Source organism: Moschus berezovskii, chromosome 19 (assembly GCF_049115385.1).
Source record: "Moschus berezovskii isolate FMDL1 chromosome 19, NW_MosBer_1.0, whole genome shotgun sequence".
NCBI classification, from domain to species: domain Eukaryota; kingdom Metazoa; phylum Chordata; class Mammalia; order Artiodactyla; family Moschidae; genus Moschus; species Moschus berezovskii.
This window is the reverse complement of record NC_142478.1, coordinates 67,307,638-67,451,452: the sequence shown is the minus strand read 5'-3', so window position 1 is coordinate 67,451,452 and position 143,815 is coordinate 67,307,638. Positions and strand designations below refer to the sequence as shown.

Genomic DNA, 143,815 nt, shown 5'->3' with positions numbered 1-143,815 from the left:
AAATTCCTTTGGTATCTCTCATGGAAAAAGTGACATAAAGCACCGAGCCACACCGAAAAAAATAACGAGAGCTCCGCTAGGGCTGTCAGTATCCCCTTGCCATGATCACCACCTAGTGGAGAGGCCTGCCGAGGGGTCGCTGGCTGTGTGTCCACCAGGGAAGATAATCCACTTCGCAGGGAGAAGAGTAGAGACAGGGCTGCTTTCAAGATTCGGGCTTCAAATCCACACACTTATAACCAGTTTACATACATTCTACATTAAACATTTGTAGATCGGTGTTATAGACCAATATGTAAAAACATGTTAAACATATATTTACTCCATTAAGTATATATCACGACATACACATTTGGGGAACTACTGGTTACTTCCTACAGGCAGAAAACAGTCGGTCACGCCTTCAGCAGCCAATATGCTCTCTCAACTTTCTCAAGGAAGTGATTTCTGCTCAGACCATGGGTATCATTTACGAGTGCCTCCAGAAACTCCACTCGGTGCTTTAAACACACACTGACTTAAGCTTCGTAAAGGTCCGCTGAGCTATATGGGTGCTTGCTCAGTCACCGAGAGTGACTCTGTGACTCTCTGCGACCCCATGGACTATAGCCTGCCAGGCTCCTCTGTTCTTAGGATTTCCCAGGCAAGAATACCAGAGTGGGTTGCCATTTCCTCCTCCAGGGGATCTTCCCGACTCAGGGATCAAGCCCTCATCTCCTGAATCACCACTGAGCCGCCTGGGGAGGCCCTCCTGCCCTAAGGTAAAGGATGAAGGAAAAGTGAGGCCAAAAGGATTGCTCCCAGATGTCTAGCTGGTCAGGCTCTGGAATGGGAACCTGCTTGCGGTTGGTGGGGGTGGGCCGGGGGGGTGGTTTCCAGTCTCCATCATGCCCAGCGGACCCCTCACTGTAGGAACGTGCCTTCCTCTGCAGTCCCCCTGACTTTGAAAACGTGCCAGTTGCCTTCTATGCAGAGTGACAGCTTTATGAAAATCTGAGCGAGAGATGGCGGGGAGGGAGTGATGGCCGTGTGTCGGCAGGGTCTGCACCCTCCAGGGGCTCTGGGAACAGGGCCGGGGGCAGCCGTGTGCACCAGCGGGGAGGGCGGGGGAACGCTGCCTCCTCCACCTTTTCTCACATCTCGGGTCGCCTAGGCCCTTTTGGGGTTCGGTATGTGTGTTCCCTTTGGTAACTGGGCTTTTTTTTTCAACCCACAGACCATTTGGAGGGGGTTTCTGGTAGTGACCGAGGAAGGCAGGAAGGTGGTGTGCATCTGAAAAGGTCAGCCAGCCGCCGACGCCAGAGAGCTTTTCAGACAACTCCCCACAGCTCAGCTGGGAGCCTCGGCTCCAACGTCTGGCTCGGTAAGCAAACCAGTAGGCTGCAGGCCAGAGAAAAGGGTCAAGAGGGGAGTTCCCGTAAAAGTCAGGATGCAGGCTTCAGGAACTCAAGTTTCTCCCCCCTCACGACTTGCTGCAAACGGTAAACAAATCCCGGTCTGATTTTACATCCCCTGCCCTGAGCCAGGCCCCACTGGGCGCTGTGCCTCTTACGAGATAAAGATGGTCGAAGATGAGAGACGGCTTGTCCATCTGTCCCAAGATAAGAAGCATCTCGTTGTCTATGAATTCCTTGAATTCTTTCAGGTTACAGTTCATCTGTTTCTCTAATTCATTACGAATCTGCAGAGTGGAAAATATTAGGAGGGTTTAAAAAAAAACAAAAAACCCCACAACAAACCAGTTCCTTCAAAGAAGTCAAGTCACAACATGAACTATGATGTTGCTGTTTTTCAGTCTCTTAGTCATGTCTGACTCTTTGCAACCCCTTGAACTGTAGCCCCCCAGGCTCCTCTGTCCACGGGATTTCCCACGCAAGAATACGGAGTGGGTTGCCATTTCCTCCTCTGGGGGATCTTCCTGGCCCAGGGATCGAACCCGTGTTTCCTGCATTTGGCAGGTGGATTCTTTACCTCTGAGCATCCTGAGAAGCCCAACTGTGGCTGTTTTCAAGAAAAGTATTTGGGGGCTTTTTTTAAGAGTCATCACACATGTATTTAGACGTAGGGAACACACACGTGGGTGGCAGGAATACAGGCTACTCGGCCTCAAAGTGACTCTGCCTGGGGGACGTTTATTATTTCAAAGAAGGAATCTGATTCCCTGGGATCTTTTCTGCTGAGCTGAAAGCACTTAATGTTTTTCCAATGCTCAAATGTATCACCGTGAAGACATAAGATCAGTTTCATCTCGCTTTGGAAGATACCATGATGTGCTTCATTATGCATTACTTCATAAAAAGACTATTTTGTACACCATCAACCTGCTACTGAATTCAGCTGTTACTATAATTCACAGCATTCCACGGACAAAAGCAACAGAAAGAAGAAAACAAGTGATCCAAAAAAACATTAAAGGGCGGTTTCATCTGGCTTTGGAAGGATTTTTTTTACACACGTTAATTCGTAAACAGATTGTATGTGACTTTTTTACAATGGCAGCTTCAACCTCTCAGCTCTACCCAACTGGAAGCAGGGATGCCCACGACCTCAGCCCGCCCAGCAGGGACGTGCTCTTACTTCTTTGGACGTCACGTTCTCCAGGTCTTGACTCATCATGATGCTCCGGAGTTTGGCTTTGATGAGACGCTCCGTCCTCTCCCCTTCGGTCGGCCTGGGGAGAAGTCATGTTAGGGACGTGCAGAACTGAAGAGGCCTGCGGTCGGCATTCACAGAAACCCCAGCTGCGCCTGGGCAGCACAGAGCACGGCTCAGACACGTTCTCAGTGAGAAGGGGAGGAGGCAGGGACATCCCCCGAGGACGCAAACGGTGGTGGCGAGGCACGCTCACTCCTCGTGCGGGTCTGCAGAGCCCCAGACTCTCAGGGCTGGAGGCTGGAACCCCCGGGGCCCTCAGGCAGCCCGTGGCCCAGCTGCATCCGGCTCCTGTTACCTCCTTACGCATTTAAATAGAACCAACATTTGCGAGCCTGATCCTGATCCTGGGGCCACACGGACTGACCAGGACCATCCTTCTCACACATGACGCGCCTTCATTATACTCGAAGGCACACATTCTCGCCAATGCTCTTGTAATTTCTTGGAGGCCTCCTACATGTGGCTTCTGGTCCTCCCCACATCTGCAGGGCTCCCCTCCACCTACAGCCCTCCTACATGTGATGTCCCTGAGGAGCAGGACACTCAGGACGAGTACCTTACCAGGAGAAAAGGGGCGAGTGCCTCCCTCCTTCTGGGACCAGAGCTGACTGAGTGTGACCTCAGGGCACGCGGGGCACCTCTGCGGCCTCTGAGTGGCAGCCCCGGGCCTGCTTTCACACAGTTGTATTTCGGGACCCAAGGAACCAGACGTTACAGTCACCTTATAAACTTATTCACTCTTATAAGCAGAGGAAGAAGCTCTGCAAACCCCATCTGCGGCCCTGGGGAAGAGGGGCTGCAGCACGGTCACGACGAGGCTGATGAACAGTTATGGAGCCGCCGCCCGGAAATGCACTCACACCTGAATTCGTCTATAATCTCCAAAGAGGGCGTGGAAGTCACAGATCCTCCACCAGCCAAAGACAACCCCGGGGCTGCAGGTCAGGAACTCCTGCTGCGGTGCTGGTTCTGGGACATGACGGGGCTGGGACGCTGCGTGGGCCGGGGGCCGGGGTACTCACTTGTCTGCGAACAGGGCGGGGGAGTCGGGCCGCGTGGACTCGAGGTCCTGCATGGCATTCCACTCATTGATGCAGCTCTGCTCGGAGCCGATGCAGCTCTCGTAGTAGGAGGCCCAGAGCAGTGCCACGCCCCCCGGGAAGTAATTGTGCCGCCGCGCCACCTCGCAGGCCTTGTGCAGGACCTGCAGGGCAGACCTGGGGCCAGGGGAGAGGGAGAGGGTCACAGAGAGGAGACACAAGGGGGCCGCACGGCCGCCAGGCACCTCTGCGGGCCTCCAGGACACGGGGCAGCAACCCTGAGGGCCGAGATAGCACCCGCCATCAGCTCCAAGGAGGGAACAACAAAGCTTCCTAACTCGCCCAGTCAGGCAGGCTCCCAGGTCACATTCCATCCGCAGGTGGGCTCCCAAGGACGGATTCACTGCTGAGGCTGCGGTTACCCTGAAGGCAGGGACCCCAGTTTAGCTGAGCAGTTGGAAGGAAAGTTTCCTCAACACGTGGCACAGAGGTCTGGTCCTGCCCTCAGTCGGTTAATTTTCAGCTCCCTCCCACCAATGTCAGAATAATTTAGATGCTCAGATTTCCTAGGGAAATGAGTTCTAGAAACTAATTTTAATATGAGAACTGCAGACGAGATTTGGGAAGGCAGAGTGAGGCAGAAGAAACGAAACTGCAGACGCATATGTTAGCAGCCAATTTACTTATCCTTTTCCTACTTCATTTTACAAAAATATCGGCTGAATGTTTCTCACCGAATGGGGTGAATCAGGTATCACTGAAGGGTGGACCAACGAGGCCTTGGATGAAAAAATTATCAGAGAATGAATGGCTACAGTGTAAGACAGTGTATCGGGGGCGTCCCTCAAAAGACTGGACACAGAATTACCACATCATCTAGAAATTCCATTCCTAGGTACATTCCCCAAAGAACTGAAAGCAGGGATTCAGCAGATACTTGGTCCGCCAGAGGTCACAGCAGCTCTATTCATAGCCGCCAAAAGGAGGAAGGAACCCAAATATCCATCAAGAGACGAACAGATAAACAAAAGCAGTATATCCAAATAATAAACTTACTGTTCAGCCTTAAAAAGGAATGAAGTATTGCAACATGGATGAACCCTGAAAGCATCATGCTAGGGGCAAGAAGCCAGACACAAAAGAACGGATGCTGTATGATCCCACTTACATGAAGGACCCCGAACAGGCAAAGTCATAGAGAGAGCAAAAATTAGAGGCTACCAGGGCCAGGAGAGGGGGCAATGGGGAATTAACATTTAATAAATGCAGAGCTGCTGTTTCAAGTGATGAAAAAGTTCTGGAAATGGACAGTGACGATGGGTGTACACCACTGTAAATGGACTTAATGTCACTGAACTGCAACCTTAAAAAACGCTTAAGGGACTTCCCTGGCAGTCCAGTGGTTACAACTCCGAGCTCCCAATGCAAAGGGTGTGGGTTTGACGCCCCAGTTGGGGAACTGAGATCCCACATACTGCACAGAGTGGCAAAAAAAAAAATGCTTAAAATGGTAAATTTTATGTTACATGTATTTTGCCACACACATAAAATAAACATACCTAAATGTGCTTCTGTCCTTTATCGAGCCCATCTTTGCATGAAATGTTCCCTTGGAATCTCTAATTTTCTTGAAGAGGTCTCTTGTTTTTCCTATTCTGTTGTTTTCCTCTATTTCTTTGCATTGATCACTGAGGAAGTCTTTCTTATCTCTCCTTGCTATTCAGATGCTTATATCTTTCCTTTTCTCCTTTGCTTTTCGCCTCTCTTCTTTTCACAGCTATTTGTAAGGCCTCCTCAGACAGCCATTTCGCTCTTCTGCATTTCTTTTCCATGGGGATGGTCTTGGTCCCTGTCTCCTGTACAATGTCACGAACCTCCGTCCAGAGTTCATCAGGCACTCTATCAATCAGATCTAGTCCCTTAAATCTATTTCTCACTTCCACTGCATAATCATAAGGGATTTGATTGAGGTCATATCTGAATGGTCGAGTGGTTTTCCCTACTTTCTTCAATTTAAGTCTGAATTTGGCAATAAGGAGTTCGTGATCTGAGCCACAGTCAGCTCCTGGTCTTGTTTTCGCTAACTGTATACAGCTTCTCCATCTTTGGTTGCAAAGAATATAATCAATCTGATTTCGGTGTTGACCATCTGGTGATGTCCATGTGTAGAGTCTTCTCTTGTGTTGTTGGAAGAGGGTGTTTGCTATGACCAGTGCATTCTCTTGACAAAACTCTATTAGCCTTTGCCCTGCTTCATTCCGTGCTCCAAGGCCAAATTTGCCAGTTACTCCAGGTGTTTCTTGACTTCCTACTTTTGCATTCCAGTCCCCTATAATGAAAAGGACATCTTTTTTGGGTGTTCGTTCTAAAAGGTCTTGTAGGTCTTCATAGAACCGATTAACTTCGGCTTCTTCAGCATTACTGGTTGGGGCATAGGCCTGGATTACTGTAATATTGAATGGTTTGCCTTGGAAACGAACAGAAATCATTCTGTCATTTTTAAGATTGCATCCAAGTACAGCATTTCGGACTCTTTTGTTGACCATGATGGCTACTCCATTTCTTCTAAGGGTTTCCTGCCCACAGTAGTAGATATAATGGTCATCCGAGTTAAATTCACCCATTCCAGTCCATTTTAATTCACTGATTCCTAGAATGTCGACGTTCACTCTTGCCATCTCCCGTTTGACCACTTCCAATTTGCCTTGATTCATGGACCTAACATTCCAAGTTCCTATGCAATATTGCTCTTTACAGCACCGGACCTTGCTTCTATCACTGGTCACATCCACAGCTGGGTATTGGTTTTGCTTTTGCTCCATCCCTTTATTCCTTCTAGAGTTACTTCTCCACTGAGCTCCAGTAGCATACTGGGCCCCTACCGACCTGGGGAATTCCTTATTCAGTATCCTATCATTTTGCCCTTTTTTACTGTTCATGGGGTTCTCAAGGAAAGTATACTGAAACTGCAATACTTTGGCCACCTCATGCGACGAGTTGACTCACTGGAAAAGACTCTGATGCTGGGAAAGGTTGGGGGTGGGAGGAGAAGGGGACGACGGAGAATGAGATGGCTGGATGGCATCACCGACTCTGTGGACATGAGTTTGAGTGAACTCCGGGAGTTGCTGATGGACAGGGAGGCCTGGTGTGCTGTGATTCATGGGGTCGCGGAGAGTCGGACACGACTGAGCGACTGAACTGAACTGAACTGAAATGTGCTTCTGAGGAGATGGGTTTTTTTAATTCGTGCTGTCAGCTAGGAAAATATTTGTAAGGTGTTAAAAGTCCCTGAAACCACACTTACCACATGGCCTGGACAGACACAGGCTTGAAGACGTGCATCCTCCCAGCGGTGCTGATGCTGAATCCACTGGGAATGAAAAACAAAAGACGGTGCGGTGAGAAGGCGGGGCCCCCAACCACATCACTGCCAGGTAGGGGGGACACCCTGAGGGCAAGTCTGTCTCACACTATCTGAGGAGGGACCACAGGCCACAGAGACAAGGGCAAAAGCAAAAAAAAAAAAAGAGAGAGAGACAGGTTCTCAGATCCGGAAGACTGGCTTTTAACCCAGCAATGCAAAGTCAGCCAAAAACTGAAAACCCAGCAAAGGGCAACCCCAGCACCGGACACCCCCGCTTCACTTGCCCACCCCGCTCCCCCACTTCTGGCCCCACACGCGCTACCTAGGTTTTTTTTCATTAGGGTCTTAGTTGCGGGCATGTGGGATCTAGTTCTCTGACCAGGGATCAAACCAGGGGCTCTCTGCACTGGGAGCTTGGAGTCACAGCCACTGGACCATCAGGGAAGTACCCATCTATGTTTTTTAGAGTTGCGTAAGAAACACACTAATGAAAGATAAAAGTTTAAAAGGGAAATATATATGGCAATTCCCTGGAGGTTCAATGGCTAAGACTCCTTGCTTTCATTGCAGGGGGCACAGGTTCGATCCCTGGTTGAGGAACTAAGATCTTGCAAGCTGCACGGCAGGGCCAAAATTTTTTAAAAAGTAAACAAATAAAAATTTTTAAAAATTAGAAAAGTAATCGTAAGCCCATGTCTTCAGTAATTCTAATTTTCATTTTTCCCTCCCAGTTTTAGCCACATAAACTTTTCTTGCTGGAGTCTCAGGTGGAGATCATTTCCTCTCCTGCTTCTTCCCACTCGTGGCCGTACCTGAGGTCCCCCCGACCCCGCTGCCGCTCTAGGATCTGGACGGCCCTCTGGCCCTGGTCTACCTGCCTGGGCCCACTGGGATGATTCCTCCCCTTCAGCGCCCCCAACGGGCACCTGAAACGCCGCTGCACCTGTTGGCTGTGTGTCTTCCCTCAGCCCTCAGAGACCTAGAACTCCAGCCACACCATATTCACCCGTGCGCTTGCAGGGACCAGTCCCCGGGAGGGCACATGGCGAGTGTTCATTTAACAACTCAAGGCAAATGAGTGAACGTCCGTTTAATACTGTTTTTGCACTTCATACAGCAGACGATCTCCCCAAAAGTAGAATGTTTCTGCTGGTACCTCATGACCCAAACTCCCTTCTCATCAGAGGGAGCACCTGTGCGTGCTCAGTTGTGCCTGACTCTTTCTGACCAAATGGACTATGCCTGCCAGGTTCCTCTGTCCATGGGATTTCCCAGGCAAGAATACTAGGGTGGGTTGCCATTTCCTCCTCCAGGGGATCTTCCTGACCCAGGGATTGAACCCATGTGCCCTGCACCGGCAGGTGGATTCTTTGCCAATGAGCCATCAGGAAAGCCCAAACTCCCTTGTATGATGTTCCAAATGGACCCTGACTTGTGTGCCTCACGGGAGGGCAATGTCACACATGAGATTCTGTTCATGATTACCCACCGATGTAAAAACTGACTCCTGTTTCAAAGCCTACGGTGAAAGATGCCTTTTTAAAGAGATCTCCTTACCCATCTCCATCGAGGTGGATTTTTGTGTCGCTCCACAGTCGGAGAACCATCCCGATGGTACAGCTTTTACTACACAGGAGGGAAGAGGAGACACCCAGAGTTAAGGTCCACCCTCCTGCACGAGGCCTTCCCTCGCTGCGTCTCCACCCAGCTGGTCCGGCTCACTCGGGGAACCACCACCTGCCCTGGGCCTGCAGGGACAGATCAGCACTAAATTCCAGAAGATGCGGGCCTGGGACGGCCAGAAACCCCAGCTTAGAGACAGCCACGGGGGACCATGACTCCATAAATGCTAGGTCCCAGATGCAGCTCTCGGGGGCCAGGAGCAACCAGTGGACCACACGCCCGCAGAGCAGCAGGGGCGAAGCCGACAATGGCAGGCACACGCCTGGCACGAGGCCACACACAGTCTGGGGGACACAGGCAAATCGTGGCAGCTACCCTCAGTCTCCTGTCCTGGGGTGGCAGGGGTGGGGAAGGTGCCAACACCAGGACTGGAGTTCACTTCTGAAACTCTGTTTCTGTACCTGCTGTGCAGTTGGTGTTTTAAAAACAAGCTTAATCTGCTTTTTTTTTGCCCATCCTAACAGCGAAACGATACCTGACCACTTCAGAGTCTGGCATTGCTGTGAAACATAGATGGAAATAAAAGGCTTTATCAGAGGGCCTCCTCGGATCACTACGAAAATTCTTCAGGCATGTGAAAAAGAATCGGCTTGTGAGAAACAGCCGTCACTTCCAGGGCCAGCTCAGACCACCTCCGGGGACCCTACACGGACATCTCTGCTATGGGCTGACAGCCTCCAAGGGACTACGGCTATGCACACAAAACCATGCACACAGGCAGTCCTTGGGTTCGTGAAACCCACTCATCCTCTGAGTATCAGCAGCTGTGGGGGATCTTTTCAAACCCTCCGCTTCCGTATCTGTCTTCCTTTTATTTCATTTACTTGTAACAAGAAATGGAGTCTTGGTCGCAAGGGAGGGACTAACGGCAGCCCCCTCGCAAGAACAGGACGAGACAGCATGGTCTCCACGCGCCAACCACTGCCTCTGCGGCTTTGGATTTCTGCTATCAATTCTGCTTGAAATGCTCTTCCAACACACCCTCTGACCTGCCCCAACCCCGGACTCACCTGATAAGCCCACTCATCCTCTAAGACTGGGCTTAGCCATCGCCTGTTCCTGAAGGAACCCTGCCAAGCCCGTGCCTCTCCTGGGTTCCCATGACCATCCCACACCTTTCCATTTCTGGGTACATCACCCTGACTTCTGGTGATGGCTCTCTCCCTGCTGAGCTTACAGGCTCCTTGAGGCCGAGAACCGTGGATACTGTTGCTGCCCTGTGTGCCCAGGCCCAGCCTATTGCCTCATACTCAAGAGAATGCAAATGCATGGCTTGCTTAAGGAAGAGCAGATTAATGAGGAATAAAGGGAGTCTACTCTAATCCAGTTTTAACAAATTCAGGTTCTGCAATGATCTCACTTGCATTAACTTCTCCGAAACGTAAGGAGAGTCGTTCACCTCCATTTCACACACATAATAAGATCTATGATATAACTATTAGAAACTTGGCCTCCAGTTATTGGGAAATTCCCAACCTCTCTTCAAGCCTCTGATCCAGGACCCATCAACAAGTACTTGGGAATCCACGGGATATTAATACTGAATCAGGCCTTTGATATAATGCCCATCGATCACATACTTCCATATGGGATGGTCGGCCTGGAATGCGCCTTCCTCGTCCGGCTCCTGCTTGCCCTGGGGTGTTCACCACAGCTGTCACCTCCTCCAGGAAGCCCTCCTGGCTAAGGCGCCCTCTTGTAGGGCACCCCTGGGACCCAGGGTTAAATCTCTAAGCAGAGTGTAGACCCTAAGCTCTCTGAGAGCAGAGACTGGACCGGCACAGCACACCAGAGCTAAAACGAGGGACTCCACGGTCCCCAAGGCCTGACCACCTTGTCATCTGCTGTCCCCACCATGGGTGTGGGACTCCGGAAACCTTTTCCCAGCAGCAACTCCTGGCCCTGCCGCAGAAGGGAGCCACCGTGCAGAGCAGACTCACCTCTCCTTACTGGAAAAGTCGACTCCCAGCAGGATACTCTCCTCCGTGTCCTGGCGCCCGCTGCTGTCCACCACCACCATGTAGCGGACCCGCTCTGCCCAGGCACTCTCCAAGCGCACAGCCTAGGTGGACGGACATGCTCTCGCTGGCTGGGCTTTCCAGGCGCCCACCCCTTCCTCCAGCAGCCCAAGACTGGAGACTTTTGTTTTTATCTTTCCCCTGAGAGTTTCGGAATTAAGATGAAAGTCTTACATCTGGTTTATATCCCCAGCATGAGGGACAGCGCCTGGCTTAGAGGAGACCCTAAAACTTTGTTAAATATGGGTGAACAAATAAAACCCAGAAAAAGAAGATTTTGGCTCAGCAAAGACTGACCCAGGGACCTTATCCTCCCTTTTCAGTACCTTCTGGGGGACAGAGGAGCAGATGGGGATTTGGCCTTTGTGAACAGCTTGGGAGAATTTGCTATAATGTAAGAGAGTCAACCCCCCCACCCCCTCATTCCCCAACCTCCATTCCAACTCCCTGCTCGCCAATAAGTGCCTACCAAATGTCACAATTAAAAATGAAAACTTGCCACTCTCGTCTCTTCTTACCAGCTTGATTCTATCTTCACAACGCAGAAGGTTGATCATAACTTGAAGATGTTGAGGCAGGTCCCCTGTTGGACGAATGGAGAAAGTTTAAAACAGGTCACCCACCTACTTTCTAGGCAGACACCCAAGAAAGGCTGGTTTTTAAGGGTCTGGAAGACCTGGACTTCCCTTAGTCCACTCCTGAATACTGCAATAAGTACGGGTGAGAGAGTTCACTGCCAGGTTTTTTAAAGTTGCTTTTGCTTTCTCAACTAATTGCAATATGTGTAGCTTTTATTATTATTATTATTACATACAAAATCCGAAAAATACAGACAAGCTTAGAGAAGAAACGTTATTAAATTCAAGCAAATATGACCTTGCAGGGGTGGGGGCAGCAGAAACTATAGACACAGCTGAAGAGAGGGATTTGCTGAGGGTTGGTCTGAAAGAAAAAGGACTTGGGGTTATTTTCCACTTAAAAAATCTGCCTTCAGTGCAGGAGATGTGGGTTTGATTCCTGGATCAGGAAGATCCCTGGGAGAAGAGAATGCATTCCAATATTCTTGCCTGGAGAATTCCATGGACAGAGAGAGTCTGATGGTACTATAGTCCACGGGGTCTCAAAGAGCTGGACATGACTAAGCGACTAACACACACATACCACTTTCCTTAAAAGAGGGTGAAAGAGATGACTTCTATAACCAGGAGCGAAAATGTTTTAAGTCACTGCACAGAGAGAAGGTATGTGCTGGGTACCCAGAGATATAATCTGAGTAAACAGCAATGGCATCTTTTTTTCCTGCTAAAAATCGTATACTCTTTTTCTGTTTGTTTCCCAGGTGATTGAAACGAGACAGGAATCCAGGGTCAGCCTCCAAACATCACTGAAAGGCCGCAGGGTCCCTGGGGGTTACCTCTGGGCCACAGGGAGGGGAAGAGAGTCTCTTGGAGGTGGTGAGCCTTCACAGTCACGCAGGATCCAACCCACAGGAGAAGGGCTGCGTGTCCCAGACACAGGGGACCCCATAACTGAGCTTCATAACTAGAAAGTAGTGAGGGTGTTTCCAATGCTGCTTTTTTTCCTAGCTTATGTATATTTCAAATATGTCCGCATGGGGTTCGTTCTGAAGAAATGGTTCAACTGTAAAGATGCTGATGGAGAAGAAAAGTGCAAGGAGTAATTCACAGAAAATCCATAATCATTTCAGGTTGTGCAACACTCCTAAGAAACAAGTATCTTAAGGAAAAAAATGATCCTACAGATCATGATTAGAACCCAGAGGGATTAATCCACTGGACGTGTTCCTTTTTTTTTTAACTTGATTTTCCCATATAATTATTTTAAGTTGGCATGTTGCATTTTCATTTTTATTTAGTTCAAGAAATTTTTCTTTTTTATGGCCATGTGGTGTGTGGGATCCTAGTTCCCTGACCAGAGATTAGACCCCTTGCATCCCACTGCGGAAGTGCAGAGTCTCAACCACTGGACCGCCAAGGAAGCCCCTGGGCGTGTTCCTTTGGCCAAAAGCATCTTTTTAATCTTAGAGAAGGAGACAAATGATGTGCAAACAGCACGTCCAGCCTCAGAGAGGAGTCAAGTTTGTTGGAAACCTGCTCCCTTGTCTCCTCTCTTCCAGGATCCCACAGAGTACAACACCCTGCGCTGGCATGTCCCATGAGGAGTGACTTGGAGGGGACGATCCTCGCTCCTTTTCTCTACACAGCGGCATGCTCACCTGTCGTGCCACCAACGTCACGATGGCACACAACCACCATGGCTGGTTCCCGGCTGGCCTGGGTGCCCCCACCCCCTACTCTGAGTCACAGAAGCACACAGATGAAGGCGGACACCAGTCCCTTGTCTGATGAGTGGCTCAGTGAAAACGAAGCTTTCCACACAGATAGAGGCCTTTCCGGAGAAGGCGATGGCACCCCACTCCAGTACTCTTGCCTGGAAAATCCCGTGGATGGAGGAGCCTGGTGGGCTGCAGTCCATAGGGTCGCTAAGAGTTGGATATGACTGTCTTCACTTTCACTTTTCACTTTCATGCACTGGAGAAGGAAATGGCAACCCACTCCAGTGTTCTTGCCTGGAGAATTCCAGGGACGGGGGAGCCTTGTGGGCTGCTGTCTCTGGGATCGCACACAGTCGGACACGACTGAAGCAACTTAGCAGCAGCAGCAGCAGCAGAGGCTTTTCAGTGGGACTGTCTGCTGAGACGTGGAATTGCTGACAGAGAGAAACCCCAACCCCGGCCCTTGCAGCCTCATATAGTCCCTGTATGTTAAAGTGTTCGGTTAGCACTTGCAAAAAAAAAAAAAGTGCAAAGAATGTGAGCCTGAAGTATAGGTCGGCCCTGGAAAGGAAGAGTCTCAGCCTGACTGGACTGGCTAACATGAACGGAACTACTCGACGTGGAGTAATGTCCTCAGCATGGCATGCCGTTTGCTTAGGGGCCTGTGGGTCGTCTGGGGGACTTGCCGTGAAGTCCAGTGTGCGCCTGACCCACAGTCATGTACTGAGCATCTGCGGCCAGTGGGCAAGTCCTGCGTTTTTGAGCTCACTGGCCCCCGCTGACCCCAGGGCAGAAAAGCCAACACATCAGGCTCCCTTCCCATCCTTGTGTTACCTTCCAGAGATGCACCAATCAGCTGGAATGAGGGATTTTAAAAGACGGTTTTGTAGTCACTTCCCCAAGATTGCACACAGTATGCAAATATTCGCTCAATTTGAGGAAGGAGACATTTAACACTTAGGGTACAAAACTGAGCACTGGCTTTGCTTATGCGTTATGGTTAAGCCACGAGGAGCAGTTTACACTCCTAACAGGGCAGAACTACTAGCAGATTAAGGAGCAAAGGTTCTGTTTGTAGTTTTATTGTACCAGCAGTCACTGTAGCAATAATTACAGCTAAGCAGGCAGAGCACCAAGGAGAAAGTAGGCCTGTTAACGTGCATCAATTTTAAATTTCTCATCTGAGTTACCGATATTTGATGCCCATTGTAAAGATTAGGAGACCAAGGCTCAGAAATTGACTCTGAAAGTTCTGTATGCTTGCAGAACTGGGATCAAAAGCCAGGTCTGTCTGGCTCCAGAGCAAATATTCTTTCCACAAAACATACTGCCTCCCTGTGCAAAAGGATTGTTTACTTAGCTCACGACAGACCTAAATCTTGATTATAAATATCAGCATGTGGCAATATTGACTGAGCCTTGGGGTTTGCTATAAAATCTAAGACAGGAAATTCTAGCCTAGGGACTCAGCTCCCAGATGAGGTTTGATTGACTTGACGTTAGACAAACAAGATGACCGAAGTGACAACAGAACTGACCCCAACTGCCAGCTCCTCTGATTCGCTGTTGTTCTGAGAGGCGAGGTCTTTCCAGCGCCTATTCAGGCGTGAGCTGCCCGTCCAAGAAGCGCCTGGAGAGGCTCCGCACTGGCTACAAAGATCCGCTTGTCCCTAATCCTTTACTCCCAAATGCCTCAGGTTCAGGGTCAAGCCACCTAAGAAAACCAGTTTCATGACTTTGTTGCTGTTCAGTCACTCAGCCCGGCTCTTCGCAGCCCTGTGGACTGCAGCATGTCGGGCTTCCCTGTCCTTCACTTAGTGGGCATTTCTTTTTTCTGAAGGGTTGTTCTGTGTTTTTTTTGATGTAGACCATTTTTAAAGTCTTTACTGAACTGTTTACAATATTGCTCCTGTTTCTCTGTTTTGGTTTTTTGGTCATGAGGCACATGGGATCTCAGTTCCCCAATCAGGGACTGAACCCGCGCCCTCTGCATTGGAAAGCGAAGTCTTAACCACCGGACCGCCAGGGAAGTCCTTGTAGACATTTCTTATTTCCTTGCTTTTGTGCCTCAGTGAATACTTGGTTTGATCCCATTTTATAATTTCTGTCTACTTCCAAAGAACCACCCACCATTAAAGAATAAAGACTTTCCAACCCAGTACGTGCCCAAGGTCTGTAAAGAAATTCCCCAAACGAGAGCTTTCCAAATGCTCAGAGCAATGACAGACTAGGCATCTAGCACCTCAAGGCAGTAATTTTCACGGGGACAACATCTGGCTATAAGGTGCTCTGGTGTATTTGTTAAAAAGGCATGTGAAGAAAGTCAAAGTGTTGGCTGTTTAGTCGTGTCCGACTCTTTGCGACCCCATAAACTCAGCCCGCCGGGGTCCTCTGTCCATGGAATTCTCCAGGCAAGAATACTAGAGTGGGCAGCCATTACCTTCTCCAGGGGATCTTCCCGAATCAGGGATCAAACCTGGGTCTTCTACATGGCAGGCAACTTCTTTATTGTCTGAGCCACCAGGAGAAGCCCAGGACACTGTAACTTAAAATCTGCAGTTAACTGATAGACTGAGTAGGGAATCTTTACATCCAAACAGAAAGCTGCTGACCTTCTTATACACACACGCATGGTCAAAGGGTGCTGGCTCCCAGTGCCGTCAGGAAACACACACGGCCTCAAGAAAAGAGCCTCTAACCTGCACCTGTCATTACCAACCTGTGCTGCACTATCTCCCTGGCCTTGAAAGCCAGCCAAGTGCTGAACACCAGTGTTGGAGGGCTGCTCAGTCACACGGAGATAACCCCCTGGGTAAGAGCATCAGTTTAGAGCCATCACCTGCATGCTTGTGGGGGTGCTGAAGACTCCGCTGGCCTTGAGGGCTGCTTCCCTGCTGTAGGAAGAGGGCTGCTCCTTTCACCATGAAAAAGCTCTCACTTAAGCTGGGGAGAGGAAAAAAAAAACAAAACAGAGCACAGTTAGGCTGGAATTCACAGAGGAAAATGGGCAAAGACAAGCTACAGAGAAAAAGCTGGAGAGTGGCTGTAAAACGCCAACGGGATGAAATAGCTCCTATGGCAATTTCTCACAGTACTCCCCTCAAACCTTTGCCACAAGCCTGCTGCTGCAGAGTTTATGCGACAAAGGGGGATACTTCAGCTACAACACCAAGGGTCTCCATGGGCTCCTCTGGCACTCGGAGCGCCTTCCTGCAGGACACTGTGAAGGGACCCCACCGTAATACGATGTCTTCTAGAAACAGAGACCGACGCTCTGATGAGCAGAGGATGGTTTTTATGATTTTTCAGACTTTTGCTGTTGATCTCGGCCCCCAGCATTCTGAACTTTTAACCACCTCACTGCTTCCTGGCGTCTTCGGTTCACAGAGCATCAGGAAGACGAAATCACACTTTCACTGTCTGTTTGCATCTGAAGAAGAACGGGTGGCTATGCCCGCTATTCCCATTTAAAAGCTCAAGTTAACCCCATGAACTTCTCAGCAGAGGGAATCTCTGGTCTTTGTTATTTTAACAGGCAATAACATCCACAGTCAACATATGATTTTAAGAATTACAATAAAAAATTTCACTTTCATGACTTGGCTACCAAGAAAATCTCTAGCTTATGCAGAAATCCAGCCTGTATGAACTGATAGACTATATTAGCTATTAATTACCACCAATTACTTAGAAAAAACCATCATCTCTGAAAACTATACATTCAGTTCAGTTCAGTTCAGTTCAGTGGCTCAGTCGTGTCCGACTCTTTGCGACCCCATGAACCACAACACGAAAGGCCTCCCTGTCCATCACCAACTCCCGGAGTTCACCCAAACTCATGTCCATCGAGTCAGTGATGCCATCCAGCCATCTCCTTCTCTGTCGTCCCCGTCTCCTCCTACCCTCAATCGCTCCCAGCATCAGAGTCTTTTCCAGTGAGTCAACTCGTCGCATGAGGTGGCCAAAGTATTGGAGTTTCAGCTTTAGCATCAGTCCTTCCAATGAACACCCAGGATTGATCTCCTCTAGAATGGACTGGTTGGATCTCCTTGCAGTCCAAGGGACTCTCAAGAGTCTTCTCCAGCACCACAGTTCAAAAGCATCAATTCTTCGACGATCAGCTTTCTTCACAGTCCAACTCTCACATCCATACATGACCACGGGAAAAACCATAGCCTTGACTAGACGGACCTTGGTTGGCAAAGTAATGTCTCTGCTTTTTAATATGCCATCTAGGCTGGTCAAAACTTTCCTTCCAAGGAGTAAGCGCCTTTTAATTTCATGGCTGCAATCAGCATCTGCAGTGATTTTGGAGCCCAAAAAAATAAAGTCTGACACGGTTTCCACTGTTTCCCCATCATAAGACACACCAAAATTATTAATAGTGCTAAGGTTATCTTCCCTCTACTTCTTAGCATCTTCCAAATTTACTGTATTGAGCAAATATTAACTTTTGTAAATGATATTTTAACTTTCAAAGTCATAATGCAAAAACATTTCATTTTTATTAATTTTGTGAAAGATCGCAGTTCAAATTATAGGGAGCTATATATATCATTCATTCTCTCTTGAGCAACCAATTAACATATTTGATTGAAAGAAAAATCTCTAAGGAACAGAAGCACTTAAAAACAAAAACAAATCAATTTTTGACAGAAACACAAGGACATCTTGTGTAACATAAAACAACAAAATCATCATTGCCCAGGACAGCTAAGTTCAGTTCAGTTCAGTCGCTCAGTCGTGTCCGACTCTCCGCGACCCCATGAACCACAGCACGCCAGGCCTCCCTGTCCATCACCAACTCCCGGAGTACACTCAAACTCATGTCCACAGAGTCGGTGATGCCATCCAGCCATCTCATTCTCCGTCGTCCCCTTCTCCTCCCGCCCCCAACCTTTCCCAGCATCAGAGTCTTTTCCAGTGAATCAACTCGTCGCATGAGGTGGCCAAAGTATTGCAGTTTCAGCTTTAGCATCAGTCCCTCCAATGAACATCCAGGATTGATCTCCTTTAGAATGGACTGGTTAGATCTCCTTGCAGTATAAGGGACTCTCAAGAGTCTTCTCCAACACCACAGTTCAAAAGCATCGATTCTTCGGCAATCAGCTTTCTTCACAGTCCAACTCTCACATCCATACATGACCACGGGAAAAACCATTGCCTTGACTAGACGGACCTTGGTTGGCAAAGTAATGTCTCTGCTCTTTAATATACTATCAAGGTTGGTCATAACTTTCCTTCCAAGGAGTAAGCGTCTTTAAATTTCATGGCTGCAATCAGCATCTGCAGTGATTTTGGAGCCCAAAAAAATAAAGTCTGACACTGTTTCCACTGTTTTTCCATCTATTTCCCATGAAGTGATGGGACCAGATGCCATGATCTTTGTTTTCTGAATGTTGAGCTTCAAGCCAACCTTTTCACTCTCCTCTTTCACTTTCATCAAGAGGCTTTTGAGTTCCTCTTCACTTTCTGCCATAAGGGTAGTGTCATCTGCATATCTGAGGTTATTGATATTTCTCCCAGCAATCTTGATTCCGGCCTGTGCTTCTTCCAGCCCAGCGTTCCTCATGATGTACTCTGCATATAAGTTAAATAAGCAAGGTGACAATATACAGCCTTGACATACTCCTTTTCCTACTTGGAACCAGTCTGTTGTTCCATGTCCAGTTCTAACTGTTGCTTCCTGACCTGCATACAGGTTTCTCAAGAGGCAGGTCAGGTGGTCTGGGATTCCCATCTCTTTCAGAATGTTCCACAGTTTATTGCGATCGACACAGTCAAAGGCTTTGGCATAGTCAATGAAGCAGAAATAGATGGACAGCTAAAGTTGGTAGTTAAACGTTCTCATATTGGAATATTCAGCTAAGTCTAAAATACAACTCCAGGAGATAAGAAACCTCACTGCAGTGGCCAGTGTCAAGTCAGCAGTTTCTGGAATTGAAAAAAAAAGTTATCTTCCATACTATGAAGACCGCCAACGAAATCTGTTCGTTTTTCTGCCTCGCACGCTAAAAAATCACAACAGCTCAAATAGCAAATGTTAAGGTTTTAGTTCTTCCCCTCTTATGCTACTGACAACTGGCTTTCTCTCTTTCCTATGGGCAACAGTTCACACTTGGACGGCGCTTCGTCATCCACCGTCACACATTGCCAGGTCACGCTTTTCACCCTGTGAGTCCTGTACCTGTGGAGCCAGTTTCAAGCGCTGAGGAGTCTAGGACCATAAATAATGGAAGAAACGAGATGCACCCTGGGAGTCTCACTTACCCACAGCAGGCAAAAAGCTCGTCAGCATCCATTGGCCGACAGACAACCCAGGCTGTCTAGTTCGAGCAAACGGCAGAGACATGCCCAACACTTTTCTACCCCTGAAACTTGTCACTCACCCTTTCCTTAAAATCTTACAACTGAGTGTTTTCCGAACTATGTTGTTTTAGGTAAGACACGGATCACTTACTACCTACTTTCATCACTGCCCGAGAGACTCCAACAAAATGCATGAAACTTCAAACAGCAATCAGTTCACTGAAGCAGCTGGCGGGGGGTGGAGGGGGGAACTTTGCAAGGCATCAACAACCTCTTATTGTTCATGAGTTTAAAAAAAAAAAGGGAAAAAAATCCATAGTGACCAGAAACCTGAGCCCTCTGGAAACAGCCAGCCAGTGACGGTGACCTTTGCCTTGGAAATCATGGGCAAAAATTGCCCTTGGTGTCCCTTCTATCTCCTTGGGGGGTGGGTGGGGGTGGAGGAGGAACAACGCAAAAGAATAGGCTGGTTTTATCCCGTGATCACTCTCGGGGCCAGTTGCTCCTCAGTGTTTCTGAGGCTGTTACAGAATCAAGAGCCCTGAGGCTACATGTCAACTCAGGGGGATGTGTGCCTGGGCTCCCCGGGAACACTCCGCCTCTGTCCTCTGTGCAGGGGGAGATCTGAAGCTGCAGGCGGGGAGGCTCAGAGAGCACATCCTCCCCAGCCTTGGAGACGACCCCGCGGCTCAGAGAGTAAGCAGATGGGGCATAAGGAGAAAACCTCGCTGGATGACTCCCGGGGCCGAGGCCAGAGAGCCTGGCAGTCATGGGACCTATGAAAATGAGACACAGATATTCTTTATGGCCCTGCTTCCCGTCTTCTGCTCTGAGCTCACCCTGGGCTCAGAGCCTCCCTCGCCCGCTGGGTGGCTGATGTGAGCAACTGTCTCCTGCAGCCAGGGCTCTGACACCATACGGTCCCCGGGTTCATCAGTCTCCAGACACCCCCACTTCTGCGATGACGTGCCTCCTTTTCAAGGTTCTCTGTACGAGGAAAACACACCCACAAACCACCCATCCTCATTCCACCAAAATCAGCCTTTTCCCCAAAAATGCTGGTCCCCAGAAAGACAGCTCTTTAGACTAAAGCTCCGGGAAGTCAGACGCAGGCAACAAAACAGAAATGTTTCCCTTGGTCACCATGAGAAAAATCCCAACAGGGGATTAAGAACAAGTTCAGCCCCCCTCCCTCCCTACCCTCATCCTTGCTGCTTTTTATCTCCATGATACAGAGGAGTCTCAGAGGCCAGTTTTAGGAGATGACGTGGGGTCATAATTTGTACGGGGCACTGCAGACAGACAGCGTCCTCTAGAAAACCCCACCCTCCAAGCAGCAACAGCCAGTGTCACCCAGAAACAGAGACGCAGGAGGGAAACAGAAATCGGCGGTGGCGATACATACTAGCTTTGCTGGAAACGTCTGAGTAGCAGAAGAAGGGGGTGGTGGCTGGCTGGAGAAGCAGATGTCAGCACCACAGAAGAGGTCCCGGACCGCCTGCCGTGGTCACATCATGTGATCTGAACTGCCCCCAGCCCCTGCCTTCCCTGCTCCCCAGAGAAGGATGGACGTCTGAACAGGAGGCTGGACGGAGCCCTCCAGGGAAGCAGCAGAGTGCCTGTCCTGATGGAAGGAAGGATAGCGTTCCCACCCAGACGGCAAACAGCTCTGCTGGAACCCTCGTCCTTCCCTGATATTTGGGTTTAAAAAAGGCCCTTGTCCCTGCCTATCCTGATGAAAGAGGGCTATTCAGAGGGAGCGAAACAGCTGAAGTTCCTCTAATCACTTTTACTCCTACGGCTTTTTGTGGGCCTCGGGAACAAGCGATAGGGTGTGCATTAGAAACTGCGAGGAAAAACAGCTGGCGGCCCAGAAACCCGCCCCAAGCCATGAGGACCCCATTCTTGTTCAAACCGACAGACTGAAGGATTTCTGTTTCTTTCAAATCACCATCCATTCGCCCAACAGGACCGTGGGCAGCTGCCACGGTTACTGGGTGTTTTTTGAAAGTACAGATACGTCCTGGAAGTCCTTCAGTTGTGCTAATCGCTCCTCGAGGAGGCAGATCTGGGGTGTGCGTGTGTGGTGGGGGGGATGGCATTCAGGTAGAGGGAAGGGGAGGGGCTCTGAGACCCTGTGTCTCTCAAGGGACACAGGGTGGGATTTGGAGGAAGAGCAGGTGGGTGTCCCAGAGTGTGTGGGATGAGATGCTGAAACCCACTGGGTGGAAGCCAGCTCTGCTTTTACTGCTTCTTTTGGCAGAAATATTTATGTTAAGGATGCAACTAACTATATACGATGCCAGGCAGGACGGGATGAACTCCCTGAGAAAGGAACCCCGTAGGGCTGGGAAGAGAGTGCGTCTGAGCGGTGAGTTCTGCAGTGTTCTGTGAAGGCAGGGCTCTGAGAGACTTCTGGGAAGCCCTCACCTGCAAGGTTCTCCCAGCTCCCAAATGGTAAAATTAACCTTCACAAGAGGATCAAGTGAAACACACACTACGCTCGTTCCTATTCTGTGGCTGAGGGAACTTCAGCCGCAGGAGCATAATCTTTATGAGACGGGCTGAGACCCACGTCCCTCTGGACCACGCCCACCTTCCTAACCCCTGGAACACCCTTGCCGCTGCCCGTCCCAGAGGGAGAGCCAGAGTGGAGACCTTGCAGCCCCTCTGGGGCCAGGCCCAGCAGCACTGAGGAGTCAGGAGAGGACCCGTCCCCAGTCCTTCTTCCCAGCACATGGACGCATCAGGCGCCGGAGAGAGACAGGAAACAGCCTCAGAAAGAGAAGACCCGGCGTTAGCCCCGGGGGCGCCACCATCACCATTACAGGACAGGACACATCACCCGGTCCTTCTGGACTGAATGGGGGTCCTTGGGGGGGGTTGGGGAGGGGCACAGTCAGGCTGCTCAAGAAGCTGCTTCTCACCAACAGCACCGCCACTGCCCAAGCACCCACCATGTGCCACCCTGTCTATTCCCCGAGCTCTGCAGGAAGACATTCTCTTCTTTCTCACAAATGAAGAAGGTCAGTCTGGCTCCTGAAAGTGTCCGGGGGAGAGCCTGGGCAACCTCATTTTTAACCCACTGCCTCGATGACCCTAAGTGCACGTTGAAGTTTAAAAACATACAATGCACTGGCCTGGGAATCCATATTTCTGGGTTCTAACGCCTGGGATATTATGTTTATGTTCTGATACTCACATACAGGGCTCTGTTCAGCCATTCAAACAGCCAAGTGTTTGCAGAGTGAGGAGAACCACAGTACGCCCAGCCCAGATGAGTGCTGACCAGGTAACGACAACAACCTTTAAGGGATGGGTCCACATGTGGGCAGCCTGGATGTGTGCCAGGCCACTTAGAAACCTAATTCCCTGAAGAAGGGAAACACTTGGTGTAGAGACTTACCACAATAGAATGTGATACCCACACTTCTAATTTCCACTTCTGGCTGTACGTGGGAAGAATCTACAAAACTTGTAAACCATTCACGTCCAGGTCTAATACCAGCCGGTTCTAATTCGGAAGGTCTGTGACAAGTCCTCAGCACCCGGTTTTTTTTGTAAAAAGTCCCAAAACTGCTACTGAAGCACAGTCAGGGCGAAGAACCCCTGAACTTAACAATTACAGAAGACACAGAGGAAACTGCTTCCTTCAATAAGAGTACCTTACACACAGCAGGTACACGACACACGTTTTTGCTGGTGAACGACAACACCCAAAAAAACCTGTGCTCCTCTCGGAACGATACGAACACAGTTAGGTGCAATGAAGGAAGGCCACGTCAGGTCAAAAACAAAACAAAATAATACCATCCTCGGAAGTAGCACAACAGGTTAGCAGATGCCCTTTTCATACCAAATGCTTTCAGAGTCACAGGTGTTCCTGCCCTTGAAAGGCAGTCCTGCATCATAGTCATCTGAGATGACAATCATAACAATGAATCAGACCTCTGATAAGCCCGGCTGTTGACAAAGCTCTGGATGATGTCAGCCTATTTGATCTTCAAGCAGCTCTCCTACGGAGAACCAGCAGGCATATGACACTCATTTTATAGAAGAGGATACAGGAAGTTACCTAACTGGTTATGAGTTAAGGATTTCTGACGCTACATCTTGGGGGAGGAAAAATAAAACCCAGAGAAGGTGGGCTTAAAAGTACAGACTCTAAAAAAGGGTGAAACTCTAAAAAAGGGTGAAATGAACACAACACTGTCAATCAACTATGCTTCAACTTAAAAAAAAAAAGTCTCATATTGACTGGACTGTTTGAAATGAACTAACTTTTGCACAGATAGAATTAACCCTCGATTGCACACAGCTCTGCCCAGTGACTATGGAGTAGACTGATTTGTCCAGTGGACTTAAAGATAATTCTTTATGGAATGCTTGTAAAGTTGTCACTATAGGAAAAATTGATGCTTTTGAACTGTGGTGCTGGAGAAGACTCTTGAGAGTCCCTTGGACTGCAAGGAGATCCAACCAGTCCATTCTAAAGGAGATCAATCCTGGGTGTTCACTGGAAGGACTGATGCTAAAGCTGAAACTCCAATACTTTGGCCACCTCATGCGATGAGTTGACTCACTGGAAAAGACTCTGATGCTGGGAGGGATTGGGGGTGGGAGGAGACGGGGACGACAGAGAATGAGATGGCTGGATGGCATCACCGACTCGATGGACATGAGTTTGAGTGAACTCCGGGAGTTGGTGATGGACAGGGAGGCCTGGCGTGCTGTGATTCATGGGGTCGCAAAGAGTCGGACATGACTGAGCAACTGAACTGAACTGAACTGAACTGAAAGGTGGTCCCCATGTACACTCCAAGACAGGGTCCGTTAATTCCATCGAGGTTAACAAATACTGGGCTTTCCTGGTGGCTCAGATGGTAAAGAACCTGCCTGCAGTGAGAGAGACCTGGGTTAGATCCCTGGGTCAGGAAGATCCCCTGGAAAAAGGAATGACAACCCACTCCAGTATTCTTGCCTGGAGAATCCCATGAACAGAGAAGCCTGGGGGGTACAGTCCATGGGATCCCTAAACAGCTGGACATGTCTCAGTGGTTCAACGACAACAAAGGAGATGGAAGACTCACCGTAGGGAGTAAGGCGGGCACCCCGCAGAAGGAGACAGAACACTCCCGTTCTCATGCGGGTGTTTCTCTCATTTTGAACTCAAGCTCAAAAGTCACAGAGACCCTGGGTGTACGAACACCTTATTTCCATTTTGTGCTTCACGGGGCCATTTGGTAAGGCCTTGTCCCAAAGGCCGTTATTTGGGCTCTAAGTGTAGACAACAACTCACCTGATTCACCTACCAGTCACAGCCCTCTCCTCAAAGGCTCCACTCCACACAGAATGCTGACCACAGGGAAACTCCAGCTCTGCAGGGCCTTATACTCAAGGAATGGGGTCACCAGCAAGAAATGCTGGCAGGGCTTGTTACAAATGTCTTTGCTGCTGGGGCATGTATTGTTTGGCTAGAAGGCGTGGGTTTCTCTCAGAGAGAAGGAATGTCCACAAGTATTTTGGACAGTAAGAGACATTCTCTGCAGCCAGCTACACAGCGTGCCTTCATCGCAACGGGTGGGAGCGAGCAGCTGAATATACCAGCAAGCTCGCAAAAGCAGGACTTCTCCCCCTGCCTAAGTAGGACAGTAGACACCCTGCCTTGGGTTGGCTCCGCAAACCTTGGGAGGGCTCCTCGATGACCCCCATGAGCCCTCAGGCCCCATCTGTGGAGGCTGGAGCTGATGCATCTGCCTGTGAATGTCTGGTACACCGGGATCGAAGCCCCCTTCACGAGCACGGAGGGAGAAAGGCCGCACTGTTCAGGAAATGCAATGGCAGCAGAGACAACCTAGCCAGCCAGAAATAACAAGGAAATGCTTTCTGAAACAACTCAAAAATTCCAAGAACGGACTGTCTCAACTGTCCCCGGTTCCCAGCCCTTTCTTTGGGAGGCAGCCCCATCCCATATTCATGGGTTGCCCAGTCCTAACCTGGTAAGGGCACCCTTTCCTTCCCAGGCCCCCAGCCCTGTGAGCCGTGCGATGTCTACTCCCCGTGTGCCGGCTCTGTGCAGGGTCCTTGACGTCCCTGCAGGGCAATGCTGTCCAAGAGGAAGGAGATGATCTCCACCTGTACCGTCTGATATGGCAGCTGGAGAGGCTGAGGGTCTGAATGCTTGAAAGGTGATGAGTGAGATGGATGAGCTGAATTTGTCTTTGACTTTAGTAGTGAAATTCACTCAGTCGTGTCCAATTATTTGCGACCCCATGGCCTGTAGCTCACCAGGCTCCTCTGACCATGGGATTTCCCAGGCAAATAGTGTTCCCTTCCCCAGGGGATCTTCCCAACCCAGGGATGGAACCCTGGTCTCCTGCATTGCAGATGGATTCTTTACTGTCTGAGCCACCAGGAAAGCCCAAGAATACTGGGCTTTAATCAGCCACATGTGGTGAGCAGCTATGATCCGGATGGCACAGCTATGCCAGGAGCCTGCAGCCTAGTGGGAATCAGGATGGAGAACAGAGGACCCCTGGCCTCTAACCTGCCCCATGCCGTTCCCAGCCACTGCTCTTGTTGCATTAGCTCCCAGCTCCAGGACTTTCAATGATGCGGCCGCAGCTACAGAACCCGGAGTCCTTGAACTTGCTTGCTGTGGCAGCCACAGCCATTCATGTTGCTAACCTAAGCTTTATATGCTCTGACCTCAAGGCTGCTAATGCAGTTAGCAAAAGTGATTTATAATAAAAAGCTTCCTTGTATCACCTCTTACACTATTCCTCCCACACTCCACACGTTCCCTGCTCCACCCCATCTGCCATTGCTCTAGTCAGTTCTTCCACTCTGTGTCTCTACACACAGCCTCCTCATGTTCTGCGCACCTACCAACGTCCACGCCTCCTCCAGGAAGCCCTCCCTTGCCGCGCTGGCTGCAAGCCATGCTTTTCAACATCTTACAGCACCTTCCCTCACTTAGCACTGAAAGGGTGAGTCACTCGTTCGAGGTCATATACTTAGAAAGGGACAGGACCCCAAGGACCCAGACTAAGCTCTGACCCTGTTCACCTACTAACTGGTGGTGACAGTATCTTCATGCCAGCCTACTGAACTTCATGGTGGGACTCTAGGGACAGGACACACATACTAAGTCTCCCTCTCTGCCTGACATATAGCAGAGGCTATACTCAGAAGTAAATAATCACAAACTGACTGAGCTATGTCCCTCCTCCAGCCTCAAAGCCATTTTGCAACTAACTCACCTTGGTCACCTCTGAGTGGCTATGACACTGGGCGCTCAACAGGTACAGGATGGACAGGACGCGCAAGAACCACAGATACGGAAAACACACCGGTGGCTGCCAGTGGGGAGGGGCAACACAGCGGCCGAGGGTCAAGAGGCACAGACTACCACGTGTGCAACAAGCAACAAGTGTGCGCGGTGCAACATGGGGACAGGGTCAGAGGCTGACAGTCACTATAAACAGAGCACAATCTCTAAAAGTGTGCAGCATTACACTGTACGCCTGTAACTTATATATAATGGCATCCATCAACCAAACTTCAATTAAAAAAAAATCAATTAAAGGGCTTCCCTGGTGGCTCAGGGGTTAAGAATCTGCCTGTCAACGCAGGGGACACAGGTTGGATCCCTGGCCCGGGAAGATCCCACCTGCCACGGGACAACTAAGCCCGTGCACCTCAGCTACTGAGACCACGTGTCCCAGAGCCTGTGCCCCTCAACAAGAGAAGCCACCACAATGAGAAGCCAGCGCACTGCAACTCAAGGAGCTCCCACTCGCCAGAACTGGAGAAGGCGGTGGAGTGCGGCGACGAAGACCCAGTGCAACCTAAAATAATAAAGTAATGCAAACCTTTTTAAAAAATAAATTAACAAGATGCCCAATTATTCAGTGAAAACATGGGACCTGGGAAAATATTTCTCAAGCTTCAATCAATTATCAGACACCTCTGATTAAGCATTATAACCTTTGGGGGAAAAAAAATAAAGATTCGCTGCTGCATAAATGCTATTACAGCCACATGGAGGTCAGGTCCTCCTGGCAACCTAGTGCTTCGAACAACACAACTAAGTTGTCCACATTACCAGAGTATGGAGAGTCAAAGCTATGACTTCTCCATCTCTCAGGGCCCAGAAGGTAATGTGCAGTCAGCAAGTGTAAAGTCAATAATGAACATCTCTGCTGTGTGTCCTGCTGGGCACGTCATGGATACCCTTAGCATCCATCTGTGAGTATCTCTGACACAGGGAAACTGAGGCTTGGAGAGGTTACATGGCTTATCCAAGTTCTAGTGGCCCAGAAGGGGAAAAGCCAGGACACGACAACAAGTCTCACCAGAAAGTGTCAAACCTCTGTGGTGTGGACACCTTGGGAAAACAGCATCAAGAGAGAAGTCCGCTTCTTTTTCCCAACAAGTCAGACTGGAAACCCTCTGGTGGGCAGAGCAGGGAGGGCCTCCAGGTTGGGGGGGAGCGGTGTGGTAAGGAGCGGAGAGGTGGCTGCAAAGATGAGAGGCTGGTGGCAGACAAGGGGGCTGATCAGACAAGTAAACACTTGCGGGACAATGGGAGCTAGGTTTCTCTCAGTATGAGAAAAGGGATTACAAACATGGAGCGAGAAAAACTAGAATGAACCCGGAGATGCTGGATCAGAGCTCACGGCATCAGTTTGAATCCATGGTTCTCAACATAAATAGAGAGAGTAATACAGATGCAAATGTGTAACGTGTGTGTGTGTGTGTGTGTGTGTGCGCGTGTGTGTGCGCACATACAGCCACACAGTCCCAAATTCTGCCCACTGAAAAGACACGCCGAGAACACCTCCTTCAACAGTAGTAATAAGCATATTTACCTCAGTTTCTCTGCTTTTGTTTTCCAGATTAATTTGGTACAATTCTTTTTCTTCAAAAGAAAAGCCCTTGTTAATATCATTTGGGTTTGGAGAGCAGGATGAGCTTCAAGGAGGCTTTACAGAGTACATGAAAAAAAGGGCAATATTTTCTGCTTTATTTTAAAATTAGTGAACATTTAGTTCTCAGCTGGGCCCATCCATCAACTAACACCCAAATAAATAGAACTTGGCAACCTGCATCTACCACTTCCTGTGTTCTGCATTCCACTGTCAGATTTCCAGGTCCAGCATCAGCTCCTAATCTCATCCATCAATTATCCTTTTCAATGATTACTCACAGGGGTTAAAATGATTCATAAATTCTTTATTTTAAAAAAATTTTGTTGATGTATAACTGACTTGCGCCACTGTTAGTTCCAGGCATGTGTGTGTATGCTCAGTCGTTCAGTTGTGTCTGACTCTTTGCGACCCCGTGGACTATAGCCCACCAGGTTCCTCTGTCCATGAGATTTCCCAGGATTTTCCCTGCGTCTCTTGCCATCTCTGGCGTTGGCAGGCAAGGATTCTTTACCATTGCTCCATCTGGGAAGCCCCAGTTCCAGGCATACAGCATAGTGATTTGCTATTTCTACACATCACAAAAACCACCTGCCTGCTTTGAAATCCCTTTTCTACTGAAAGGAACTAGGGCTCTGTGCAGGAATGATGGACTCCAGAGACCGGGCAAAAACTACACGGTGAGGCCTGCCATCTGGTGTCGGAAAACAAGGCAGAGCTCAAACGATGATGCACACGCCCAGGGGCCCAGAAGCCAGCTTGAACGAGGCCCCACAGGCCACATCAGGGGCCATCTGAACCGAGACGTCAAGCATACAGTTAACAGACTATGAACCACTGCACGAAACCAACAGGCACCCACACAGACATAAATAAATAGAAAAGTTGAGGGGGCACTGGGCACTGACCCGATTTCAAAGTATTCCCACAAGAAACACTTCTTCATGACGCAAGGAAAAAGAATAACCGTGCAGGGAAGAAGCCCAGCAAAGCCACCTGATGACCGTGGTGAACATCACCTGGCGTTGCACGGACCAAATCTAATCTTGAGGGAACATCAGACAAACCTAAACTGAGGGCCATTCTATTCTACAAACGAGCAGGCCTGTCCCTTCAAAAGGTCATAAAAGTCAAAGAAAACCTGAGGAGTGCCCCAGACTGAAGGAGATGCAGCAGCCAGGATCACGCCACACAGTGGGCGACACTGACCTGGACCCTTTACGACAAAGGACACCGCTGGGACAAATGGTGGACCCTGAATGGGGTCTGATGATTAGATGGAGTCATGGATCAGGTCAGGTTGGGTTAATGGCCTGCTCTGTAGGAGAATGTCCTTGCTAGTATTCAAATGGCATCTGGCTGGCAACTTACTCTCAAAACAGTTCAGAAAAATGTTCTCTGTACTCCATTTGCAACGTTTATGTATGTGTTCAATTGTTTCTAAATTTTTAAATTACCTCTAAAAAAATTCCACTTAACTGGATTTTGGCAAAACACTCCCTCTCATTTTCCCTCTTAGGCTTCCCTGGTGGCTGGCCCAGTGATAAAGAACCCGCCTGCCGATGCAGGAGATGCAGCAGGCACAGGTTCAACCCCTGGGTTGGGAAGATCACCTGGAGAAGGAAATGAGAACCCACTTCAGTCTTCTTCCTGGAGAATCCCATGGGCTACAGTCCATGAGTTCGCTAAAGAGTCAGTCGTGACTGAGGGACTAAACAACAATTTTTATTGGCCAGTGATAAAAACTTAAGACCCTCTCACTGGTCATTGTTGATGGCAGACGTCCTGGCTTCCCGCTTCCCTCTCAGGGATGCTCTGCCCCTCAGTGCCCAAGATCTGTCCCTGCCTCAGGACCACCTCCCCTCCGCACTTCCAGAAGAGCAGCAGCCCTGCTTCGTGCACAAGGTCATGGAGGATGATGGGAAACTCCTTTCTCATAGTTCCTCTCGGTCTCTGGGTGTCCAGATTTTGAAAGCCTTGAGCACACACGCAGGGCCCTGGCCCATGTGAGCCCTAATTTTACCATTTTCCTGCTCTGAGACCGCACGTTCAGAAAAGCAGGGGGCCGACCTGCCCTGGAGAGTCTCCCATTGTGATGGGCACACAGAGTCGGGACAGGCACGCGGAGTTGGGACGCTGCGGGCCTGCAGGATGCGGTTCAGTATCCTGTTTTTGGCAGCTGGGGCGGCTGGGCAGCTCTGGCATCATGCACTGCGCTGACTTCACCTCTCCAGACCATGAACACACAGGTTAATTGGTGGGGTTGGCCTCAGGGCCCAGCCTGAGACAAGCTGCCTCACTGCCCATCACACTGGGTCTCCTCATGAACACCCACCCTCAGGAACAGTTCTTCAGTGGGACCGACCAGGTGGTGTTTTCAGGACACCGTGAACCAAGCAACCGATTGTCATTTCTCTCTTTGCTTTGACTCTTCAGAAGCTCAAAGTCAGATGCAGAGCCAAACTCTGGTAATTACACCAACCCGCATTATGCCTTGAATCCCACACACAACTGTCCCCTCACTTTGCTTTATTTTCCCCCATGCTCTCCAGGTCCCGCTTTCCAATTTTAAATCAGACGATTTGCTTCAAATGTTACACGCTGTTTCAAATCCCTTCTGGGAGCCACAGTGGACATGGCACACACGAGATACCTCTGGAACATTAACAACGTCTTTTTATATTCAACATGGAATTCCCAGCACTCGGCACAGAACCCAAAACATACACAGGCACCAAATACACTCTGGCTGAGTTGATAAGGCAAACCACTCTTCAGTAAAAACCGCCTCCGTGCCAGTTTGCTTCATGAGATACTCCTCCCCCCACCCGGAGTGGCGGGGCCCACACAGGGGGCTGGGCTTGGGGCATGCGCTCCTGAGGGAGCTCGCTTGCCGTAGGGCTCAGCGGTCTCCACCACAGACCTGAACAGGCACACTCCCAACTTCCACCTGCTTCAGACACAGCATGGAACCATGGGCTTGGACATTTGGGGAGAAGGGACGAGAGATCTCCAGAGGTGGCAGCGGGCCTGGTTCCCTCCAAACCACATCAACAGTCCCCTCCCTGGTGGGTCCTGATGCTCGGCAAGCAAGCGTGTGGGGGTCACTTCTGCCAGCACATGGAGGCCCCCGGGGCATTTCCTAAGGTGGGGCCTCTGGGCATTCTTTGAAACAAAATCTTAAAAAAAAAAAGCTTCCTAAGTTGCCACTCAACGAAAAAAAAATTTTTTTAATTGTAAAAATAAACAAAGGCACACAAGATGTGATGCTTTGCGGATAAAAACCTGGTGCCAGGCTCCATGTAACTTGGAGGAAGACAGGTAGGGCAGTGGCTGCTATTTTCCTTTGGGTTCGACTAGGCTGACCTTTTTGGGTTTTGATCTAGAACTCCTCTGGGGCGGGGGGTGGGGGGTAAGAAGGTAAGGAAGGCAGCAGAAGGGACTGTCGCTTCCCAGCATCAGTGAAAATAACGGTGCCGCATTGTCAGACAAGGACCAGACCCAACACAATATACAAGATGCCCTCTCAGGCTCACAGAAGCTCCCTGATGCCCAGGAGGACTCTGTTTCAGGGAGGGCAGGGGGGCTGGCCTGAGGTCACAGTCACACAGGGGGTTGGGTGGGGGTGTATAGACCTGATCCAGAGGCCCTGCCCCACCCAAGCACAGCCAGGAGCATGACTGTGTAATTTACATGGCAGTCATGTATCCCTGGTTCTCTCCCAACACTGCAGGGCGGAGTGGGCTACTGGTGGGGCGCTCTCATCAACACACACCATCTTCACTGTGGGAGTGGGAACCCTCCCCAGGGCTTTCCATGATCCCATGTGGGAGCCTCGCAGACCAGACTCCTGGTCTTACCCCCACCCCCAGCCCCATCACTTGGCATGCCCTGGGAATGGCTCCTCCCAACCCAGATTAATCCTATTTTCTTCCTGCAGCCTCTCTCAAAGCAGAAAGACTCTGGTGGGCCTCCTCCTAGTCTCAGGAATATACCAAATCAGCCGCCCAAATCCAGAGTGTCTCACGGCAGCACAACATACACCAAGATGGCCTCTGAAGGCGGGAGTCCCTTCTGCCCAGGCAGTCACCACCAAGGGCATGGCCCTGCTCCCGGGGCAAAGCGTGTCTGGACCGACACGCGCTGAGGGGGAAGCAGGTCCAAGGAGAGGGTCCACTTCCTCTGAGAGGCCAAACCAGTTCTCACCACCTCAGGGTGACTCAGCTAGACGCACCCCCTTACCTCCCCCATACAGCTGACCTTGTTCTCAGCCTGAGAATAAAGGGGAAACTCTGGATGTGCTATTACAAAGCTACGAAGGACGGTCAGAAGCTGTAACAGGGTGACACAGAACTAAACCGGTGGGTGTGAAGATGCTTATTCCTGGGTTTGGGAGCTGTTATCTAATCTCATCTCACTTGACAGAGGAGGCAGTGGGGGCCCAGAGACATTTAGAGACTGGCCAAAAGACTACACAGCAGGTAACGCATTTTAGGACTAGAGCCTCGGGTTTTCTGCCTCCCCCTCACAGCTTTGCTGTTTACCATAGGGTGATCATGGGCACCACCGTGCAGAAAGGGCTCACCCGCGCCTTCTCCGGGGCACACGCTTCCCTGGTGTGCTAAGTGCACAGGAAAATGAGACCAGGGCCCTGAGGCACTCAAGGCTTTAGAAGCCTGAGCACTGCTGTTTCAAACGCTTAATGAAACCTACTAGACTCTGAGCAAAATTCATTTTAAGTTAACCTTAGTAATTTTAATTACATTCCAACAGAATCAAATTAACTCTTCACTTGTTACAAGTGTGTGCATCCCCAGTGTTTCAAGGTGGGGTGAGGGGTGGGAGGTGGCTGCCAGTAAAGCCGTGAGGGAGGGGACAGGAAGGGACGCGGGTTTCTGATCACAGCGACCAAAGTCTAAACCCTGTCTCCGGGCCCAGGGAACTGCGGTTTCCTACAATGAGGCCAGCATCTCATGGGGGTGACAGAAATGAGACGAGCTGCCCAAGTTCCCAGCACCTATAGGACCTTCGTGAATGGGAGCCCTGATGTGCACACCACCCCCCCTTCCCTGGTGCCCACCCAGGCGACCCACTGCTTGGGAAGGGATGCTGAGTACCAGCCTCACTCGAGCTCACAGTTAGGGAGATCACGGGACAGGGCACACCACTCACAGCGGGGGCCTACAGTCATGCAGGTCACGGGACAGGGCACACCGCTCACGGCGGGCCCCCTGGGGTTCAGGCTGGAAGGGAAGAAGACTGAGGTGAAGAGGCGTGCGGGTGCACAGCTGTGAGAACAGGATGGCCTCCGGCAGGTGGTCCAGCCCTGCCGGCTCCCCGGGGCTCCGGGCCCCTCCCCACTAGCCAGCATCGCCTCTATGTGGCACACCCTGCCACGCCTGCGACACTGAACAGAAACCTAGCTGTTTATGGGTCTTTCTTTCAGCTAGACTGGCACATCTCGAGAACTCCCGTGGGCTGAGATTTCTGGGCAGTTTCTACCCAGGAACCCGGGCAAGCCCCCTGTGCTGAGTATGTGCTGGGACCAGGGACCAGGATGGGAGAGCTGCTTCCTTAATTAGGTTATAACTGATGGCAGAGGCTATGATCTGTCTCCTGATGGCATTCCCTGATGGCAGCAGACTCTCCTGTCGGCCTTAAAGAAGCTGCCAGCCGTGTCCATGGCCGCAAGAGAATGCATTCTATCAAGAATCAGTGTGAGTGTGGAAGAGGGCCCAAGGCACAGATGCAACCCCAGCCCTGGTCAACACCTTGACTGCAGCCACGTGAGACCCCCAGCAGAAAAGCCGACTCAATCATGTCAAGGGTTCCTGGCTCATGCGAGCTGAGAGGTAGTAACTATGTACCGCTTTTGACTGCTGAGCTTGGGGTGGCTTGTTACACAGCAGTGGATGACTGACACAGCAGCCTGCTACACAGAGCCTGGATGTGGCAGAAGCTCGACACCTCTGCGCAGGACGTAACCAGACTGGACTCTCAACAGGGACAGTCAAAGTCCAGGCCAAGAAGCCATCAAGGAAGTCAGAGGAAGCTCCAAGGGTAGACAGGCATTGAAGAAGAGGTTCTGAAAGAAGACGGGAGGCAGGGCCTGCAGAGCGAGGACACACCCCATCCTGACTTGTCCACAAGAAGGGAGAGAAGGTTACACGGAGATTGGGGTCCTCTGGGGATTTCCGAAATGGAGAGGAGCGAGGGAAAGGCGGGTGCACGGGAGTTCAGCTTCCCACTGAAACCGGATAAAAGAGAGAAGATGAAATCCTGCTGCTCTGACCCAAGTGTTTGCTTGGGCAAGCAATAAAAGAAATTAACAGAACTCTAACGCTGATTTTCACGTGCTTGACTTGGAAACGCTCGATTTAAAAAAAAAAAAAAAAAAAGCAGCAAAACATTCACTCCTGATGCACTGACTGGAAACAACACAACCCTATCCCCTCCCTGGGGCCCTGCCTGGCACACAACCACTTGAGCCGCCTGCCAGACCGAGGCAGCTCCCAGGATGGCGAGGGAGCCGGGGCTGCTGTGGCGGAGCCACGTGCTCGCCGGTTCCCACAGTCCGAACAGCACAGCTCCCCAATGGGTCTGCCGGAGGCCGGCAGCAGGCTGCACAGAGAGTGGGGGGGGGATGGGGGGAGCGAGGGCCCTGCAGGCTCGGGCGCCCCGCCTCCCTCTGCGCGGGCAGGGGTGGGCGGGGGGGCGGCTCCCCAGATGGCCCCCAGGCCTTCAGAGAAACCGACTGGGTGACAGTCAAGATTCTGCAAGAGTTGCGCTCCTATTTCCAACGTACGGGGACGTCACCGGGTAAATGATGCAGGCTGGTCCCTGGTCCGAGTCACAGGGCATCCACGGGGACAGCCCTCCCAGCCCCCACACAGTGGGCCCGGAGCCTGTGGGGAGTCAGACCCTCTCTCTACTGCTGAGCTGTGAAACTAACACTGATAGGACACCATCCTTGGAAGACCAATCACAGCCATTGTCCTCCACACCCATCGTGGACCTGCTTCTGGGCAGGGAGCTCCGTACAAACTGCTGGTTAACCCTGTAAGGCCGGCGCTTTATCTGTTTTACTGATGGGACGAACAGAGACCTACAGAGACACAGTAATTCCTAGAGGCGTGTGGGCACCTCTACTAGTGCAGGAGCCAGACTCCGAACCCCCGGTTATCTTTCCTCAAAATGTCTTTCTTGTACATGAATGCAATTTACTGCAGAATCAAAACCAAGTTAATATATTTAAACTTCCTGAAGTGCTACATGCAGGCAGAGAACTAAGACCCTGTCACTAAGGGAAGCCCCAACAGTGAGGGATGAGACAAAAGCAAAGGCACTTGCCAAGGAAGGCAGGTGCGGTACCTGGCCCAGAAAGAAACCAGGAGTCACCTGCTGAAGAGAGGGAAGCCACAGAGGTTTGCGGGGAAGCATGATGAGTTGGCCATGAGGACTGTGGCCAACTGGAAAAGAAACTGGCTTAGAGAAGGAGCCTGGACAGGGAGCAGCGGTAGAACTGAAAAATGGCATGTCCATGCAAAGGCCAGCGATGAGGCTGAAGGCAGAAAAGGCTGTGTGGACCAGGAGGAGGAAGCTGGGGGCGCATCCAGACTGCCAGCCCTTTGACAGTTGGGCTGATAAAGTGAGATCCAAGGAGGGGTTGATGGGCAGCCCCTCAGTGAACCGGGGGAGGTACAGGGACCTGACCATGATGCTCCCAGCAGGGGAAGGGGGTGGGGAAGAGGGCAGGGTGAGAAAGATCTGACCCACAAATTCAGCAATTCACTGGCTACACACTGGGTCCAAGACCACTTCTTGGAGGACCCGCAAGATGAAGCTGTCCATTAAGGGTAGACAAAGGGGTGAGGGGACAGGGTGACCCTGCAGGCCCCAGTTTCTCCCCTACCCGAGCACCCTTTAGACACCAAATCAGGGCATATTAACTTCAGGATGAACATGAATCAAAGAGAGATCTCCTCTCCCCACCTCTCCTCCCCCCAGAGAGCAAAGAATGACCAGCCATTCCACACATTTTTTCTCGAAGAGAAGCTCAGAGAGCAGAGGTCTGGAAACGCAAATCCCCACGCAGATGCCGATGAGCTGCAGTCACGCCACTTACACGGGAACCTCAGCACTTCTCTCGTTGGGCTCGGAGGGCTAGACAGCAGGACTTTGCCCTCTGCATGAAACGGCGCCTGAACATCAAGGTGAGTGAAGAAAGGAAGAAAGCGGAGGCTTCTGAGGACGGGATCAGAGCCCAGGTCACCCCCAGCCTGGGTCTCCCAGGACTCACAAGGGCCTTGGGGGCTCACTGACAGCAGTGAGAAGGGCTCACGGGGGTCACCAGGGCGGTCTGACACCCCAGGGAGCACCATCACAAGTCAGCAGGGGTCCTGGGCTCCAGCCCTGACGCTGCCTCTAACCACCTGGGCGACCTCAGCAAGTCCGCGAGCCTGTACCTGCAACACTGGCGTCCAGCTGAGTCACGAAACTGTTCCTGGCAAGGTGGAGTCCTACGACAAACTCAAGTGTTACAGACAATGGAGGCCCCACTTGGAATGCAACCTGCGACCTGGGAGGTTGAAGGTGGGATTACCTGCTCCTCCTGGGGTTGCCGTGAGGATGAGATGTCGCCCCACAGAAAGCTGCCTTTACGTCCCTCTGAATGGCCCTCTTCAGCTCCAAGTGATGCAAAGAACGGGGCCTTTTATTGGCCAGCAGCACATACATGTTTTCCTATCACTGAGAGCCCCAAGTTCTTTATTAATGGAAACAATTCAAAGTGCTATGCTGTCAGCGCAGGAAGGGCAAGTGACAAATGAAATAGTTCTTTGCCCCAAAGCCCATCTATGTTCCATCTCCTGGGGAAGAGCCCTGGAAGAAAGGGACCAGCTTGAGGGGAGAAGAGAGTCCAAGTCCAGGGACAGGTTACAGATGAGCTGCGGGTGCGGGGCGCTCCGCAGGCCCTCCGCCCCGATCTCCCTCCCACAGCAGTTTCCGGAGCAGACCTCCACTCCCCTCCCAGCTTCCACCGGCTGATTCACAATACGGCCCGTGACTGCCCCCACTTGGGAATCCGGCTGATTCCAGCCTTCGAGACTCTGAGCAACCAGAACCCCCAGTTGGAAGAAGGAGATGTGTCACAGTGCCTGGTCCTCCCTCCAGCATAATGTGAAAACGAGGACCCAGCCACTGTACTAAGACAATTATTTTCCTGCACACGTGAATTTTAGAAAACAGGGTGCCTCCTTCCCTCAAACACCCAGGAAGCTTCACAGACAGGTGAGGCGGATCCACCACTCCTGTGTGTGCGTTCAACCAGGAGGACAGCCTGCTCTCAGCACTTATTTCCTCTTCCAGTTAATTCTCCTCCCCTTCCCAAGATAAAACAGACAACAATAATAATAAAAGAACAGTATCCTTGAAATTCTGTGCAGTTTCTTTTTTTTTTCTTAATCTAGCTGCTTACTTTTTTAAACTCTTAAGAGCCAGTGTTTAAGACAAGATCATTGGAACAGGAGAATGCATTATATAATAAAGTACTAAAGCTTCTGCAAGCCAACAAAACACCCAATTTTTGGCAAAGAAAAATAACCATACTTCTGGTGTCTACTTGGAAATATAGCAACTGAGGACTACAAGCTTGAGAAACTTCTCAACAGGCACATGCACATGTACACACACACACCCTGAATTAATAAACTGAGGGGCTGAATGTCTGTTTCGAAACAGCAATGTACTTACCTCAAAAGGAATACCCTCCCAAAAGCAGGATGGAAAAGTGAGAACATATTAGAATGATTACTTTCTTTAAAGCAGAGGTAAAACCTAGAAGGAAGTTTGTAAAGATACTCATCATGGCAAAGCCAGGGTGGTGGAATACTGGCGATTATTTTTCTTCTTCTCTGAATGTTACGTAATTATCAAAGCTGTTGACAGTTAAATGTCTGGATCATCTGTAAAGCCCTCCTCCTACTGAAAAAATGGTGTAGTCTTTCTCCAGGGTTCTCCCTCTTGGAAAGGCACAAGAGTATTTCTTACCTGCTTGGAAGATAGACTCCAGGGTGAAAACGCGAAGCCTGCTTACCTGTGGTTTAACTTGCGATCTTCATCGCTGCCAGCCTCCAACTGCAGAGAAAGGAAGAGAATGTCACAGCCCAGACACCGCTATCAATGAGCCTCGGACACAAGGCTCACATTTTCTGCTCTGGTGCCTGCAAAAGGTACAGATGTCCAGGAAACCTGGCTCCTTCCAAACACTGCACCCTTCCCAGACCAGTCCTGCTCTGCTGCTCCCCTGAAGAATTCCTGTGGAGGGATGTTCAGGTTTCCTGATGTTTTCTCGCCTGCCTTCCAAGGCATCGCGGATGGGTGCCTGCTAACGCAGTGTTCTAGCCAGCCCAGGTACTCCACACACTTGTTCTGCCCTGAGCTCTCCCTTTTCCAGTGCTGCTTCAGAGCTCATCCAGTTTTTCTTTCTTTTAAATTTTATTTATTTATTTGGACACGCAGGCCTGTGGGATTTTTAGCTCCCCAACCAAGAATTGCACCTGTGTCCTCTGCACTGGAAGCACAGAGTCTTTAACCACTGGATTACCAGAGAAGTCCCTATTTTTCTTTTTTAGGGGAAGGGGGTGATGTTTTAAGAGGCTCTGTTTCCTTCTTCAATCTAAGCAATAGCTGAGGGATCAACACCATATTTTTTTTTATAACTCTTATGATTTACTCCCTTACTAGCATTCAAATATAGCATCAGTTCAGTTCAGTTCAGTCGCTCAGTCGTATACAGCAGTGTTAATTTTATTTATCATGTGGTATACTGTGTCTGTATTACTTATTTATGTTATAATTGGAAGTTTATGTGTTTTGATTGCCTTTATCCATTTCCCCCTCACCTCAATCCCCACCCTCTGGTAATCACAAATGATCAACACCATTTTAAGCCACAAAACACAAGTCTACAAACAACCACCACCATCACCACTCCAGGTAAGTCTTTCTTAACAGAAGGTAGCCAGGTTCAGGCTGTCAGTGGGTCTCAAAGCATCTGGTAGGTTCTCAAAAAGGCTTTCATGTTTAATATAAAACTTTCTAGGCTCTTAGTGTATTTCCAGATATGAAAGAAAGGGATATTTAATATCTTCTAAAGGTTACAAGACCAGGAGGGTTAAAGGCTCCAAAAGTAACCATGATTTAAGCCCCAACTGTAACTTTTCTTTCTTCTTTCAAGAAGAAAACTCAAATGGAGAAGGCAATGGCAAGCCACTCCAGTACTCTTGCCTAGAAAATCCCATGGATGGAGGAGCCTGGTAGGCTGCAGTCCGTGGGGTCGCTAAGGGTCGGACACGACTGAGCGACTTCACTTTCACACATTGGAGAAGGAAATGGCAACCCACTCCAGTGTTCTTGCCTGGAGAATCCCAGGGACGGGGGAGCCTGGTGGGCTTCCGTCTATGGGGTCACACAGAGTCGGACACGACTGAAGTGACTTAGCAGCAGCAGTAACTTTTCTTTCTTCTTTCAAGAAGAAAACTCAAATGAGAAGAAAACGCACACCCCAACAACCTTCCGCCGTTGGGAGTTGGCATGTGTAGTATGTTACACAGGAGGGGCCACTGAACGGGGAAGAGAGAAACCTGGAAAGTAGCAATGGCCGGGAGATGCAAGGTTGACTGAGGACAGAAACCAGGCAGAAGCTGGCAGTGGTGGGAAAAGGGCACAGAGGTCATGTGTGGAGGGCTCTGGGCAGCCAGGGACACACGCCATCGGTGGCAATTTCACCAACGAATGAGCCTGGCACAGGGTCCTGGGATCCCCCCGCTGTAACAAGATCATGTACGTATTGCACTGGGCAGAGGCAGAAGGCATCAGTTCATTCTCATGCCCCCCACCCCACGCTGAAGGAGATGTGGAAACACTGGCGATGGTTCTGAGGACCACAGGGCCACCGGCTTCAGCCCTGAAGTGAAACGTACACGAAACAACTCACACGACCACAGGAACAAACTCAGAAGAGACTGTTGGGTCTAACCCAGTGGTTCTCAACTGGGGACCACTGCTCTTGGCAGGGGGTGCCAGGCAAGGCCGGAGTCTTTTTGGGAGGATGCTAGTGGCATCTAGTGGGTAACAGTCAGAGTGCTGCTATCTGCTGCAACACACAAGACGGGCCCCTGCAGCACAGGGTTTTCTGGCCCAGATGTCGGCAATGCTGAGGTTGAAAAACCCTGAGCCAATACTCCCCTTCCCAAAGGGACTGGAGGTCCACCCGTGAAAAATAGTCACCTTGAATGGTGGTCAAAAATCACAGTTCCTGAAAGCTACTGCTTTATCTCTTCTTGGGCTCTCTGCCTGTTCTCACAAAAGAATGAGACAAGGCTCACAGTAAAATGATATAAATGAGATAAAGATGGAGGGGAAAGGAACAAAACCAAAAAGAGGGAAGCACTGCTCTGCGAGCTGGGCTGCGACTTCCCTTAGTTCCCACGCCAGGCAGGACCACAGGCTGGGGAAGGAAAGAAGGGCCCTGAGCGTGTCTGACTCAACGAAGGGTGCGCATTTTGAGGAGTAAGCAAGTGATGGGGTGGGATGCAGCTGTCAAAATCACTTAATTCTCCTCCCTCTCTGAGGGTCTCAGGACGAAAGGCAACGCGAGACCAATCATTCCAGAGAAGGAAGCCACCTATGCCAAGGAACACACGTGAGAGGGAAGCCGGAACTTTCGGACGAGCTGAGGCCCAGCGAGGGGAAGTGTGCCATCTCTATGGCACACATGCTGCCTCTCCCTTCCTTCCTGCATCTTCACGCTTCACCCTACCTGGAAGATGCCTCACCTTCCGGGGAACATCCCAGCCTCTGATGGCTCCTGGAGCCACTAATGCTGCTGATTTACTCAAGGTAAGGAAGAGCTGTCCGAGTTTTCTTCTCAGACTTGGTGAAAATAATGCTTTCTATGTAATAATTTTAAATATGCTCAGTGGAAACAATCCCAAAGTCCAACAAAAGGTACAACCATACAGTAGAATACTGAGAAGAAAAAGTGTCAGTCGCTCAGTCGTGTCTGACTCTTGGCAACCCCGTGGACTGTAGCCTGCTAGAGTCCTCTGTCCACGGGATTTCCCAGGCAAGAATACTGGAGTGGGTAGCCATTTCCTTTTCCAGGGGATCTTCCCGACCCAAGGATTGCAGGCTGAGCCACCAGGGAAGCCCAGAAAGTGGAAGTGAAAATATACTCAGTGGGAACAACCCCAAGGTCCAACACAATGCACATCCATACAGTAGACGATTACTCAGCCATAAAAAGGAATGAGGGACTGACTCACGCTGCAACATGGATGAGCCCTGAAAACATGAGGCTGACTGAAACAGACCTGACACAAAAGGCCACACGGTGTATGAATCCACTTACATGAAATGCCCAGAATAGGCCAAATTCGTAGAAAGAACATTAGTGGTTGCCTACAGTTTGGTGAGGGCAGGGCAGGGCAGGGATGGGTGGGAGGGAGGCTGTGTGTGATAGCTAAGGGCTGTGAGGTTTCTTTTGGGGGTGATGAAAATGTTCTGGAATCTGTGGTGATGGCTGATGAACCTTGGGCATGTACTAAAAACCACTGAATTGTACACTTTAAAATGGCAGATTTATGGTATGTGAATTCCATCTCAGTTAAAAAAATAAAATAACAAAAAATTTTACACGTGGTAACTTCCCTGGTGGTCCAGTGGTTAAGAATCTGCCTTCCAGTGCAGGGGAGGCGGGTTCAATCCCTGGTTAGGGAACTAAAATTCCACATGCCCCGGGGCAGCAAAGACCCAACACAGTCAAAAAAAAAGAATTATTTTTTTAACGTGTTTAGAGCAGAAGTAGACTGGCTGCAAAATAACACAAGGAAGGTGGGGTTTAGAATCAGAGGCCTAGGTTTGACAGGCTTCCCTGATATCTCAGTTGGTAAAGAATCTGCCTGCAGTGCAGGAGACCCTGGTTCGGTTCCTGGGTTGGGATGATCCACTGGAGAAGGGATAGCCCACGCCAGTATTCTTGGGCTTCCCTGCTGGCTCAGCTGGTAAAGAATCCGCCCGCAATGTGAGAGACCTGGGTTCGATCCCTGGGTTGGGAAGATCCTCTGGAGAAGGGGTAGGCTACCCACCACTCCAGTATTCTGGCCTGGAGAATTTCATGGACTGTATACCCCATGGGACTGCAAAGAGTCCCACACGACTGAGCGACTTTCACTTTCACTTCACTTTCAGGCTTGACAGGCTGTCCGAATAACCTCTTCCTGGAGCTTATTTCTTCACCCGTTGTTTTTGAGAAGGGACCATGAAATTAAGAGCAGAGGAGTACTTTATAAACTGCAAGACAACAGTAGTAGAAACGATGTAGGGGAACAGATGTCTGTGGGGAAGTGAGAAGCAGCCGCACTCACTTCCCAGCTGCAGGTCACTGGCTGCCGCGCAGAGCAGGGACTGTAAGAACTTTCTGTCTGCAGGCAAGATAACTCATGAACGGCCTCTCCTTGAGAGGGCCTGGGCTGTGAGGTTCAACCCTGCAGCCAGGTTGAGAAATGTTCCTGCCAGTCCCAATGAAACAGGCTGAAGAGCTGCCAACCAGGAGCCGGTGCGACAGGCAGGGCTGTTAAACCCCAAACAGGTCCTCTTCTCTCTCACACACACACACACACACACACAAACGTTATCAGTGTTATCAGTCAACTTCCCCCAGGGAGAAGGGGCCTGAATTGCCCAGATGCTGGCGGGGTCACTTCCTGGGCCTGCCTGCAGGGCCCTCCCCCAGCAGCCTCCTCTCCCTTCTCTATAAACAGTTCCCTCTCCTCCTCCAGCTGCGGTGTCTGTGGGTCAATACTCAGCCTGGCCACGGATGTTGAGTTTAGACCCGAGGCCCTAACTAGTTCTCCTGCTTGGAGGCCCGAGGCCCAGCCGAGCTCGGTCCAGCCCAGCTATGCGCTCAGAGGACGAATTCCCCAGTGACTCCAGGGCAAGGAGCCAGGCCGGGTCACACGTAAACCCAGAGAAACCCGCACCGCTCAGAGAGGCACTTTCGGCCCCCCAAAGCACTGGGGCGATTACAGGAACCCCAGAATCGGCCTCGGCCATACAGCACATAAACACCCAGCCTCGGGCGATATCGGGGACAGGAAGAAGCCAGATTCAGCTGCACGCAGAGACCTAAGACACCGTCACCCAGCACCCTGAGCTCACTGTCACAGTGACACGGACCGCCACTCACACCCACAGCCGGGGGCGTGCACTAGGGGAAACAATTTCACACCTTCACAGGGGCAGCCCTGCGGCTTGTTGCCCCTAGCACTACACAGGCACGGCCCCCAGAGGACAGGCCGGAATCACACACAGGAAGAGGCACACAGGGTCCGGAATCCCAGAACCCGCATCTCACGCAGTTTACCCAATCAGGAGTTCCAGGCTCAGGACAAGTACCCTGCACAGTCACCCCCGACGGGGCGAGGGGGCAGTGTCACACATTCACAGTCACCCCCCAGGCGGGGGTCACACTTACAGTCACCCCCCACGGGGGTCACACACACCGTCTCATGGACAGTCACCCCCAAACAGGGGTCTCACACACAGAGTCAACCCCAGACGGGGGTACACCGGCGCTGCACAGTCACCCCAGTCCGGCTACCCACGCGGGGGTCGTCCAGCGGGGTCCCCGCAGGCCCGAGGACCCCGCGAAGCTGTCCCGGCGCAGCCCCCGGCGCCCCGCGCCCAGCACTCGCGGCCCAGGCCTCGCGCGGCGGCTGCTCGGCCGGGGCGGGGCCGCGGGCCCGGGGCTCACCTCGCTGTTGCTGGCGGAGGAGGAGGCGGCGCTGGGCGTGGGCGAGCGCTGAAGGGTCACCAGGGCCATGGCTGCGGTGCGGCACTGCGCGCGGGCGCCGCCGAGGCCTCTCGCTGAAGCCGCCGCCGCCGCCGCCGCCCGGGCCGGGCCCGGGGCGCTCCAAGAGCCGCGCGCGGGCGGCCGGGCCGAGCCGGGCCGGGCCCGCCCCTCCCCGTCGGCGTCCGCCGCCGCCCCCGCCCCCCGCGCCGGCGCGCGCCGGGCCTGAGCGCGGGCAGGGGGCGTGGCCCACGCGGGGCGCGCGTGCGCGTGCGCGGCGCGGGAGCCCCGAGGGGCGGCGGGAGGCCCAGGCCAGCCAGTCACATTCCGCGCGCGCACTCGACGCGCGCGCCCGGCGCTCCAGCCTGCGAAGCGGGGGCGCGCCCGACGGCGAGCAAATCCTCCCCAAGAGGCCCATCCCCTGCGCAGGCCGGGAAACTGAGGTTCCGTGACCGCGCAGCTTGGAGTGCGCGGAGCAAGCAGGCATAGAGGCAGAAGATAAAAACCTGCTTGTCCCTGCGCCTAGAACCTCGAGGAGGAGCCTGCATTAATTCGTTTGTTCGTTCATTCATTCATTTATGAAATATTTATTGAGCACTTATTAAGTTCCCCGCATGGAGTATTCGACCGTGAGCAACATAGAATTAACCTGCCCTAGGGGATTTAATGGAAGTAAATTGAATTGCTAGAAACTTACTTTGTCCATCTTTTTATATGAATTCTACCATGTGTCCAGAAACCCAGCTAACTCCTTGGGAAGTTGGGGAGGGCGTCTCCGAAAAGGGGGCATTTGCTCTCAGACCCAACGGATGAGCAGGGTTAACGGGTGAGGGTGGGAGTTGACTGCTGGGCGTGATCTCCGTGGGAGAGCCTGCACAGAGGCCGGAAACGGAAAGATTTCCATCAGCCGCTGGAGCCTAGGGATGGGGAAGAGGGAGTCAGGGTGCTCTCTAGAAAGCTCTGGCTAAGGCTTGGAGAATGGACTGTGGAACAGAGGCGTGAAGGGAGGCCAGGGATGGGCTGCTGTTGTCCTGAGGGGAGGTGACCAGTATGGGGACGGGAGAGAGAGGCATGGAGGAAGATACTAAAAGGGTGGCTTGACTTAGCGCCAGTTTCACCCGAATCGCCCGCTTCTCTTCTTGCACCCGCCCACGCACGCATCCGCACGTTTACTGGTCCAGTCCTTGTGCCGGGCATCTCACTGCCAGGCCAGCAACACGGGCAGCCTGGGCGATACTCCCGCTCTTTCCCCTAGATCCAGGGGCTGGGACCTCCTCCGTATTCCCTCAGTATCATTCTTCTCAAGGGGGTTTGTGGCGGGTGGGGGGTGGTTTGGACTTTTTTTTTTTTTAATGTGACGTCTTAGTTCCCCCACCAGGGATGAACCCATGCCCCTTGCAGTGGAAGAAGGGAGTCTTAACAACTGGACTGCCAAGGAAGTCCCCCTCCCTTCTCCCCAATTTATTTATTGTCTTTTTTAATTTGTGTGAATATTTTTGAATGTCTTGGCAGATGGGAAGAGCTGTTGGTGGTTCTGGTGTTTAGAGGGCAGGAGCTGGAAGTGCTGAAAATACTGAAAGTCCTGCAGTTGACTGGACAGTGCCCTCCACCCTTCCCAACTCCCAAGAAGAATTGCTCAATTTCCATGACTCCTGTATGGGTGAAAGCACCGTTCATAATTATCTGACTCCATTTGACATATCATCACAAAGTATTTTTCACTGAATTCTCAGAAATGCAACTATGTTTAAACAGAGGGCAGAATATACTTTTTTATTGTTTGAGAGCTTTGTCAGGAGCTATACACCATTTGGGAAACAAAGTTTGTAGAGGGAAACGTAACTCCTAATATTGGAGAAGTTGACCCAATACACTGGCATCTTGGTAGACAGACTGCTCTATTTATTTAGCATCTATTTTTAAATGTCAAGCATGAGACAAAATTATGGGCAGTATTCAGTTTACTAATGACTTTGTTACTTCTCAATTCTAAACACATTCATTTGAAAACAGATAAACGTGGGATTTCCCTGGCAGTCCAGTGTTTAAGACCCCGAGCTTCCACTTCAGAGGGCACAAGTTTGATCCCTCGTGATTGAACTAGGATCCCACATGCCATGTGGCCTAGATAAATAAATAAATAAATAATTTAAAAACCCAGACTCTTCAACACAACATTGTAAATTGACTATACTTCAAATAAAGAAAAAAAAAAAAGACATACTACTGAGACTTCCCTGTGTCCTCCAGGGATGTTATTTCATCATAATGAATTTTCTTTATATGTTAGGGCATTGTCTGTCAGTCAGTCCAGTCGCTCAGTCATGTCCAACTCTTTGCAACCCCATGGACTGCAGCACGCCAGTCTTCTTTGGCCGTCACCAACGCCCGGAACCTGCTCAAACACATGTCCATTGAGTTGGTGATGCCATCCAACCATCTTATGCTGTGTATATATATCTTACCCTCGGTATACATATACACAGTGGAATAGTACTCAGCCATGAAAAAGAATGAAATAATGCAATTTGCAACAACATAGGTGCAATAGAGATTATCATAGTAAGTGAAGTAAGTCAGAAAGACGATTACCATATGATATTACTTATGTATGGACTCTAAAATATGACACAGATGATTCTATCTATGAAACAGAAAGAGAATCATGGACATAGTGAATAGACTGGTGGTTGTCAAGGAGGAAGGGGTTGGGAGAGGGATGGAGTGGGAGATGGGAGTTAACAGATATAAGCTTTTATATATAGAATGGGTAAACAACAAAGTCCTACTGTGTAGCACAGATAACCATATTCTGTATCCTCTGATAAACCATAATGGAAAAGAATATTTTAAAACAGAATGTATATATGTGTGTGTGTGTGTGTGTGTGTGTGTGTGTGCACGCGCACGCGCACCCACGTGCATGTGTGTGTGCTCAGTCATGTCTGACTCTTTGAGACCCCATGGACTGTAGCCCACTAGTCTCCTCTGTCTATGGAATTTTCCAAGAATACGGGTGTGGGTTGCCTTTTTCTACTCCGGGGGATCTTCCTGACCCAGGAATCGAATCCTGAGTCTCTTGCATCTCCTGTCTTGGCAAATGGGTTCTTCACCACTGTGCCACCTGTGAGGCCCATACATGTATCTGTGTGTGTGCGTATGTGTGTGTGCCTGTGTGTGTGTGTGTATGTATAACTGAATCACTTTGTTGTACAGAAGAAATTAACACAACATTGTGAATCAACTATATACTTCAACTGAAAAAAAAAAAAATAAACCCTAATTTTCTACCCTGGCCTTGCTTACCTCTCCACCCACAGCCACGGGCCCAGAGAGCATCCCCACCCCGTCTCACTTCCTCTTACAGCTCAGGGGCCCTCTTCCCTCTCACATTAACTCTTGCCAGACGCCACCTCCAAAACTGCCTCCCTGCTCCCTAGACTGGACTCAGCATTTTCCCAGGATGTCACACCTCTCCCCCACCTACCCCTAGGCACACAGCAAGTTCTACTCAACATTGTCACAGCTGTCTGTCTTGCCACATGGTTCTAAGAAGAACTCCAGGAGCTTGGCTGGGACCAGGGTGAGAACCCAAAATGTAAAGGGGCAACCAAAACAACAATTCAACCAAGAGAAAGACTACATATTTTTTTCCTTTTCTCCCACCTTTTTTGGCCATACTGCACAGCTTGTGGGATCCTAGTTTCCCGACCAGGGTTTGAACCCCAGCCCTTGGCAGTGAAAGCAGAAGTCCTAACCACTGGACTACCGGGGAATATCAGAGAAAGATTATAGTTTCAGGAATCAAACGGTATGCCAAAAATCTTCAATGAACAAAATGTCAACATTTTGAATGGGATGCGTACTGTATTACTGGGCTTTCCCGTTGCCTCAGTCTCCAATACGGCACTTTCACTGATCCTGTCTTCATCTGACCCTGTCTGTATTTAAAATTTTGATCATTCTAAACACTTCTGTGAAAACCCAGCTCTGAAAAGACCTGTGGCCTGTAAGGAGATGGGGCAGGGAGAAAAGAAGTGAGAGCTCCCTGGTCCAGGCTTCAGGGAATCCCAGGAGTGGAGGAGGGGAACCTGGTGGAAGACCCAGCTCCAAAGTTTTCTTGCATCCAGTAGAGTCTTTCCCACGAAGCATCATAATTATTTTTTCACCATACTTTATTTAGCCATCATGGTCCTTGTAGTCTCAGTTTTGCAACTGTTATAAACAGCCAGTTATGAGTTATTTGCTGTCTGCTAGGTGGTAGCAAAGTGATTTGCAAATGTGTTGGAGACAGGGGTTTTTTATGTGAATGCCCCCATGCTATCCCCCAGGGCCAGCTCCTCCAGGAAGCCTTCCCTGACCTGAGACCAGATTAGGTACCCCTTATCAAGGCTCCTGCAGCCTCTCTGCTTTGTCCTGGCTTGAAGCCCTTTGTTTATGTCTCGTCACATGGTTGTGGGTCTCCTTTCACGGCTGAGGAAGCTGATGCACAGGGTGGTTTAGTCGCATGCCCACGGTCGCAGAGCTAGGGCATGGTGAAGCTGGTTACTTGGACACTTGTTTTTCTACTTTAGAACTCAGACCAGAGACAGGTTCTTCCAGGATAGCCTTGGAGGGGAGAAGGGAAGAGAACACTACTGATAATTCCATTTTCAGAGCAACTGATTTGCAATTCACAAATATTAAATAACAAAGCTCTGGTAGACTGAATCATGGCTCCCCAAAGATGTCCATGTGCATCTGTAATGTGTTACCTGATATGGTAAGAAGGACTTTGCAACTGTGATTAAGTTAAGGGTGTTGGGGTAGGGAGGTTATCCTGAGTTATCTGAGTGGGCCTGATACAAACCCAAAGGTCTTTATAAGGAGGAAGAAGGATCAGAGTGAGAAGTAGGAGATGTGACAACACAAGAGGTTGGGGTGATGTAAGGAAGGCCATGAACCGAGGGATGCAGGTGGCCGCTAGAAGCAGAAAAAGACCAAGGAGTGAATTCCCTCCTCATCATCTCCAGAAAGAACACAGACTTGCCGTCATCTTGATTTTAGACTTCTGACCTCTAGTTTTTGTTGTTCAGTCACTAAGTCATGTCCAACTCTGCAACCCCATGGACTGCAGCACACCAGGCTTCCCTGTCCTTCACCATCTCCTGGAGCTTGCTCAAACTTATGTCCATTGAGTCGGTGATGCTATCTAACCTTTTCTTTCTCTGTTGCCTGCTTCTTTTGCCTTTAATCTTTCCCATCAACAGGGTCTTTTCCAATGAGTCAGCTCTTCACATCGGGTATCTGAAGTATTGGAGCTTCAGATTCAGCATCAGCCCTTCCAGTGAATATTCAGGGTTGGTTTCCTTTAGGATTGACTGGTTTGATCTCCTTACAGTCCTCTAGAAATACAAGAAAATAAATTCCTGTTGTTTTAAGCCACTGAGTTTCTAGCAATTGGTTCTAGGGGCTATAGAAAATGAATATAAAACAATACATATATACTGTATTAAAAAAAAAAAAACAGACCCCAAATGGAGTCACTTGGGCTGTTGACTTTTTAAAAAAATGCACAATGTCAGAGTTGTGAGTTACGTTTTATTTGGGGCAAAGTGAGGACTATTTAGTCCAAGAGACAGCATCTTGGATAGTTCTGAGAACTACTCCCAAGAGGTAGGGGGGGAAGGTCAGTACATGTGTGATTTTGGTGAAGGGGAAGTATGTGCAATCAAGCACACATTTTTTTGCAGAAGGTTTCTGCTGGTCATAAGGAGCAATCATCATCACGAAAGATTTCAGTGCTTTTCTAGGTATGAGGAGATGCAAGAACTGGGTCCATAAAATCAGCTCCTGAAAAGAAGACCTGTTCCGTCAGGTTTTCCCAGAGCATGGAGGGTCTTATTTCTGCTCTCCACCCTGAACTCCTTTCAAGGGGTGTTGAAAGTCAGCAGCTGTTACAGCACATGATATAATCCTTATGGAGGTAGCAAGTCCTAATAGCAAGTGCCAATTTGTAGTTGACCAGGCTAAACCCCACATCAGCAAACCAAGACTTAATATCTAACCTAATTGCAGTTACAATGTCCTCCAGGAACGTAGTCTTAACTGGTCACTCTGGAATTTTCTGGTCAGTACCAATGAGGTAATCTGCCACACAGCCCCCTTCTGTCCCTCATAGGTAGGTTTCCTAGGCCTGAAACAATTCATTCTTTTCCCCTTTCTGCTATAAAAGGCTTCCTTTTTGTCCAGCTCCTCAGAGCGTCTTTCTGCTTGTTGGATGGTATTCTACCCATTTGTGAATCATTCGTGAATCATTCAATTAAGTCAATTAGATCTTAAAATTTTACTCAGTTAAAATCGTGTTATTTAACAACTATAAAAAAATTATTAGAATGTCATAATACAATATGTTGCAGCCAATTCTTGGGCACTATATCATTTTCACATTCACTCAATTCATTGGACAACAATTTACAGAGTGCCTATGCAACCCACTCCAGTATTCTTGCCTGGAAAATTCCACGGACAGAGGAACCTGGCAGTCTACAGTCCATGAGGTTGCAAAGAGCTGGACATGACTGAGCATGTGTGCATGCTCCCCTGAGCACCAGTCTGGGAATTTGGGGTCCATCAGGGAACAAGCAGAATCACTGTCTTTGGTGGCGTCCGATCGGGTGGGAGATAAAGCCAAACAGCATGTGAGTGAATAGATTTGCCATAACACATGTTAACGTATACTTATAATATATGACTATTTAAATATGTCATTTTTAAATGAATCAATTTCAGTAAAGTTCTTGGAACATGACATGTACAAATGAATGTCAAATAAATAAAATACAATATCAAGTAGTAAAAAAGAGTTTGAGAGAAGGACTTCCCTGGTGGTCCAGTAGTTAAGATGTCATCTTACGATGCAGGGCATGTGGGTTCAATCCCTGGGCAGGGAGTTAAGATCCCACATGTCTCACTGCCAAAAAGCAAAACATAAAACAGAAGCAATACTGTAACAAGCTCTATAAAGACTTAAAAAATTGTCCACATCAAAAAAACCTTATAAGAAAGAAAGGGCTGGAGAGAGAAACAGAGCAGTCTTGGGGACATGGTGATGGAGGCGGCTGTTTAAGTGGTCAGGGAAACCTCTGGACAGCGTGACATTTGAGCAGAGGAATCACTCAGCGATTTCCCCCAGGTTGTCTGTCATACAAGAGCTGTTAAAACTTTTGGGGGCAGCAACATGGATGGATTTAAGAGATTATCAAGCTTTGTATGACAGACAAATTTTTACATCCTGGGACTTTCCTGGTGGTCCAGTGGCTAAGACTCTGCACCCCCAATGCAGGGGGCCCCGGGGGTCAATTTGTGGTCTGGGAGCTAGATCCCATATGCCACAACTGAGACCTGATGCAGCCAAATAAAAAAAAAAAACAAATAAATAAACACCAAGACCAAACTCCCGGAGAAGGCAATGGCAAGCCACTCCAGTACTATTGCCTAGAAAATCCCATGGATGGAGGAGCCTGGTGGGCTGCAGTCCGTGGGGTCGCTAAGGGTCAGACACAACTGAGCGACTTCACTTTCACTTTTCACTTTCACACATTGGAGAAGAAAATGGCAGCCCACTCCAGTGTTCTTGCCTGGAGAATCCCAGGGATGGGGGGGCCTGGTGGGCTTCTGTCTATGGGGTTACACAGAGTCGGACACGACTGAAGTGACTTAGCAGCAGCAGCAGAAGGCCATATTGTTATCAGCTAGCCAATGGGACAGAAGAATCTTCAACAGCTCCAGCCAAATAGACAGAAATTTCTTCTAAAGGTCCTTTGGGGGCCTCCTGGAGTCTCCTATCAGTATAATCAGTGAACTTTGGACTTCAGAGTAGTTTCTCAATGTCCTTATGATCAGCAGACCAAGTAAGCCCTATACCCCTGCATAAAGAAGGGCGCATCCCTCCTGCTCTCTGGCCTCAGTTTATCCAACCACAAAATGGGCAGATTCAACCAGTTCAGTGTCGCTCAACACTTTTTTCTTTTTTAAAAAAACAAAACTCTTACTCCCTTCTGATAAAGAAAAAAATCACACATCCTTTCTAGGGGATATAGTAAATACTGAATTTGTTTTTTGCCCACATCCCAGGACTCTGAAGACATGGCCAGCCTCCCACACTGGGGTGGGGGAGCCCTGGATGCCTGGGGCCTTTCTCAACTCTCAGTAAAACTCTCCAGGGTGGTGGCTGCGTGTTCCACCTCTGGATACAGACTGCCTGGGTGAGAGTCACTGGACATAACACAGGGTGTCCTGTATTTTTTTTTTCCCATGGCAGATTTTCTGGTACAGACAGGAAAGAAAGAAAGTGAAGTCGCTCATTTGTGTCCAACTCTTTGCGACCCCATGAACTGTAGCCTAGCAGGCTCCTCAGTCCATGGAATTTCCCAGGCAAGAGTACTGGAGAGGGTTGCCGTTTCTTTCTCCAGGGGATCTTCCCAACCTAGGGATCGAACCTGGGTCTCGCATTGCAGGCAGACACTTTACCATCTGAGCCACCAGGGAAGTCCTACTAGGAAAACTGTTAAAAAACTGTAACACTTATTTTATTTGTTGGGTCTGGGAACACTAGGCTGGGTTCAAATTTGAGCCTCTGCTTGTCGGCTGTGTTACTATGGGCAAGTTCTCTCTTTTCTCTTTCTGCCTCCCTCCTTCCTTCCTTTCTCACACTCTCTCCTTTTTCCTTCCTTCCCTTCTTTCTTTTTATTCCCTCTCTCCTCACCACGTTCTTTTCCATGTCAAGTCCTTTCCTCTTAATCTTAAATGTGTAGCTTGATGGTTTTTCCCCTATGCATTATTGTCGTTCGGTCGCTCAGTTGTATCCAACTCTTTGCGACCACATGGACTGCGGCACGCCATGCCTCCCTGTCCATCATCAACTCCTGGAACTTGCTCAAACTCATGTTGATCTAGTAGGTGATGTCATCCAACCATCTCATCCTCTGTTGCCCCCTTCTCCTCCAGCCTTCAATCTTTCCCAGCATCTGTGTCTTTTCCAAAGAGTCAGCTCTTCGCATCAGGTGGCCAAAGTATTGGAGTTTCAGCTTCAGCATCAGTCCTTCCAATGAATATGACACACTCCCACAAATACCACCCAGAAAAGGGACATGCTTCCAGCATCTCAAGAAAAATTCCTTGTGCCCCACAAGTAAGCATATTTCCCATATCCTCAATCACCTCTACTAGTTTCACCTCTTATACGTTGTGTGGGCTCTTCCCTCCCTTCTTCCACTCAACAAATTGTCTATGAGGTTCATCCAGTTGTGTGTGGCATATTTAATTTCTTCATTACTGTGCAATATTCCATAGTGTGCATTGTCTGAAAATGTCACAAGTTGCTTACCCATTCTCTAGCTGATAGACATTTTGGTTGTTTCTGCTTTGGGGCTATGAATGTTCTTGTACAAGCCTTTTGGGCTGTGTTTGTCTTCATTTCTCTTGGATATGTACATAAAAGTGGGGTTGCTGGGTTTTAAGATATTCATATGTTTCGCTATAGTGGATACTGGGAGCAAGGTTTTGAATTTCAGTTATAAAGAGAAAGTTGATCATGACCCTATCTACTATTAGGGTTGCTGCAAAAGTAAGTGAGGTGATCTAGGCCAAATATTTGGAACTGGCACGTTGAAATTCACAAAACCCAAATCATTGTTGGAATGGGGAGGGCACAAAGGTATTTGGCTGATTTTTGCTAACTTTTAAGTGTTCCCACAATGAATTAGAGGCACAAGCAATTCCCTAAGGTTGTGAGATATAATAGTGATACATGGGACTTCCCAGTGGTTAAGAATCCACCTGCCAGTGCAAGGGACATGGGTTCAATCCCTGGTCCAGGAGGATTCCATATTCCTTATGGCAACCAAGGCCTAGAGCCCGTGATCTGCAAGAAGATCAGCCACCGCGGTGAGGAGCCTGCACACCACAATTAGAGAGTCGCTCCCATTCACTGCAACTAGAGAAAACCTGGGCGAAGCAACAAAGACCCGGTGCCATAAATAAATAAATGTGACCCGTGACACTTGTTTAAAAAAGTCAGATAAAATGGAATCATATAAGCAAACGACGGAGTTCACCGCATCTTCTTTATTGTTCAAGAAAAATAGAATGCACTAGTCTTTTGCAGGCATTTTCTTATGCCATCTGCACATTGTTATTTGAGGGTGCTGAAGGTAGGGGGTTAGAGGTTGGACTTTCAAAGCTAACCCAAAGGATGACTCACCCAGGGCTGGCTGGTCCCTGTCCCTGGGCCTCAGTCTCTCCATCCATACAGTGAGGTGCCTGATGCTCTCCGGGCTCTAAGAATCACTGCTCCAGGTCCAGTTCTGGCAGAGGAGGGACCTGGTGTCCAGCCACACCTGTCTCTGGGATAGAGGAGCAAAGACCTACCCATCTATTTGACCCAGAGTCATTGCCCTGTGTCTCATCCACCCGGCATCCCAGAATGCATTAGGCTGGCTGGCCAGCCCCAGGAGCTCTTGTCCTGTACCTCTGACCTCCCCTCAGGGGCCGCCGGCCTGACCACTCCCCCACCCCCGCAGGCAAGATGTATAGTGGTTCAAGAAGCCGCCGTCCCCTCCCCCAGGGTGGCAACAGGAAGAGGGAAGAAAAAGGATCGTCTCCAGCTGGCCCGGGTGACAGATCTCCTTGTGCCCATCAGCCCTCCAACAACCCCCCTTCTTCTTCCCTCCCTCCCCGAGGCCTGTCCACGGGGACTTGGGGTCAGCCAGAAAAGTCAGGCAACTTCTCAGGGACCGGGCGAGGGGAGGTGAGGTCTCCCAACCTGGCCGGGATCCAGCCCCTGAGAGCGGCAGCGGGTGCCCAGCCCCACCCCTCGCGGTGCCCTATCCGTCCCTCCAGACTTTGACCCTGAGCTCCAGTCCAGGCCGAGGAGAGGACGCCCCAGAATCAGGAGCCTCCCGTCAGGAGATAGGACCCTGGGCCCACAGCAGCTGCCTCTCTGCTGCAGAGATTTGGCACACCAGGTGACTGGGGGCGGCGGTGGGGGCACAGCAGATCTGAGCGTTCCTCCCAGTGTCGGCAGAGAAGGTCCACGTTAGAGCCCGACGCGGGTGTCAACCTTGCAGGGACCACAGGTAAGTGCCGTCACCTCTCCGAGCCTCAGTGTCCTCATCTAGAACATAGGGGTCGTAACTCACCTCTTCCAGGGTTAACCTGGATATTAAAAGAGGTGATAACTGCAGAGGGCTTAGCACAGAACGCGGCAGGTAGCAAGTACTCAACAGAAGGTTAATTATTATTATTTGGGAGGCTGGGAGCGGTGGCCTGGTTACCCGGCATTGATGGTATATGTTTCATTTCAAAAACAAACTCTGAAACTTTATGAGAGGTAGCCATAGGGAGCTGATTATATTTATTCAGATAACTCACCTGTGACTTGATTTGAAAAAACAAAACAAGTCTTTCCTGTTTTTGCACATGCAGCCATCAAAGGCATGTGCTGCTTCAAGGTCTGTTCGAGGGACAAGGGAGGTTTTAAGCAAACTATTAGAAGACTGGAAAGTAAGCAGACACTGTCATGTGCCAATGTCTTGATGGCTGCCTAAGAGCTCTGTGGTGCAGCCCAGGAAGCTCACACAGAACTGGGTCCAGATCTAAGCTCTGTGCCACACCGGCTGTGTGACTTTAGGGGAGTGACTTCCTCTCTCTGAACCTCAGTCCCTGGTCTGTAGACCCTCTCAGAGCAGTTGCGAGAATAAAGTGAGAGGATGTCTGTACTACTTCTATGTGTGTCTGGCAAGTGGCATATAGCCAGAATTCCCTTCATGCTCCACGTATAGGTAGACATTATAATTATACACACACACACAAATGTAACAACCCCAGCTGTTTGCATCGTCTTGAATGGACACTCCAAACATATTTGGTTAAACTAATAGCATAAAGCAGAAAACCCCAACACTAACAGAAATATCAGTAACAGTAAGAAAATGGTGGAACGATAACAGAGCTGTGTGCAAACCGAGTCCAGGAACTCATTACCCACATGCGTAAATGATTTCACCCACGGCTGGCTCTGTTAGATCCCACAGTCTGACTGCCGATTCTGATAAGGACCTTATCCATTTATATTCCACTTTAATACACGCAGAAACACACAGTTGCTGCAATTAGTATCAAATCTGATTCATTTATTCGACTGAGATAATTGACTTAGGACAAATATTTTTCCTTAAGTTCTCTGCCTACCACCAACACACTAAAAATTCCTACATTCATTGAATTTCATGTTTTTTTTTTTTAATGCAGAAAAAAAAAAACCCAGAAGCTTTGGCTGTTATTCTTCACCTGCTTGATTTCATGTTTTTTTTTTCAAATTGTGGGATTAGCACATAGCCTTGTGAGTCAGCCCAGCCTGAGCTCTGCTTCTTACCAGCAGGTGCCTGAACTTCAGTCTCCTCATCTGTAAAATGGGCATGATGACAACGCCAAGGGTTGCTAGAAGGTTAAAAGAGATAATGCATGTCAAGTTCCTAGCATGATGAGTGATGACACATACTAAGAGTTGAAAAGCTCGCAGCTGCTACTGTTTCTCCCCATGGCCAGGTTTTTCCTTTCACAGAGACATTTTAACCCCAAAACTCTACAAATCTTTTGATCACAAATGTGTGAGTTTGGCTGAGTGGCCCCTCTTCTGTGAGCCTCAGTTTCTTCTTTTGCACGATGCTATCATGCTTATCTTTAAAATTTTAGACACTGGAGAAACTGAGCTCCATGCTGTTACCTATCCCTCTTTGCAATGGCCAGTAGGCTTTAGAACTTGCTCTGGGTCCTGCCCCATGTTCTTCTCCTGGGCACATGCCTTCACCTCCGACCGGAGGCTTTGCCATCCCTGAGCAGCCTTGTTACTGGAGACGTGCCATGTGACGGCTTCGGTCTGAAGTCTCTTTCTCCCTGCCCAGAGACCTCTCACTCAGTCAAGTGAAGTGACTTACCCAGGGTCACACAGATGGTGTGTGCCAGGCTGCCCAACCCCCAGCCTGGGCTGCCACTGACACCCCTCCACACCACAACACCTCCTTCATTACAGGGAAGTTTGGAAAATACAGGAAAAGTCTCTATTCCAGCCTTCTTATTGTCAAGGTATGAACGTGGTCAAATCTCCAGAGCCTATGTAGAGACAGAAAGCCCAGAGAGGGGAAGTAACTTGGCCAAGGTCACACAGCGAGCCAACAGTGAAGCCAGATCTGACTCCCCTTGCTGTCTTCTCCTCCAGACCCAATGTTCTTTCCCTTGTTATTCTCAAGGTGCTGGGGGGCGGAAAGAGGTCACCTCAGACTGAGGCCAGGCCCCATACCGGGAACTTCACCAGGCTAATTATTCAATCTTCAGGCTGACCCGTGAGATGGGGGTTAACCCTATTTCACAGCTGAGGAGATTGGATCTCCTGAGGCAAGGGGTGGAGGAGATGGTGAGGGGGTCCCTGAGCACGTCCCCCTGCCACCAAAACCAGGCTTGCAGCTGGAAGGAGAGTCACCCAGAGGACGATGCTTTTCCGTTTTTTGGTTTTATCTCCAACTTGGCTGCTGAAATCCCAACAGAGTCCAGTTCTTGTGGGCTGGAGCCATTTTCTCCTTTATAAAACTAGGCCATATTGAGAATGTCCTGCCGTTCAGGGCCACGGGCCGCAGTTGCCAGGAGGCGAGGTCTGTGGGAGGAGAGTTGTGAGAAAAGAGGAGGGAAAGTTGAATTTGGCCCTTCCGGGCACAAAAAGTCCCCTTGTTCTGCCTTAGCAGGAGCCGGCAAAATATTTCCCTGCTGTGCACGGACCAAGCAGCTTCAAGGTCAAAAGCTGCTAGGTCTTCTAAATTTCTGAGGAGACCCAGCAGCCCAGTATCCCCAGGCAGGCCTGGAGGGGATGCACTCTGAAGGTCTGAGTTCTGAGGCCAAAAAATGCATCCCAGATGCTCACAGCTGCCAGCCTGACACACAGTAGGTGTGCAGTAAGTGTGTATCGAGTTTACTTGAATTAAGTGAAATCCTGGCAGCACCGTTTACTGGCTCTGTAAGTTACTCCACCTCTCTGAGTCTTTGTTTCCTCATCTGTAGAATGGGATCAATAACACCAGCCTAACTCTTAAGAATGTGGGAGATTTAGGAGCAGTGACACACAAGAAATGTTTAGCACAGGGCTGGCCCACATTAGGTGCTCCAGAAATGTCAGGAAATCGCTTCTTTTGCCCTGGACACTGCGTTAAACTTTTACATTTGCTGACTTGTGAAAACTTCCATCTACTTTTTGAGGCATGAGTTAGTTTTCTCATTTCTCCAGAAAAAGAATTTGAGTCTTGAGAGGCATCTTACCCAAGATCATGGCCAGCAGACAGCAGAGCTGAGACCTGAGATTTGAAGTCTGTTTTCCTAACCACTGGGCTTCCCTGGTAGCTCAGATGGTAAAGAATCAGCCTGCAGTGTGGGAGGCCCAGGGTTCAATTCCAAGGTTGGGAAGATCCCCGCTGCCCCCTGGAGAAGTGAATGGCTACCCACTCAAGTATTCTTGCCTGGAGAATTCCATGGACAGAGGAGCCTTGAGGGCTACAGTTTATGGGGTTGCAAAGAGTCAGACACGATGTATAGACTAAACACACACACTGTCCTAACCACTAGACTACCTAGCCAACAGCTGGACTAGGCATTCTGCTGTGGATATTCGAGGAGGCTCCCCAGAGAAAGCTGTGTCATTTACTGGCTGTGTGGCCTTAGGCAGGTGGTTTTTCCTCTCTGGGCCTCAGTTTTCCCCTGGGTCAGTCAGTTCAGTTCAGTTAGGATCAAGTATAAAAAGGGCTGGGCAGTGTGGCATCTCCTAAGCCGTCAGTGGATGGTGTTGATGACGATGAAGGTGATGATGAAGGTGGCCCACCTCAACCCTTCCTTCCCGCAGGCTGGCATGATGCGCGTGGCTGTCATCGGAGCAGGCGTCATCGGGCTGTCCACCGCCCTCTGCATCCATGAGCGCTATCGCTCGGTCCTACAGTCGCTGGATGTGACGGTCTATGCAGACCGCTTCACCCCGCTCACCACCACTGACGTGGCTGCCGGCCTCTGGCAGCCCTACCTCTCGGAGCCCAGCAACCCACAGGAGGCGTGAGTGAGGGTCCTAGCGGGTGGTCGGGGTTGTTGGGGCTGAGTCTGCAGAGAGGATGTCCCCTCTCAGGGTTCCTATCCCCAAGAATGACTCTTCCTGGAGGCTCTGTGCTGACATGCTGTAAGGACAATGCTAACACATACTGAGTCCTTGCTGTGCGCCAGACAGATGCTACACTTAACCGTGACTGAAAGGCCAAGAAGCCGCGTGTGCCAGACAGATGGGAGTTTGTCTCCATCTCTTTCCTAAACTGGGTGGCGGTCAGAGCCCAGTGCATCTGGCTATCAGGAAGACGTCTAAGTGGGTGGACTGATGTTCAAGTTTAGCAAAGAGGTGGCAAAGGTCATTGTTTCCGTTTAGAAACCACGGACTGCTTCAGCACAGGAGCCCTCAGACAAACAGTGGCTCGATTAGAAGTTTGACCTTCATGCCCATAACTTACGAAACCGATATTCCTGATCAGCGGGTGGCATTCAGGAGCCTGAGCGCCTTCCATCTCACGGCTCTGCCATCCCACTCGTGGCTTTCGATGTTGCCAGGAGCCAGTGGATGACTGCAGAAGGACAGAGCACGAGGGCCACCAGGGAGGAGTCTTTAGAGTTCACTGGCCAGGATGCAGCCACATGGCTGCCAGCACACCAAACTGCTGCTGCTGCTAAGTCACTTCAGTCGTGTCTGACTCTGTGTGACCCCATAGACGGAAGCCCACCAGGTTCCCCCGTCCCTGGGATTCTCCAGGCAAGAACACTGGAGTGGGCTGCCATTTCCTTCTCCAATGTGTGAAAGTGAAAAGTGAAAGTGAAGTCGCTCAGTCGTGTCCGACCCTTAGCGACCCCATGGACTGCAGCCTACCAGGCTCCTCCATCCATGGGATTTTCTAGGCAAGAGTACTGGAGTGGCTTGCCATACCCTAACTGCAGCCACCCCTAACTGCAAGGGAGTCTAGGAAACATGGTCGAGCTGTGTGCCCCGGAGAAAGATAAAGCATTTGGGAGCAGTAAGAAATGTCTGGGCGTTTATAGGGATGGGTGGGTGGGGAATTCCCAGAGAGAGAGCCTGAACTATGGGACTCACAGTCCCTAAAGCAGTCAAAGCTTTCATTTAAATGGCAGCTACATGATCCCAAGCTGGAGGTGGACTCCAAATAGTAATAGTTGTGATGGAGCATTCTTTTTTGTCTTTTTTTTGCCACTTAATTTTTTTAATTGAAGGATATTTGCTTTACAGAATTTTGTGGTTTTCTGTCATACATCAACAAGAATCAGCCATAGGTACACCCGTGTCCCCTGCCTCCTGAACCTCCCTTCCATCTCCGTACCCATCCCCTGCTTCTAGACTGTCACAGAGCCTGTGTTTGAGTTCCCTGAGTCACACAGTAAATTCCCACTGGCTGTCTATTTTACATATGGTACTGTAAATTTCCATGTTACTCTCTCCATACATCTCACTGTCTCCCTACTCACCTCCCGCCGTGTCCTTAGGTCTGTTTTCTATGTCTGTTTCTCCACTTCTGCCCTGAAAATTGGAGCATTAAAAATTTTTTTAATTGAAGTATAGTTGATTACAATATTGTTTTAATTTCTACTGTACAGCAAAGTGATTCAGTTATGTATTTATATAAACTATATACATTCTTTTTTAAAAATATTCCTTTCCATTATGGCTTATCATAGGATACTGAGTATAGTGGGTGTGGCGCTAGTGGCCGTTCCGGTGACTGAGAAGTCTTTGGCCATGAACCGTACGTGGTGCAGGCAGGGTGGGAGGAGGGGGAGGTCCTTCAAGTCCCTTAGGCAGACTCCTGCGTTCAAAATAGGTTTGCTTTAAGTTCTATCTATAGTGGTAAAAAACCTGCCTGCCAATGCAGGTGACATAAGAGATGCGGGTTCGATCCCTGGGTCGGGAAGACCCCCTGGAGGAGAGCATGACAACCCACACCAGTATTCTTGCCTGGAGAATCCCACGGACAGAGAGGTCTGGCGGGCTATGGTCCATAGCGTTGCAGAGAGTCGGACACAACTGAAGTGACTTAGCACGTGCATATTGAATATATTGTATTCCCCGTGCTGTACAGGGGGACTTTGCTGTTTATCCATTCTACATATAATAGCTTTCATCGGCTACCCCCAGCCTCCCACTCCGCGCCGTCTCCCTTGACGACCACAAGCCTGTTCTCTGAGGTGCTGGAGCACGATTTGTCCCTCCTCTTCTCTGTCCTGTTACTGTCGGAATATGAAAAGGTTTATGGAGGGTGACTAGCACTGGAGTCACTGCAGAGTGAACGGGGTGAATTTCTGGATTTGGACACATCCTACCAGCCCGAGCACAGTCCCGTGCAAGCCCACCCTTGGAGCTCTCTTGTCCAGCTCAGGGTATTAGGTGACCAAGACTCTGGGGGATCCTTTCAGGCACTGGAACCAGCAGACCTTCAACTATCTCCTGAGCCTCGTCGGTTCTCCCAATGCCGCAAACATGGGCCTGGCCCTGGTCTCAGGCTACAACCTCTTCCGTGAAGCCGTTCCGGTGAGTGAGAAGTCTTTGGCTGTGAACCGTACGTGGTGCAGAGCCTTGATCACAGATCAAGGCGTACCCAGGCAGGGTGGGAGGAGGGGGAGGTCCTTCAAGCCCCTTAGGCAGACTCCTGCCTTCAAAACAGGTTTGCTTTAAGTTCTATCTTTGTGGGACTTGCCTGATGATCCAGCAGTTAAGACTTCGCCTCCCAAAGCAGGAGGTGTGGGTTTGATCCCTGGTTGGGGCGACGAGTTGACTCACTGGAAAAGACTCTGATGCTGGGAAAGGTTGGGGGCGGGAGGAGAAGGGGACGACAGAGAATGAGATGGCTGGATGGCATCACTGATTCTGTGGACATGAGTTTGAGTGAACTCCGGGAGTTGGTGATGGACAGGGAGGCCTGGCGTGCTGTGGTTCATGGGGTTGCGGAGAGTCGGACACGACTGAGCGACTGAACTGAACTGAACTGAACTGGGGAGCTAAGATACCACATGCCTCCTAGCCAAAAAACTCAGACATAAAAGAGAAGCAATATTGTAACAAATTCAACAAAGACTTGAAAAAGCAAACCAGTCCACATAAAAAAAAAAAAGTCTTGAAAAAAAGGAGAAAGAAATAACTAAGGTTTAAAAAAGTTCTATTTTTGCTTTAAAAATTATTTTTGTTTTCCATTTTATTATTAAACTGCCTTCTAAGAGTGATTATTAAAAAAAAAGAGAGAGAGAGTGACTATTAACTCCATTATATAGACAAGAAAACTGAGTCTCAGAGAATTCAAGGTGGTCAGTGGAGAGGCCAAAATTTTCCCCTACTGGGTTGTCTGACCCTTCCGTCTGCAGCTTCCCACTCTCATCCCTTGGTGACCTTCACTGTCACCCTTTTTTTCCTCCCCTATTTATGACCCTACCATATCATTCATCCTCAGCCTTATTCTTACCCTCCCGTAGACCATGGTTAAGAACATGGACTCTGAAGCCCCACTGTGTGGGTTCAAATCTCAGTGCCACCGTTCATTAGCTGGGTGACCATAGACAACTTATTTACACTCTCTGAGCCTCAACGGGCCCATCTGTAAAATGGGACTAAAAATAGCATCTACCTCAATGGGTTGTTATGAAGATTAAATGGATTGGTATGAGTAAAATGCTTGCAACAGCGCCTTACACATGGTAAACATTATAGAAGTCTTTGTTATTATCACTCTTGTTGATGTTCACCCATCTCTGTGCCGCCTTCTCTTCTTCCTCTAAAGGACCCTTACTGGAAGGATATAGTTCTGGGATTTCGGAAGCTGACTCTCAGAGAGCTGGACACATTTCCTGATTACAGGTAAGATTATTGTCATGGGTGAAGGAGCTGAGGCCACACAATTCAGATAGACTTATAGGGAATATGGTTTAATTGCTAAGTTGTGTCCGACCTTTGTGACCTCATGGACTGAAGTCCGCCAGGCTCCTCTGTCCATGAGATTTTCCAGTCAAGAATACTGGAGTGGGTTGCCATTTCCTTCTCTAGGGGATCTTTCCGACTCAGGGATTGAACCCACTGCTCCTGCATTGGCGGGTGGATTCTTTACCACTGAGCCACCAGGGAAGCCCCTGGAAGTTCCATGCCACTATCCTATTTTGTAGATGAGGAAACTGAGCTTCAGAAAGACCAAGTCACTTCCCCAGGTCACACAGCAAAGTGACCACAATGGGATTCCAGCCCTGTCCAAACCCCTCTATTCTTTTCTCTACATCCTGATGCTTCTGTGATCCTCTCCTCACCTTGCTCCATGTCTGAATCTTCTCTACAGATTCACATCAGTTTCCACTTGCACACCCCAATGTCAAGGAGGGCTTTGATATAAAACATTTCCTTGCTTTGAGCTGAAAATCACTTTCCCCTTGAATGTCACCTGATGGTGCCCGCTCTACCCTTTTATGGGCCCAGAGAATGTGACAGCCACCCCTATTTGATGGCCTTCAAAGGCAGCTCTGATCCCAATCCTCTCTTCCCACCTTTTGCCTCCCGTGATTCTAGCTATGGCTGGTTCAACACAAGCCTGATTCTGGAGGGGAGGAAGTATCTGCAGTGGCTGACTGAAAGGTGAGATTTTCAGCTTGACTTTGAATAAAGCAGCTCCCGGGAACCAGGGTTGTGGTGAATGACAGTTCATGGGATTTACCTTTGTACTGGGTGTGTGCTCAGTCATTCAGTCATGTCCGACTCTTTGCGACCTCATGGAGTGCACAGCCTGCCAGGCTCCTCTGTCCGTGGGATTTCCCAGGCAAGAATACTGGAGCAGGTTGCCATTTCCTTCTCCAGGGGATCTTTCCAACCCAGGGACTGAACCCGTATCTCCTGTGTCTCTTGCAGGCAGATTCTTTACCCCAGCGCCACCTGGTAAGCCCTAAATGTTGATGAAAATCTTTAGGCTTGGTGGGAGCTATCCTTGGTCCTGACCACCTCTGTGCAGTAGGACTGTGCTTTCCATACCTGGTTGAAACCACTCGAGAAGCTTTTTACATGTGATATTTATTGTCAGCCTCACTGAAATCTGTGATGTTAGTGTAAAAGTTTTAAATAGATTCTCCTAAGTTTTTCCAGATATATAGACATCATCATCAAGCATAAGTTGGCTTTTATTTTTATACCTCACATTTGTTTTTTGTCTAACTGCTCTGGCCAGTACCTCCAGAACAACACTAACTGATGCAAATAATAGTGGATGTCCCTGTCTTGTTCCTTTTGTTGATAAGAATCCTGTAGTATTCTCGATTAGCAAACATTAGCTTGAGAGATATATCTGTATCTATATCCACAAACATTCATATTAAGGAAGATTCCATCAATTTCCTGTATGTTATTATTTTATTAATATTAAAAAATCTAGAATGGATAGTGACTTTCCTCAAATGACTTGGGAAGGTTTTAAAAATATAAATTTCAGGACCCCACTTTATAGCTATTGATTAGATTCTCTGGGGTGGGGCTCAGAAATTTGTATTTTAAAAAGTTCTCTGAGTGACTGTAATCATCAACCAGGTTTGGAAATCATTGTATCAAAACATGGTTACATCTCCTAATCTTAGGACACTCATGACTCCTGTCCAGCCTCTCCAGGGAAGAGTGTCCCCATTTTTCTACTGATACCTTGAGGAAACTATGAGGGTAAAGTAATTACGAGATTGTGCTTCAGCTTATACAGTGTTTTACTTCCTATTCTCCTAATGTTTCTACTATATTCCTAATAGTGACATACATTTTTTCCCTCTGTGAAATTTAAGGGGAGAGGTGGGTGTTCCCAGTCCAACTCCTTCCTCATGCTCCGCTGCTGACTAAGGAGCATTCGGCATTGATCCAACCCTGCCCATCCTCCACTCTGCATCTCATCCTCTTTGATAATACAGCTCAACATCGCGGGTAATAAGAGTTTCGGTTTCGATTGGGTTTTGTTCCCAGTCCCATCATTGACTCACGATATGACCTTCAACGAGGCCCTTCTTCCATCTCTATCTGCTCAATGAGGGGCGTGGACCATCTCAGGTTTCCCAAGGGACATTTCATGGGCCACTGGTCCATCAAGGTGCTAATGAACCAACTGGACTATATAGTCATATTCTCAAGGAGCATCCTGTAGGACTAACATCCTCAAAAGGTTCTTTGAGAAATGTCCCCCCTGCCGTCCTCAGAGAACTGAATGCTTGATTTTTGGATGTGTTTGATCATCCCAGGTTAACTGAGAGAGGAGTGAAATTCTTCCTGCGGAAGGTGGAGTCTTTTGAGGAGGTGAGCTGAAGGGCCGGAAGGGGCTGGGTGTGGGAGAGAGGAAAAGAAGGGAGGCCTGTGCTTTCTTACAGGGTTGGAGAAGGCATTCTCAGGCTCCCAGGGGTCCTGTGAGGCCCGTCCCAGACTTTAGGCCTATTTTTAATCCCAGAAGGACTCAGGCATTCTGCCTTGATGTGGGGGGCAGAAGCAAAGGAACAATGGAATCATGGTGGCCATTAGGGGCTAATCTGTGTCTGGGCCTCAGTGGATTTTAGGGCCAGAGAGCTGGCTGCCTCTTCTCACGATCAGCCATAGCCCACTCCTCAAGTTCTAGATGTTTGGCTGCTTCTTATCAACATCTGGGTTGATGTTGTTACAAAACAAAGTGACTTAGGTCCAGATTGACACCACTATCCGTAATAATGATAGTAGCATGTACCATTAGTAGGCACTGGCTATGTACCAAGAGCTTTGCTGTATCACTCAATCCCAGCACCCAGAAAAGTGCTTAGCACATGGAAGACTCTTGGTACCTGCATGCGTGCATACTTCAGTTCAGTTCAGTTCAGTTGCTCAGTTGTGTCCAACTCTTTGCGACCCCATGAATCACAGCACGCCAGGCCTCCCTGTCCATCACCAACTCCCGGAGTTCACTCAAACTCATGTCCATTGAGTCGGTGATGCCATCCAGCCATCTCATTCTCTGTCGTCCCCTTCTCCTCCCACCCCTAATCCCTCCCAGCATCAGAGTCTTTTCCAGTGAGTCAACTTGTCGCATGAGGTGGTCAAAGTATTGGAGTTTCAGTTTTAACATCAGTCCTTCCAATGAACACCCAGGATTGATCTCCTTTAGAATGGACTGGTTGGATCTCCTTGCAGTCCAAGGGACTCTCAAGAGTCTTCTCCAGCACCACAGTTCAAAAGCATCAATTCTTTGGCACTCAGCTTTCTTCACAGTCCAACTCTCACATCCATACTTAGTCGTGTCCAACTCTTTGCAATTCTATGGACTGTAGCCCACCAGGCTCCTCTGTCCATGGGATTTTCCAGGCAAGAATACTGGAGTGGGTTGCCCTTTCCTCCTCCAGGGGATCCCCTAGAGGAGGGCATGGCAACCTGGGTGGAGGGGATCTTTCCAACTCAGGGACTGAACCCACGTCTCCTGCTTTAGCAGGTGGATTCTTTACCATTTAGCAACCAGGGAAGCCCCCTTGGTACCTACTAAAATAAAAGAGCATCTGCTCTAGGTCAAGCCCTGATGGGCACTTGGAATGCATACTTGAATTAGACAGAGCTCTCCTTCCCAAGGGGCTCAGAGTCCAGTGTGGCAAATGCTAGCTTGTGAACAGTACCAGTGTGTTTCAGGAGTAACCTGTAAGGAGCATCCCTGGGGCTGGGCCAAGAGTTTGAGTACCCGTGATGCTACATCTCTGAGTTATGGAGCACCGGATACAAATTCATGGAGCTAGGGCTTCCAACACACCTTCTGCAGATATCTTGGCAGAGCAGGAGGCAAGAGAATGAAATAAAAGGGAGGCAGGAGGGAGAAAACTATCTCTGCATCCTTTCTGACTTCTTCTGGAAGGTTCCAAGAAGGTTTCCCCCTTCTGTAGTACTACTTTCCAAACACTTTATAGCATTTATATCACACTGGAACCAACAGCCTATGAACAGATAGTACCAGCCCCATTTAATAGCGAGGGAAGCTGAACCTTGTGGAGGGGATGGGGCATTTCTGAGGTCACACAGTAGGTAGATGGCAGGGCAGTATTGGAGGCAGGTCCGTGGATTCCTCATTGAGCCCCACTCCCTAGATGTTCCACAGGGAGAAGGGAGCTGCGGGGTGGAAGAGGCCAAGGGATCCTAGGGTCCTCAACCCCTTTCAACCCACCTGCCCTGTTGGTTGCTACCAGGTGGCAAGAGAAGGCGCCGATGTGATTATCAACTGCACTGGGGTGTGGGCTGGGGCGCTGCAACCAGATCCCCTGCTGCAGCCAGGCCGAGGGCAGATCATTAAGGTAAGTCTGAAGGTGAGGGATGAGCTCTTGCTGATAGATTGTTTCTGCCTGCTTATTTCATCTGTTAAGATAGAGGCTGAATCGGGAACTTCTAGGAGAGGAACCCCCACCCAGTCTTCAGGGAATTTGCATGTTAAAGAAACAAGAAGAACCAAGAACACAACCCTCCCAAACATACTGTTTGTTTGTTTTTTTGGCAGAGTTCTTAATAGTAAAGCATGTATGTGTGTATGTGTGTTCGCATATGGGAGCTGCATATGCCGGTATCAAAATAAAAAGAGCATATATTTATGAAATGTCTGCTAAATGCCAAGCACAGACCCAAGCACTTCATCGTGTTAATTCATTTGACACTCACAGGAACCTATTGAGATGGGTACTGTCATATCACCATTACCATCTTACAGATGGGAAACTTAGGCATGGAGGGATTAAGTAACATGTACAAGTTCATACACATCATAGTAAGTGGTGGAACTGGGATTAGAACCCAGGCAACCTGGTTTAAGAGCCCGAGTGTGTAAGCATAGCTCCACACCCCCCCCACTGTGTACATCTATCTGTGTGTGAGGCACGCCTATTTGTGAGTATGGGTGCTTATGTGTGCCCACGTGAGCATACACGAGTGCGTAAATAGGTACGTACGTTCCCAAGGGGAGCGAACATGTGTGTGCATTTACACATGTGTGTTGGGCTTCTCTGTGGATGAGAATGTGTGATGCTTTGTGGACCAGGGGTGACTCTCCATTAGGACAGTTCTTCCTGCAAAAGTAAGCGGTCAAGTGCAGACTTGGGACAGAGGGGTCATGGGAGGGCCAAGAGATGACTGTGCCACTCCTGCCAGAACATGTGGCCATAAAGGGAGCAGGGGAAGAGAGCCCACTGATCTGACTCTCCTGATGAGACTTCTCTGTCCTCAATCAACAGGTGGATGCGCCATGGTTGAAACACTTCATTATCACCCATGACCCCAAGAGAGGCATCTACAAGTCTCCATACATCATCCCAGGGTAAAAAAAAATTGACATTGTAGGGCAAAGGAGAGAGCACCTTCCTGCTCTCTTTATGCCCTTGCTGCTTGTCCCAGGGCTCTTGCTTAATCTTAATCTTTTCAGGTTTTTTTTCCTCCAATGTTTTTAAGTGAGGCTGAGCAAAAATTCAATCTCTGAGAAGGCAGGACTCAGCCTTACCTGGGCTCTATCTTGAACCTGATTTGGGATGACAGTAGCAATGAGGCTGGAGACAAAGGGAGTGGATGCGATGGCAGTGACATGAGCAGCGATGTGAATGGCCATGAAGGGAGTGGTGGTGGGGCTGATGATGATAGTATTGTTGATGAAGGAATGGTGGGAGCGGGGATCAGTCCAGTTCAGTCCTTCAGTCGTGTCCGACTCTTTGCGACCCCGTGGACTGCAGCCCTCCAGGCTTCCCTGTCCATCACCAACTCCTGGAGCTTGCTCAAACTCATATCCATTGAGTCGGTGATGTCATCCAACCATCTCATCCTCTGTTGTCCCCTTCTCCTCCTGCCTTCAGTCTTTCCCAGCATCAGGGTCATGTTGTTATAGATGAGGAGGTCAGTGTGGATGATGGATGGTAGTGAGTGGGAATTGGGGGTGATAGTTGGTGCTGATGTGGATGACACTATCCAGGTTAACTTTTAATAATGTGGCAGGGACTTCCCTGGTGGTCCAGTGGCTAAGATTCTGTGCTCCCAATGCAAGGGGGTCGACTTTGATCCCTGGTTGGGGAACAAGATTTCGCATGCCACAACAGTCAAAGATCCCATGTGCCACAAGTAAGACCTGGTGCAGCCAAATTTTTAAAAATGTGGCAGTCACAGCAGTCTCAAAGGCCACGTTAACGGTGTGACTGTGCTGACTGCCTCAATGGCAATTTTAGTGGTGTGGCAGAGATGATAGTGTTTATGCAACGCTAATGGTGGTGGCGGAAATGGTCAAAGGAGCTGATGGTGATGACATGTTAATGGCAGCAAGGAAGGCAGTAGTGAAGATGACATTGCTGATGGAGAAGACAGTATTTTCCCCAATGTTGCTGAGATGTCTATGACATATAACATTGTGTTGTACATTTAAGATGTACAACATGATGATGTGATATATGTATATACTGTGAAATGATTACCACAATAAGGTTAGATGACACATTCATCACATCACATAATTATGGTTTTGTGTATGTAAGTAGGTACATACATATGTATGTAGCTCTTGGTGAGAACATTTAAGATCTACTCTCTTAGCAACATTCAGTATTGATAGCTATCATTGGAAGGGATGACAAGGAAGACAGCGATGTTAATGGTGAGGGTGGAGGTGGTGGCAGTTGATGGTGATGGCAATGACGGTCGTAGTGATGTTGGTGTTATTAGTAGGGATGCTAATGTTTGGGTTGTTTTGAGTTTTTTATATTTAATAGTTTGGTTTTATTGAGTCTAGTTGATTTACAATATTGTGTTAGTTTCAGGTGTACATCAAAGTGATTCAGTGATACTTACACATATATTCATTCTTTTTCAGGTTCTTTCCTCACTGATTTTAACACAGAATATTGAGTAGAGTTCCCTGAGCTGCACAATAGGTCCTTCTTGGCTATCTGTCTTATAGTGTGTGTGTATGTGTGTGTGTTTGTCCCAAGCTCCTGATTTATTCCTTCCCCTCCGTTTCCCCTTTGGTAACCATAAGTTTGTTTTCAGTATCTGTGGGATTATAATGCTGATCTAGGTAAACACGGGGCTAAGGGTGAACATGGCGATGACTCCTCCCTCCTTATCTCAAAGGCTTCATTTTCCTTCATCTTTGACCTTCTTCATTTTATCCAGGCTCCAGGCAACAACTCTTGGTGGCATCTTCCAGCTGGGGAACTGGAGTGAGACAAACAATATCCCAGACCACAACACCATTTGGGAAGGCTGCTGCAGACTGGAGCCCACACTGAAGGTAAGGTGGGGAGAGATTCCTGCTCTAGACCAGGACCCTAGCAGCTTGATGACCAGATACTGTGACTGGGCCAATTGAGCACAATAATTCCAAGAAGGGACTGACAGTGGAAGTCCTGCTGTGGGCCAGTGAAACCTATCCAGTCGTGGATAAGAGTTGCTCTCTCTGAGGTGACACCCCATCCCCCAAACACCATAGTCTGTCTTCACTTGGAGCAGATGGACTTGAGGCAGAAATCTGTTTGCACGTGTGTCTGCTAGTGGTGACGACAGTGACAGTGGTGAAGGTGGGGGTGGGGTGGCTGGTGTTGGAGGTGATGAAAGCACATGGGACTTCCCTGGCAGTCTGGCGGTTGGGACTCCACATTCCCACTGCAGCTGTGTGGGTTCTGTCCCTAGTCAGGGAACTAGGATCCTGCATGAAATATGGCCTGACCAAAAGAAAAAAAAAATCTGAACATGGTGATAATGATGGTGATGAGACCACAGTATGGTGGTGGCTGGTGGTGATGGTGGCTAATAAAAAACATGACTGGCAGTGGTGGTGAGGTTCCAAAAGTGGTCTCAACCACCTACAAATGGCATCAGGAACAAAAATCCAGAGTTGAGTTACCAATGCTTTTTCCTCCAGGATGCAGAAATTATTGGTGAATGGTCTGGCTTCCGGCCAGTACGCCCCCAGGTTCGACTAGAAAGAGAACAGCTTCGCTTTGGATCTTCAAACACAGAGGTATGTTTTCTTGGCAATGAAAGCAATACCCTCTCCTGACATCTAAGAATGCACTGGCATTCTGAGGAATAGTCATACTGACTTCAGGCAGGGGCCATAATGGCTAATAGCCCCTCCTCTATAAAATGGGGAAATTGAGGCCCAGCGATGGTAAAGGCCATGGTCAAGGTTATACAGAGGGCAGTGCTTCCATCTGCTAAAGTCGTGTCAAGTAGATGGAAAAGGGGGCGTTTATTGAGCATCTACTTTGTGTCCACAACAAGAACGACCCAACTGAATCTCCCCTACAGCTCTTTGGGACAGGGACGGCTGTCCTCATGCTTCAGATGGCAAACTGGGGTTCCCAGAGGTGGAACTCACTGGCCTCCGTCAGGCCAGGGGTGAGGGCAAGGCTGGGAAGTAGTTTGAACTTGAGTCCAGCGCCATTTCTCAGATGTCCATCATCTCCTTAGGGCCCCCCTCATCTCCTCTCTCATGGGGTGGGAACTGGGCTTATTGAAAAGGCGAGAATTGTCTGGGGTTGCAGAAATCTGGGTCACCCTTCCTCCTTTATCCTGGTCATATGGTGTGTGTGTGTGTGTAGAGTTTTGTGTGTGTAATGTGTGTATACAGAGAATTGTGTGTCCTTCTGAAGGAGAAATTGTCTGTGCAGGGGTGGGGTGGGGGAGTTGGGGGGAGGGTCACATATAGAATATAATTCCCTGTTAACGGTTTCAGCTTTGAAAAAGGGCCCTGGGGTCTAACCTCTCCCGAGTTCACCTATACAGTAACCCTGCTTTTCTTTCCTCCCAAGGTGGGTAGGAGAACCTATTTATTAACACAGGAGGTTCAGCTGTCTGGAGCAGTATGGGAACGAGGAAAGTGATTTAGGGGACTTCAAATAATTTGATGTAGGGTGAAGGAAATCTCTGATCAAGTTCTGGATGGTTCTACTTTTCCTGTGCTGAGTGCTCAAAGCAGGTCCATTTCCTAAGTAGAAGAGTCTAGAATGTTGACCTCCAGTTCCTCAAACACCCGCCTCCCCTTACTGCTCTTCCTGGGGTCTGCCATCCCACCATGGTACCAAGAGAAGTTCTGGTACCATCAGGCTTGATCAGGATTCTTCAGGAAGCTCCTGAATCTTCCAGGGCAGCCCAGAACTTCTCTCTTGCCTCTCCCAGGTCATCCACAACTATGGCCATGGAGGCTTCGGGCTCACCATCCACTGGGGCTGTGCCCAAGAGGTGGCCAAGCTCTTTGGGAAAATTCTGGAAGAAAGGAATTTGCTCAGGATACCACCATCCCACCTCTGAAGATGCCAGTGTCCACCGCCTCCCCTCAATAGCTCCCTGCTCCTCTGTCACTAAAATCTGTGCTCCATCACTTGCCTCACCCCACCCCACCCCTGACTTCTTTCTGCAAGAAGCACATGGTGAGAGGAAACCACAAGGTCAATTCCAAGAAGTGAGTATGGCTCTTCCGATGGCCGAGATCTCTCTCTTGAGTCCACTTACATGGTGTCATTGCTTCTTTTTTCCTCCTAAGGTGGTTAGCAGAATCTATTAACATAGGAGGGTCGCCTGTCTGGAGCAGGACAGCAGACATTAAGAAGTACAGCCAGAACTGTTATCCAATGCATTCTCAGAGGAAGGAAAGCTCAGAAAATCCAAGTGGTGAGACAGCTGTGAGTGAGGAGGGTGTGAGGAGGCTCTGAGTGAAGAGGCTCTGAGTGAAGAGGCTCTGAGTGAGGAAGGCTGTGGAGGCCGCTAGTGAGGGAGAGGGTGTGCAAAGCCCGAGTGTGGGGGTCCTGAGTAAGGGTTAATGTGATGCGGCTCTGAGCGAGTGAGGAGGCCTTACCTTGGTGCAGTAAGGGCACGGAAAGCACTTGAGGGAGCACTGTAACAGGCTTCACGGTGGGAAGTCATACAGCAACTGCGGTGTGAGGCGGCCGAGGAGCCGAGAGAGTGAACAGCACGCAATGCCTGCTCCGCACCCACGCTACAACCATGCTATCTGGATTACTGTAGCTTTGTCCTAAGTTTTAAAATCTCAGCTGGCATTTTGATAGGGATTTTGTTAAATTTATGAGGTCAATTTTAGGAGTTCTGATATGGGCACCTTAACAGTTTTAAGTCTTCAGATTCATGGTCATGGAATGTCTCTATTTTTTTCGATCTTTGATTTCTTTCAGGATTGCTTTATAGTTTGTAAATGTCTTGGACTCCTGTTAAGTTTATTCTGTTTTATCCTTTTTGATGCTATTGCGAGTAGAATTGTTTAATTCAGGAAGTGCTCTGTTTTCTGGCATGTGGGGATATTTAAAGTGGTTCATCATCAAATATTCTTGATTAATGGAAAATGATTATATGTGATGTATCTAGATGTTCAAATGTCAAGGAACCAGAATACAGTAAAGTACCAACAGTGACTAAGTCTGACTGTAATCATGGAATCTGGACTGTAATCATGAGGAGCCAGAAGGGACTTCAGAATGTTCTAGGGCTTCGAGATTGGCCTCCTGTGTGCCTCCCACAGTACTCTGCATTCCTCCGTTAATGCCCGTATGGCTCTGTGTCCCAATGTGTAGTGTTTTCTCCACACCACACTATGAGTTCATGAAGATAAGGATCATGTCCTAATTCTTTTCCGCATCCTCAGTGCCGAATATCATACCAATATATGGTGGATATTCCATATGCCACGATATAACCCACGACAGTTATAATGAACAGACTTGAGAGTTTACAAACTATGTGTTGCTATGGGTTCCAGGCATACAGGTAATTGTCATGACCAAAGCTGCCATGTTTGTACCTCTTGACCCCACCCCTCCCTGACTCAACCAATTGGACCAATGCTGAACTGGACCAATCAACTTCCTCTCTTGAGATTTTGAAAGTGGGACACTGAATAGCTGAGTCAGTGATGTTTGCGGAGCTGAACCCTGGTGAGTGGAAGCCATATGCAAGGTTAGGTACATGCAGCAGCCACGAGGGGGCAGAAGGAAGCCAGTCTGCAGCAAGGGACAGAAACCAGGGCCTCAGATCCAGAGAGGGCTACCTCCAGCCCTGGTGGCAATTTTGCAGTTCCATTTATTTCAGAGAACTTTCCAAGGCTGCAAACTGGTCGCCTATCAACCAAACCTTGCCTACAGATGAATTTTATTAGACTCACACATTTAAAATTTTAAACAATCCAACACTCTAAAATTAAAAAAAAGGTTTTTTTGATCTAGCATTCAATATTTTGGAGATTTCACATAAGAATCCAGATTCTTGTCTTGAAAATCAGGTGACCTTATGGTAGATCAATATCAGTTGGAACTGAGTAGCAGCCACTGCGTTTGGACAGGGCCCATGTCCTGTACTCTGCCACAATCTTCCTCTCTTCCTGTTGTTCCTTACACTTCCGTTTCCCACATTCATATTCCCCAGGAAATTAACTACTGTTCCCAGTCTTAAAGTTTTACTTCTTAAAGCTGTTCTATTCCTTGCCACTATAAAAGCCTTCATGAGAACTCTGTGTCAAGATTTCTCTCAGCTATCCCCCATCCCACCATCATTGCCTTCCTTCTCTGTAACAGAATCTCAATTTTGTGTTCAAGAGGCTCTGGGTATCCCTTGATCCAATGGGAGGTAGGCCCTTCCTTCCCCAACTAGGGGAGGGTTCATGCTGGGATGGGCATGTGACCCAGGTCTGACTAATGCAAAGCAATAGTAAATCTGCAGGACTTCTCTTTCCAGCCAAAACAACAGACTCTTTAGAAAGAAAGTTTGTTGTGACTGCTCCTTCCCCATTCTACCTCTTCTGAAAAAAAAACTTGATGCCTGGTACATTGGCAGCCATTTTGCCACCATGAAGTTTCATACTTAGGGTCAATGGCTGACATGCAGAGCAAGGTGGGGAGGGAAAGCAAAAAAAAAAAAGCTGGGTCCTTGATGACATTGTTGAGCTGAGGAACCTTCCCTGGAACTGTCTGACCCTGGGCTTGTTAAATGAACAATTAATACTCTAAAGGGTTAAATTACTATTGGTTGGTTTTGCTGTTACTGACAACTCAAGGTTATTCCAGTCCTTTGATGTTTATTGTCATAACCAAGGAAGACTTCTGATATCATCCTTCAAGGCTCTATGTTGCTTACCATTATTTAAAAATAATACATATCCATATTCAAAGTCCATCTCTAAGATACTCTTTTTTTCTCATTGCCAACACATCTCATGTATGTATTCCTGAGCATACTTGAAGTAAGGGAAAGAAAGAAACCATGTAATCCTGGCTACATTGAACATTCCTTACCATTTTCTAGTCTTTCCTAACACTGAGAGAGACAGATGACATTTCCATTAATGGAAGGGGAGCTTTTGGATGGTTCAAAATTAGATACAAAGGTTTTCAGCTACAGGTCTCATGTGTTTCAGAGGCTTGCACAATGTTTGTGGCAGCTCTTATTTCACTCAATAATATCGATTTTATAAAAGGGCATGCAATTTAGAAAGCCAAGAGTGTTCACCTTTCATTTTCTCGAGAAAACCCACAATTACAAGCTTCTTTACTCCAGCCCCTGGAATATATCTATGCCCACCAAGTTCTCCTTCCCCACCACAGTCCCCAGTTCCTCCAGATTATTTGAGGGTGAAGAGAGTGGACTTTCTCATCTGGCAGTTTCTGGTCAGCTGGAAGGCAAAAAAGACAAGCAAAGATTCTTTGTTACCCAGGAGAGCTCAGCAGACCAGAAATAATTAGAGCTTTAGCCACTTACGGTCTAAAGAAATGTGGGTAACAGAGAGAGGAAGCTCTGCCAAACTGCCCCTTCTGACTGCCTGGGCCCCGGGGGCACTGAAGAACATATGTCCAGGGACATGGGATCATGTGCACTTGATCTAGAGTTTGGGCCTGAAGGAGCTGCCCCCTGTGATCTCTACACCATGAGCAGAGAGAGTTGCTTCCAAACAGACTCAAAGTCAGCAGCCAACTGGGCACCTTTCCTCCCTTGTTGGAAAGACCATCATATTAAAGCATATGAATGCATCAAACTTACCCTGAATGGACAAAGCTGGCAAGACCATTAAGTTGAACCATCCCTAGGACGTTATGACAAACAAACTTCAACCCTTTCAATGTCCATCACCAACATGTTTTAATAAAGATGAACGTACACATTTGGCTTCTTCAAAATGTTCACTTCAAGCAGACATCTCCAAGCAGAGGGTCAGTCTTCTCTGACCTTTGATGGGATCTGGAAGCTTCCTCCTTCCTTCCCTAGGTTCCTGCCTTCATGATGGGGAAAAGGCTCATAGAAACCAAACCCTGGCAGTAGATGTTGTCTGCTGAGAACAGCATCTGCTCTTCCTCTGGAGGCCAACCCCCAAACCTGGTTGACCTCCCTGCTCTTTCATTGAAAATGCACATTTCATACACCTGGGACTCCCATTCCTCCTATGCACAGCATCTCTGCTATGTGGTCCATCACCGGAACCCAAGCAGCTGTCTCTATGGAAAGACCAAGCCAGCCCTTGACTGCAGGGGTGGCAGAGATTCCAGGGAGGAAGGAATCCTGGTCCCCTGACCCTGATGGGAGTGGGTGGTTGGGGGAGCCTCTTTCTGTTTCCCTAGCCACAGACCACAGTCAACTCCCAAATGCTGAAACCTGACTTAACTGTTTTCTTGCCCCGAGAGTCACCAGTCAGCCTGACCGAGGAGGCGGCCAGAAAAGAAGCCCCCCAGAGTGGCCTTTTCTACTTCCAAAGGTTAGGCCCCTGCTTCAGCTGTGGGCTTGGTTCTCACCTCCCTTTCACTTCCACCCCCAATTCCTGGAGGTAACAACTCTCTGAGGTTGTCATCCGGTGCAAGCCCAGCTGTTCTCGTGGTCACATTTGGATCCCCTGGAACCAAGGACAGTGACTCCAAGAAGGGGCCAGGTAGAAGCACGAAAGAGACTCAAGTTCAAATGCATGTCCATCTTCCAGAGTCTCCGCTACTCACGCCCTGGGGATGCATACTGAGGGGCCCCTTCCCCAGGAGCATTTCTCAGACCCAGGAAAAAGCTGCTCAGGCCACACCCAGGTCACCTGCAATTTCAAAGAAGAAAGCCTGGGGCTGGGGATGCAGGAGAAACCTAAGAACAGATCCAGTGGGTGGCTGGCATGTGTCATCTTACTGGATGGCAGATCTCGCAAGGGTCCATCCGGGCCTGGACTGTATCTACAGAGATCTTTTGGTTGCTGTTCACCAAGGGTGTGACTGGCTGACTCTGGATGGTGTCCACCTGGCTACTGGTGTCACTGGGCACTCCTGAGGTGGCAGTTTTCCCATGCAGATCCACAGGTTATTAACAAACCTCCACATACATATACAGAGACCCTCCCAAAGCAAAGGCCTCCCTATCCCTGGGTAGATCTCGATGAATATGAGCAAACAGTCAAGACACAAAACCTTGTTGGTCTGGGTGGTACCCTTGGGTGAGTTCTTGATGTGGGCAGTGACGATCGGTGCCCCTGCTGGGCTCCACCAGCTCCTCATGCTCTACAGCCTCAAAGACCAGTGCAGCCCCTCACTGGTAACTACTCCTGAGAGCCTGAGTTCGACCTGGCGACACCTGTGCCGTGCGCCCCTCGGCCAACCATCTCCTGGCCCCACTCCCGGTGGCTGGACTCCTGCAGTCCACGGCCTTTGGTCTCAATTGGCAAAAAGCAGGAGGCCAAGGCAGCCAGGAGGCAGCAGCCACTGTAAACGGCCAGCGTCAGGTACACGGATGATTCCAGCATCACCTGGGGGAGGGAGACACACACTGGTGAGAGTGTCCCTAATGACGCACAGGCACCACCAATCATACAGATGACACTGAGAATGCCAGGTCCTCCTGTAAGCCCTCTTTGTCACTGGACCTCAATGGAGTCCTCATGACAGCTTTATGAGGTACATACTCCAACCCCACTTTACAGAGGGAAAAACTGAGGCTCAAAAAGGATTAAGTAACATACCCGAGTTCACACAAAGACCAAGGATGGGGCTGGGATTTGAACCCAGATCCCATCAGACTCGAGAGTCTGTTTTTTTTTTTTTTGGCCATACCAGGAGGCATGTGGGATCTTAGTTCCCTGATGAGGGATCAAACCCACGCTCCTTGCATTGGAAGTGCGGAGTCTTAACCACTGGACCACCAGAGAAGTCCTTCAAGAGTCTGTTTATTTTCTCTCAAAGCAGTACATCTGCTGGCTTCCTATCTTCATGACCCAGGCAAATGACCCAGGTTTAGATGCAGCAAGTCTAAACCTCATTTCTTCAGCTGCCAAAAGGGCAGAAGGGCAGAGGTCACCTCCCAATGAGAAGATGCCTCACTTGGCATCATGCAGGTGCTTGGCAAGTTGTCAACCAGTGCTAGTTAATAGTGATGTACAATGTTCAAACACAACGGTACTGGGACAGAACAACTTGGCCAGAAAACATATTAGAATTCTATTTACACAGAAGATTCAGAAGAGAAAAAATTCACACAGACAGAATGCATACCAGTAGTTTCCAGGGGCTGGAGGGGCCAGAGCTGGGAAGTACTTGTTTAATGGATACAGAGGTTTATTTGGGGGCAAGGAAAATGCTTTGGAATTAGATCAAAGTGGTGATTCCTGACATCATGAAAGTGGTACAGGCCAGTGAATCATTCACTTTCTTTTTAAAATTTTATTTATTTGGCTGCACCACGTGGCTTGTGGGATCTTAGTTCCCCAACCAGAGATCGAACCCGGGCCCTGGCATTAGAAATGCAGAGTCCTCACCACAGGATTGACAAGGAAGTCCTCGAATTAAAATTTAGGTTAATTTTATGTTACATGACTTTTACCTCAATTTTTAAAAAAATTATTAAAAACTGGAAAAAAAATGAATTGGATATTAAAAAAAGCAAAATGACTCCAAAAAAATAAATCCCCCCCAAAAAGAAATGCTTCAAGATACAAAGACCTGAAAAACTCTGCAAGGACACTGAATCATCCAAATCGGAAACTGGGGCCTGGGACATTAGTTTCCCTCTAAGGTGTGGTGGCCTGTTTATTCTCATCCAAACTGTTTCCAGCCAAATCATCAGAAAGAGCCGAGTTTGACTCCCAGCTCCTCTACCACCCAGCTGTGTGACCTTGGACAAGTCCCGTGACTCTTCTGAGCCTCTATTTTCTCACTTGCATGCAATACGGCTGCTTTAGTAGGGCAGATTGCTAACATGAGATCAGGTCATGAACATACACTAAGGGCCATGCAGAGGCTCAGCGTCTGGTAATGGCTTGCCACCATTGGCTTTGGTCACGCCCACCCCCTCTATATTTGGGGTGACACCTACCTGAGCAATGAACGGGGTGATGAGGGCGCCCACCCTCGCCATGCCGCTGCAGGTGCCCAGACCCAGCGCTCGGGTCGCCGTGGGGTAGACCTGAAACACAGCCGCCCAAGTGGCTGCCATGAGAAAATGCAGGCCCCTCCCTCCTCTCTGGCTCAGTAATGATGGAATTCACCCTGTGGGTGGGCCGAGTTAGGGTCAATCCTGCGAGGGCGGGGTGGGGAGTCTCACCCCAAAGGGGCCAGAAAACTCAACTAAGAAGGCAGGAGGCCAAGCTGGCAGTGGGAACCTAGGAACGAGGGTCCTCTCTGCCCTGCATGCTGTGCATGCTCAGTCACTCAGTCACGTCTGACTCTTTGTGACCCCACAGACTGTAGCCTGCCAGGCTCCTCTGTCCATGGGATTTTCCAGGCAAGAATGTTGGAGTGGGTTGCCATTTCCTCCTCCAGGGGATTTTCCCAACCCAGGGATCAAACCAGGGTCTCCTGCATTGGCAGGCAGATTCTTTACTGCTGAACCATCTGAGAAGACTCTGCCCTGGGTGGTTATATCTAAATAAATAAATGAGTAAGTATGAAATTCCTACTTTTTTCTAGCATAGAGAATTTCAAGCACAGACTAAAGTAGAATGATGGAATCAATCATCTAGGACCAAGTACAGTGGCCTGTGTTGGGTTTTTTGTTTTTGCTTTTTTAAAATTTTTTGGCCATACCTCATGGCATGTGGGCTCTTAGTTCCCAGACCAGGGATCAAACCTGCACCCGCTGCATTGGAAGCACAGAATCTTAACCCCTGGACTGCCAGGAAAGTCCCACCTGTGTTAGTTTCAATCACATTCATTTCCTTTCCCTCCTAAATTATGATAAGGCAAATCCTAGAGGGGATATAGTTTTATCCACTAGATATTTCTGTATATGCCACTTTGAAGGTTTTTTTTTTCCTCGTAGAAAAAGACTGAGGACATCTCCGATGTCCACATTTGATCTTCTCCAGTGTGTGATTCTTAATGGCTGCATAGAATTCTATCATTTGGACCAATCATCATTCATTTAACCAATTTTTTCTGGGGCCTAGCCAGCTGGAATAGCTTAAGCCAGGAGTCAGCAAGCTTTTTCTTAAAGGGACAGAGAGTAAATAATCTGAGCTCTGGGGGCCAGCTGGTCTCCAGCAACTACTCAGCTCTGCTCCTGTAACACAAAAGCAGCTGTGGACAACAGTACAGGAAGGGCTGTGGCTTGTTCTGACAAAGCTTTATTAACGAACACTGACACATGGATTCCATACAATTTTCACATGTCAAGAAATATCGTTTTGATCTGGTGTTCAACTGCTTAAAAACATAAAAACCATTCTTAACTCTCGGACTAGACAAGGACAGGGAGCAGGTTGGATATGGCCCGTAGTTTGCTGATCCCTGGTATTTGCCACTGCAGACGCCGGGCCTCCTAGTCTCTGCAGGGCCAGCAGCCTTCTCCTGATTCCCTTCTGCGAGGCTCCAGCAATCAATCCACAAGCCTCTGTTGAGGGGACACTAGGCCAGACGAGCGTCAAAGCATAGGAGACCCAGGCCCTGTCTACAGGGAGCCTTAGCAGGAGTCTCCTTGGGGGACAGGCCATGCGGCAGGACCAAAAATACCAAAGAGGGGCACAGACAGTGACGGTAAAATGAAGTCAGGGGAGGGGATATCCTGGAGGGCTTCCTGGAGGAGGCAGGGTTGGAGCTGGGCCTGGAAGGTGGGTGGAGGTAGGTATCAGGACTCAGCATGATGACTCAGTGAGGGCTCTGGAGAGCTGTGCAGACCTGAGCGGCGGGGAGGAGGGGTCCTTCTCTCAGCACAGTATCTGATACATATTATTCTTTCCCTGCCTTTGCCCCTATCTAAAATAAGGTGAGATAAAATCAAATAAATATAAAACAAGCAACCCATCATCCCTGAGTGTGGGCAGACACGCTGTCACGTGGACTGTAAGTTCAGGCAATATTTTAGAGGGTGGTGTGCTTTTTCAGTCTTTCTCAAGGACAAATTTCAGTCAGAGGAGCCCAGGCTTCGTGTTTCAGGAAGTAGAGCTTCTCCCTCCACCTGCCCCCTCCCCACCACTGCTCCCAGGTATCCCTTCCCACCGTCCTACCTCAGGTGTATAAACGTAGGCTGCTTGGAAGCCTCCAGAAATAAATGCTCTTGCAATGAAGAGTAACAGAGTGAGCATATTTCTAGGATGAGGGGAAAAAAAAAAAGCAGATGAGCAAATATTAACTTTTTTTTTTAAAGTTTCTTTCAGCAGTCTTCTCTTGCCCAGGTAGAATTTATGTCCTAGAAATTGGCAAAGCCCACCTTACCCAACACACATTCAGGTAGGCATGCAGACACACACATCCCAGTGGTCTCTCTGAAGGCCGGCTTTTATAAGTTTATCATTCTCCAAAGTTCCAGGCTGAGATGGAAACATCGGTGGTGCCCAGGGTGGGGGTGAGGTTGGGGAGAAGTGATATAAATCATCCAAAGTCCAGGTAGGACCTAGTGGGGACAGGAATTGAGCTAGGAACCAGCTGAACCAGAGAAAGTAAACTTCTCTTCAGTATTTTGAGGACAATCCTGATCCCCAACCCCCTGATCCATTGTTCCCACAATGTCTTTGAATATCAGCATTCCCAGATCTAAGCTACATCTCCAGACTGTTCCCAGATCTCTCATCTGCAGTTTGGTCTGGGGTCTCTCCAAGGTCAGCACAGGCCAGTTCTACCTTTGGAGGCTCTTGATAGATGGAAAAAATGGGGCAATGCCGAAAGCAGATTATAAAACAGGACCTTGAAACAGTGCCATGGAACAAATGAACACTTATAACCCATATACGAATTAAACAGCTAAATGCATGTGCTCGCTGGGAGATGATGTCAAACGTCTAAATGTGATGGTGACGGAGTAAACTTTGGGCGAAAGTGCCCTCCTACCCTCACCCGCATCAGAGGCCCCAACTTTCAGCCTGGTCTGTGGGTCAGTTATGAGGCAGCCAACAGACTCAGACCTAGGGAGGGGGTGGAGGGATTTTCAGATGACCCTCAGAGGGTGTAATCCACAGCTTGCAAGTCCTAAGAGCCACTGACGACCAGCTGAGAAATAAGCCAGCTGGCCACAGAAAGCTGGTGTCATGACCTACCTTCCGACACAGATAAACAGTAGAAGGCTGCAAAAGGAGAAAACGACGAAACACAGGGCCATGGTCTTTTTGCGGCCCAGGCGGTCGATAATCCAGAGAGTCACAAGGACACCTGCAAGGGAGCAGGGGTACCATGGGAGGTGGTGTCTGACATGGTTCCCCACGACCCCCACCTCCCGGTCTTCACATCTATGTACTCCCCTCCCCTTGAGAGTGGGCTAGATCTCATGACCCACTTCTAATGACTAGTATGGCTGAAGTGATGCAATGTCACTTCTTTTTTTTGAGCCAAAAGATTTTATATGGGGAATACCCTTGAGCCTAGTGGTTAGGACTCTTGTGCTTTCGCTGCGGAGGGTGTGGGTTCAAACCCTGGTTGGGGAACTAAGATCCCACAAACCACGTGGAACAGGCAAAAATTATTTTATATCAATATTTGCTTATGATAAAAAGACTTACAGAAGTGTAAAAACCATCACTTAAAATTGTACTTTCCGTAAGTGTCATTAATGTTACTAGACGTAGACAGTCTGCTTCAAAACACATTGAGTTACTCAGAAGCAAAAGTGACTCCTCCTGGGAAGTCGGATGAGGGGTGGGAAGCGCTAGGGCAGTAGACTATGGCTCCATTATAATCCCTAGCACAATTGGTTTTTCCACGTGTGTGATTACTGTGATGAAATGCTTTAAAACAATGATATTTTAATAAAGCAAGAATGGCCTACAATTCAGAGTGCTTGTACAGGCCCAATAAAAACCTGGTGCTTAAATTTTTTAAAAAATGCTTTATGTTATATGTCTCCAGTTCAGTTCAGTTCAGTTGCTCAGTCGTGTCCACCTCTTTGTGACCCCACGGATGGCAGCATGCCAGGCTTCCCTGTCCATCACCAAGTCCCAGAGCCTACTCAAACTCATCATGTCGGTTATATGTCTATTACAAAGTATATCTATGAATCTTGGGCAGTGACTAAGATTATAGCTTTTTAAAATTAACTTTATGCCAGAAGTGACCTCCCTAGTGACAAACGGACATATGTCTATAAGACTGGCATAGGACTGACAATCCCTGGTTGTCCAGTGGTTAGGATTTAGCACTTTTACTGCTGTGGGCTCATGTTCAATCCCTGGTTGGGGAACTAAGATCCCACATCCCGTTGGGCGCAGCAAAAAAAAAAAAAAGATGACGGAAAAAGATAGATCACCTTTGCTTTCTGTGAAGCATAGAGTAAAATGTCAGCCCCTTCACAGTTCTTGACAACTTGTAGCTAAAGTTTGAAAACAAATCCCGGCTTTTTTTAGAAATGGGATTTGCTTCCAGCTGGCAAGAGGTTACACCACGTTCTCAGGCTGCACTGTCCCAGCCCCGCCTGGCGCAGGCCCCTCACCTGGGAACTCAGACAGCGTGGTCCACAGCAGGTCCATGTAATCCTCCTCACTCAGGTACTCGCAGGCCAGGCTGCATTTGGCCTCTACTGCCTTCTTCCGGCTGGAGACTGGGAGGTGGAGAGAGAAAGGGGAAGAGGCACGCGGTGTTGAATCGCGTCCTCCCGTTCCCCATGCCTCCTTCCCTGGGTTATGATTCAGCTGGGATGCTGGGGAAGGTGCACAGGCTCAGGACTCAGACCAACTCAGGGTGCCTCCCCCACCAGCAGTGTCAGAGCTCCATCTCTTTAAGCCCCAGCTTCCTGACAATCCGGGGGCTAAAAATGGTTGAGAGGCTGGAAGCAGGCTGTGTACACGAATGTGCTCAGACCAGAAGTGGGCCTTCCCAGGTGGCACAGTCGTAAAGAATCCACCCACCTGCCAATGCAGGAGAAGTAGGAGATGCGGGTTGTCCCTGGGTCAGGAAGATCCCCTGGAGGAGGAAATGGCAACCCTCTCCAGCATTCTTGCCTGAGAAAGCCATGGACAGGGGAGCCTGGCGGCTACAGTCCATAAGGTAGCACAGTGGGACCCAACCGAAGTGACTTAGCACACACCATGACGAATTTACTCACCTCTTTCAAGTCTTTCTCTAAATCTCACCTGCTCATCAAGGCCATCTTGACCACCCCGTTTAAAACTCTGACTTACCCATGGCCCCTTACTCTGCCCCACACTCCTGACCTCCCGTACCTTGTGTGATCTTTTTGCCCTCATGTCATCTGTTAGGAAATAGAGTGAAAGACTTTGAAAGGGCATAACGTCCTGTCCTGTGACTCCTTACAGGTTATCTCACCTTTCACATCCTTAAGCTCTTTCACAACTCCACATGATAGAATACTAACACTAATGCCAATGATTCTTGCCCACAAAAATGCAAGTTGTGTCTGGCAGTGATGCAATCGATTATCGGCCTTCCACACACTGCCAGTTTTTGGCACATTGCTAACCTGGGAAGGGAGGGGCTGCAGAAACAAGGGAGGAGCCATCAAGACATACTTGTGCAGCCTGGTTTCTCCTCAAGGAATACACATCAGAATATCTTTGAGTTCTATAGGCACTGAGGTCCCCACCCAGAAGGAGGATGGCAGCTCCAGACTGAGCACAAGATTCTTGGGACATCACCCAGTTACTTCACCACCAACCAATCGGAAGAAAGCCACACAACCTGCAGCTCTCCTCCCCCACCACCAAAGTCTGCCTATAAAAACCAAACCCCAAATTTATAACTGAACTGCTTCCTCGGGGCAGTTCATTTAAGACTCTCTCACAACCCCCAGCGAGATGGGACTCTGCTATCTTATTAATAATACCAATCCTCATACCAATAAACAAAACAGTTAACTCAGATTAAGAGGACTTCATATGAAAAAGATAATTGGGCAAATCCTGCAAACAGACAAGAACTCCATCCCTTTATCTCCCATCCTGAGTTCAATGCTAGGAATCTAATATTCTCTTAAAGACAGATCGGTTTGAAAGCCCAGACATCTGTATATAGATTTTGCTTGTTATTCTTTCCTCTTGTCCAGTGGTTCCCATCTCCAGATCCACAACAGAATCACCTGGGGAGCTTTAAAAACCCACTCAGGCCTGGGCCACACCCCCAAAGATGCTGATTAAATTGGCCTAGGCATTGTTTAAAAGGCACTGCCTTTGTTTAAAAGCTCCCCCAGGTGATTCTGTTGTGTGGCCAGGATTGAGCTCCAACCTGGTTCTCAGACTTACACACACAGAGGATGGCTCCACAGGGTCACAGCCGTAAAACTCAGGGATGGACTTCGTGGACCTCTTCAGGGGACGTAAGATACGATTCTGCTCTAAGGTCACGTCTATCATGATAAGATTGTCCGGGTTTCTACAGAACCTCTCAGAAACCACAGCCCAGCTCTTTCATATTCAGATTTTGCAGAAGCTTGCTCGGGGAGTCTGTGCAAGGCCAGGCCCTGCAAGGGCAGGACCAGGGCTGGGACAGTGTATATGACCTTGTGTGTTGGGTGGAGGGCATTAACTGCTAGAGGGCTGTGATACTCACTGCTGCAGACATCTCCCGCTTGGAAGAGCTCGGTGGTGAGCAGGACTAAGCCATAGTAAGAAAACGCATTGGAAAACCTGCCAGGAAGCAAGCAAGAAGCATAAGGAAATGATAGGAGAAATGCAAGCCCCCCTTCCCATTCCATTGTGAAGGACTTCCACCCACAGCAGCAGAGACGAGGCTTTGGGCTCAGGCCACACTGGGCCTTTGGGGGTTTTCCTGGACTGCTTGAGCAAGAAGAAGATGGGTACAAAACACACTGATGGGCTAAAAGGAAGTGATCCTCTGTCCTTTGCAAGAACAAGAATATTGAATTATAGGGACTTCCCTGGCAGTCCAGTGGTTAAGATAAATGCAGGAGGCATGGGTTTGCTCCCCTATCAGGGGACTAAGATCCACATGCTGCATAGTGCAACCAAAAAAAAAAAAAAATACAAACCCAAAAGAACTGAATTATATCACAGATAAGCCACCCCCAAAGCTGTTCACTCAACTGGCAAAAGGAGGGGAAAAAATGGGGGAACCAAAAATTTGGTAGAAAAGTCATTTTGACAGATGTCAACAGATGTTAAGAGCTTTGGGGTTGAGCTGAATAGGGAAGAGAAGGGAGATACATTTAATAATATAGGTATTCCCCACTTTCTGAAAGCTTGCTTCGCTATACTTCACTTTTACGAAATCTATATTAGTACCTGTTTTTGCTCACCAGAAGAAATCCAAAGAGGATTTTCACTTTTACAAAAAAGGGGGGAGAGCAAAAATAGCATCCAGTGTTTGTTTTATGGAGGCAACCCTTGCCCCAAGCAGCGACTGTGGCGCCACCAAGCTCCTTCCCAGAGAACTACGCTCAGCATCTCAGCATCAAGCTGCCATTAGCTTTTTTTTTTTTAATTATTTTACTGAAGTACAGTTGATTTACAATGTTGCATTAATTTCTGCTGTGCAGCAAAGTGATTCAGTTATACATAGAAATACACTCCTTTTCAGATTCAAGCTGCCATTCCCTTCGAACCGTGTCTGTGAGCATCTGTACTTTATTTCCATTTATTATTTCTTTGATTAGCAAGATGTTCTTTATTCTTGTTTAGTCACTAAGTTGTGTCCGACTTTTTCTGTGACCCAATGGACTGTGACCCGTCAGGCTCCTCTGACCATGGGATTTCTCAGGCAAGAATACTGGGGTGGGTTGCCATTTCCTTCTCCAGGGGATCTTCCCCACCCAGAGATGGAACCTGTGTCTCCTGCTTGGCAGGCAGATTCTTCACCACTGAGCCACCTGGGAAGCCGCAAGCAAGATGTGTCCTCAGGTGATTACTTCTTCGCTTTATGCCACTTCAGCTTGAGAAAGCTTTCACTGGAACACTCTACTTTTGTGACATTTTAATTTACTTATTTTTAATTGAAGTATAATTGCTTCACAATATTGTGTTGGTTTCTGCCATACATCAACATGACTCAGCCATAGGTATACACATGTTCCCTCCCTCTTAAACCTCCCTCCCACCTCCCACCCGATCCCACCCCTCTAGGTTGTCACAGAGCTCCAGTTTGAGCTCCCTGGGTCATAGAGCAAATTCCCACTGGCCACCTATCTTACAGACGGTAGTGTATGTTTCCATGTACTCTCTCCATTCATCCCACCCTCTCCTTCCCTGGTCTGTGTCCACAAGCCTGTTCACTATGTCTGCATCTCCACTGCCGCTGCTGCTGCTAAGTGGCTTCAGTCGTGTCCGACTCTGTGCGACCCCATAGACAGCAGCCCACGAGGCTCCGCCTCCCTGGGATTCTCCAGGCAAGAACACTGGAGTGGGTTGCCATTTCCTTCTCCAACATGTGAAAATGAAAAGTGAAAGTGAAGTTGTTCAGTCGTGTCCAACTAGTAGCGACCCCATGGACTGCAGCCTACCAGGCTCCTCTGTCCATGGGATTTTCTAGGCAAGAGTACTGCAGTGGCTTGCCATTGCCTTCTCCGGCATCTCCACTGCTGCCCTACAAATAGGTTCTTCAATACCACCTTTCTAGATTCCATATATATGCGTTAGTATATGATATTTGTTTTTCTTTTTCTGACTTACTTCACTCTGTATAATAGGCTCTAGCTTCATCTACCTCATTAAGTGAAAATGAAAGTCGCTCAGTAGTCTCCGACTCTTTGCGACCCCATGGACTATGAAGTCCATGGAATTCTCCGGGCCAGAATACTGGAGTGGGTAGCCGTTCCCTTCTCCAGGGGATCTTCCCAACCCAGGGATCGAACCCAGGTCTCCTGCATTATAGTCATTAGAACTGACTCAAATGCAGAATACTCTACTTTTGAATAGCAGGGGCGAGGAAACTGCAGAGCTCTGTCTCCGTGTTCAACTGAATCACTTCACCAAGCATTTATTAAACACCTGCTCTGTGCCCAGTCAAGTGTGGAGTCTGCATACTTCATAGGCATTTCAGATCAGAATGACGCAGTTAATTAAATTCCGACAGTTCCAGGAACCAGAATACTCAAGTCTGTAGGGTCAGAATATTGCATCCTGTAGTACAGCTACGTGGACGCTCAGTCATTATCAGAAGCCGATGATTAATTTCCTTGCCTTACAATATGTGCTCCCAAATGTGATTTCTATAGTATTCTAAAATTAGGCTGTAATCAATTGCTTAGGATTTAAGTAGTGTCCGTCCAACAGAATCACATGCACTCAAAGAAACTCTCAATTCTGTGTCCCCTCCTTTTAAAGTATCCTGCCAGCTCCATGCGTGGGCTGGGCACATGGCAGGTATTAAAGCCTGGTGAGCTGATTCAGTTCTTGGGGGGCATTAGGGCAGAGCTGGCACCTGGTGCTGTACATCATCAAAGCCCTCCCCACCCCTGCTATACTCCACCCCCCTACCCTGCTGCAACTGCCCTTTTTGAGGACACTCCCCTGCTCATTTGCACCACTGCTCAAAGGTGAACAGGAAAAGTGAGAACTGGTGAAAACAGGTCACAAAGCCTTAACCGGGCTAATTTTCCACACTGTTAATGCCGCAGAAATTACACAGTTGGCAGAGTTGAGAGAACGGCTGAAATCTGACTAGCTGTGGGGTGGAAGGTAAGTACTCACTACAAATGCCCTCTAGTCAGTGCCACGGTTGTTATCTAAGGAAAAGTGGAATGAGATAAAACTGAAAGTTCTGAGAACCCCATGTTGACCGAGTCAGGGGTTCCCACAATACGGGCCCTGTGCTGGGCGGTACCCAAGGTGCCATAAATGGAGAGTGGGCTGGGTACAGCAAAAGAATCTCTGTGAAAAAAAGATTCCCCTACGTTTCCTTTTGATTCTTGAATCGTGTGTCAGTCTTACTTATGTGCTAACAAGTCCCTAACGCCTCTCCTCTCTGTCTGTCTCTTAAGCACAGAGGCTTCGTGCCTCCTGCCTTGGTAAACCACCAATTCAGCTGCTTTTTACTGTATCGTCATCCCTCAGGATCTGTGGGGGATGGGTTCCAGGAGCCCCTGCGGACACCAGAATCCTTGGATGCTCAAGTCCATTATATAAAATGGTGTAGTGTTTACACGTAACCTACACATGTGTGTGCATACATGCTCAGTGGTGTCCGACTCTGCAGGCCCATGGACTATAGGCCACCAGGCTCCTCTGTCCATGGGATTTTTCAGGCAAGAATACTGGAGTGGGTTGCCATTTCCTCCTCCAGGGGATCTTCCTGACCCCGGGATTGAACCCTTGACTCCTGCATTGCCTCTTTACCGCTGAGCCACCAGGGAATCCCACATATCCTCCTGTATACTTCAGATCATCTCTGGATTACTTATAATACCAAATACAATGTAAGTGCCGTGCAAAGAATTGTAACTACAATGTAAACACTATGTGCTGCTGCTGCTAAGTCGCTTCAGTCGTGTCCGACTCTGTGCGACCCCATAGTCGGCAGCCACCAGGCTCTGCCGTCCCTGGGAGTCCCCAGGCAAGAACACTGGAGTGGGTTGCCATTTCCTTCTCCACTATGTAAATAGTTGCAAATGCACAGCAATTTCAAGTTTTGCTTTTTAGAACTTCCTGGAATTTTTTTTTTCTATTATTTTCCATCTATAGTTGGCTGAACTGTGGTGTTGGAGAAGACTTGAGAGTCCCTTGGGCTGTAAGGAGATCCAACCAGTCCATCCTAAAGGAGATCAGTCCTGGGTGTTCATTGGAAGGACTGATGTTGAAGCTGAAACTCCAATACTCTGGCCATCTGATGCAAATAGCTGACTCATTTGAAAAGACTCTGATGCTGGGCAAGATTGAGGGCAGGAGATGGGGACAACAGAGGATGAGATGGTTGGATGGCATCACTGACTTGATGGACATAGGTTTGGGTGGACTCCGGGAGTTGGTGGTGGACAGGGAGGCCTGGCGTGCTGTGGTTCATGGAGTCATAAAGAGTCGGATATGACTGAGCGACTGAACTGATAGTTGGCTGAATCCTTGAGTGAAGCCTGCGGCTAGGGAGGGCTGACCATATTTATCTTTAAAAGTGACTTCTGTCTATGGTCTGCAATTACAGTTTTTCCTTAAAGCAGTTATACAAAGTTTCCTTTTAAAAGACATTTATTTTTCCTACTGTATAGCACAGGCTATTACATTCAGTGTCCTGGGATAAACCATAACAAAAAGAAGATAAAAAGAATGTATACATATATACATATGTGTATAACTATATCAAAAGAATATAAGAAAAGAATATAAAAAAATGTATACATCAGTTCAGTTCAGTCGCTCAGTCGAGTCCGACTCTTTGCGACCCCATGAATCAGTTCAGTTCTATAATTGAGTCACTTTGCTATACAGCAGAAATTAACACAGCATTGTAAATCAACTACAAATTATCAGAGTAAAAAGTGAGTCAAATAAAAGAAGACTAAGCAAACAATAGTACAGGGGATACTTGAATAACACAGAGGTCAGGAAAGTGATGCTCAGTTTTGCAAATGTTGCCCAAGATGGAAGAGTTTTCATTGCATCAAGTTCAAACAAAACCCCAAGCAGGGTGCAGATGAGGGGGACCCAAGCATGAACAAACAGCTCTTACCATATAAACCACAGCAACAAGGTTGTCCATCTAAAATGGGGTGTGAAAAGGTCCCTCATTTTGCCTCGGTCTTCCTGTTTCAAGACAAAGAATGCCATTTACTCTCCTCTCCTGCAGATGTGTGGGCAGTGGCCATGCCACTTTCCTACCCCAGAAGGAAATATCCGCCCCCCCCCAGAAAAATACTCACTGCTGGGCACCCTGGAACACAGGGAGGCCCCTGCGGCAGCCGCTCCGTTCCAAAGAGAAGCCCACCACTGGAGCACCCAGCCTTGTCACTTTCGCTTTGCAACACACATTGGAAATCACTGTATACTTTCTCCATCCAGAGCATCTTCACACAGAAGGGAGTGGGGAGAACGCAGTCTATCCCCAAAGGCAACTAAACGAGCTTCCTGCCTGCCAGGCTCTTTGGGAGGCCCCCCTGCCCTACCCCTGTGCTTCCCAAAGCAAATCTGGGGTATGTCCTTGGCTTCCATGCTGTCAGACCCAGCCTAATACTTCCTCTCGAGCTGGTGAAATTCCATTCAGTTCTTTTTGCCCAAAATAGAAACAATCAGAAATATAATTTTATTTTTAAAATTAATTTCCTCATAAGCTCTGTTGTTTGCTTAACGGTGTTTGTGATGTTTCTACAAGCTGCAGGGTTGATTCACGAGGGCAGGGACTGCAGCCTTTAAATCTGGCTCCTTTCCCCCCTGCACCTGGGGCAGGTGCCCATCTGTTTGTACTGCAGTGGAGTCCCTGAGGCGTTGCCGTGGGGAGCGACACACCACCCATTAAGCATGTCTACACAGGCCGGTGTAATACCCTGGACGTAAGTCTATCACGGCGCTTCCTAATGTGGTTTTATTGTTGAGTAACACATCTGCTAATCAGACTGCCTGGGTGCTCAAAGAGAAAATCGAAGCAGGAGTTACAGGACCCATGAGGGGACATTATAGGACATTTCTCTAGTCACTGGCTAAAGGCTCCAGGTGGCAGTTTTAAGACTTGGCAATGAAAATACACAAATTGAAGTTGCCAAATTCCCCTTGCGGGTCCTGCCCACTGTACCCCTACCCTCTCACGTACACAAGCTTCCCAGCTCGTGCGGCAACACATACAGTCTGTCCACTTGGCACTGACCTGTCTGGAAATGATGAGTTTCCCCAGAGGCATGGGAGCTCCGTTTTCCGTGGCTATCCTCTTTAAGGTGGCGATGGCCTTCTCCTGGTTCCCCGACAGCACATCATACCTCGCACTCTCCGGCAGCCACTATGGGGACAGGAGACCGAGATGTGGCCGGTTGGGGCGGAACAGAACCCTTGGTCCCAGCCATATGCTCTCACCTGTGTGTGAAGTCCTTAAGGCTGGAGGCTCTGGGGCCAGAAACCTGGCTTCAAGTCTCGGCACTGTCATTGATTATAATGGCTTTATGACCTTAAACAATAACCTGACCTCTCTGTGCCTCCATTTCCTCAATGGGGATAATAATAGATCCTCCCTGTTAGGATTGTTGAGAGGATTAGATGGGATTATCCTAAACGCTCAGCACAGTGCTGTGAATGGTTGATACAGTTGCCATTGTGGTTGTTGTTATGACTATAATTTGGTGCTTCTGAGTTCCAGGTGATGGCTGAATTAAGACTGCCGCCAAAAAAGAAAAAGTTTCACCGCTCTCAATACCACCATCACCATCACCTCTACTTCTCAAGGAACTACACCTCACCCATGTTTAGCGTCATCCTGCAAACTCAATCTAAGAGATAGAAAGAAATCAGAAATACCTTTAGGCCTAATAGAGTACCAACCTCACATGACTAGATAAAGCTATCTCCATAAAACAAAGTAAGTCATCTGTGAAATAAGACAGTATGAGACTTGGAGTCAGAAGATCTGGTTCAAGTGATTTCTGTTGCTTATTTGCTGTGTGCCTTTTGACAAGTCAATCAACATCTCTGGGCCTCAGTTTCCTCATCAGTAAAATGAGAATGTAGCAGAGATTAAAATTCATGCTTCCCTTTCCATAGTATAGAGAGTTGTCTTCAGATATGGCTACCCAGGCAGAAACTACATTTCCCAGCACCTCTTGCACCTAGGCAAGGCCATGTGACAGGCTTTCTCCAGTGGCATGTAAGCAGAATATTCCTGGCCAAGTTATGCCCTTCTTCAGTCTATGTGTAGAAGATTCCAAGGGCCTCCGTGGTGGCTCATCAGTAAAGAATCCACCTGCTGTTGCAGGAGACATGGGTTCCATCTCTGGGTCAGGAAGAGCCCTTAGAGAAGGAAATGGCAACCCACTCCAGTATTTTTGCCCAGAAAATCCCATGGATGGAGGAGCCTGGCGGGCTACAGTCCATGGGTTGCAAAGAGTTGGACATGACTTGGTGACTAAACAACAACGGAAGATTCCAAAGCCCCAGACATTAACAGAGCTACAAGCTAGAAGGAACCTGGGCCCAGAATCACACTTGTCAAACAGAAAGCACCCATTCTGGACTGTTCTGTGAATGAGAAATAAACTCCTATCAAGTTAAGTTACTGAATATGTAGGCTTTGCTTGTTACAGAAGCATCCAGCCACGCTTGAAGCCAGATATTTAAAATTCTATCATATGGGTTGATTTGGGTTTTTGTCACTTGCAACTGAAGAATGCCAGCTATTCCAAACACACTCCCCTTAAGTGTAGATCCTGCAGTGGTGGGGTGGGGCAAGAGATCTCCCACCCCCTTGATGTGTCCCTCAAGGACATCCCAGAAGAGTCAGTCTGGAGCAAACCTGACACCCTATACTGGGCCTACCCCTGGCCCTGTTCCTTTGTCTCATCTCCTGATCAAAAGAAATAATCTTAAACGTGGCTTTGGTGCCCTCCTCCACACCCTCCCCACCAAAATACAGTGAATGGCAAGAGATCAAAAGCAAAGGCTGAGGCCTCTTAAAGGATACCTACAAAGCACAGGACTGCAAAGAGGAGGAGTGGGACAGCGGACAGGATGAGCAGCCAGCGCCAGCCCAGGCTGGGCATCACGAACACTGCCAGGACGACCTCGAACACTGTCCCGATGGCCCAGAACACCTGGCAGGGGAGAATGGGCGTCAGTCACGGCGCAGCTTTGGCCAACAGAGGGTGCAATTCCAGGGCCACTGTAGACAAGGTTATCCATGTGGGCGAGAGGACCCCTGAGGTCAGGAAAGTAAGAATGGCCGTCCCTTTTCCTGTGGTCCACATGGGTGGGCCAGGCCTCCACGCTGTCCAGCTCCTGAGGGCGCCACTCACACTGTATCATATTGCATGGCACCCACTGCAGTGTGCACTGTGGCAGCTCTGGTTACGGAGATCAAAATGATCGATATTGTGTGAGGTCAACAGAGTAGTGGACACATTGATTTTTGTCTACTGACGTTCACCTTCCTTGCCCAAGAGTGCCCTGGTCTCCTTTATCAGAACTGCCGCTCCCCTGTGGAGCTGAACATCTTCTGTCTGCTTCTCTGAGTCACTCCATGCTTTTCCACCTTGCTCTTTGTATGGATCTCATCCACAGACTCCTTGTCCTCTGGCTTTACATTGGGTGCAGCCAATGGGGAACCCCATAAGGAGGTGAGAGGAAAGACAGACAGGGGTGTTTATCCTACCAGGATGGGCATGGACTGGCTGCACCCTTCAGCTTAAGGTCCTCAGAAAGGACAAGGAGCAGGCAATGAGGGCCACTCAGGGTTCAGGATCAGCAGCAGATGCATTTCAGTATTTAAACTGGCTCATCCATACCATTGTGGACCAGCTGACCACCAGCCCTGATTGGTCAGGGGTGGACACAGTCAGGACAGTCAGGCAGTGGGGTCAGTGTGATCAATACTATTATGTGAAAAAAAAATACTGCCACGTGGTCATGGTGATTAGGGAGGATTCTGACTCAGTGTCCAGCAGGGACAAATAAATAATATTTCCACTCCATTAGGCAGTTGTAAATTTGTCCTGAGGGCTTCCAGATCGTAGCTGGAAAACAGGTCATAGGACCCTGGCAGAGGAAGCGCTTGAGAGGGACTGACTGGTCCAGGAGAGTTCTAAGGCAGTCTACTGGCCACAGAGGTGGCCGTGAATGGGGATCTCACATATTACATGAGTGAGTCTGGATACAAACAGAGTTAATGAATGATGACAGGTGAAGGGCAGAGTTTGGTCCACTCAGGCTACACTATACAACTCTCAGATAAAAGTCATTTCTAGTTCCAGAAGGACGTTCTACCTGCCTGCCACTAGTTCGTTTTTTTTTCAGGGATGGTAGACTGGTTTTGCTTGTTGTTGGAGGAATTTATCCATATTGCAAAACCACCATGTTGAAATCAACATAACTGATTCTTTTAACCCTTGCATATTGTGTTTTTCTTAAACTCCACTTTCTTCATCCTGTGGCTCAAGACACAGGGGATCTGCTGCTCAGAGACTGAGTATTCTTCAGACTCCCAGACCATCCTCCTTACCTCGATCAGCAGAATACACTTAGCTCTGGCTTTCATGGGAAGGAACTCAGCATACAGTGTAACCCTGGGAAAGCAAAAGAGAGAAAGGGAATTAATGTCAGGGCTGAGTGGGAAGATTGCGACGGTTTTCTGGATTTTTTCAGCTAAAGAAAAAAGTCAATGTCATTTAGTCTTACTTCTCAGTGTATTTCAGTAAGTCTCTCCCTGTTTTGGTGTCCTCTCTCTCTTTGATCTCTCTGCTTGAAACCCTAGCTGAGATCATATTCAAGAATATTGAACCCAGCACTTCTTTGGCGGTCCAGTAGGTTAAGACTCTATGCCTCCACTGCCGGGGGCATGGGTTCAGTCCCTGGTGAGGGGACTAAGATCCTGCATTTCACATGGCCAAAAAAAAAAAAAATAATAATCTCTGTGCCCTGTTCTCATCAAATATATAAATAGTATTTAGTATTTCTGTGCTATTTTAATAGTATTTCCATGCTATTTATCCTCTTACACACATATATTCCACCATATTCATGGGCCATATTTTCTTTAATAATAGCTACCTTTTATTGAGGACCTACTATGTGCCAAATGTTTTCCTAAATGATCTACATGAATTATCTCACTCAATAAATGACAAACATGGAGAATCAACAGGGTAGGTAATTATAATTTCCACTGTGTATGTATGCGTGTGTGTATCTTTAGCTCCTATTTTCATCTCTGTATCTGCGTCGAGTGAGTGAAGACTCTTTGCAACTGTATAGTCCATGGAATTCTCCAGGCCAGAATAGTGGAATGGGTAGCTGTTGCATCCTCCAGGGGATCTTCCCAATCCAGCGATCAAACCCAGGTCTCCTGCATTGTGGGCAGATTCTTTATCAGCTGAGCTACCAGGGAAGCTCAAGAATACTGAAGTGGGTAGCCTATCCCTTTTCCAGTGGATCTTCCCGACCCAAGAATCAAAGTGGGGTCTACTGCATTGCAGGTGGATTCTTTACCAACTGAGCTATCAGGGAAGCCAATCAGATAAGTTGTTATTTGACTAGGATCACATTGCTAGTAAATTAGCAAGTAGAAGAGCCATATTTTTAATCCAGGTCTGTCTATATTATACACCCCTTCATTCACTTCCCTATTTAGGTGGTTTCACAATTATAAACAATACTTCAACAAGCATCTTTCATCTTAAATCTTTGTTCGCATGTGTTTTCCTTAGGATGGATTCTTAAAGTAGAATTTGAGTCAAAGGGTATGCATATCTTAAAGCTTTTGATAAATATGACCAAAGTGGTTCCCAAAAATATTGTTCCAATTTATATTCCTACAAGTACCTCTCTCAACACAAACCATTAGGAATTTCATTAACTCAGCTTTGAGAATGGAGACCAATTGCCAGCATTGTAAAAGATGACAGTGATTATCATGAATGACTTTGAAATTTTATTAATATTCTCCAAATGGTGTTCCTGTATTATTTTTTAAAATCAATAATACTGAAATAAGAAGTGTGTTTACATTTTTCTCCACCAAATTAAAGTCAAGTTACTAACCATGAAAAAATGTGCTATAGCATATTCTGAGGACAAAGCTAATCCTAAAATGTCAGGGATTTGTTTGGACATGCTATAATGAACTTAGAGCATGCAACCTTTTTATCTTAGGCATATAAGTGGTACATGAATGCATTCTCACTGTAAATAATCTAGCAATATGCAAGAATACAAAGTATCTGAAGAATCTTCCTCTTCCTCCTTAGCCCTGCTTCCATTCCCCTGCCCCAAAGTCATGACTAATAGCTGTTTGCTTTGCAAACTTCCAGCCCCTTCTCTATGTAAATGAACATATAAATTTAAAACTGAACAGACATTTTTCCAAAGAAGACATAACAGATGGTAACAGGCACATGAAAAGATGTTCAATATCACAAATTATCAGGGAAATGCAAATCAAAACCACCATGAGCTATCACCTCACACCTGTCAGAATGGTCATTATCAAAAAGACAACAAATAACAAGCATTGATGAGGACGCAGAGAGAAAAGAACCCCCATGCAGTGTCAGTGGGAATGTAAATTGGTGCAGTCACTATGGAAAACATCATGGGGGTGCCTCAAAAATTAAAAATAGAACTATCATATGATCCAGCAATTCCACTCCTGGGTATTCATCTGAAGAAAATGTAAACACTGATTCAAAAAGATATATGCACCTCAATGTTCACCGCAGCATTATTTACAATAGCCAAGGTTCAGAAGCAACCTGTGTCCATATAAATATATATATATATATACACACATATATACAAAATATACATACACATACATACATACATTTATATATACACAATAGAATATTAACCATTCAAAAAGAATTAAATCTTGTCATTCGCAACAACATAGATGAACCTAGAGAGTATTATACTAAGAGAAGTCAGACAGAAAGACAAATGCTATGTGATTTCACTTGTATGTGAAACCTCAAAAACAGAACAAATAAACAAACATAGCAAGCAGAAATAGAGTTGCAGACACAGAGGACAGGTGGTTGCCAGGGGTGGGGTTGGGGAGGGGCAAAGCGACAACTAAGTGACGGACATGAAGAGGTAAAAACTTCCAGCTGCAAAACAAATGAGTCATGGGTATGAAATGTACGCTGTGAGGTCTATACACTAGAATTAATTACATAATAATAGTAGTAATTGGGCTTTCCATGGGGGCACTAGTGGTAAAGAATCTGCCTGACAATGCAGGAGATGGCAGAGACAGGAGTTTGATCCCTGGGTCGGGAAGACCTCCTGGAGGAGGAAATGATTACCCCCTCCAGTATTCTTGCCTGGAAAATTCCATAGACAGAGGAGCCTGGTGGGCTACAGTCCATGGAGCAACAAAATCAGACACGACTGAGCACAATAGTAATAATAAATTTAAGAAACATGATATCTTTTTTCTTCCCTTCCCTTCTCCTTCCTTCCCACACATGCAGTGTATAGCCAGTGTGCCATTCATACAAATGGCCCCATTCTTACCACTTCCGGCTATGCCAGTCCAACTCGCAACTGCCAGTACCTGTAACTCTTCCCTGAGTGTTTTCCCTGGTCATTAAAGCTTGCTTTGCCAACCCGTGTGGTAGACCAGAAGTGCCAAGGAATTTAAACTTCTTGGGAGCAGCTCTCAACAAACGACAGTTTGCTCGTCTCTTGAACAGGACAATCTGGAGAATGTGTTGCAGTCTCTCAGAGGAAAGTCCTTGCTCCTGAGTGTCTATGTCAGGATCTGCTCCTGAGAAGACAATTTGGAAGTCTTTCCATAATAATCTATATCTACCAGATTATTTTTTAACAGCTGCAATCCTATCGATGAACTTAGATTGCTTTCAATTTCTTGTTTTTGTAGCCTATGCCACAAGAACATCTCTTCCTGTAATTGTGCCCTGCATCTGGCCATTATTTATAGCAGTTCATTATGAAAAAGAGTAATTTGGGATTCATTCAAAGTAGGGGGATTATTGCAATCACATTAAAGAGTCAAAGAAAGAGCAATGAAATTAGCAACACCAAGAAGCAAATGATACAGACATGAGTAAATCCCCTCTGCAAGTAATTGCATTTTGGGCACTTGGCAATTAGAGATTTGCCATTTGGATCACACGCTTGGAGAGAAATGACCTGGGACCTCCATCTGGCATTTCTTTCTGCTTGGTCTTTGGGGAAAGAGCAGTGTCAAGGTCAGATGTGTGAGCAAGCTGAGTGTAGACAACAAATCTGAAGAAACTTCTGAGGCAGGTCCCAAGGTAGAATAGATGGGCAGCTACCTGGGGTATTTGTCTTTAAGAGTGGCTAAAACACTCAGTAGGATGCCAGGTAAGGCAGGCTTCCAGCTCATAGATAAGTAGTGTTTCTGCTGAGATACACAGCGCCCTCTACTGGAAATAATAAACCATCTGCCCAGGTGCCAGCCTGCGTCTTGTATATTTTTTTGTGAGGCAGGATGTGACTGGTGATGGAAGTAAACTCCGATGCTGTAAAGAACAATATTGCATAGGAACCTGGAATGTTAGGCCCATGAATCAAGGTAAATTGGAAGTGGTCAATTTACCTTGAGATGACAAGAGGAATCAGTGATCTAAAATGGACTGGAAAGGGTGAATTTAACTCAGATGACCATTATATCTACTACTGTGGGCAAGAATCCCTTAGAAGAAATGGAGTAGCCCTCATAGTCAACAAAGAGTCCAAAATACAGTACTTGGATGCAATCTCAAAAATGACAGAATGATCTCTGTTCGTTTCCAAGGCAAACCATTCAATATCACAGTAAATCTATGCCCCAACAAGTAATGCTGAAGAAGCTGAAGTTGAACGGTTCTATGAAGACCTACAAGACCTTCTAGAACTAACACCCAAAAAAGATGTCCTTTTCATTACAGGGGACTGGAATGCAAAAGTAGGAAGTCAAGATACCTGGAGTAACAGGCAAATTAGGCCTTGGAGTACAAAATGAATCAGGGCAAAGGCTAATAGAGTTTTGCCAAGAGAACGCACTGGTCATAACAAACATCTTCTTCCAATAACACAAGAGAAGACTCTACACATGGACATCACCAGATGGTCAACACCGAAATCAGGTTGATTATATTCTTTGCAGCTGAAGATGGAGAAGCTCTATACAGTCAGCAAACTCAAGACCGGGAATTGACTGTGGCTCAGATCATGAACCCCTTATTGCCAAATTCAGACTTAAATTGCAAAAGGAGGGAAAACCACTAGACCATTCAGGTATGACCTAAATCAAATCCCTTACGATTATACACTGAAAGTGACAAATAGATTCAAGGGACTACATCTGATAGACAGAGTGCCTGAAGAACTGTGGACAGATGTTCCTGACACTGTACAAGAGGCAGGGATCAAGCCCACCCCAAGAAAAAGAAATGCAGAAAGGCAAACTGGCTGTCTGAGGAGGCCTTACAAAGAGCTGAGAAAAGAAGGGAAGCAAAAAGCAAAGGAGAAAAGGAAAGATACACCCATTTGAACGCAGAGTTCCAAATAGCAGGGAGAAATAAGAAAGCCTTCCTTAGTGATCAATGCAAAGAAATAGAGGAAAACAATAGAATGGGAAAGACTAGAGATCTCTTCAAGAAAATTAGAGATGCCAAGGGAACATTTCATGCAAAGATGGGCACAATAAAGGACAGAAATGGTCCTAACAGAAGCAGAAGATATTAAGAAGAGGTGGCAAGAATGTACAGAACAACTATACAAAAAAGATCTTCATGATCCAGATAACCAAGATGGTGTGATCACTCACTTAGAGCCAGACATCCTGGAATGCAGTCAAGTGGGCCTTAGGAAGCATCACTACGAACAAAGCTAGTGGAGGTGATGGAATTCCAGTTGAGCTATTTCAAATACTAAAAGATAATGCTGTGAAAGTGCTGCACTCAATATGCCAACAAATTTGGAAAACTCAGCAGTGGCCACAGGACTGGAAAAGGTCAGTTTTCATTCCAATCCCAAAGAAAGACAATGCCAAAGAATGTTCAAACTATAGCACAATTGCACTCATCTCACACGCTAGCAAAGTGATGCTCAAAATTCTCCAAGCCAGGCTTCAACAGTACGTGAACCGTGAACTTCCAGAAGTTCAAGCTGGATTTAGAAAAGGCAGAGGACCCAGAGATCAAATTGCCAACATTCACTGGATCATCAAGAAAGTAAGAGAGTTCCAGAAAAACATCTGCTTCACGCCAAAGCCTTTGACTGTGTGGATCACAATAAACTGGAAAATTTTTAAAGAGATGGGACTACCAGACCACCTTACCTGCCTCCTGAGAAATCTGTATGCAGGTCAAGGAGCAATAGTTAGAACTGGAACAACAGACTGGTTCCAGATTGGGAAAGGAGTACTTCAAGACTGTATATTGTCGCCCTGCTTATTTAACTTATATACAGGGTACATCATGTGAAATGCTGGGCTGGATGAAGCACAAGCTGGAATCAAGATTACCAGGAGAAATATTAGTAACCTCAGATATGCAGATGACACCACCCTTATGGCAGAAAATGAAGAAGAACTAAACAGCCTCTTGAAGAAAGTGAAAGAGGAGAGTGAAAAAGTGGGCTTAAAACTCAACATTCAGAAAACTAAGATCATGGCATCTGGTCCCATCACTTCATGGCAAATAGATGGGGAAACAGTGGAAACAGTGAGAGACTTTATATTTTTGGGCTCCAAAATCACTGCAGATGGTGACTGCAGCCATGAAATTAAAAGATGCGTGCTCCTTAGAAGAAAAGCTATGACCAACCTAGACAGCACATTAAAAAGCAGAGACATTACTATGCTGACAAAGGGCAACCTAGTCAAAGCTATGGTTTTTCCAATAGTCACATATGGATGTGCGAGTTGGACCATGAAGAAAGCTGAGCGCTGAAGAATTGATGCTTTTGAACTGTGGTGCTGGAGAAGACTCTTGAGAGTTCCTTGGACTGCAAGGAGATCCAACCAGTCCATCATAAAGGAAATCAGTCCTGAATATCCATAGGAAGGACTGATGCTGAAACTGAAACTCCAATACTTTGGCCACCTGATGCAAAGAACTGACTCACTGGAAAAGAGCCTGATGCTAGGAAAGATTGAAGGTGGGAGGAGAAGGGGACAACAGAGGATGAGATGGTTGGATGGCATCACCGACTGGATGGACATGAGTTTGAGCAAGCTCCGGGAGTTGGTGATGGATGGGGAAGCCTGGTGTGCTGCAGTTCATGGGGTTGCAAAGAGTTGGATACAACTGAGCAACTGAACTTAGTTACTTATTATGTGCAACTATTTTTGCCTAGAAAATTCCATGGACAGAGGAGCCTGGAGGGCTCAGTCCATGGGGTCTTAAAGACTCAGACACGACTGGGTGACTGAGCAATTGAGGTGATTATTATTTTGGGGGTCCTGTGTGCATTTTTCTAAAGTTTCTAAAACAAAATGTATTGTTTACTGCCTCTCCTCTTCACATCAGTATTTAAAACACTGAATCATCTCTTTCTCAGACTCAGTGGATGTCCCTATGCAAGAAAATGGAAAGTGAACAAATAATTCTTTCCTCAGCCTCCCAACACCAAACCCTAAGAGAACAATCCACGTTGCTTTGCTTTTCTATTAAAATAGATCTTCCCACATCCAACTTTTCTTATTGAGACACTATTTAGTTTTCATTTCGTGTTAGCTAGAAACATCACTTCTCTTTTCCAGAACACAGACATGTTTTCGAGATATATTTCTATTCATCAGCACTTAAGCCTGTTTAAAAATTAAGCAAAACAAAAACTTTAAAATGTCAACACCACCAAAAAAATGAACACCCTAAAACTACTACTGGATTCCACTATCCTAGCACTTAGTTTTCATTGTAAAAAATTGCTTAGTGGCCTAAATGAGTAAACATTCATTCAGTTCAGTTCAGTTCAGTCGCTCAGTTGTGTCTGACTCTTTGCAACCCCATGAATCACAGCACGCCAGGCCTCCCTGTCCATCACCAACTCCCAGAGTTCACTCAAACTCATGTCCACCGAGTCGGTGATGCCATCCAGCCATCTCATTCTCTGTCATCCCCGTCTCCTCCAGCCCCCAATCCCTCCCAGCATCAGAGTCTTTTCCAGTGAGTCAACTCTTCGCATGAGGTGGCCAAAGTATTGCAGTTTCAGCTTTAGCATCAGTCCTTCCAATGAACACCCAGGATTGATGATCTCCTTTAGGATGGACTGGTTGGATCTCCTTGCAGTCCAAGGAACTCTCAAGAGTCTTCTCCAGCACCACAGTTCAAAAGCATCAATTCTGCGGCGATCAGCTTTCTTCACAGTCCGACTCTCACATCCATACATGACCACGGGAAAAACCATAGCCTTGACTAGACGGACCTTTGTTGGCAAAGTAATGTCTCTGCTTTTTAATATATTATCAAGGTTGGTCATAACTTTCCTTCCAAGGAGTAAGCGTCTTTTAATTTCATGGCTGCAATCAGCATCTGCAGTGATTTTGGAGCCCCAAAAAATAAAGTCTGACACTGTTTCCACTGTTTCCCCATCTATTTCCCATGCAGTGATGGGACCAGATGTCATGATCTTAGTTTTCTGAATGTTGAGCTTCAAGCCAACTTTTTCACTCTCCTCTTTCACTTTCATCAGTTTCCCCCAAAATGTATTATTTGTAATGATAAAGTTACATTTAGCTCTTTTGCTTTGATTTGCTAAGTTACATTTAGCTCTTTCTTCCTTCTTGTGGGTATGTAAATTGGTACAGCCACAATGGAGAACAGTATGGAATCTCCTTAAAAAACTAAAAATAGAGTTACTATATGATCCTGTAATAACACTCCGGGGCTTATATTCAGAGAAAACCACACTCTGGAAAGACAATACACCTCAGTGTTGACTAAAGCACTGTTCACAACAGCTAAGACATGAAAACAACCTAACTGTCCATCAACAAAGAAATGGATAAAGAAGATGTGGTATACTTATACAACAGACTATTATTCAGCCACAAAAAAGAATGAAATCATGTCATATGCAGCAACATGAACAGACCCAGAGATTATCATACTGAGTAAGCCAGAGGGAGAAAGATAAATATCGTAGGATATTGCTTATATGTGGAAACTAGAAAAAAGGTACAAGCGAACTTATATAATATGAAACAGAAATAGACCCAGAGACAGAAAAGAAACTTCTGGTTACCGAAGGGGAAGGTGGGGGAGAGGCTTATGGAACAGAGGTTAGTCAGTTATGGCCATGCTAGCCTAGCCAGTGCCCGGCCAACTCACCAGCTGACAAAAGACACAAGAGTAAGTCCTGCAGAGATGAGAACCACCAAAAGACCAAACTGCAGGATCATGGGTTAAATCCACTGTCATTTTAAGCCATAAGTGTTGGAGTAGTTTGTTACAAAGCAAAAGGAAACTACATTCCACTTAATAACCACCTGTTCTCAGGCAAATCCCTCAGGATCTCTGAGCCTCAGTTTTCTTATCTGTTAAATGGGGATAATAGGGTTGTTCGATGGACAAGGAGAGGCAGTGTGAAGAGAGGGCTAAGCATGGCTCCCCATGCTAGGGAAGCACTCCACTCATTATCATCAGCATCACTACCAACGTTACTGTCGTTGTTGTTCTCATCAAGGACCCAAGTGAACACCTTCTTTGGGGGAAGCAAGAAAAGAAACAAGAAATAAAGGGAGAGGAGTTAGAAAGGCAAAAATTAGGGCAGAGGGATGGGCTTCTTATTAACAACATAATTTCTGTATGAATCGATGGATGTCAGCTAAACATACTGTGTTAGTCACCTGCAAGATACACAAGTCATTATGCTGCACACCTAAACAGTTGTTTTGTTGTTGTTTAATGGCTAAGTCATGTCTGACTCTTTTGCAAACCCATGGACTATAGCCCGCCAGGCTCCTCTGTACATGGGATTTCCCAAGCACGAATACTGGAGTGGGTTGCCATTTCCTTTTCCAAGGGATTTTTGCAACCCAGGGATCAAGCCCACATCTCCTGCGTTGGCAGGTGGGTTCTTTACCATTAAGCACCTGGCAAGCCCACAGCTTATAAGTGCTGTATGTCAATTCCATCTCAATAAAACTAAGAGAAAAACATCTTTTCAATTAAAAAAAATTAATAATATAATTTGCATTTATACTAAATACAGAGTATATTATAAGGATTTCTGATTGTTGAACTTTTAAAAATAATAGAGCAAAATCCTCCTCACTTGATTTTGTGAAGTGGCACAACTAGGTAAAGTCCTTCTGAAGGAATGGAAACTCTTAGTTATATTTAATTAACAAAAATGTTTTCAACTAAATGTTTCCAAATAATGAACTTAGGGGAGCCATTTTTATAACTAGATAAGAGCTTTGCAAAATTAAGGCATGATTATTTTATGTAAATAGCTGGCATGAAAGTGCTTGGGAATCAAGCGAGTCTCCTGGATGGCTAAAACATTTCTTCTGTTAACTTTCTTTTTTTTTACCTTGCCACACGTAATGCAGGATCTTAGCTCCCCAGCCAGGGATCAAACCAGTGTCCCCTGCAGTGGAAGTGCAGTCTTGAACTCTGGACCTCCAGGGAAGACCGTCTTCTGTAATTTTGTGTGTGGTTTTTATTTGCCCTCTTTTTGCTAAGCATGTGATCTTACACACGCTACTGCTACAAAGCCTCAGTTTCCTTACCCAGAGAATGGAGGTCGTCATATCTATGAATTAAGGCTTGGCAAGTCTAGAATGGTCATGTGTCTGGAATGCAGTAATAGCTCAATAAACAGACAGAAGCGCTAATGCAGCATTAAAAAAATGAACGGCTAAATGGGGAGGCATGACGTTTGGGGGGGAGGGAGCAGACAGGCAAACTTGGAACCCTCACGATATCCAGGCAGCGGGTAAAGGCCCTCCCAGCTGCTCTGTGTCCTTAACTGTATTCCCCTGGCGTCTGTCCTCCCTGGCTGAAGATCTCTTCCCTTTGCAGTTTCCGGAGGTGGTTTGTTTTCTTTCCTCCAGTGACTCAGCCATTGGAATCTCATCGGCTTACAGCCTTCCACAGGTTCCTGAGAATTTCTGTTTTGCTCATGGCCCTTTTCTCTTGCTTTCCAGCACCATTCGAGATTTATTTCTTATACCTTCTGTGTTACTTCCAGAAAATGTGGAAGATGACCCAGAAAGAGCACTTCGCATGGCAGCATCTTCAACAAGAATCACTGAGGACGTCCGCAAGCCCCGGTTCCTTTCCCTTCCCTCCGATGGCCAGAAAATCCAGGGCGTGGATGTTGGGAGGCTGGATCTGCTGCCATCTCCCCAAGCATCCCTGGGAGAGGAATTTCACGTGTTCCTCTGTGAGCCCATCCCTTCCAGCCACGAGGGGGAAACGGTCCCAGAGTCAATGAATGGCTCAAGAATGGGGCAGTGGCTGGAACAGCAGGAATTCCTGGAGTTGGGCCAGAAGTGGAACAGCTTGGCCACAAGCCCCTGCCAGCCCAGGTGTAATGGCCTCTGCTCTAAGCTCCAGTGGTTCTGAAGCTCATCCCCGATCCAGGAGTCCGTGTCAAATACCTACTCTGCACAGCCCTGGAGGATCGATGATGAATAATAACCCAGGGAAGGGCTGAGCGGAACTGAGAGCCTCTAAGGGGAGAAAGGGCTTCCCAGGTGGTGCTAGTGGTAAAGAACCCACCTGCCAATCCAGGAAATGTAAGAGAAGCAGGTTCAGCCCCCGAGTTGGGAAGATCCCCTGGAGAGGAGGGCATGGCAACCCACTCCAGTATTCTTGTCTGGAGAATCCCATGGACAGGGGAGCCTGGCGGGCTGCAGTCCACGGGGTCGCAATGAGTCACGACTGAAGCGACCCAGCACATGCATGCAAGCACATCGGAAGGGTAAAGGGGAGGGCCTGTAACGGATGCGGCGCCTGGATTCCCTCTTCAGGCCTGAGGCACACAGTCCCTGTGGAATGACCAGGAATGTTGCCTGCTAAGAGCTCAGAGTTGAGCCCCCTGCAGGAACTGCCTTGTCCCAAAGTAGCCAACTTCCCCCAAGGTCATGCTCCCTCCTTGAGGGCAGCCCACATCCAAGGCAGCTGATGTGAACGGACAAAGGTCCAGCCCCCATCCTCAGTATGGAACAATCTAAAGGGCCATCCCAGCTTCTGAACCGTAAGGATCAGCTGAGGCCCCCATCAGCTGTTACAATCACATTGCAACTTAGCTTCTCCCTCTGCCCAGCCCTGTTTTTCTGACTCCTTTACAGGTGTTGATCTTGGTTGCCTCTTGCACACGTATCTCGATTTCTGTTTTCCAGGTTGCCAGCCTGAAACAGGGACCATGTCTGTTTGGCTCACTGTTGTAACCCCAGTACCTAGCACTGGCCTGTGTCATAACAAGACCTCAAGAAAATACCGGTTGAGGGGATTCCTTAGTGGTCCAGTGGTTAACACTTGGGCTTTCACTGCTGTGAACTTGGGTTTGATCCCTGGGAAGGGAACTAAGATCCCACAAGCTACGTGGTACAGGGGGAAAAAATTGGTTGAATGAATGAATAAAACTAAAAAGAAACTACCTGGTCCCTGTGCAAAATTTTCCTAAATTGCTGCAACAGGATTCCTTACTTCCAACCTATTCAACCCATCGCTGCCAGATTAATTATTTTAAAGTACCTCTCCTGCCTGAAAACTTTCAGTGGCTTCCCACTCGTCTGCAGACAATCCCTTTGACCTGACATTCACGACCTTGTATAAGCTTGCCCTAGTCTATCAGGGATTCCTAAATGGCTCAGTGGTAAAGAATCTGCCTACCAAGCTGGAGGTTCGGGTCGTTCCCTGGGTGGGGAAGAATCCCTGGAGTAGGAAACTCCAATATTCTTGCCTGGGAAATCCCATGGACAGAGGAGCCTGGTGGGCTACAGCCCACGGGGTCGCAAAGAGTCGGACACGACTGAGAGACTAAACAGCAGCAGCCGCCTGGTCTACATGGCCCATCTCAGTTTTCGATTCTAACGTTTCTCTGCTAACAAGCTAGCTGAATTGGACCATTAGCCTTCCTCAGACTCAGCTATGGCTTTCTCTTTTCACGAAACTCCCTTCTTATGAGATATCCCACATATTCCCCATCTCCTTGGGTTTCTCTAAATCCTTTTAATTGTTCATAGCAAGGCAGTGGGAAGCAATGGTTAGAGCCCGGGCTCTGGAGTTACACGGTGTGGGTTCTGGCGCAAGTAACCTGACCTCTCTGTAACCTTAGTTTCTTTATCTGTAAAATAGGATTAATAATAGAATCCTCCTCATAGGGGAGTTGGGGAGATTAAATAAGACAGTCTGGGCAAACTGCTTAGAACAGCACCTGCCCCTTAATAAATAGTAAATATTGGCTGTTAATCACCATCCTTTAGAGTGGGGTCAACACTTTTTGACAAAGGTCTGGACAGTAAATACTTCAGGTTTGCAGGCCGCAGAGTTTCTACTGAGACTACTTAACTCTGTTGCTGAAGCACCAAAACAGGTGTAGATAATACGTCAGTGCACGGTGTGGCTATGTTCCAATAAAACTTTATTTAGAGAGCCAGCCGGCAATTCAGATTCGGTCCAGCTGCCACAAGCTGCCAATCTCTGCTTCATAATTCCCCAGTCTCCCAGGAAATGGTGACTTCTTCCTACAATCCTGACTACTCTCAGTATCTTAATAACAGTAACAACAAAATAACACATAACTTACAAAATAATTAGCCCCACCCACTTCCCTGATAGTTAGGTTGGTAAAGAATCTGCCTGCAATGCAGGAGACCCCGGTTCGATTCCTGGGTCGGGAAGATCCGCTGGAGAATGGATAGGCTACCCACTCCAGTATTCTTGGGCTTCCCTTGTGGCTCAGCTGGTAAAGAATCTGCCTGCAATATGGGAGACATGGGTTCATATACCTGGGTTGGGAAGATCTCCTGGAGAAGGGAAGGGCTACCCACTCCAGTATTCTGGCCTGGAAAATTCCATGGACTGTATAGTCCATGGGGTCACAAAGAGTCGGACACAACTGAGAGACTTTCACCTTCGTTTTGACTTCCTGCCTTGTGGTCAGGTTCAGTTCAGTTCAGTTCAGTCGCTCAGTCGTGTCTGACTCTTTGCGACCCCATGAATCACAGCACGCCAGGCCTCCCTGTCCATCACCAACTCCCAGAGTTCATTCAAACTCATGTCCATCAAGTTGGTGATGCCATCCAGCCATCTCATTCTCTGTCGTCCCCGTCTCCTCCCTCCCCCAATCCCTCCCAGCATCAGAGTCTTTTCCAGTGAGTCAACTGTTCGCATGAGGTGGCCAAAGTATTGCAGTTTCAGCTTTAGCATCAGGTTAGAAACAGGTAAAAGGGAGCAGGCAGGGTAGTTAAGAGCATGGATGTTACAGGTGGACCGATTCCAGGTCTTTGTTCCACCTGTACCCTGTGTGACTTGGGCAAATGATTTCACCCACTGAGTCTCAGTTTTCTCAGCTGTAAAATGGGAATTGCACTAATTCAAAACCCCCGCACATCTTCTGGGGCTGCTGTGCTGTGTCTAAGAGAAATGTCCCGTCAATGCCAGATCTATTGTTTTGATTATTATTTCACATCTTTCAGCTATCATGTTGCTTTTGCTGTTGTTAATCATTACAGTACTGACAGTGACACTCTTCTCTGGCTCCATCAGAGTCCCTGGGTAGCAGCAGCCCTAATGTATGTAGTCTTTGCCTCCCTCCGAGCCCATGAACATAGCTGCCTGGCTGGGCGGCCAGAGCTGGGTCTTTACTTACGACTGGGGGACCCCTCCGATCCCGAAGCCCACCAGGCCCCGGAGCACCAGGATCCAGCTGTACACGGGCGCAAACGCACTGAGGATGCCGTAGTACAGGGTCCAGAGCACGCTGATCTTCAGTCCCTGCGGAGAAGGGAGACACCCGGTCACAGCGCTTCTCAGCATCTCCAGTCACACGCCCCTGCACGTGCTCAAAGGTAATCCACACAGCCAAAGGGAGGCTAGGTGTTCTCTGGCAGTGGCGCCAACTCTGAGGGGGAGTGTGGGAAAACTGTGGGGCGTTCTCAGCAGTCCCAGTGATTGGCTGTTAACAGACAGATCCCAGGGACTTTCCTGGTGGTCCAGTGGTTAAGACTCTGTACTTCCACTTCAGAAGGTACGGGGTTCAATTCCTGGTTGGAGAACTAAGATCTCACGTGTGGTGTGGCCAAAATAATTGTTTTAACTTTATAGACAGGTCCTAGAGATGCTAGATGTCCCACAGCACATGAGACATGAAGACTTACCTCACACAAGCTTGAATCGAACTTCCCACCAGATAGTAAACCATGCAGTTGATAACTGTTTATGACTGTCTGCACCGAGACCTTCACTCTGGTCTACATATAAACAGGATTTTGGAAGGTGGGTCACACCTTCCAAAAAAATTCCTGAGGGTAGTTTTTCAGGAAAGCAACTTATAGATAAATCAAAGTACGATACACTTTGTTTTATCTGGAATTTTACAGAATTATCTTTTCAGAAACCCCTGTTGCCAGTGGCAACGGTGCGTGTGATATTTGAGTGACTACAGCATCTGTCTGCATTCATGGGACTTCTATGTGTATCTATGAATGGACTGATCTGAATCTTACAAAGAAAAAGCATCAAGATTTCATTAAATCCAAACTTATTTATAATCGGGGTGAATATGAACGCCTTTCTTTCAGGATCTAGGCAGAGTTGTACGTGAATACTTGCATATTGAAAGGAAATTTATTAGTTACTTCTTTAAAAAATGTTCTCCCTTGTGGCCTAGTTAAGGTATTATAACTGACTTCTTTTTAAATCCGTAAGTGGGAATTCCCTGATGGCTCAATGGTGAAGAATCCGCCTGCCAACGCGGGAGGCACAGGTTTGACTCCTGATCCAGGAAGATCCCACATGCCGTGGAGCAATGAATTCCGGGCACCACAACTATTGAGCCTGTGCTCTAGAGCCTGGGAGCCACAACCACCGAGCCCACAGCCACAGCTGCTGAAGTCCAGACACTCTAGAGCCCGTGCTCTGCAACAAGAGAAGCCACTGCAACGAGAAGCCTGTGCACTGCAACTAGAGAGCAGCCCCTGCTCGCTGCAACTAGAGGAAAGCCCCTGCTCACTGCGATTAGAGAGCAGCCCCTGCTCGCTGCAACTAGAGAGCAGCCCCTGCTCGCTGCGACTAGAGGAAAGCCCATGTAGCAACAAAGACCCAGCACAGACAAAACAACTTAATTCAATTGAAAAAACTGTATAAATGACTAGGCTATTTTATCTTTGAAGTTATTTCTGGATTATTGGGGCACTACAAAAATTTATAATTGTTTTTTTTAAATAAAAGGGACATTGTAGGGAATTCCCTGGCAGTTCAGCAGTTAGGACCTGGCGCTTTCTCTGCTGTGGCCTGGGTTTTCGATCCCTGATCTCGAAGCTAAGATCTCACAAGCCACATGGCACGGCCGGAAAAAAAAAATGTTGTATTTGATGGGGTTGAGAATGGCCGAGGAACACAAAAATGCAGCAGAAACCTGGCATATATTCCTGGAGTGTTAATTACGCTTAGAGATGGAGAAAAAAATTAAGGGCGAATTTAATCAAAAACAGCATTTTTTATAACACAACCAACACCTAAAGTGTCCTGGAGTAGAATGCAAACGTAACGTGAATGTTAGACCTGCCACACGAGGTCTGGGCGGACTGCCCCTTGCAGCACCCTTCCTAGATCTGCAGGACTGAGTTCACCCTTCTGTCCGCCGCCCTCTCTGCACACCTCTACCCCTCAACCCTTGCTTCAGGGAGAAAGTGTGAGACATTCTAATTCTGGCTTTAAAACGAAAATGAATTAAAAGAGACTAGAGAGGGAATTTGGAAGTCTACCACACATGATCTCAGTCTTTTGGAAAACGATTTTGGGTGGTAGAGAGAATGTTTTAAATGACTTTGCACCACTTTGCAAGAATGTGATTAACTTTTCATTTCAATCTTCACTCTTCTGATTATGCTTAAAAGGAAGTGTCCATGGGATGCTGGTCTGTCTTAACACCTTTTTTTTTTTACATTTTTATTTTATATTGGAGTATAGTTGATTTACAATGTTGTGGTAGTTTCAGGTGGACAGCAAAGGGACTCAGCCACACATATACATGTATCCATTCTCCCCCAAACTCCCCTCCCATCCATTCTGCCACATAACATTGAACAGAGTTCCTTGGGCTATACAGTAGGACTTTGTTGGTTATCCATTTTAAATATAGAAGTGAGTACATGTCCATCCCAAATTCTCTAAGAATCCCTTCCCCCATCCTTCCATCTTTAACATCTTTTTAAACATCTGTTAATCTTATTCTTTAACAGAGAGAACAATGAGGCAACCATATCAGCTAGAATTTTATAACATTGTTTTCCTTGTATTTATTTTTGCAGGTATTTCTTACTTAGGGCAATTGCTATTGATTTCCCATTTAAGACTCTAAATCAAGTTCCCTTTTAAAAAAACATGCATCTAAGGATTTTTTTAATGTTGATATAAAGAAAGATATTAAGTACATAAGAGAATATCTGGGGCAGGAATGATTAAAGTCTAGGAAGATCTGGATCTATTGCAATAAATAATAATAAATAAATAAGCAACCTTTCTGCTCCCCTTTCTAAACCCAGGGCTACACAACTAAACAACAACTTCAAGGATGCTGGTACCTGCCATAGACTTAGTTCCTTTCTTCTGGCTTGACCTAACTTGCTAGGGACTGTCTTTTTTTAAAATTTATTTTTTAATTGAAGAATAATTGCTTTACAGAATTTTTTTGGTTTCTGCCAAACATCAACATGAATCAGCCATAGATATACATATGACCCCTCACTAGGGATCTTCTTCCTCGGAACCTGAGAAGTCTTGAATCAGAAATAAGACATCATTAGTGGCAGAGAACCCAAATTATGGGCTTCCCTTGTAGCTCAGCTGGTAAAGAATCCACCTGCAATGCAGGAGACCCTGGTTCAATTCCTGGGTGGGGAAGATCCACTGGTGAAGAAGGGATAGGCTGCCCACTCCAGTATTCTTGGGCTTCCTTGGTGGCTCAGCTGGTAAAGAATCCGCCTGCAATGCGGGAGACCTGGGTTTGATCCCTGGGTTGGGAAGCAATGTGGGAGACCTGGGTTCGATTCTTGAGTTGGGAAGATCCCTTGGAGAAGGGAAAGGCTACCCACTCCAGTATTCTGGCCTGGAGAACTCCACGGACTGTATATCCATGGGGTCAAAAAGAGTCGGACACAACTGAGCGACTTTCACTTTCAGCGGCAGAGAAAATAAAAGAACAGAAGGAAAACAAAGCAGGAGAAGAAGAGCGGGGGAGAGGAAGGCGCCCAGACTGACATGGGAACTACGCCTCCCTTCTGGGGCTGCCTGGCAGCAGTGCTGCTCTGGTGAGGTCACTGACGCCCTCATGCCAGGCAGCAAAGACGAGCAGGCCAACCAGTCCTGTCGGGTCACAGCGGAGTGCAGCTGGCCCTGCATTTGCCTGTTGATGCCAGGGCTTTCCAGCTGCCCAGAGAACAAGGACTCAGCAGCCATCTGGAGGGACCGTCATGGCATTGCAAAGGCGTGCCAGCAAGCCACATCCAAGCACTGCTCAGGGCCTCTGTGGAAACGTCCTCTGGGTTCTCATTAACTGCCCTTGTCGCTCTGCCTAACATCTGTTCTGCCTTGTAGATCGCTACCCCTCCCCCTTTTCCTTCCCTCCTTCCTTCCCTTCCTTCCGTATTTATTAAGCAGCCTCTGTATACCAGGCTCTGGAGACAGAGTGCATAGACATTATATGCACTCAATACTTTGCTCGTTCAATTACTCCCTTCACAATAGGCAGGGATTGAATGCCTGCAGTATGCCAGACCCTTAGAGATACTGATAACATACTAATCATTCATTCCATACACGGGTATTGAACACCGACTGTGCGCTCTGCACTGCTGCTGCTGCTGCTAAGTCGCTTCAGTCGTGTCCGACTCTGTGTGACCCCATAGACGGCAGCCCACCAGACTCCCCCGTCCCTGGGATTCTCCAGGCAAGAACACTGGAGTGGGTTGCCATTTCCTTCTCCAATGCGTGAAAGTGAAAAGTGAAAGTGAAGTCGCTCAGTCATGTCTGACTCTTTGCGACCCCATGGACTGCAGCCCACCAGGCTCCTCCGCCCATGGGATTTTCCAGGCAAGAGTACTGGAGTGGGGTGCCGTCGCCTTCTCCGCACTAGAGGTGCTGAAATGTATCATTCATTCTCTCATTGGTTCACTGTGCATGTACTGAGTACCTCTTGTGGACGTGGCATTCACCCTTTCACTCTGCACATACTGATGGCCTACTGGTTGCTAAACACTTGGTTTTGTCCTGCGCGGCAGCAGGCCACAGGACAGCCAGAGGCTCTGACTTCATGGAACTTTCATTTGCATTTCTGAAATCACTGCCTCATCGTGATGCTGGGCCCTCACCATGCCCTATGGAAAGAGGTTGTTATTTTCATGACCACTTTAGAGACAGCACATTGAGGGCCGAAGGAGATGAGTGATTTGTCCAGGATCAGCAGAGTCAATCCTGGAGCTAAGGCTTCCAACCTCTAAAGCTGTACTTTGAATGAGACACTCCCCTCCTCCAGGACCTTCGGTGGCTACCCATTACCCCCGGTAGAACACATACAGGCCTGTGGAATGCAGGTGGAATGCAGTTAGGACAGGTAGGCCTGGGCGAATGAAAGAGAACTTGCCCTGCCCTGCCAGCCTCAGCTCCAGCCAAAAGCCACCATCAGAGAATGTGGGTCCTAAGCCACCAGATTACCCAGCTTTCCCCAAACCCACAACTCTTTTTATTTTTATGCACAATATGGCCATTTTGAAACAGAGGCAGCTGATTCAAAAATCCCATTAAGCATTGCATGGGATAAATTAAACACATCTGGGGGCCATCTTTGGCTCATGGCCAACCTGCTTGGAACCCATAGCCTGGAAAGGTTTCAAGCCCCTGCTCTAAGAAGCTGAAAGTCTAGCTGCCACTTGGATGCCAGGCCTGCAACCCTAGCTCCAGAGAAGTACACTGATCTATTGCCAGGAGCACTGCTCAGTCACCTGCAGGGCTGCCCGACCCAAGCCCCTGGTCTCTCCAATCATGCTCAAGTATAGTGAAAATATTCACAGGGCAAGGAAACCCGAGCATGTTCAGAACATTGAAATGAGAGGCCCGGTGCCTGCCAGCCACCCCTTTTTATTCCTTAAAGCTAACATGGTCCTAGAGGCTTTGAACTAGATGATGACCTGATCCCATTCTAAATTTTTCTTGAGTCCCAATCAATAGTAGTTACCACTGATCACAGGCTAACTATGCATCAGTAAATACTGTTCTAAATGTATTATATACATATTCTTATTTAATCCTCCCAATGGTCCCGTGAGTTCCTACTGTTGTCAATCCTATTTTGCAGATGGGAAAACTGAGGCTTAGAGAGGGAGAACAGCTTGCCCAAAGTTACCTCGCTCGACAGGGGGCTCTATGATACGAACTCAGATGCGTGTGTCTCCATACCCACGAAGCCACACACCCATGGTCACCCTTCCTTTCCACGACTGCCACAAGTCCCCAGGCTGTGGAAACTCCTGTAGGGATCAGAGTGGCCAACTGAGGGAATTCCCTGGTGGTCCAGTGGTTAAGACTCTGTGCTTCCAACACAGGGGGCCCAGGTTCGATCCCTGGTTGGAGAACTAAGATCCCACATGCCACACCAGGGAACAAAGATCCCACTTCTTCTCAGTGCAGCAAAAAAAAAAAAAAAGGTCAACTTAAAAAGTGGCCCACTGAGTCTCCTGCAAAGCCATGCAGCAGAGGCTCTCACAGAAACCTCTCAGCTGGGCCAAGGTGGATCATGGAGCTAGAAGGAGCTTCTTCGAGCTTGCCAGGGCTCGCCAGCTGTCTGGTTTGCCCTCTCGTCCTAGAGGAGTTCTGGGGAAGCTTTATAGTTAGAGCCGCGCCCACCCTTCCTGATACTGGGCCAGAGCTCCACGCTGCGGAGGAGAAGGCTCCACAATCTGGGGGCACTTTCGCGCCCTCTCGCCAGCCACACCCGCTTTGTGCTGGGTGTGGGATTTGGCACGCTGGTCAGAAGAGCGGGAGGCACCCCTACAGGTAGCCCACCAGGCTTCATCTATTTAGAGTGGATGAACATTCAACTGACCCACCGAATTCTGGCATCCGATTCAGTGATGGCTCCCAGCAACCCAGGTCAGGGTGAAGGATGTGAACGCTGGAGCCAGATACACCTTCATCTTAGCACTGGTCTTGCCATGTTCACTGGCAACATGAGCTTGGTGAATAACAGGTAATGGGAACTGAGGAAGCATTTCCTCTGAACAAGGGGCTTTCGGAACAAGGGTCATTTACTCCCCATAGGAGCCCTATGGGGAAGACTACCACGCTCCCATTTACAGATGAGGACACTGAGGTACAGAGGGGTTAAGCACCAAGGGGGTGGGGCCAGCACCACCACCAGCATCTTTTATGTTCTGAAGCACACATGCTTGGGCCCCCTAGGGAGGTGCGATTTTTTTTTTTCAAGAGTCCACAACTTCATAGCAATGTCTTTCTTTGCCCTTCAATGTAGCTCTGAATTAAACTTCCACCAAAAAAAAAAAAGTTCAGTTGGCACAAGTTTTGCCATGGTCAAGGAGGTAACCCGGAGAACACAAGCGTAGCGGAAGTCGCCTTACTGTTTTTCTGCCATACTGGTCTGAGATGTTTCCCCAGAGGGTAGAGCTGGCCATCATGCCGATAAAGACCACCTGTGGGGGCAAAGACAGCGTCTGTGAGCCAGTGACACGGGCGTCGCTGAGAGGGTGTGCCGCAGCGAGCTCGCGGAGCCACACCCTTAGTAACCAGAATGAGCCAGGCTTTACAGCTTCCCAGGCAGCGCCAGTGGCAGAGGACCCACCTGCTAAAGCAGGAGACATGGGTTTGATCCCTGGGTTGGAAAGATCCCCTGAAGAAGGAAATGGCAACCCATTCCAATGTTCTTGCTTGGAGAATTTCATGGGCAGGGGTAGGACTTGCGCTACAGTCCATAGGGTGGCAAAGAGTTAGACATGACTGAAGCGACTCAGCAAGCGAGCATTTCTGAGATCTTGTTAAGATGCAAACACTGGTCTGAGTGCTTCCTGTTACCATTTAAGTCTCACAACTACCCTACAGGGTGGGGCTACCGTTATCCTCATTTCCCACGTGAGGAAACGGAGCCTCACAGAGGTGAGGTCGCACGGCCAGGGTCACACGTGTGTCAGTGGCACAGCCTGGGCTGGAGTCAGGCTGCCTGGCTGCAGAGCTAGTATTTTTCCAGTTTCTTACAGAACCCAAGAAATGTCTTATGGCTAAGAAAATGTTAAAGGTTGCAAGGTGTTGAATAAAATTTGGAGGATATGAAAACAGGAGACAGGAGGTTAGGATGGGAGCTGGAAGCCATGATCAAGAGAAAGCACCTATGGAGCGCTCACTGCGTGCTGGGCAAAATTCTGGTTCCCTTGTTAGTCCTTGATCAGAGCTGAAGAGGTATGACTACTCATACCCATTTTATAGACAGGTAGCTTGAGGCTTAGAAGGGTTTAAGGGGACTTCCCTGCAGGTCCAGCAGTTAAGACTCTGCACTTCCTATGCAGGAGGTGCAGGTTCCATTCCTGGTTGGGGAACTCAAGATCCATGTGCCGCATGGTGCGGTCAAAAAGTTTTAAAAAAAGAAAAAGAAGGGTTTTAGAAACCTGCTCTGACAGGTCTTAAGCCCAAGCAGGCTGACCAGAGCTTTCTTCATTGTTCTATCCTTTCTGGACACTCGCCAAGTGTCAGAAACCACACTGAATGTTCTTTACATTTCTTGCTGTCTTTTTTTTTTTTTTTTTTCATTTCTTGCTGTCTTTCAGGCGCTCAGTCATGTCTGACTCTCTGTGACCCCGTGGACTGCAGCACACCAGGCTCCCCTGTCCTTCACCATCTCCTGGAGTTTGCTCACACTCATGGCCATTGAGTCAATGACGCCATCCAACCATCTCTTCCTCTGTCGTCCCCTTCTCCTCCTGCCCTCACTCTTTCCTAGCATCAGGGTCTTTTCCAGTGAGTCAGCCCTTCACAAGAGGTGGTCAAAGTATTGGAACTTTTTAAATATGTCTTACCAAATGTTCCCAGGAGCCCCCACGAAGTGGGTGCCATTATCATCCCATTTTACAGATAAGCCAACTAATTGAGGCCCTGAGACAGGAACGGCATTGCCTAGTGTGAGCTGAAACCAAAAGCATTCCTCCAAGCAAGTCCTAGAGCAGTGGGTTCCAAACAGGCTACACAGAGGTGTTCCAAGGGAGAGCAAATTTGGATAATTTTAAAGGAATTAATTTCCACATCCTCAACTTCCATAGAAATTCTTTCCCGAGAACAGGTTAGGGGGTCTCAGCTGTTCCCGGCTCCCCTTCTCAACCAGCCTTCCCCAACTTGTTCATACCTGCCCCTGATGTACCTCATGGCCATCGCTTTGAGGCTAAACCCTCTAGGCTGCTTCCAAAAGGACACCAATGACAGATACAAATCCATTCGCAAGTCATCTTGATTCCATTTTATTATTTTTAACCAAATTGCAGGAGAGGCTAATCAAGCTGTCAGCAAATTAGATCACTAAAAATAATTTTTCATAAACGACTGCTGTGTGCTCTTCAGCACGAAACTTGGAAGTTGCTGAAAAGAATCAAGTGGCTTTAGTTTACTGAGTTCGTATAAAACTCCTTCAGTTCCTCCAGCAAAACTTTTTATATGTGAACAAAACCTTTCATATTCATATCTATTCAGTAAAAATGAATAGCATTACAGCTGAACCCTGTCTCATTTTGGCAAGTCTTTAAATTGTAGCACTGGAGAAGACTCTTGAGAGTCCCTTGAACAGCAAAGAGGTCAAGCCAGTCAATCCTACAGGAAATTAACCCTGAATACTCATTGGAAGGGCTGATTCTGAAGCTGAAGCTCCAATACTTTGGCCACCTGATTTGACAGCTGACTCACTGGAAAAGACCCTGATGCTGGGAAAGATTGAAGGTGGGAGGAGAAGGGAATGACGAGGATGAGATGGTTGGATGGCATCACCGACTCAATGGACATGAGTTTGAGTGAACTCCGGGAGATAGTGGAGGACAGAGGAGCCTGACGTGCTGCAGTCCATGGGGGTCACAAAGAGTCAGATGCAACTTAGCGACTGAAGAACAATTCAAGAATATGTGACACAGTTGAGAAACACTCCATGCTCCTCAACAAGAGGTGCGTTCCTGATAAAAGTGACTTATGTTTAGCAATTATTTATCAAAATTAATTATATCTTGTTTTGATCTGTTGTTTACTACTAAAAATTATCATGGTTAACTTACTGCAGGAGAAACATCTTAAATCTTAGAGCCTTATGATCTCAAAAAATTAAAAACGATAATTGAAAATGTCACAAAAATTATAATAGGGTGATTGATGAAACTTTCAAGCTTAGTAAAACCATACATTGCTTCCTTTGCGGCTCATCTGGTTAAGAATCCACCTGCAATGTGGGAGACCTGGGTTCGATCCCTGGGTTGGGAAGATCCCCTGGAGAAGGGAAAGCCTATCCACTCCAGTATTCTGGCCTAGAGAATGCCATGGACTGTATAGTCCGTGGGGTTGCAAAGAGTTGGACACGACTGAGCAACCTTCACTTTCACAACCTTACATTAAGATAAAATTATATGGAGAAACTGAATGAAAATACCAGTTCAAGAAGAAAACAAGACAAGAATGAAGGGTTCTGCTTCATGCTCCTCCAAGCCTTAGCTCCAGGGAGCACCAGTTCCTACAATTTACTGAACAGGTACTATGTTGTTTCCAACTCTGAAGTCACCTTCATGTGGAAGGAACTGGTGTCTCCTTTTTGGAAGAGCGAGGTTTATAAGGTCTACATGATCCAATCAGGTGGGCTCCAAGCTCCCCGCAACTGAGCAGGATATCTGGGGCCCCCAGATGGGGTTAGAACTGGCTGCAGACCTGCCAGGACACATGAGATGTAGAAGGGAGAAGGGACACTGAGGTCCTGGTGATCCCAGTGAGGGCTTAATTCCTGTCTTCTGAGCCCTTGGCAGCAGCAGGAGGAAGTGGGGGGAATCCTACAGAACGCCCCCCCCCCGGGGGGACCAGAACTGAGCCCGTGAGGAAAGGGCCGCTGGGCTGCCTACCGAGGTCAGCAACGCCACCTGCCAGCTGGGCAGCCGCCACTCGCAGTGCAGCTGCGGCGCAAGGATGCTCAGAATCATCATCTCCATGGCGTCGGCCATCTGCGGGATGCAAGCAAACACGTGAGGCCAGGATGCTGCCCGGGGAAGGGGACGGCTGGCCCCTCACTAAAAATTCTCATGGTAACTCACAGCAGGAGAGAAGAATTTAAACCTTAGAGCCTTATGATCTCAGAAAATTAAAAATGATCATTTAAAATGTCACAAGTCCACAGCCCCAAGCAAGTGCGTAGAAAAACCCCTTTGGACTTTCCTGGTGGTCCAGTGGTTAAGACTCTGCCCTTTCACTGCATGGGGCATGGGTTCAACCCCTAGTCTGGGAAGTTCTGTGTGCCACGTAGTATGGCCCCCCAAAAATTTTAAATAAATCAATTAATTAAAAAAAAAAAAAAGAGATAGACCCCCTCTTCTACCTTCTGCTGAGTGCCCTATCACCCATCAAAACACACTGAAAGTTCCAGAAGTTAAAACAGTGTGGTACCACACAGGAAGTGACAACTAGACATTTAACATTCTTTGTGTGTGTTTCCCTAAGTTTGAATAAAAGTTTAGGGACGCTCCCCGAATGGAGTGGGAAAGTAGCATATTTTGAAAATCAGAAAAACATTTTTTTTTTTAGAAAAACATTTTTATAGAGGTAGAGAGACGGTGATCTTTTTCTCTTGTAGCTCAATCAAAAGCTAGTTTCTCTTTGGTCATGGTTCATGTAGAACTGTCAGTATAATTAACATTAAAGAGTGTGATCTTTTAATATATTAAAACATACTAGGGAGCCTCAGTAATGAAACACTGTGGTACCTTTACAGGATTAAACAGACAGAGCATTGGAACAGAAATGAGAGTCCGGAAGTAAACCCACGTGGCCCTGGGAATGTGGTGGATGATAAAGGCCACTTTGCAAATTAGTGGGGGAAATGAGGTGGGGAAATTGATGACTGTTTGGAAAAATAGGTATTTAAATCTCAGTTTTGCACTATTCATAAAAATCCATTTCACTTGTATTAATGGTCTAGATTAATGGCAGAGGATGAGATGGTTAGACAGCATCACCAACTCAGTGAATATGAATTTGAGCAAACTCTGGAAGACAGTGGGGATTCCCAGGTGGCACTAGTGGTAAGGAATCCAGCTGCCAACGTAGGAGATGTAAGAGACTCAGTTCAGTCCTTGGGTCAGGAGGATCCCCTGGAGGAGGGCACGACAACCCACTCCAGTGTTCTCGCCTGGAGAATCCCATGGACAGAGGAGTCTGGCGGGCTGCAGTCCATGGGGCTGCAGAGTCAGATGTGACTAGGCAACTGGACAACAATGATCTAGATATAGCATTTGTTATGGGTAGATCTGGCAAGTTTAACAAGGAATCACAAGCCCCTCGAAAGAGAAGGCACCTTTTGATCTGTGCGTGTTCTTCTAGGGTGACATTAGAATCTTCGAGTAGCCCTGAGCATCAAAGGGTTGAGAACCACTTAATTAACCAGAAGCTTCAACTCCTGGAGGGCAACTGTCAACCACACCCAACTCCCCCCCAGGCTCAGACTTCATTATCACCCAGGGTCACTCAAACTTTGTCAATTCAAGCAAAAACTCTAAGAGGAGGGAACCATGTCCTCCCTTGGAGAGCATGGAAACCCAGTGGAGCAGCATGGTGTTCCTTGGAGACTGAAGATGATGTCATCGTCCCCAGAGATACTTGCCCAAGCCAAGCCGGTGAGAACAGACAGCTTCCATTGAAATTTTCCAAAACCAATGGCTTCCACCGCATCTTCCACCATGAAAGTATCTGGGAAGGAGAAATGGGAGGGGAAGGAAGGAGTCAGAGCATTTTGTACTTGTCCTAGTTCCGGGGGAGATTTAGGGGGATCCCTGGGCAAGCTCTTTAAAGCAGTGCATGCTGCTTCTAGAACTTATCCTAGGAAAACCTTCCGGCAAGTGTGAAGTGTGCTGCAAAGTCCAATACAATGTGGTTCCTACAAAGGGAGTAAGTGGACAACCCAGAATGTCTATCAACAAGAAACTGGTTAGATTATTTTATGTATTATATATGAATGTCTATATATCTACATCTAAAATACAACCCACCTGTTAAAAAATGCGCAGATTTAGAAAGATGCATACAATATATTGTGAATTAATTTTTAGAAAACAAAGTAAGATAGACAAGGGGAAGTAAGATTGAATGCCCATAGACTGTCAACAGGGTCATGTGTTAGTACTCACTTTTTTGTACATTTTGATCATGTCCCAGTGCATTCCAAATAAACACATGGTATTTGTGTGCTCAGAAAAAAACAAGGATATAATTTAGAAGCTCATAAGTGGCTTTGAGAAAGACTATGGAGGGACTGATGCTAAAGCTGAAACTGCAATACTTTGGCCACCTCATGCGACGAGTTGACTCACTGGAAAAGACTCTGATGCTGGGAAAGGTTGGGGGCGGGAGGAGAAGGGGACGACGGAGAATGAGATGGTTGGATGGCATCATCGACTCTGTGGACATGAGTTTGAGTGTACTCCGGGAGTTGGTGATGGACAGGGAGGCCTGGCGTGCTGTGATTCATGGGGTCGCGGAGAGTCGGACACGACTGAGCGACTGAACTGAACTGAACTGAACTGAAAAGACTAAATACAATGTGGTGCTGGCACCGATTCCTGTAATAGTTCTGCTGGGAGAACTGGTGAAATCTGAATAAAGTCTGGAGTTTCATGGAGGGCATTGCACCAGTGTCAATCTCTTAGTTTTGACAAGTGTGTCATGATTAGGTAAGATACTAACTTTATGGAAAGCTGCATGAAGAGTATACAAAAAAATAATAACAAACAAACAAAAAAGATTTTAAGAAAGAAAAAAAGAGTAGATGAGCACTCTCTGTGCTATCTTTGCAACTTTTCTGTACTTTTAAAATATTCCAAGAAAAAAATGAAAATTAACTGAAAAATAAAAATACTAAAGGAGCATGCTGCGTGGCCGTCTGTGGGGGTGCCTCTGAGGATCTTATCTGCCCCTGCTGGGAGTTGTCATCTTATTGGAATTTCAATCATGAGCCTCTTACATCAACCATCATTTTCTCCTGAAGTATGAGCTGGTGGTTATCACACCAGCAGGGTCTGGTTTCCTTCAATAATATTGAGGAGAAAGCAGAGTGAGTCCTGTAACGGCATCAATAATAAGAACAGTAATAGCAATAATATAATTGTATATTTACTGGGGGCTCAGTGTGTGTCAGGCACTGCCCTACGAGAGTGGTCCCTATCCCTTCTGGCAACAGTGACCTGTTTCATGGAAGACAGTTTTTCCAGACAGGGGCAGCTTTGGGGATCATTCAAGCGTATTACATCTATTGTGCATTTTATCTGTTTTGTAGCAACCTCAGAGTATTCCGCCTTGACTTTATGGCTAGGGTTCTCGCTAGGGCTGATCTGACAGGAGGCGGAGCTCAGGTAGCAATGGGAGTGATGGGGAGCGGCTGTAAAGACAGAGCAAGCTTGCTCACCCACTGCTCACTTCTAGCCGTGTGGCCCGGTTTCTAACAGGCCACAAACTGGAACCAGGGGTTGGGGACCCATGCTCCAAGAGCTTGCTGTACATAATCTCACTGAGTCCCTGTGACACCTACTAGTTAAAGGCTCAGTCTTAGCCCCATTTTTCAGAGGAGGACATGGACTTGCCCAGTGTTAATACAGCTGGCACACTGCAGATCTGGGAATTTAGCCCAGATCAGCCTGAACCTGAAGCCACTGCTTCTAACCTCTGCCTTCACTCCCACTCCAGTCATTGCCTCCTTAGATCTGCCAACAACAGGCCTTGGGCTCAAGCTGTTAATCCTCTCTCTGGTTGGGAATCTGGGCCCTTTGAGGAACGAATGGAATGTTTTCATGCATCAGCATTATCAGATTGTAAGGGGAGACCAGGTCCCCTGTGAGCATTTCAGGTCTCCTTTAACCATCTCCACTCGGAGGGAGCACAAGGTCACAGGTAGGGATGTGGTCTCTGAGGCCAGATTTCCTGGGTGTAAATCCAGCTTGGCTAAGTTCTAATTGTGTGACCCTGGGCAACATACGTAACCTTTCCGTGCTTCTGTGGCCTCTCCTGCAAAATGGGGAAGATGACTGTAATCGCTCCAATTGGAACTGTTGTGAAGATGAAATAGGTAATATATGTAAAGTGCTTAGAACCGTGCCTGGCACAGAGCAAACTCTCAGCCTGCGTCTGTGGCGCTAATCACTGTTGTCATCTTTACAGTCACCATCACCATCACCACCGTCTCATCGTCATCACCACCCTCAGCCTCAGCCTCAGCCTCATCACCGTGGCTGCCACCCTCAGCCAAGTGTTAGTCGATAAGGTGGACTGTCAGGGATGGTGACGCAGCCTCGCCTGCTGAAGAAAGCCATGCAGGTCCAGCCCACACTTCCAGTGTCACCCCTGGTCCTCCAGGCCCTCCCACCTGCCCCTTCACAAGATCCCTCTGAGGACCATCTAGAGAGGCAACCCTGGTGCCTCCGAGCCCCTGACTGTGGCCTGCCCCAGCTGCAGGGTCCCCTCACCGTCGGTGGGATTGGCAAATTCCTTGGGCACGGCCGCCCCATCGTCCAGCTCCACGGCCTCTAAGCCTGCACGGACCCCTTCGATCTGGACCTCATGCTCTCCCGAAGCCGTGTCGTCCTCTGACCTTGCACTCTCACCTGTGCGACGGAATTTCACCACCCTAGAGGAGAGAGCAGACCCGGTCACGATGGCTAGAACTCCTCCTCAATGACCTTGTGGTACAGGTGTGCCCAAGACAGGTGAAAAGCTTTCTCTCATGGTCCATGAATGGGTGAAAGAGGTAGGGGCTGGCATTTTTGTTGAGTTGGGCTGTGGGGAGGGTGACAACTTTAAAAGTTATGTATCAGGGCTGCCTAGTACAGTTGGACAGGTTGGGCACTGCACAACTCCAGGGGGAGCCCTGTTCACATAGTAAGCTATGTGAATGAGGATATCTTTGTTCTAGACCTAAATACCGTTTGGAAGCATATGTGTTTCAGAATTTATACTCATTTGTCTGTATCTAATGTAAGTAACAGTTTGGTCACATAAGGATTGCTTTATGCTTACAAAAAGCTGCCCACACAGTATCTCTTATTTAAAGTGAATATCAAAGTTTTAAAATTAAAAGAATTCACAAAGAAATCCAGATTCCTGATGTCCCTTTAAAAAATAGAATATCTGGCCATCTGGGACCCACATTCTAATAAGGGACCAGCATGGCTAGACCAGAGCAGTGTGTCCTTTGCATATGGGCCACTCGATCCACAGATGACTGACAGTCTCATCCTCTCCAAAAGACCTCCAGCCCTGACGGTCTCTTGTCATTTTTCTTTACACTTAACTCTGTGTTCCTCTCACTTGGCACTTTGTTCCCTCTGCCCCCATAGGCATTTGAGTTTGAGACCCCATGGACTTCACTCTCAATGCAAAACATTCCTTCACACTGTGCTATTTCTTGTGACTCTGGGAAATGCCTTGATTTCTTTGAGCAGCAACTTATTCATCTGAGACCCAGGCAAAAACATAATAACTTGTCTCCTTCTAGCTTCTTCATCCCGAAACAAAACTCCTGCTTTCTGCCAGCCCTGGGATGGGTTGCAAGGTCATGGCAGTAACAGAAGAGATGAGTCCCTCCCTTCCCAGTAGACAGCCATATGGAATGAGTGATGCCCATTCCTCCCTGGGCTTTGAGAAAAGAAGTCTGGGATGCCAAGGGTATGAAGGGCAGAGGGCTGATGAGGGCATGCGTGAGTGCTCAGTTACTCCATTGTCTCTGACTCTTTGCCACCCTATGGACTGTAACCCACCAGGCTCCCCTGTCCATAGGATTTCCCAGGCAAGAATACTGGAGTGGGTTGCCATTTCCTCTTCCAGGGGATTTTCCCGACCCAAGGATAGAACCTTCATCTCCTGCATAAGCTGGCGGATTCTTTACCACTGAGCCATCAAGGAAGCCTGATGACAAGGGACGGCAAATTTGGGCAACATTTTTAAAAGGTAAAAACATAAATTTCTACGTTAAAAAAAATATTGGTATCATCATCATCAATTAACTATTGCCTTATTCCGCACATTTCACCAAGAATAATTAGTGCTCTGGCATAGAAAGCGTGAGTCTCCAGATTCCAGAAGCCCAGGGGAATCTTCCTTGCTTGTGAATTGGGAGAAAAGGCAGATGATATCACAGCAATTTTGTTAATACCGGAAACACCATTCGATGGCGAGGCTGAACTGGGAAAGTTCCAGCTGTCAAGCTCGTCTCGGGCTGGAAATATGGGGCAGAGTACAGCGCACAGGGTCTGCAGGCAGAGCGGCTGGGACTGAACGTTGGGGCAATCACTCCACCACCAGCCGCCAGCTCCACCACGCCCCCTCTCCGCCACGCCCCCAACCTTCCAGCGGCTCCCGTGCCTCGTTCTAGACGTTGCTCTCCACGCACTTGATCTGCACAGCAGCCCTGTTGTTTGTTGTTTAGTCACTCAGCCATGTCTGCCTCTTTGCAGCCCTATGGACTGTAGCCCGCCAGGCTCCTCTGTCTGTGGGATTCTCCAGGCAAGAATACTGGAGTGGGTAGCCATTTCCTTCTCCAGGGGATCTTCCCGACCCAGGGATCACACCCATGTCTCCTGCTTGGCAGGTGGATCCTTTACCACTGAGCCAACAGGGAAGCACAACAATTCTATGAGGTTGGTATTTTTATAACCATTGTACAGACAAGAAAACGGAGGCCCCAGAAGTCACGGGACTTAACCATGGTCACAGAGCTAAAAAGGCATGGAGCAAGGGGTCACCCTTAGGTCAAAACTTTGTGTTTCTGGCCAAAGACAGGATTCCAGTCAAACCCTTCCATTCCTCCCACTTTACTCCATTCCTCCCCCACAAAATCTTTTATTTTGAAATATTTAAAGCAGGTAAAAATAAACAGATAACAATGAGAGAACTATCTTTGCTTCTTATCCAGCTTCAGGACTAGACCCTACTAGAAGGTTGAACTATATGAAATTGCTAACATTTGATTATAATTCATTTGAAGCCACCAGGTCTCTTTTCCAATCTCCATCTCTCAATACAGCTTGAAAGAACCGAGGCTTCAGCCTGGATGTCAGTGGTAAAGAATCCGCCTACCAATGCAGGAGATGCGGGTTCGATCCCTGGGTTGGGAAGAACCCCTGGAGAAGGAGAGGGCAACTCACTCCAGTATTCTTGCCTGGGAAATCCCATGGGCAGGGGAGCCTGGCAGGCCAAAGTCTAGTGGGTCACAAAGAGTCGGATACAACTTAGCAACTAAACAACAGCAGCTTTGCAGGGGGATGGTGCTGATGGAGATTATGGGGAAGCTCTGAAGCCAGTGCCTACAAACTGAGTCTCAAATAAACCCCCCAAGACCATACTGATGTGCAGCATTTGCCAATATCTGTGGGGTAAATAACTCCCACCACAACCAGCTTTAAGCTCTCAACAGTTAAATAAAAGGCTCTGAGATTTCCTGAATATCTAACCATCAGATCTGCTCACTAAAGCCACTCTGAGCAGTCTCCAGCATAACCACTGTAAGGTCCTCGAGTCACTGTCAGAAGCTACAACACGGTTGAACCTTGAAACACAATGCTGAGTGAAAGCAGCCAGACACAGAGATTCACATATGCGTGATCCCATTTATGTGAAGCAACTTCAGAGTGACAGAAAGCAGATCAGTGGTTGCCAGGGGCTGGGGAAGGAGGGAGACGGAGTGACTGTCTTAATGGCACAGAATTCCCTTTTGGGGATGATGAAATTGGTCTGGAATTAGACAGAAGGGAAGGTTGTACAACACTGTGAATGTACGTCCATGATGACAGCAGCACTATTCATGACAGCCCAAAGGTGAAACAACCCAGTGTCCATCAGTGGATGAGTGGGTAAGCAAACTACAGTCTATACAGACAGTGGAATATTACTCAGCTTCAAAAAGGAAGGGAAGGGGGAACTCCCCAGCAGTCCAGTGGTTAGGACTCCTTGCTTCCACTGCAGGGAGCATGGGTTCAATCCCTGACTGGGGAACTAAAAATATGGCATGCTGTGAAGTGTGACCAAAATAAATAAATAAAAATTATTTCTTTATAATTTATAAAAAATAACTAATAAAATAAAAATGGCTTTATAAAAAGAGGCGTATACTAGGGTAAAGATTCAATAAAATTAATAATTTTTTTTAAAAAAGGGAAAAGTGAAAGTATTTGTCACTCAGTCCTGTCCAACTCTTTTGCAACGCCATGGACTGCAACCCACCAGGCTCCTCTGTCCATGGGATTTCCCAGGCAAGAATACTGGAGTCGGTTGCCATTTCCTTCTCCAGGGGATCTTCCTGACCCAGAGATTGAACTCACATCTCCTTCAGAGATCATACATTGGCAGGCAGGTTCTTTACCACTGAGCCACTTGGGAAGTCCGAAAAATAAAATAAAAAGGGAAGGGAAGGGGAAATCCCCTGGTTGCCTAATGGTTAGGGCTCTGTGTTTTCATAACTGAGGGCCTTCGATCCCTGGTCAGGGAACTAAGATCCCACAAGCTGTGCACCAAAAAAAAAAAAGGAACTGGAAAGGAAGGAAATTCTACACATTACATAACATGGATGAGACTTGAAGACATTGTGCTAAGCGAGATATGCCAGTCACAAAAGATAAATACTGCATGATTCTACTTGGACACTTAGCGCAGTCAACCCAGAGACAGAAAGCAGAATGACGGCCCCAGGGGCTGGGGGAGGAAGACTTAGGGACTCTGTGTTTAACAGGTACAGGGGTTCAGTTCGGAAAGATGAAAGCTGTCCTGGAGACGGATGGTACTGATGGTTGCTCAATGCGAAGGCACTTAATGCCACAGACCTGTGCTCTTAAAAATGGTTACCATGGTGAATTTTATCTTATTTTGCCATGCCCCTCTCTCCCCTAAACCCCCAAACCCTCAACCCTTAGCACTGCTGTAGATGTCACCTCTTAGTGAAATTTATCAGAGAAAGACAAACGCTGTATATTATCATTTATATGTGGAATCTAAAAATGAAATATACTAGTGAATTTAACAAAAAAGAAGCAGGACCTGTGGATACAGAGAACAAACTAGTGGTTACCAGCAGGAAGGGTGAAAGGGTTAGGGGCAAGATAGGGGCAGGGGATTAAAAGATATAAATTACTGTGTATAAAATAGATATATTGTGCAGTACAGGGAATACAGCCAATATTTTATAATAATATAAATGGAGCCTAATCTTTAGAAATTGTGAATCACTATGTTTTAAACCTGAAACCAAAATAATATTGTAAATCAACTTTTTGTTGATCAGTTGTCAAGTCATGTCAGACTCTTTGCGACCTCATGGACTGCAGCACGCCAGGCCTCCCTGTCCTTCACCATCTCCCAGAATTCACCCAAGTTCACATCCATAGAATCGGTGATGCCATCCAACCATCTCATCCTCTGTTGTCCTCTTCTCCTTATATAAGTATTATATATAAATGTATAAATATGTAATTATTTATATGTATATGTATTTACAATTATTTACATATGTAAATACAAAAATGCATGTGGATATACACATACAATTTTTTATACCTCAATAAAAATTTCATGTATATATCCACATGCATTTTTGTATTTTAAATGTAAATAATTATAAATACACACATATATAAATATTATAGCTATAAACATATATACTTTTATATGTCAGTATATAAATTAATATTTGTAAATATAAACATGTATTTATATATAATATTATACATGTGGATGCATGTACTTCTACATAGATATTCTGTAGATTGCGAGAAAAGCTGTAAATGAAATGAACTGGATGCAGTGAGAGGCTGGGGGTGTGGTGAGTGGGAGAGACATTTCAACCCTGTAACCCACTGAGGGGTGATGCAAAGTGGGCTCCAGGAAGGAAGCAACAAAGAGTAGGACTCTCAGTCCCCTGGAAGCAACCCCCCAACTCAAAACTACAAACAGTCCCCCGAGGTATTAACAGAAGATAGAATGTTAAGGAAATGAACGTTTACATGCATTATCAGTTCCTTTTCAGGGGTGAAGGGAAGGTCCGTGGCTCGCCCTTGACTCTGAGGGTAACATCACAGAAGAAGACGGCTATGTGGTCTGACATGCTCCCTTTCACCACACCGTCTCCTCCAGGACCGTCCAGGGCTCTGTGCTTCCTTCTTTGAATAAGAGCTTCCACTGCAACCTTCTGGGAAGGTAAGCAGTGATATGGGCTTCCCAGCTGGCTCAGTGGTGAAGAATCCGCCTGCCCATGCAGGAGTCGCAGGTTCGAGCTCGGTGTCAGGAAGATCCCCTGGAGAAGGAAATGGCAACCTGCCCCAGTATTCTTGCCTGGAAAATCCCATGGACAGAGAAACCTGGAGGGCTACCATCCATGGGGTTGCAAACAGTCAGACACGACTGCGCATGCATGAAAGCTGTGATATCTTTCCAAATTTTTAGTGCTTCGAGCTCCAAACCAGAATGTGAGATTGTGCTGGCAGTTCATTGTGGGGACAGTCATGGTAAGCAGTGGTTTACCCTCCCAATAATGGCAGATATGGATTGTCAACTTGCCATGTGTCAGGCCCAATGTTTGCACATTGCATCATTAAATTATTTATTCCCACTTTCATTGTCCCCATTTTACAGAGGTGGACACTCAAGCACAAGGGGCTGGGAGCTTGCCCAAGGTCACACAGTAAGTGTCGAGGCTTTGGCGAAGCTATCTGATTACAGCATCCCCACCTCCAGCCACTTTGCTGCAAATAATACAAAACCAGAAATAATCACCAGGAGAGGAGTAAGTAAATAGATGATGGAATAGCCACTAAAGAAAATGTTTTTTAAAAAATAAAAAAAAAACATTTTATTGGGACGTCCCTGTTGGTCCAGTGGTTAAGACTCTGCACTTCCACTTCAGGGGGTGTGGGTTCCATCCCTGGTCAGGGAACTGAGATCCTGGAGGCTGCATGATGTGGTCAAAAAAAAAAAATTTTTTTTTAATTTGTGTTGATCTGTGTCACAATAGGTGAAAGTGGAAACAACTTAAGTGGCTATCAGTGGATGAATGGATAAACAAACAACCGAGGATTATTCAGTCTTAAAAAGGATGGAAATTCTGACCCATGTTACAACATGGATGTACTTTGAAGACACTGTGCTAAGTGAAATGAAACCAACACCAAAGGGCAATTACTGTCCTAGTCCGCCTATCTAAATGGGCTTACAATAGTCAAAGTCACGGACAGAGAAAGCGGACAGTGGCCACCAAGCTCTGGGGGACAGAGGGGAGCGGGGAGTTAGTGTTTATCGGGTACAGAGTTTCAGCTGAGGAAGATGAGAAAATTCTGGAGATGGATGGTGGTAACGGTGACACACACTGAATATGATTCACACCAGTAACCGCAAAATTGTTGAAATGGGAAATGTTATAGCGACTATTTTATCACAATAAACACACATAATGAACAGACACACACGCAAGTCGGTTGCAAGAACTAACAGGAAACGATTGTTGGGGCTCATTTGTTTTTGGCCACACAGCTTGTGGGATCCTAGTTCCCAGAGTAGGGATCAAATCCAGGGACGTGGCAGTGAAAGCCACTGGACTGCCAGGGAATTCCTGCCGGGGCTCACTGTTAAATGTGCTAGGCTACAGTCCCATGATCTAGGTTCTTGGTACTAAGGTTTAAGTATGGTCTTGAACCAGAGACCCAGCCTCCCCAGGGACTTGTTAGAAATGCTGAGCCTCAGGTCCCGACCGAGATCTACTAAATCAACATCTGCACTGTAACCAAGTCCCCAGGGAATTCATGTGCATGAATTCATGTGCATGTCCAAGTATGCCCAAGAATATTTTCGCTTTTGCCATCGAACACTCTGGAAGGATACTTAAGAAGCCTGAGACTGGTTGGTTTTGGGAAGGAGGACGGATGGGTATGGGGAGTTTTGAGGGAAAGAAATTTCTTTTTACTTTTCATTTTGGATCCCTCTGTAATACGTAAAATTTTAAACCTGCACATCTATTAACTTAAAGAATCAATATAAATCACAATAGCAACTATTCACAGAACGCTTGTCCATCTGTAACATCAGCTAAGCATGTTACAGACACGTTCATCTGTGACGTGGGATGAAGACAGGCTTGCAGGACTGTCGTGAAGATAAACTGAGCCTGATGAACAGAAAACTGGCGGCATTGTGTCAGTATTGGCTTTCCTCCAACCCAGCTTCGTTCAAGTCACCTTTGTGCCTTGAGCATGGAGGACACTGACCTTTGGGAAATTTGACTTTGAGAAATGGCTTAGCTCCCTGGTGTTTTAAGCCAGGATCTGCTCACATTCCTTCTCTGGCAGTTCACTAGAAGCCAGGGCCCTTTATTTATTAAAACTTGTTTTAAGACGGATGTAAAGAGAGACCTCTGACATTAAATTACACTCACAAAGCCAGACTACATTTTGAATCAGATGGGTTCCTAAAAGCAGTTATCAGCGACATGAGCCAAGATTTTCCAAGGAGGGGAAAAAATGTAATATGAAAGAAAAAGAAAATAGCAGTGGCATATGTTAACTATATGAGGGCTTTGAAACAAGCTGGCTCACAGTTTCTTGGCATTTGTTGTGTATATATAGCATATAATTTACCAAAATAGCAGGGAACATTTGTTTTACATAATTTTGCTATTGAAAGAAGAGAAGAGCTTGAGGAAATAACTGTCAGCCCAAAGATTTTGCTTGAACCATCATGTAATTCACCTCAGTACCTTAAATTAGGGTCTGAGATGCAATTAGGGTAAGGACGTTTTTTTTTTTTTTTCCTATTTTCATCTGAGCTTCTGGGTATTTATCCCGAGTTAATGAATCTATCAGACTGAAAAAGGAAGCCTGTGCCTAATTGTGATTATGACAGGGTAGCATTTCAAGTCCCGCCTAAAGATGGGGGGTGTCATAGAAAGGAGCGCCCAACTCTGCAAACAGACTGATTTGGGTTTGAATTTCCTGCCCTCACTACTCGGCAGCTCTGAGGTTAGGTTACTTTACTTCTCTGGGTCTCAGTTTCCTGCTGGTAGAATGGAGATGGTAATTCCCATCTCACAGGGTTGCCATGGAGATTAAAGGAGTCAACAGAGAGAGCATCTCAAAAGAGTCTGGCACCCTTCTTCAGGTTTTATTTTATTTTACGTGGTCATGCCATGCAGCATGTGGCATCTTAGTTCCCTGACCAAGGATCGAACCTGTGCCCCCTACATTGGAAGAGCCTGGTGTTAACCACTGGACCACCAAGGAAGTCCCTATTCCTCAGTATTTTACTAAGTGTTTATTGAGTGCTGAAGGCTCAGATACAAAGGGAGATAAAATATACCTGCCCTTCTGAAATGGATTCCCTATTGAGAAGACGGTTAATAGACAAGTAAACAAGAAATCATTATACGTTAGAAAATGAATGAACCTTGAGACGGAAAGAAATAGGGTGCCAAGATAAAGAACAATTGGAGGGAAGAGTAGTCAGGATAGACTTGCCTGAGGTCTGGGGACCAGGAGAGTCCCACGGAGATGGGGGAGAACAAAGACCCAGGGAGCAGGACCAAGGAGTAGAGGTCGGAGAGACAGGCTGAATGATACAGAGACCACAGGGTTTTTCATGCTTTCCTGAGGTCAGTGGGATGCCACTGAAAGGTTGACAAGTAGGGTGAGACGGGGGAAGGTGATCAGAGTTGACTCTGAGATCATTCAGGCATATTTTGCTATAAGAGGATGAACAGACTGTGGGCAGTGTTTTAAAATACCAGAGAAGGAAACGGCAACCGACTCCAGTATTCTTGCCTGGAAAATCCCATTGAGTCAATCTTACATTTATTTATTTTTTGACCGTGCGGCACGTGGGATCTTAGTTCCCCAACCAGGGATCAAACCCAAGACCCTGCATTGGATGGGCACAGTCTTAACCACTGGACTGCCAGGGAAGTCCCTAAAATATTGGTTTTATTATAATTTAGGTGTGGCAAACAGATCAGGAGATGACTGCCAACTGAAGACTTTAGACTCTGTTATACTCACAGATTCCAAGAAGAGGGGGCATGCCACATTTTTTTTGGGGGGGTAGCCAAAAGAGGAAACACCTGGATCAGTAAGGAGGAAAGTGAAAGTGAAAGCCACTCAGTTGTGTCCAACTCTTTGTGACCCCATGGACTATACAGTCCATGGAATTCTCCAGGCCAGAATACTGGAGTGGGTAGCCGTTCCCTCCTCCAGATCTTCCCAACCCAGGGATCAAACCCAGGTCTCCCACATTACAGGTGGATTCTTTACCAGCTGAGCCACCAGGGAAGCCCAAGCATACTGGAACAGGTAGCCTATCCCTTCTCCAGCGGATCTTCCCGACCCAGGAATCGAACTGGGGAGGCAAGGGTGAGGATAAAATCTGGGGCAGAGTCTTTACTATGGTTTCCACAGGAAGGAACAGGTGAGGCAGGGAAGGCAGGTTGAGGATCAGCTACTTTGAGTCATTTCTCCAGGCTCTGAGCATAGGGACTGTCTCCAGTTGTCTGGTATTTGGTCCTCGTGTGATTAGTGCAGGTGGATTAGTGGCTTTGGATTGGTTGGTTTGCACACAAAAGGTCCACTGGCAGGTGACTTATTTACTAGTTAACCCTGGGAGGGGAGAGCCCTCCAGAATCTGCAAGGCCCCAAAAGGTCAAAACATCAGAATACAGAAAATAAAAAGCATGATTAATGCACAAAGATTAACACATGACAAGCATGCAGTGAGGACATTCTATGTGTCAGACCACATTCTTGTCCTCATGGAGTTTATAGTCTTTTACCAAAGTATCCTGAAGTTGTCCCTACATGACTAATGTGAGAAAAGTGAGATGTAAAGAGAGGTCTGAAGATGCGCTGGAAATGGAGAGACTGAAAACTGTGCCGTCTAAACTAAAACACCTTAGAGAAGTGGTTCTCAATGGGGTGACACTGGCAATGTCTGGAGACAGTTTTGATTGTCACAACTTGGAGGGGGGAGTGAATATGATGAAACAAGGCCACGTCTGATCTTTCCATGGGGACTCAGTGCTTTAGCTGCTAAAACTTAATACTGGTGGCCCCTGCTGTCAAGGAGATGTTAAGCTGATGAACAGATTTTTCTGATTTTTTTAATGTATACAGTTTTTACTTAATCCTGTGGCTTGATCTACCCTAAAATCCAGTATCAGATGGAATATAGGCAATGTCCCATGAATTTGGGATCCATTAGACCCCTGGTGTGTCAAGCTTTCATACAACTGAGTGAAGACAGACACTAAACAATAAATAAGCAAATTATATGGTATGTTGGAAGGTAATGTGCGATTAAAAAAAAAGGAAAAGCAGGGACTTCCCTGACAGTCCAGTGGTTAGGACTTTGCCTTCCAGCGCAGGGGGTGCAGGTTTGATCCGTGGTCAGGAAGCAAAGATCCCACATTGCCTCACGGTCAAAAAAACAAAACATAAACCAGACCCAATACTGTTAACAAATTCAGTAAAGACTTTAAAAACGGTCCACATTTAAAAATAAAAATCTTAAAGAGGAAAAGCTGAACATGGTATTGGAAGATGGGGGAAGAGGGCTATGATTTTTTTCAACTACAGTAAAATATACATAAGATAACATTTATCATTTTAAGCATTTTTAAAGAATATAGTTCAGTGGGCATTAAGTATATTCACAATATTGCACAATCATTACCACTGTTCATCCACAGAACTTTTTTCATCTTGTAAAAATGGACACAGTGTACCCACTACACAGATCCCCCTCCTCTCCTTCCCCAGCCTCTGGCAACAACCATTCTACTTTATGTCCCTATGAATTTGATTGCTTTAGAAACCTCACAGAGTGGAATCATACAGTAGCTGTCCTCTGGCAACTGGCTTATTTCACTTAGCATAATGTCTTCAAGGTTTATCTGTGTTGTAGCATGTTTCAGGATTCCCTTCCTTTTTGAAGGCTACATAATATTCCATCATATGGATAGACCACATTTGTTTATCTACTCATCATGAAGGGACACTTAGGTGGCTTCCATCTTTTGGCTACTGTGAATAATGCTGCTATGAACATGGCTGTACAAATATCTCTTCAGTATTCTGCTTTCCACTCTTGTGGGTATATACCCAGAAGTGAAATTGCTGGGTCCTATGGTAATTCTTGGAGAAGGCAATGGCAAGCCACTCCAGTACTCTTGCCTAGAAAATCCCATGGATGGAGGAGCCTGGTAGGCTGCAGTCCGTGGGGTCGCTAAGGGTCAGACACAACTGAGCGACTTCCCTTTCACTTTTCACTTTCACACATTGGAGAAGGAAATGGCAACCCACTCCAGTGATCTTGCCTGGAGAATCCCAGGGACGGGGGACCCTGGTGGGCTTCTGTCTATGGGGTCACACAGAGTCGGACACGACTGAAGTGACGCAGCAGCAGCAGCATGGTAATTCTTAATTTTTTGAGGAGCCTCCATACTGTTTTCTGTGGAGGCTGCCCCATTTTTCATTCTCACCAACAGTCAGTGTGTAAGAATTCCATTTTCTCCATATCCTCACCAAGACTTGTTGTTTTTATTTATTTTTTCTAGTAGCCATCCAAGAAGCCCAGTGTGCTGCAGTTCATGGGGTTGCAAAGAGTCAGACACAACTGAGCAACTGAATAACAACAAAAATCCTAATGGCAGTAAGAGAGGGCTACAAATTTTAAGGAGGTGATGAGGGTAGGCTTGGGTGAGATGGTAGCCTTTGAGATCTGAGTAAAGCAGATACCTAGGTGAAGCGCTTTCTAGGTAGAGAGAACAGTGGATGCTGGAGCAGGAACCCGCCTGGTGTGTTTAAGGAACAACAAGGGGACCATGGGCTTTCCTGGTAGCTCAGATAGTAAAGAATCTGTCTGCAATTTAGGAGACCAGGGTTGCATCCCCGGGTCGAGAAGATCCCCTGGAAAAGAGAATGGCAACCTACTCCAGTATTCTTGCCTGTATAATTCCATGGACAGAGGAGCCTGGCAGGCTACATTCTATGGGGTTGCAGAGTCAGACACAACTGAGCAACTCACACACACACACACACACACACACACACACACGGGAACCAGAATGGCTGCTTGAGGGGGTGAAAGAATAGAGAAGCCAAGGTGAAATGGGACCCCTAGGACGGTTTTGGAACAGAAGAGGCTTGTGAGTTGACTTCTAAAGAATCCCTCCGGGGACTTTCCCTGGTGGTCCAGTGGCTAAGACTTCATGCTCCCAAGGCAGGGGGGCCCCAAGTTCAATCCCTGGTCAGGGAACTAGATCCCATATGCTGCAACTAAAGATCCTGCATGCCGCAACTACAACCCAGCACAGCCAAATAAATAAATAATATTTTTTTAAAGAATCCCTCTGACCGCTGCGTTGAGAACGTGCTGCAGGGAGACAAGGGCAGGACTGGGAAGACCAGCAAGATAACCCCTGGAACCACCCAGGGTCAGAGACGATGGGGACTTGAACCAAGGAGTAGCAGTAGAGTTGGAGAGAAGTGGTCGGAGTTTAGATGGAGCTTAAAGGCAGGACCAAGAGAATTTCCTGATGGGCTGAAGTGAAATCTGAGGGAAGGAGTCAAAATGGACTCCAAATGGGGTGGACGGAGTCACCATCAACTGGGAGAGGCTGAAAGAGGAGCAGAGTGCAGGAAAGATCAGGACTTCGAGTTTGGACGTGTGCTTCCATTAGCTTTCATCAGGACATCTTAGGATTCTGAAAAGGAGACCATGGCTTCCAGGTGCTTTGCTACTTGAACAAGCTGGAGGATGAGGGGAAAATGTCCAGAGTGAAGAAGACAAATAACAGTAGTACCAACTGGATGAGCCCTTCTGTGGAGCCAGGCACTGTGCTGGGACATCCCAGTGGTGACCTGCCTGATCCTCACAATGGCCCTGCCATGCAGATGGCGCTATTATCCCAACATTATATATGAAGTCACTAGGCCAGGGTCACCCAGATGGTAAGTGGCAGAGCCAGAGTTTGAACCCAGATCTGCCTGACTCAGAGCCTGCACTTTTACCCAAGGAAGCCCCAGGAGGAGTCAGAAGATTCATTGAGCTGATGGACTTCAGCTCAATCTTTATTTTTTTAATACTTATTTTTATGTTATTTATTGAGCTGTTCCAGGTCTTAGTTGCGGCATGCGGCATCTTTACTTGCAGCATGCAAACTCATAGTTGCGGCATGTGGGATCTAGTCACCTGACCAGGGATCAAACCCAGGGCCCCTGCATTGGGAGCCTGGACCACCAGGGAAGTCCCTAAGCTCGATCTTGAAAGACAGGGTTGGTAAGAAAGGAGAGAGTGGATCGAGCGAACACCAGATAAATTTCCAATTTCTTGTCCTTACTACAGGGTCCTGTGTAGCCTGGTCCCTACCATCCTCTGCAGCCTTCCCTCTAGTCACGTGCTCATGAAGCTCCACTGGCCTGATTTTGAGCTCTTCCCCTCACACAGTTCCCACTATTGGCAAGCTCCCTCCTATCTCTTCTCCTGGCTGACTTCTACACATGTCTAGGGGTTCAGCTCCAATGTCACTTCCTCCAAGAAGCCTTCTCTGATCTGCCTCTCTGCCATCTAGAACTAGACTTGTCGCATCTGCTACATTTGTGGAGAAAAGGGAACCCTCCTGTGCTGTTGGCAGGAATATAAATTGGTGCAGCCATTATGGAGAACAGTATGGAGTTTCCTTAGAAAACTAAAAATAGAGTTACCATATGATCCAGCAATCCCACTCTTGGGCATATATTCAGAGAAAACCATAATTCAAAAAGATACATGCACCCCAGTGTTCATAGCAGCACTATTTCTAACAGCCAAGAAGACCTGGAAACAATTTAAGTGTCTGTCCATTGATAGACAGATGGATAAAGGAGGTGTGGGGTATACACACAAATCAGAATACTACTCAGGCATTAAAAAGAAGGAGATAATGCCATTTGCATTTGCAGCAAGGTGGATTATCACACTGGAGATGCTCATACTAACTGAAGTAAGTAGCCCTTAATTCTCATAATTATTATGCAACTGTGTGTTCAATATTCGCTTCTCCCATTGGACCAGTGCTGTCCAATAGAACTTCTGCAGTACCAAAAGCGCTCTGGGCCCAGGCTGTCACAATGGGGCTACAGCAGCCACTAGCCACATGCAGCTACTGGGCACTTGAGATGCAACCAATGCAATGAAGGAACTGACTTTTCAAACATGACCTATTTTACCTGTAAATCATATTTTATACTGTATGTGCATGTGTCACTTTAGTCATGTCTGACTCTTCGCGCCCCTATGGATTGAAGCCCTCCAGGCTCCTCTGTCCATGGGATTTTCTAGGCAAGAATACTGGAGTGGGTTGCCATGCCCTTCTCCAGGGTATCTTTCTGACCCAGGGATTGAACCCTTGTCTCTTGTGTCTCCTGCATTGGCAGGCAGGTTCTTTACCATTAGCACCACCTGGGAAGCCCACTGTGTATTATACATGGACATTATTTCATATACCAACTACATAATTTAAGTTTAAATAGGCACATGTGGCTAGTGGCTACTGTATTGGACACTGAAGCTCTAGCTGTGAGCTCCTTGAGGGCAAAGACCATGTATCTTATTTGGTTATAGAATTCCCCAACCTAGGATGATGCTGAGGAAAACTGTCGAATGGATGAATGAATCAGTGTATGGGTGAACCAATCAATCAATGTAGTCTGCATAATTTGTTTCCATGAAAATCATCCTAGAAAGGAGAGACCCAGGAAAACCTGACTTGCACGAGATCTCACAACAAGGCAGAACTAGACACAAAATCCAGCCTTCTGAATCTCCTGTACATAGTGCGGTGCCTGAGTGGACAGCAGGTGACAGGGAGAGGTTGTCTGTGGTCTCACATAAGCCGTCGCGGAGCTGTTCACGAAGGTACCTCCAAGTCCTGGGAAGGACTATTTCTTAGACATCCTCACCCCCTTCCCCCTCCCCTGACCCTGTGAACAACTTAGTGGCTTGTAATCTATTACCACTTGGCTTCCCGCGAGACTGAGCCTGTTCCAAGGTCCACTCCTGCCAATCCTCTACAAGGCACTCTGATTTTTAAAAAAACTCCTATTTCTCTCAGGCCGTCTGTTGCTGGCAGTCTGTGAATAATATATACAGGGTGTGGTTTAAAAAACATCTATGTCGTGATGTGAAATCCACTCAGATTTACACAGCCGTTCCTTTCATTTTACTTTTTTTTTTTTAATAAATGAAGGTTTCAGGGCTAATTTTGACCTCGTTCAAAAGTTATTTGGGGGTTACAGATCACATTCTGGGGGAATCCAGCAGAAAGGGCCTACGGATTTTGTTTTTACAAACTTTTTTTCAGATATCATCCGAATCATAATTTTATAAATTATTTTTCAGATGTTCATATGTATTGATATATTTGTATCTGCCAGGCATTTGGCAAACATGACCTCACCTGATCTTCCCAATAAGACTATGAATCAAGTACTATTATGATTCCCATTTTACGGCTAAGGAAACTGAGTTTCAGAAAGGTTAAGTCACTTGCTCAAAGTCACACAGCTAGGAAGTGGCACATTAGGGATTTGAAGCCTAATCTGTCTTATTCAAGAGCCTGTGCTCTTAGCTAGCACACAATGTGGCCTCTCTAATAGATATTACATGTATTTATATGTGTAAAAATCAGGAAAATAATTAAGAAACTTAACACTGGGGCTTGGGAAAAGAGAGACTTGCTTTTATTCTTGTGCTTCTTTTTGGACTTTATTCTATGTATATACTATTATTAGTATAAAAACTAAATTAATTTAAGCTTAAGTAAAATCCTCTTATTGATTTCCCTGGTGGTCCAGTGGTTAAGGTCCTGCACTTTCACTGTAGAGGGCACAGATTCAATCCCTGTTTGGGGAACTAATGAAGGAAGGATTTGTCACTCCAGTGTCATGTCTATCTATCAGTAGATTAAATATGCATGAACCTTTGAGTAATTTGCAAAGTTCACATGCCCTGACAGCATTTGAAAATTTATCCCAGTAAAACTGCAGTTCCAACATGTATCCTTATCCTGAATTCCAAATTTAATATTTTAGTTTCTGGATTATTTTTTATTTTGAAGTAATAGGTTGGTTTTTAAACATGATATTTATTTTCAATGAATGTGGTATGTTTTCCTTGAGAGATCTGCACTCAGGTACATACATTTTTATGGATTCATGGATCGACTTTGGATATTATAACCGGGCATCTTTCAGCATTTGTGAAATAATGCTGTGTTACATAAGACAGGCCATTTGCAGATCAATTAATAAGAGCTTAAAAGTAAAATTTCATTAATTAAAAATGTTAATGCAAATTAATTTTACACTGATTGAGAAGTAGACATCTCAATACCCTTCAGAACTCAGCCTCAGAGAGCTGTAGCAGTCACACTAAAAGTCACTTGGGAGAATGCCTCAGTGGTTTAGAGAGAGAGAGAAAAAAAAATTAAGTCAAGAAAATATACATACTAACAATAATGTATCCTTTCCAACAATTCCAAAGGGGTGTCTGCTTTCACCATCCAAGTGACCAGTGCTTCTAAAAATTAAGACAAAAACCCCATTAATGTCCTTTTTGTTGCTCCATCTCATACTCTTGGAATTTGCTTAACAAATCGCCATCAGCTTGAGGTTGGAGAATTTTGAATGCCCCTTTACAAGCCCTTTCGATTGCTTGTCCGTATTTCCTCAAGATTTTCAGAGCAAATTTGGCATCCTAGAAAAATCCCAGTCCTCTAAGCAGTGTATTCCTGAGTTCCCAAGGATAGCCGCTGACAGTAAGCCTCACTTAGCTATCTGTTACAAAAACCTTTCATTCAGAAGAAGGTAAGAGGTTTCAGCAAAGATACACAGCCCTCTCATTCACACACTTCATAACGGGGACTTCGCCGAAGCCTCCTCTCTAGGAAGGAATCCCAGCTTTTTAGAAACCGGTATGCAACATCAGTTATCATTCCCTTCTAAAAGACCTTGCAGGAAAATTCGGAATTTCACAGCATAGCAGAAGGGCTGGAAAGGACCCATGTCATTGCACGGACTCATCAATCCACTCCACATTTCCAAACAGCAGCTAACGCTTTCTGAAAACACAGACCCTCCCAATCCCTTTAGGAGGAAGAGCTATTCCAAGGGAAAATATTACACGCTTAGGTCCCCGTTAAGATTCTGACGGATCTGAGAAAAAAAAAAAAAACCCGGACTGAGTCAGAGATAACAGAGGCTGAGCCGGTGGGGCTGGGAAAATGGCTTTTCTCCTCCAGGCCTGAGTCTCTCCCCCTGAAACCGTTCCCTTTAAATTCAGGAAGGCATGCCGAGATGCTCCCCTGCAGGTTTTCTTTCTTTTTTTAAAGAAAAGCCTGCCTGCCTCTGACTCGCCCCCGAGATACTCACGGCAGCTGCCTGAGCTGAAATAAGTCCTCCTCCATGTCCGCGCTGCGCCAGGACGAGCCCTGCTCGTGGCCCTCACATGCTGCTGGTGGATGACGGGCGCGCGCTCGGGGGCTTCGGCGTCGGGAAGCCGGACAGCGCGGCTGCCTCCCTCGGGGGCGGCGGTTCCGGGGAGGGGGCCGCCGGGGACCAGCCCACGAGACAAAGCCGCCGCCGCCGGGAGAGCGCGGCGGGAGCGGGCGGAGAGGGCGGGCAGCGCGAGCCGCGCGCGGAGAGGGGCGGGGAGAGCGCTCCGCCTGGCGAGGTCCGCGGGCTCCCGGGGCCGCCGGGGATGCGCCGGGGCGCGGGCAGGGCGCGCGCCAGCCGGGGAGATGGCCGTCTGGGCACCGATGAGGGCTCTTCGCTTGACGATGCTTCTCGGAAGCTTTGTGTGTAGGGATTCGCTGAAGGGTGCCTTCGACATTCTTGAAAACCAGGCGGATGTCACAAATGCAGAGAATGAAAAACAAAATTTCCACGCGTTGAAGCATTGTTTATTGAGCGCCTACTGTCCGCCAGGGCTTTCCTGGTGGCTCAGGGGTGAAGAAATCGCCGGCCAAAGCACGGTTTGATCCCTGGGTGGGGAAGATCCCCTGGAGTAAGGAAATGGCAACCCACTCCAGCGTTCTTGCCTGGGAAATCCCATGGACAGAGGAGCCTGGCGGGCCGCAGTCCTTGGGGTCGCAGAGTCAGACGCGACTTAGCCAAGGGATAGTCACTGGGTAAATGATAA

General features: G+C 47.6%; 3 protein-coding genes across 3 annotated transcripts in view; 1 reads left to right on the top strand and 2 right to left on the bottom strand.

The window, feature by feature from the left end:
- SSH1 (slingshot protein phosphatase 1) overlaps positions 1–44,311 on the bottom strand; it is a 60,105-nt gene extending 15,794 nt beyond the window's left edge. The window contains exons 1-10 of the mRNA XM_055404463.2: positions 44,113–44,311; positions 38,392–38,432; positions 15,899–16,002; positions 11,282–11,346; positions 10,686–10,807; positions 8,620–8,688; positions 7,003–7,068; positions 3,678–3,872; positions 2,578–2,671; positions 1,553–1,681 (exon numbers count right to left, since the gene is read on the bottom strand). Of these exons, the coding sequence (XP_055260438.2) occupies positions 1,553–1,681; positions 2,578–2,671; positions 3,678–3,872; positions 7,003–7,068; positions 8,620–8,688; positions 10,686–10,807; positions 11,282–11,346; positions 15,899–16,002; positions 38,392–38,432; positions 44,113–44,181 (954 nt within the window). The 5' untranslated portion in view covers positions 44,182–44,311. The remainder of the gene's footprint in view (positions 1–1,552; positions 1,682–2,577; positions 2,672–3,677; positions 3,873–7,002; positions 7,069–8,619; positions 8,689–10,685; positions 10,808–11,281; positions 11,347–15,898; positions 16,003–38,391; positions 38,433–44,112) is intronic.
- Positions 44,312–59,080: 14,769 nt separating this feature from the next.
- On the top strand, positions 59,081–72,538 carry DAO (D-amino acid oxidase). Its single transcript, XM_055405579.2, has 10 exons — positions 59,081–59,274; positions 61,684–61,798; positions 63,039–63,115; positions 63,812–63,877; positions 65,506–65,560; positions 67,453–67,557; positions 68,485–68,567; positions 70,400–70,517; positions 71,148–71,246; positions 72,407–72,538. The coding sequence occupies exons 1-10, from the start codon at positions 59,081–59,083 to the stop codon at positions 72,536–72,538; spliced, it is 1,044 nt and encodes a 347-aa protein (XP_055261554.1).
- A 3,820-nt stretch (positions 72,539–76,358) lies between these two features.
- Positions 76,359–143,081, bottom strand: SVOP (SV2 related protein). The gene is made up of 16 exons (XM_055404689.2): positions 143,047–143,081; positions 125,086–125,246; positions 122,235–122,320; positions 120,484–120,582; positions 116,977–117,048; positions 109,995–110,119; positions 95,695–95,758; positions 94,166–94,291; positions 92,362–92,490; positions 91,234–91,307; positions 86,170–86,246; positions 84,098–84,205; positions 82,713–82,824; positions 81,687–81,768; positions 79,559–79,648; positions 76,359–77,996 (listed from the first exon to the last, which is right to left on the bottom strand). Exons 1-16 carry the CDS (start codon positions 143,079–143,081, stop codon positions 77,790–77,792), a joined length of 1,647 nt encoding a protein of 548 aa, XP_055260664.1. The 3' UTR covers positions 76,359–77,789.
- Positions 143,082–143,815: the final 734 nt, after the last annotated feature.

Excerpts from the sequence above, each read along its gene's own strand:
- DAO (XM_055405579.2), top strand. The coding sequence starts at position 59,081 with ATGCGCGTGGCTGTCATCGGAGCAGGCGTCATCGGGCTGTCCACCGCC. Across the intron at positions 63,116-63,811 it reads GACACATTTCCTGATTACAG|CTATGGCTGGTTCAACACAA; the intron begins GTAAGATTATTG and ends CCGTGATTCTAG. Across the intron at positions 67,558-68,484 it reads GCCGAGGGCAGATCATTAAG|GTGGATGCGCCATGGTTGAA; the intron begins GTAAGTCTGAAG and ends CTCAATCAACAG.
- SVOP (XM_055404689.2), bottom strand. The coding sequence starts at position 143,081 with ATGGAGGAGGACTTATTTCAGCTCAGGCAGCTGCC. Across the intron at positions 120,583-122,234 it reads TTCTCACCGGCTTGGCTTGG|ATGGCCGACGCCATGGAGAT; the intron begins GCAAGTATCTCT and ends TGCATCCCGCAG. Across the intron at positions 94,292-95,694 it reads AGTGTATTCTGCTGATCGAG|GTGTTCTGGGCCATCGGGAC; the intron begins GTAAGGAGGATG and ends CTCCCCTGCCAG.